Source organism: Caloenas nicobarica, chromosome 5 (genome assembly GCF_036013445.1).
Source record: "Caloenas nicobarica isolate bCalNic1 chromosome 5, bCalNic1.hap1, whole genome shotgun sequence".
NCBI lineage: Eukaryota > Metazoa > Chordata > Aves > Columbiformes > Columbidae > Caloenas > Caloenas nicobarica.
The window spans coordinates 47,970,827-48,115,005 of record NC_088249.1 but is presented as its reverse complement, the minus strand read 5'-3'; the positions used below and the strand labels follow the sequence as shown (position 1 = coordinate 48,115,005).

At 39.3% G+C, this 144,179-nt stretch overlaps 2 protein-coding genes across 4 annotated transcripts; one reads left to right on the top strand and one right to left on the bottom strand.

Annotated features, from left to right (window-relative positions):
* Positions 1-42,234: 42,234 nt before the first annotated feature.
* Positions 42,235-69,242, bottom strand: APIP (APAF1 interacting protein). 2 transcript variants are annotated; one of them, XM_065635202.1, is made up of 8 exons: positions 68,913-69,238; positions 55,741-55,841; positions 52,688-52,736; positions 51,317-51,434; positions 48,849-48,984; positions 44,902-45,069; positions 44,223-44,345; positions 42,235-43,000 (listed from the first exon to the last, which is right to left on the bottom strand). In XM_065635202.1, the coding sequence occupies exons 1-7, from the start codon at positions 68,946-68,948 to the stop codon at positions 44,246-44,248; spliced, it is 708 nt and encodes a 235-aa protein (XP_065491274.1). In that variant the 5' UTR covers positions 68,949-69,238; the 3' UTR covers positions 42,235-43,000; positions 44,223-44,245. The 2 variants fall into 2 exon arrangements, with proteins under 2 accessions (XP_065491274.1, XP_065491275.1); XM_065635203.1 differs by lacking the exon at positions 44,223-44,345 and having other exon boundaries at positions 68,913-69,242.
* A 254-nt stretch (positions 69,243-69,496) lies between these two features.
* On the top strand, positions 69,497-142,552 carry PDHX (pyruvate dehydrogenase complex component X). 2 transcript variants are annotated; one of them, XM_065635201.1, is made up of 12 exons: positions 69,497-69,686; positions 80,962-81,045; positions 89,945-90,045; positions 101,298-101,503; positions 103,605-103,703; positions 111,568-111,751; positions 113,288-113,435; positions 121,905-121,963; positions 126,266-126,424; positions 129,966-130,030; positions 139,263-139,343; positions 140,808-142,552. In XM_065635201.1, exons 1-12 carry the CDS (start codon positions 69,545-69,547, stop codon positions 140,839-140,841), a joined length of 1,362 nt encoding a protein of 453 aa, XP_065491273.1. In that variant the 5' UTR covers positions 69,497-69,544; the 3' UTR covers positions 140,842-142,552. The 2 variants fall into 2 exon arrangements, with proteins under 2 accessions (XP_065491273.1, XP_065491272.1); XM_065635200.1 differs by lacking the exons at positions 139,263-139,343; positions 140,808-142,552 and adding an exon at positions 135,863-136,249.
* Positions 142,553-144,179: the final 1,627 nt, after the last annotated feature.

The window sequence follows — 144,179 nt, the reverse complement described above, 5'->3', positions numbered from 1 at the left end:
TGCTAACAAGTCATAGCATGAGTTTCAGCAGTATGTGCTTCCTGATTTTTCTCCACATTAGCACTGTACTCTCTGCTTTTCCAGTCACCATGTGCCTAAAACACCAATCAAGGATTTATCTTTTTTTGTTAAATATGTCAATGGTGAGTTACGTTATTTGGGCTCCAGCCTTGGAGTCAATGCTTTTCCTTCCATTCCTCCTCCCCCTAGGCCTGGCACCAGAGACATAAACCACAAAGACGGGCTCTAGGAGACATAACCCAGACCCTGTGGTTTCCACTGAAGAGAAGCACAGCTCAGCATAGGCTCTGCCAGGTTATGCAGTGCAGTCGGGCCCCTCTGTAAATTGCACCCCATACATCTCCCCCAAAAATGAGCAGAAAAAGTGAGGAACCTGCTGATGTTGGTAAGAAATGTGTTTTTAAGAAAAGCATCATGGTGCACCAAGGCTTCTCCCGTGTCTGAGCAGCAGGTTCAGTTTGGGTGCAGCCCAGGGCAACATGCAGTGCTGGGGTGCCCTGGGTCATTGTGAGTGGCCAGGCTGGGTGCTGAAAGTGGGCTAGCCAGAAAATTAGCATAGCCCCTCTGCTGAACTGACTGTGCACAGCTCCTGGTGTGGCTCAAACGCATCCCGGTTAGTTTTACACTTGCTGTCCAGGGTCGTTGTAGCTCCTTAATTGGCAGGGTTCATCTCTTACATCATTAAATAGATTGCTGCTCTAAGAGTGATGTTGTTTCTGGTGTCTGGACTGGCTTGCACACTTTTGTGTGGTGTTGCCTTGCCCTCTGACAGACAAACTGATCCCTCCGATCAGATCTTTTGTCCTTGTAATGGGACAATGGAAGGTACATGGACAGTTACTCCCCTAACTTGTCAGTGTAGACAACCCATGTTGTAACAGAATATGTCAGCTACCCATGCAGATGGACTCTAGCAGCTTTCATTTAGCCTGTTCAGGTTCTGGTGGCATTTGAACTAGAACTGTGTGGCCAACAGCCAAACCTGCCTGGGAAATGGGGTAAACCCCTGGGTAGTTAGCCCACATAGTGTTCTGTGCAAGCACAGCTACACCTGCAAGCTCTGAGTGAAAGCAGCGGGAGTCTGTCTCCACTGTGTTGCCTCCTGCATGCCCTCGGAATGCACCCCCAGTGTCTTTGATACTGCTGGTATTGACACACACAGCAGGAAGGGGAGGGGTGGGTGTGGTACTGGTGAGCCACCTCACTTCAACACCAATGGTCAGAGTTCAGTCTGACCCTTTACAACTGCTTTACAGCCTTTACCTGAGGTGCACCCCGCATTCTTCTTTCACATTTTCTTCCTCATTTGAATGGGCATATTAAGCTGCAGTAAGGCATATAGCATGTGTTAAGCCTCTGTTGGCTGATTATCTGTGTGGGTGGCTCTCTTTTAGTTGCAGGCAGAGCTGGGGACAGAGGTCAGTCACCTGCTGAAGGTCTCTGGAGAGGTGCTCCCAAGAAACCAAGAAGCTGTATGGTCCTTCTGCCTTGGGGGAGAAGTTGGACAAGTCCCTTCTGTAGCATTTCTGAGGGCTGCGCACTCTGGTGAAAAAAGCACAGATCTTTGAACTCCAAACTCCCAGCATTTCAGCCCGAGAGGCTGGTTCCCCAGCCTGTTAAGAGCATAATGCAGAGGGAGAGTGAAACTTCTGGGCCTACTTCTTCACTAATGAAGACAGATTGTACCATATATTTATTCTTTGTATTGACTTTATCAGATTGAAATCTGATGGGTCTGGTCTATTTGTGAGAGCTTTGTGTGCATTGTTCTGCTGTTTGGTTTTGATAAAATGTGGTATTGTACTTGATGTTCTTTAGCTACGTCAAACCTTGCTTCATGGCTAATGCATGGCATTAGTCCATACCACAAGTTGTGCAACATTTTGCAGCAAAAATATTGATGCTTCTTGGGGACTAAGAGTGTTATTTCAGTGCAAGTTTAATCAAAGAAGGGAAGGCAGATTTGGAGGAAGAATAATTTCACCGCAAAATGAATTTTGGCAGTTTGATTATAAGCAAAAAGTCATTCTTTTGTTATGCATGCAAGCATTATGCATTCATCTCTCTAGAAGCAAACATTCAAAAAAAATATTTCAGTTTTAATTTAAAGCTGAAGCAAAATAATAATGACAAAAAAGCAAAAACTTTTGGCTGGAAGCCCTTCTGAAAGCAATTGAACCAGTGCTAGAGGAGAGAATGACAAGAAATTTTACAGTAGCTGGTCTCTCCCCCCGTGTGTATTTTTGGTTAAGTCTCAATAATTAGGACAGTTCAAGCCAGTATGAACCATGCAGTGTTTCTCTCACCTGACCAAATTCCTATAATGCTGCTGAAATGAATGGGGTGATAGCAGAGGTGGATTTGGCCTGTTCTGTACTGTGCTGGTTTGACTGAAAATTAGTTAATTTTCTTTATGCAGTTAGAAAACTTTCTTTTTCATAGCTAGGACGGTCATTATTTGGACTTAGTTTGAAACCAAGAAGATAACACCCCGGGATGGAGTTAATGTTTTAAATTGCTCTGTTCTGAGAGCCAAGGACATTATGAGTGCTCTGCCCACAGGTGTGAGGCATCAAGGAAGGGGGGCATAGGTGAGTCAGACCTTGACTGACATCCAGACTGATCAATAAGAGTACTCCATCCCGTTAGCGTCATGCGTCATATTTAAAGAGAGTTTGGATCTTTCAGTCTCCCTCTCGTGTTCTCTTTGGCTCTTCTCTTTGCTCCCAGAGACCCATTCAGGGGAGTGCTGTTTGGGACTTTTGTTAGTTCAGCCTTTTGCCATCCTGTCGCTTGCAGAGGCCTCTGGGCCTTTCTGCCTTTTTCTCTCTTCTCTCTCCAGGATTGGCTGTTGGGACCAGGTGTTGCTTCCTGGGACTGGCTGTTCAGTGTGAACAGAGTTCACAAGGAATCGCATCGAGTATCTTATTTTATATTCTATTCCTCGTATGTATATATTTATTAGTAGTGTATTAGTATTTTGTTATTTTATTAAACTGTGTTTATCTCAATCCAGGTTTCTCCCTTCCCTTTTGATTCTCTCCCCTACTTGGGCAGTGAAGAGGGGTGTGGGTGAGCAGATACCATGGTTGTATTGCTAGCTTGGGTTAAACCACAACAGAGCCAGTACTTGGATATAATCACTCTGGGAAGCTCCGAAGGCTGTATCTGAGCTGCTAAATTTATCAATGAAGAAGCATTCCTTGCTTGATTGTTTATGCCATTACACTCTCACAACAACCCTGGCACATGTTTTGTCACTTTCTCAAGGAATTCCCAGCATGTTTTAGGTCTAGTTGTTCCCCTCTAGTAGCCCACATGGGGCAAGTGAGTTTGATGGCCCCAGCGACCACATGGTTTAGTTTGCCTGCAGGGGCATAGTGGCAGGATCTGCTAGCTGAGTGGGCTTTGCAGTGCTGGGGAAGCAGGGGTGAACAAAATTGGCTGGCACTTGGGCACTCCAGGCTAAAGGCTGCCATTTTAGCTGAGCCCTTGATGAGCTTGCAGCACTGGGTTTTTAGCCTTTATAGCAAGAACATAAAGTCAATTTCCCCTGCAAAGTGCAAACCTCCTTCCTGCCCTAGTGGTGCTGAATTAATTCTTCTCCTTGTATTTCCTAGGCAAGGAGGCCACACCGACACAAATGAAATGGTCCTGCTTACAGGAGAAATGCTGCCTCCCTTTCTCTAGGTAGCAGCAAGATAATGGGAGCTTCTAATGGAGCTGGGAGGAGTGGCTGACACGCCAGAGGGCTGTGCTGCCATCCAGCGAGATCTGGACAGGCTAGAGAGTTGGGCGGGGAAAAATTTAATGAAATATAACAAGGGGAAATGTAGAGTCTTGCATCTGGGCAGGAACAACCCCAGGTTCCAGTACAGGTTGGGGAATGACCTATTAGAGAGCAGTGCAGGGGAAAGGGACCTGGGGGTCCTGGTGGACAGCAGGATGACCATGAGCCAGCACTGTGCCCTTGTGGCCAAGAAGGCCAATGGCATCCTGGGGTGTATTAGAAGGGGGGTGGTTAGTAGGTCCAGAGAGGTTCTCCTTCCCCTCTACTCTGCCCTGGTGAGACCTCATCTGGAATATTGTGTCCAGTTCTGGGCCCCTCAGTTCAAGAAGGACAGGGAACTGCTGGAGAGAGTCCAGCGCAGGGCCACAAAGATGATTAAGGGAGTGGAGCATCTCCCTTATGAGGAAAGGCTGAGGGAGCTGAGTCTCTTTAGCTTGGAGAAGAGGAGACTGAGGGGTGACCTCATCAATGTTTATAAATATATAAAGGGTGGGTGTCACGAGGATGGAGCCAGGCTCTTCTCGGTGACAACCAACAGTAAGACAAGGGGTAATGGGTTCAAGCTGGAACACAAGAGGTTCCACTTAAATGTGAGAAGAAACTTCTTCTCAGTGAGGGTGACGGAACACTGGAACAGGCTGCCCAGGGGGGTTGTGGATTCTCCTTCTCTGGAGACATTCAAAACCCGCCTGGACGCCTTCCTGTGTAACCTCACCTAGGTGTTCCTGCTCTGGCAGGGGGATTGGACTAGATGATCTTTCGAGGTCCCTTCCAATCCCTAACATTCTGTGATTCTGTGATTCTGTGAATGCTCTCACATCCACCCTTTGGACTCATGAGATCTACCCATTCATGCTGGGCTGATTTAAGAGATTACCAGCATGATGGCTGCCACACCTGTCTGCCAGGGGTTATTGTCCTGCAAGAGGGGAGGTGACAAGGCAGAGTACCAACTTCTGGCACTCGCTAGGTCATAGACTGATAAATGCACACAAATTGCTCTTCTGCTTTTGGTTTGTGTTACTCTGCCTTTAAACATGGCAGTGTGAGGTGGTGATTCATGACCCATCAGCTGCAGCTAAATAAAATCTGAAATTTTATTTCCAGCATAACTTCTTTGAGACTGATTCTGTCTTTTTTTTTCTTTCCACAAAGCCCAGTCCATACTGAGACTGCCGGATGCTACTCTGATATTAGCACTACTACTGTTAGCCACAGCAATAACAACAGCAGAGAGTACCTACATGAACTAGACAATGAGTTTATGAGATGCCACAGACACTTTTTATCATACAATGGAAATGCTTATGTCATACAGCCTAAATGCCTTGACTCCAGCTGAAAACCAGACTATTGGCTTTCTTCCAGAGTATTTCTGGGTACCAGTATTGGGATCATAGTGCCACAGGTCAGCCCAGAGTCAGGCTAAATTCGGCAGGTCAAAGAGAGATGTTCCACACTTACGCAAAAATTTGTTCCACTGAGATGACTCCATCTTGCTCTAAAACCAACACTTATACATATTAAAGGAATTTCAACCCACTAGAGTTTTCATGTGGTGTTTTTGCTTATTAACTTCCTGAGTCCTCGGGTCATCATTTGCATTGTGTATTTTCCTCTCTTGTATGTATGAAAACACTGAGGCTAATTGCTCTGCTATTACAGAGGCCTCTCGAAACAAAGTAGGTTTGGAGGATAATTCAGAGCAGGTGCTCAGTACACGGGAAGTTCAGTTGTCCAAGTAACAGACACCACACAAGTTTACTGGCTCTGGTATTGGTTATATTAGTCTCTAGCGGTTTCAAGGCTTCATGAAGAAAGAAGCAGCTTAGACAACCTCCATGAGTGTCTTCCATATCTGTCGCTATGAGCATATCATTAATTTATGTTTTGCATAACTATGCATGTTCTTCTGGAAGTAGGTCTGCCTTCATTTTACTGACACTTTTACAGCTGTTGATTTCTTTAGGGACATAGATTCAAAACTGTGTTTAAGCACAGTGGATAAGTTGTGTTGAAAAGATGATGGGAGGAAATTCTGCAAAGTCTGGTAGAAATCTTTTCAAGTCATATATAATTTTTTTGGTAGGTTGTTGTAATACATTCTACTGAACTTTAAATAATGATATTGCTGTAGCAGAGCTTCATAGATTTGTTTAAGTTTTCACAGAGAAGTTAGCCATGAAATTCTACAGTATTTCCAGGAGGAAAATGAGAATATATGCCTTTATTACGACTACTTATCCCAAGGCTGTAGTAAGATAAACAAAAACTTCAGCCAGTGAAAGGAGAAAAAGCTGAATATCTCATTGCAGATTCCTTGCAAAACCTGTTATTTTCCTTCAGCTGCAACTGTTAATTGCTGGCAAATCATAGCAAGAAAGGCTGTAGTGAAGTCAGATATAGCAGGAACCATATAAAAGGCACTGCATTTTTAAAAGTGGCTCCTATATTCATATGACACAAAGGATTTTTAAATATAAGCTTTGATTTTTCCCAGGCAACTTTGTAGTTGCAATCAAAATGGAACAAATCTAGTAATGTCAGAAATATTACTATAAATTATTCATGAAATACTGAAGAAAAACAAGATGGAAAACAATTGTAGACATCCATATGAAGGGGTTGGAGGGGCAGTTGTGCTTACATACATTAAAAATATTTTTTTCTTCTTCAATAAAATATAGGTAACATAGGATGAAGGAAAACCTAACTATGATGCGGCAACTCCCGAACAGATCCTGCAGAAGTTGTGCCATGATTTTACCCTGAAAGAAAAGATGGAATATCTGTGTTTAAGCTAGTCTGTGAAATCTAGTGTTTGATTCAGATGGACATTCCAGGAAAATTACTTCCGCATAATACCTTAATACTTCAACAACAAATGCACTGGCAACTGTAGCAATAACCAACTATAGCATTCAATAATCAGGCAACATTATTCCATCGTAATTACCTCTGATAGAAATTCCTTGGTGTTCATTTTGTTTACTTTAAAGCAGGCTCATAATAAAATATGTTTATAATGGCACGGCTTTTTATTACTATATTTATTTGCATACTGTACCTCATCAATGTAAAAAAAGCCTCAAGAAACCGAAAGAAATAGTCATACTTAGCAGCAAAATGAGTAGGAGAAATTAAAAAAAATAACAAAACCCCTAAATCACATGGAAATGAATGTGTATCTCTCTTCCTACTGTGATGCCTAGATGAATAAACAAGAATTACTTTCTCCTTTTTTTGGTAACAGATTGTTTTGCAGAATTATGTATGTTTGGTTCATTACTGAATTATGAGCTGTAATTAGGTGTTTCGTATGTGCTGTGCAATCACAGAATCACAGAATGGTTGAGGTTGGAAGGGACCTCTGGAGATTATCTTGTCCAACCCACCTGCTAAAGCAGGTACACCTAGAATAGATTGCACAGGAATGTGTCTAAGTGGGTTTTGAATATCTCCACAGAAGGAGACTCCACAACCTCTCTGAGCAGCCTGTTCCAGTGCTCTGTCACCCTCAAAGTTAAAAAGTTACTCCTCATGTTTAAATGGAACCTCCTATGTTTCAGTTTGTGCCTGTTGCTCCTCATCCTGTTGTTGGGCACCACCAAAAAGAATCTGGTCCTCTTGACACCCACCCTTGAGATATTTATAAGCATAAGCAAGATCGCCTCTCAGCCTTCTCTTCTCCAGGCTGAACAGACCCAGCTCTCTCAGCCTTTCCTCATAAGAAAGATGCTCCAGACCTAATCATCTTAATAGCCCTCTGCTGGACTCCGGTAATTCATAGTGTTGCAGTGGCTTTCATGTACATGCGTTTGCAGTGCAGTCAGTGTTAGCAGCTAACCGATGGAGCAAATGAGGCACAATTACTGCATGTGAAGTGTTAATGAAAAGTTAATACACTCTACAGTAATCATTTAGTGTATTACTCAATTACATACCTGTGAAGAGGACCTTTCAGCCTAATCAGAGGGTAATTTTGTGGATCATTTATCTTTTTTAAAGGCCTGCTAATTTAGCATTGCTTAGTTGATAAAGCTGATCTCCATAAATATACATGGTAAGAATTCAGTAGAAATTATAACTAAATGCATAATGCTTTTAGAATATGCATTTATATTACATATATTGGCGCCTACTTCCCAACTTCCAGTTAGGATATATATGTATGTATATATATGTGTGTTATGTGAATGGTTGTATTTACTCATGTTTTTAAGAAAGTTTTTAGAAAGGAATCCAAATATTTATGCTAGTTTTAGGAGCATCATAACAGTAGTTTTATTAATAAATAACTTATTTTCTTTCTAGATGTTATGAATCACATTATATGTTTCTTAACTACCAAGGAGTAGTTCATGAATAATCAGTCATGCTAAACTGTCACACTTAGTTAAATAACTCAGTCCTAGTTTTACTGCTTCAGTGCTTTATATCTTTAATTACCTTTATTTAGCCAGTATAAATCACCCTAGAACACATGTTCTCCTAAGCAGCCCTATTTCTGCATGTATTCTGCAAAGTACTGATTACAGTTCTAGCTGAAGTGCAAAACACAACTGTATCTCTTTTTCTTTGGCATGTTTACAGAACTCTTTTCAATACTTCATAATCCTTTTATCCTGAAAAAACTCCTTCTTTCTCCCTCTGCTCTTTCTTAGACATTTCACTGCATCGGTATTCTTGCTCAAGTTGCCTTCTCATATAGGTACACACAGTTTCGTTTCATGCAAAGTCCCCTTCCACTACTGGAAAAAACTTCCTTGGATATGCAGCCCAAAATATGATAATGACTTATTCTACCCTTTTTGCAATTGGATTTGTACTCATCTGTGCCTAAAGCGCTTTGACTCCAAGCCTGCCCTACACAGCTAGTCTCTAGCTGACAGCAAGATACTCTACGTTTAAGAAAGCAATTCACTCAGAAGTGGTTTGATAACTTCAAACACAAACATTACTGTCATAATAAATGCCTGGAAAAGCCACTTGGCAACCTAACCTACTCAATCAGGTAGTTGTAATGAAAAAGTGATGATGGGTTAAAGTGATAGTAACTAGAAAAGCCAGTCAATGGCTGCCAAAAACACATTCAGGCCAATGTGAACGTCACTTCCCATTTATTTTCTCATAATCTGTCACAGTGGACAGACAGGTTTGCTATAATGGCTAGTGTCTGCAGATTAAATGTGATTAATTCTCCAAAATCTAAGAAGTGCATCTTCATGCGAAAAGCTTACCAGGCTCTAAAAATTGTCTGGCAAATCTCCAAAGGAAACACAGACAAAAGACAAAAAGTTAAACGAGCTGGATTATTTCAGGATGATAATTTAGTGAGATACACTATGTTGAGTTCTTTTTTTTTTCATGTTTTAACTTCTGTTCAAGGACTACAGGTGACTATATATATGTATATGTGAATATAAGCAAGTGACTATAGCTGAAAAGATGATGTCAGGTGACCTAGATTACTAATTCTGTAACAGGTTTGTGACCAAGGACAAGGTATTTCATATTTTTGTTCTTTGGACTAAGCATATGTGAGGATTCAGACAAGCTTTCAATTCTTCCCTGTCCCCTCAAGGTTTCATCCTGTTTTAAAAATTTTCCCTTGAAACTTCCAGCTCGTGAGTAATATGGCAGCATCTGTAAAAAAAAATACATACCGTAAAAATACTTGCTAATATATAGCTGCATAATATCAAACACATCAACAAGTCATTAGCACCCTAAGCTTCTGACATCAGTGATGCCTGCAATAAGACTGGCATAAGCTGCTATTCTGGCTGGTCTTGCTTTTTCAAATTCCTCTTTGCATGTTCACTGCCAACTGTACAAAACTGATATGCCTTTTTGATGAAACAAAGGAAATATTATTGGACAAGCTGCTGATAACAATATGTTGTTATTTGCATATCTAAATGCTGGCTTGTGAATAAGCACTGTTGGCCTGGGAATGGGTAGGTTTCTGTTAGAGTGACTCAGACTGTAACTTTGCCTAGTATGGGAGCTTTAGTGAATAATAATCACCAAGTATCCTCCCATTGTAGGTACACAGAAAGGTAGGAGCCACTCTTTCCAGTCCAGGAAAACCTTTGTCACTCAGTATATGGAGGAAAAAGCAAGCTTTTGCTCTAAAGTGAATTTTTTTTGGTGTTCCATGAAAATGTTGATAAATTTCCTCACAGAAAGTTTCATGAAATTTTCGTGAGATTTTTAACCAGGTTTGGAGTTTCTGATATCCAAAATTATTAAGACTTTTGACCCCACTTGAGTCTGCTTATTTGATTTTTCTAATGAAAATGTGTAATCTTTTCCAGTCCTTACACAATGCAGCTAACAAGATCATTTGTGCCTTAATTTGAATGTATTACCCCTTTAATTGGGATCTAGTTCAAATTTTTTCCCCTTCTTTCTCTTCCCTACCTGCTTACCTTACCTGCCTTTTATAGTATTGCCGCTCCACCTTTTTAGTGATAAATATCAATGTCCTCTCTGGCACCCCTCCTCCAGTTCCTGTTGTGCTTCCAACATTAGATCTATTTTGCTAACAAGTTGATAAAGCTTCTCTCTTTCACATTATACTGGGTACATGAGTTCTAATAGTGCAGGGCAGGGATGCTATACACCTACTGCTTATTTATTCCCTCCAAATTAAAGCACACTCTTGGGAGTCAGCCTGAGTAGAAAGAGCTTCAGGTACCCACCCTTTGAAGGGAAAATCCCAGGTAAAAATCAAAATGGCACAAACTCTTTATGACCAGTAGGCCTCTTCCTTGTACAACTGGTGTTTCCAACACTGGAACTTCAAGTGCCTTTTGCACTGCTCAAGGCTTTGGAGATGGTCCAAAGCTGCTCTTGGAAGACCCTGGTGAAACATAGGTGTATTTTGCATGCAGTGAGCCATCATGTAACTTGTCCTCAATTTCTCTGAACTCCATCATTTCCTGAAAAAAGGCGTGCTTCCTTCCGATTCCTCTGATGGATGAAGGTCTTTCTCAAGACATTACAGCTTCCCACTCACAGAAGAAAGTAATTTGGAAAATGTAGGCGGCGAGGCATGAGAGAAAACTCTCCTGCCCTGCATTTAGCTGAGGAACAGGTGTTCCCTGTGCCATATCTGGGCACAGACGAGAACACGAGTCCTCACAACCACACCACTCCTGGCTGTGGGACTGGGACATGATGGTGATATGCAGGAGGCAGCATGTACCTGGGTTTCACCCTGCTGTGAATTTGTATGTGTGTAGCCACGTCTATAATCAGATTCAAGGGCTCAGAATCTTCCTGACTCCCAGTTTGCATATGCATGCTTCACCTCCAGCAAATCTGTCCAATTAGTGATGTTATTAAGGAAACCTGGGACAATGGAGGTTGTGCTCATAGTAATGAATACCAAACCATGGTGATGACCCACCTGGGATGTTTTAGGAAGCACAAGAAGCAAGAAAGAAAGGTATAAACAAAGAAGGGGGGTAAAGTAGCTGTGTACAAATACTCAAGTCAAGAGTTGGCCTTCTCCCCTGTTGTTTGTAGTTTGTGCAACACTGCGATCTTTCCACTAGCATGCTGATTGTAAGAATGCTAGTGTAAAAATGTGACCTAGATTTTTGTATGAAGACACAGTCATGATGAATCTCTGTGAGATGATTCCTATCCTCAGTATAACAAAAGTAATATCTTTTCATAGTCTGTTCAGCACTTTGTTTTTCCAAATCGCTAGGGAAACTTGGAAATTCACTATGTGCACAGTTTTACAGATGACCTACAAAGAAGTGAGACTATCAGGCAGTTTATGAACATCTTTGTTTAGTAGTGCCATTTTTAAGAGATAGTTAAGCAGGATCTGCTGTGCAGGGGTGGTTGCAAAGCAGATGATAACTCTAACCAGGGGATGAGTGCTCCAGGCTCCTCCAGTGTTTGTGCTAAATGCTAAAGGGTGCTGAAGCCAAGTACTCCTGAATTCTTCTTTCTGCTGTGATTGAAAACAAGCCATTTTTCATGATGCCCTGCACGTTCCGCTCTGCTAGGGCTGTGGGAACAATGGGAAAGCTGAGTTTTCATGGCTCTGCAGAGGGCAATCCTACAGGCAGCAGAGTAGGTGCATCCATCCTGTTCCCTGGTGAGCTTCTGGAGTAAGAAAATGCTGACCTGCTCTGCAGGCAAGATTGAATAGGTGATGATGCCCTCTAGTGACTTCCCAAAGATAAAATAGGATGGTGCAACTAACAAGGGAATGTTTTTGATCTAGCATAAGACCTATGATGATAAAGAATTGAAGTCCTTGGTGTTTATTTTTTCTTTCTGACTGAATGCAGTTATTGCGTGCATTGCCAGCAGCATGTTAAATTGTTCCAACTCAACAAGAGCTTTGTGAAATATTTGGCTTGTTACAATTTGAGATTTATCTCTCAAGCTTTTTTTTGTTAAAGAATTCTGCTCTCCTAGAGTCATATTTGCATAAAACAAAATTTACACAGCTATACTAGTCCCCTTTAAATAAGGAAAGACCTTTTTATAATACAAGGACTATGTTTTTGTGCAAACCTGTTTAGTGTTACTATGACTGTTTCCTTGCCATGGGAATACTTGAAATTCAGACTAACAAATGTAGTAACTGGATTTATTCCCTGCACTCACATTTTGGGATGTCTTCACAATTTCTTTTTTTTTTTCCAGCTGAGTTAGGTGGAATTGGTATCAGACATTTTATAAGAATATCTATGTAAGAAGTGTCTTCTGACTGGAGAAGATGAATCACTTGTGAGGAGTGCAGGAATGGTAGATATAAAAGGTTGATAATCACTAGGTTTTCATTCAAAAGAGTTCTGATCCACTCACCCCCTCCCTTTACTATGTCCTAGCTTTTCTCGAATCTGTCCCTTCTGCAGAGGTGATTGTGTTTGCTTCTACACTCCCATGTCTGTGCAGCTTTTCTTATTTCTCCCATAAATGAACGTTACGATTTTTAAAGCACTGCTTCCGTTCGCTTACTACCCTTAAAGAGCCTCTTCTGTGAAATCTAACACACACATACTAGTTAGGTATCATTCTTGGATTACAATCAGAGTTTTACTGTTTGGTGTCCCTTCTCTTGGGAATAGAGTTCTTTGGCAGAAGGACTTTTTAATTTTTTTTTTTTAATGTGTGCTCTATTACTGAAACTACGTCAATATTAAATAAAAACTTCCAGATCATCCGAAGACCAAAAACTCTAGTAGTTTCCCTAGTTGTTTCACCATGATTGTTCATGGCTTTGTTTAGCCTCAGTCTGAGGTGAATTAATAAAGGAATGAGGTGGGGAAAATATATTCACATTGTGCTTGGCAACGTAGTCACTACCCTACATCTTCAGTGCCTCTTACTTGTTCCAAGAATGCATGAAAATGGCCAAATATATAGTAAATATGAATATTTTACCTTGAACCCAATATGCATTCACCTTGTTTGCTTCACTCCTTGTGTCTCCAAGATCTCTAGGTGAAGACTGTCCTCCTGTTCCATGGGTTATACCCAGCCCAGCGTGGCCCTCAGCCCTAGCAAGATCAACACTGTACCACTGGGTGATGGATGAGTTTGTGAAGACTGCATGAAAAGCCTACAGGCAAAGTAAGGAGCAGGTAGCATTGGAGATGGGAGAGGTTAGAAGGGATGCAAAAGGGGAAGGGACACAGAGGAGAACAAAAGCAATAAATTGAAAAATGTAGGGAAAAAAGGGAGATACATTTGGCTTCAAATTCAACCAGGTTCTTTGTATCTCAATGCTTCTCCTAAAAGCTTGGAAGCAGAGGCACAACATTTGCAAGGAGTGAACAGTAAGGACAGAAATAAAGGAGGAGAGAAACAGAACAAAGTAAAGTGTGTTTGAAATGGGGCAGACAAAACCAGGTACTTGTCATGAGATACCCAAGCATTTTATCTTTGCTGTCGCTTGCCAAATGACCCTCTGAAATAATTAGATGGTATTAATTAGATGAGCAACAAGAATTCAGTGGGTGGAAAAGTGGGATAACCTGCTTATATTATGCAGGTCAGCAAATATGACTTCTGTGCTAATTCAAAGCATCCATTTTGCCAGTCTTGGGTGTTCCTTCAAGCTGACAGAAAAGTGATCTGGGTGGAAACAGATGTATTTAATTAGGAGCAACACCAATCTCTATTTTACTACTTCCAGATCTCAGTCAGAAGACAGTTAAAAATGTGATGGACCCTGTACTAACAGGCCCCATAAAAAGAGCATCATGCCTGCAGAACCTCCCTTCTGGGAGGATGAAGTGAGGAGTAAAACATAGAGATATGTCTTTATTTTGTGTTTGGTGTTCTTAAGTAAGAATTAGTCGTATGCTTTGATCATACATTTTTTTGGTGTAGGGCCTGTTGCTTTGTTATGTACACAAATTCTCTAAAAAATTAAGGCCTTACCTTATTCATACTACTATAATTCAATTTTTTATTTATTAGTAGCTTTTTGTGTACAGGTTATTTATAAAAATATAGATAACATTCTGAAAAATTGAGTTCATGCATTACTGGAAGAAGAGAAAGCTCTGCTGATGAGTTTCAATTAACAGGTCTCATTAGTACACGTTGCACAAGCTTAGGACTGTATTGTATGGTTTTACTGGCCTTTCTATCTGCACCTGTGAACATCCCTTCAGCAATTGCTTTGCCTGATTCCCTCCTGTGGAAGAGCATTCCTTAAGAGTGTACCTCGCCATCAATAGAGGACTGTTTCAACACATTCAAGTTTTTCCACATACAGAATTATTACAGAAGGTACAGCTTTAGGACCCTATGCCTGTATGTCCATACAGGGTAAGGAAGAAAAGAGGTTTTCTCCTTGTCAGAGTAGTGGAGAAGCAGAAAGACTTGCTGAGATATAGGCTCAAGATTAAAAACAGAGTTGGGAGTGCCTCACTGCTATGTCCTTTTCATTGAACAGGGGAAAAAATATTGAATAAATTAGTGTTTGACTTCTATTAGGAATTGTTGGGGAAGGTGTTATTTGTTTAACTTATCCCAGTATAAGGATTTACTGTGGATCTGGGAAATTCTGTTTCTGAATACTCACAGTCCTTGTGTGTCGATATGGTGGGATTTTAGTTTGTTTGGGTTTTTTGTATCAAGTGATTATCTCTGAAAATCAGGTCTTTAAAGTATCTCAGTGCATGTACTCAGGTCACAGTTTCAGTTTGATTAATCAAAATCAGCCCTCAGGTTTTCTTAAAGGCCGTCCTGCACTGCCTCAGTTTAGTTTTAACCAAAAATTCTGTTCACTGCAGTTCTAGTGATCAGCTAAGAACCACTCCCAGATCTCAGTCAGGAGTTACTATTCTAAAATATCCAACAAAAATGCTGTAAACTTGCCAGATGCTGCAAAACAAACCTATAATCTCTCTTGTTCTTGTCATCGGGCTTATCAGAAGTTCAGTCCCTGAGGTACCAGCCTCTTTTAATAAAGAACTTTTGTTTTTATTTTTCCTTCCTTTGGTACTTTAAATGTAAAGAAAGTAACTCTTTTTTTGCATTATAGTGACTATTTAATTACCAGTTCTTCACAATTGCATCTTTTCTCTCGTAGTCTATATTGTGAGTATTTTGACTTGCTTACTTTTTGGGTCTTTGTTACTTCCTACACTGGGTAACTCTGATATCAGTTTTAACCTTTCACATTTTGTGCTTTCAGATCTACAGTTACTTTTATTGGTTAAAGTTCCTTTGATTATTTCAGCTAATTGCTGCTGAAGGACATAAAATTTTGAAAACTAAGAAAAGTCCAGCCGTCCATATTATTTATATAATACTCTACTTTTTTTCAGTATACACTTCACATACCAACTAGTCTTCCAAAGACTTCTGTTTAAAAAAAAAAAAGTTATTTCATACTGTTCTTTCTTTGGCTATAAATGGTGGAGAAATACAGAATGCTATGATGGTGCTTGTACTAGGGGGTTTATATTCTATGCCTCAGATAAGAAATGCCAGAGGGTCATAGAAGAAGAAAAATCACAAGATGCCAGCAATGTAAACATTATTTTCTTCAGTAGGCATTGAAGGTAAAGAAGATGAATGAAACTTTTGTGAACGAATGATATTTTTTATTATTATTTATGCCTTTTTTTTTTCCCCCATGCTATATCTGAAAAAGCAGAATAGATAAGAGGAGCTTGTCATCTTTCCAAGGCAATAAACATTCAGGAATGGATGGCTCCTACATTTAAGCAAGTTGTTCTTTGCCCTTTGTTGAAATATCACAGAAAGATTGAAAGGAATACGTCTGTGCACGTAGAACTGGGAGCAGAGTTTGGCTGCAAAGTCTTGATGACTGGTGAGGGTACACAGAAGGGCAAGGACCTGTGTTTTATTTGCATAACTAACAGTTGAAAAAAACCAATGCTTTCAATTATAGACTAAAAAGTGCACAAGAAACCCTGTGATAGTGATTCCTTTAATCCTTCACTTTCAGTCACATGATGGGACAGGACCACACTTTGAGGCAATCTGATTTTCTTCCCATAGTTTTAGGATTCTACTGCAATTCCCTAATTGCTGTGGAATGTTGGTAATAACAAGCAAGACATTATCACTCCATCTGGATTGTACAGTACTAGAATAGTTTGCATTTCTTTAGTCTCATTTACCATGGGGAATGTAGATGTAACCTGAGTGGTGAACCTACATGACTGGTATTCTCTTTTTAGGAGTGCAGAAATTAAGATGAACAGAGCTGGTATGTTTTTCTCCTCTGTGCTGTACAGACTAGGAAAGCCTGAGATTGGAACAGGGTCTTCAAATCCTTAAGGGGTTAATTGCTTTAACCCCTAAACTCTATATACAGCTTGCAAAAGTATCTTCATTCTCACTTTCAGTGTCTTGGGCATACTCTGAAGAAATTCATAGGAGAAACTTGTTTAACGGTGTAATAAAAAACAAATCTTCTCAGACTTCCAAAATATATTGCATTTTAAAGAAATACGTAAGAATTTGTATGAATACTGAGAACATGCATAATTTCTTACTCCTGAAACCTGTTTTGTGAATACTCTTATGGCTAGCATGGTTATTTGAGCTATCAGTTCATAGATCTGCTATTCCTTCTAGGGTCTACTCCTGTAACACACAGAGTTCACATACTTCTTAGCTGATGGTTTTCACTACACTGTAAGACAGCAAAAGATTTGAACTAAGTCAAACTTTTAATGCTATAAAATCCACCTAGATTATTTCTAAATATCACATTCTTTGGGGCAAAATATAGTAGCATCTTTACAACAAAATACAGAATTTCAGTTTCTCACGATCAAGATTTGAGAAAGGTGTTGGCTTTTCTACTGCTCTGACAGGTGGGATTTACAATTTAATTGAAAGTGTGTCATGTTGACTACTTTTTAATGCTTTATTATTTTTATCTCCTTTTTTCCCACTCACAACCTAGAAATGCAAGTAATACAACAGAATTGTCTGGATGGTGATTACCAGACAGTGGCAGAGAAAGAATTGAATATATTTAAGACATGAGGACCATGTGTGTGGCTTGAACATTCCATGTGAGATGCTCTTACCATGTTAACGTGCAAGGCATGAGAAGGAAAATGACAATCTCTCCCTTGCATGCAAGTCTGCAAAAAACTAGATAAACTGTGCTTAGAAGGAGGAGAAAATTTCATAGTTTCATGGCTATTCTATTTCCCAGTAGCACACTTACCAGTACTTCCCATAGTGAATTATACATTATGACCCTAAAAGTGTAAAATCAGACTCACAAAGAAGCAGCTTTTTGTCTGAATTAGCTGGTGAGAGCTCAGGACCCTGGATGTGTCACAGAATCACAGAATGTTAGGGATTGGGAAGGGACCTCGAAAGATCATCCAGTCCAATCTCCCCACCAGAGCAGGAACACCTAGATGAGGTTACTCAGGAAGGTGTCCAGGTGGGTTTTGAATGTCTCCAGAGAAGTCGATCCCACAGCCTCCCTGGGCAGCCTGTTCCAGTGTTCTGTCACCAGTGTCAGTATTTTGCATCGCCCTCTCCCTTCCTTGTTGTTCTGGAGGATGTGTACTGAAATGACCAGCTCATTTCCCACAGTCTATTAACCATCCGATGACCGCTGCTGACCTTGACTAGACTGGAATGATTACTTAGCCATTTAGCTGTGGCAGATAACGTTAGTCCCAGTTCTTGGCCATACTTCATCAGTTTCCAGGCTAGGGCATGTAGGCATGATGAACCTGTCACAGCTGTGGTTTAATGGGTATGAACAATTAAGTAATTATAAATCAATAAGCTCTGTAACTCTGTTATTATAATAACTACATTTTAAAAGGCGCTACTTAGTTACAACTCAGGGATTATTTACAGACAATAGTTAAAGTGAAACTGACTTCCTGCTGTTACACAGAGTAATTGTATGAGCAGCATGTCAAACAATAATTAATTTAAGACAAATCTAATTCCCTGGTATACTGAAGTGTCATTTTCCTTAAGAATATGCTTGTGTGTCTATCACTGGTTGTATTTTAAAGAGAAAAGATCTATTCTTTTAGATGAAAATGCAAATTGTCTTAATATGTTACTTTTCAGTTAGAATGGTATAATTTCCTTCAGGGTTTTTTTACTCAGCCTGCAGGAAAAAGGAAATAAAGTATCAAGAAAAAGAGTATGGCACATTCCATGTATGAAGCAATCCTATGAAGAAAGAATAGATGGGGAAAAATTAGTGCAATCATTTTACAGGATGGTTCCTCATAGTATATTTCCCAGTGCTTTGTCTGGTCTAGTTCGCAAAGATGCAAATGATGTCATTTTTACTGCTTCCCTTGGGGGAGATTATTCCAGTCTAATAACACTCACAGTTAGGAAATTTTACGGATGTTCAAACTGTTTTTCTTTACCTGACTTTACCCCATTGCTCCTAGTTGTAAACTCCTGCAAACAATTCGGAATAGTTCCTCTCCATCCTGGGTGTTCTGAGCCAAGAAATACACAAGTATTTGTTTTACTCTTTCATTGAATTCTAAACTAAATGATGGATGTTTGGGCCTTGGAGAGCCTCCAGGTTTGAACACAGCCTCTAATCACTGCCCTGTGTGTCTGTGCATGGAGACGCTTGTGTGCAGAGGATGTGTACTCATGAAATGCTTACCCCAGACAATGCCCCCACAGTCCTCACTGACAAAGCATTATCTTGCAAATGGTTTTCTTTTCCAGTTGGAAGAAAAGTCACCTCCAGTGATGGTAGTCTTGAGGAAAGGTGAATTCATAAGATCGCTACAGAGTCAGAAAGGTGGAAAGGGACCCCAGGAGGTCTCCAGTCTGACCCCCATCACAGGGAAGGGTGAACTATGCATGCAGACCATGTTGTACAAAGTTTTGCCCAGCTGGGTCTTGAAAGCCCTCAAGGACATATGTTTGCCAACCTTTCTTGGTGACCTGTTAGAACACTCCACTTTCTCAATTAAATATTTTTTCCTTATACCCAGTCAGAAACTAACCTTGTACTTGGTAGTCTGGGGTTCATTTTATGTGTGATGTACACTTTTCAGCAGAAACAGTAGCTGCGAAAGGTCACAGCACAAGGAGTGTCTCATGAACTTTGAAAGGCAGCACAGACATCTCCAGTCATATGAACATGGTCAAGTTACCTTCTTGCTCTGGCTTTTGCCTTCCTGTCCACTGTTAATTTGTTTAAATGATAAACCTGGGAAAAAAAAAAGTCTTTGGAGTAAATATCATCTTGAGAAGGCGTGCTTAAAATGGGCTTGTGTTAAAACACTTTACAATTTAGCTATATTTATATTCATATTATGAGAGCCGTTTAACAAAATTTTGAAAAGTTTTTGCTGTTTGATGAAATACCTAGCATTATATGATGATCAGTAGTCACACTGTGCAGTCTTTCTGCATTATGCCTGTGAAAAGTGGAATCTTCCACAGGAAATAACCTTCCTGATGCCTACATCAGATCACCTGAGTGGCACGTCCTAAGGGGATTCACTTTCAGAACCAGATGGTGAAATTAATTCTGTCTCTATGACCCCATTCTTCAACCCTGCTCTGTATTGCTCTGTTTTTTCTGCATTCTTACTGCTGAACAGCCACCAAGCCTTTCTCAGCTCCATTCCTCTGGTGCAAACAGTATCCTCTATTTAATCTCAGTCACCTACTGGTGTCCCTCCCTGAAATATATCAATATATCTCAGAGTTCTGGCAGACTTTTTTATCACCTTGGAATTGCATTCTTCTCAGCTGGAGGTGTCACTGATAAAGAGATAATACTCATACTTTTTGCAACAAGTGTAGTAAACATTTATTCTACTTTAAGACTTCTGCCCCTTCTTGCTCTCCCCTATGTCATTTCCAGATACCATATTTGTTGAAGTGGGCTTCTCAGTCCCAGGCTCTGTATTTCAGCTAGAGTCTTACTAACACTTGAAGCAGATATTTCATGTGTCTATCAGACTGTGCTCTGCTTTACACATCCAAGGATGAGGTTAGCCTCTCTCTTTTTTTTTTTTTTTTTCGGTTGTGGCAGCATAATATTTACACAAGTACAGCCTGTGCTCAGATAGATCCCCTGCTTCCATGTACTTAAAACTATTTTCTGGACAGTCATTCCCCATTCTGTTTTTGTACAGTTGAACACATCTGTGTAAGTGTAGCATTTCCCACTTGACCCTGTTATTAAGTTGTATTCTATTTTTCTTCCAGTTTCTTGTATTTTCTTATTGATAACTACAACAGTCAGAATTGTTTTCTGAGGCTGTTCTCCAGATTTTCTTCAGAAGTAAGAGTTTAGTAAAATGGAGATGCAGTTCTCCAAAACCCAACAGTAAATTTGCTTAAAATATCAGATGTAATTCTGTTTGTAAAAGTCACAGTATTTGTAGTGGGGATAATAAGCATTAGTTTAGGAAGACATATGTGAAAAGGGAACAAAATAGAACGCCTGCATTATAAATAGATGCAATGGAAAAATTATGTGCTTACGATATAACATTTCCAAAACCCCAGGATGAAGCATTTCATACAAACACTGCCTAGGAAGCCCTTTAAAAATAACAAAATGAAAGAGTTAAGTTCCAAAGCATTCATTTGTCATTTAACAAAAAATCAGGTTTACAATAAGGTTAGTTTGTAGAGATCTACAGATACTATAAAACCCAAAATAATAACTGAGAAATACTGTAATATCCTTTAGCAGAAATATTTCAAAGGAGACAGGCTTTTCAAAAACTTGGCTTCTTTTTAAGAATCAAAACAACTAGCAGCATTCTTAGAGACTTTTAGCACGTATGGCTTTGAGCACTTCTGAAAATTTGCCTATAGAGGCGGATGCCAAGCACTTGAAAAAGATATCCTTCAACTCTGAGGAAATCTGGCTACATTTTAGACAAATGCCTGTTCTATGATCTCTTGCCCTTTGATATACCAAAGCTTCACATTGCTATTTGATGAACTGTTTGCTGACAGATATTTATTAGCTTTTAGCTGACAAAAAAAAAAAAAAAAAAAGGCGGGGAGGGGAATCTTGGATTTTGTAGAGATGTAGCTAAGCATTTTATTTGGAGGCAAAGTCAAATAGCCAGCGAATGAATCAATTGAATTTCTCAGTCCCTTGAGGGGACCTGGAGCACATAGTCCAAATGCCAGCCTGGAGAGTCTCACACTCCAGTCCTTAGTTACATCAAGGTTTAATGGTTTTACTAATGTTACTGAGAAATGTTTCCACATATTTTTCCACCACCAAATGGGGAGAAAATACAGCAACCCTTTATGCTGATACAAGGAATGATTAGCCAGTTTGGAAACATTGAAGTTACAGGTTACATTACAAGTAAGCACAATAATTAATCCCACTGCAAAATAAATGGTTACTAATAAAAGAAAGAAGAGTCTGTATCAATTGGATGTATCCAATATTTCACAAAGATTTGATTTTTAAATTTCATAGACAATTACTATATTAATCTAAGTTTAGAGCAGCACCCTTTTACTAAGGTTTCTGGATTGCAGTCATGTTTTTCAGGTATACATTTTGACACAATACATCATTCTTATTTTCAGTCCTGCTAGTGCTAACGTTAAACTGGGAGTTCTTTTCCAGTCTCCCACCCTTTGAAGAGCATCTAAAGTGAACATACAGAACATGTGTTCCTGTAAAACTCCTTGTGTATTTGATTGACAGCTAAAATCTTGTAATGGCTTTCCTGCATTTCTGAGCATATAACAACTGAAATACAATCTGATGCAAATCCAGATTTGATCAGCAGGAATATCTTGGCTGGCCTGAAAGCTCCTAGGTGAAACCGTAAGGCTACCTGTTTAATTATACCCCCAGTTCTTGCTGATGGACTGTCTAGAAGAACACCATTGCATCCTTTTTACATCTGTGTATATAAAAATGGCCCAGTTTTTTTAACATATGCCTCTCTTGCTGTACTCATGGATGTTAAATTTACAAAAGTAGTAATTATTTACAACACTATGTCATTAACTTGCTCTTGTATCAACTACCAGTTCTATACTGATTAATCAGTATTTAATTCCACACCTCGATTGACCTTTAAAAATATTTTTGCTACCTATCAGACAATTGTATATTGAAGGAATTATTTTAGTTCTTATTTGGATTATTAGTTCTTTGGTTTTTGACTTGGTGGGAAGGGTAGACTTGTTCAATGCATTTCTCAAAATTACGTGAAAGTGGTGTCTGAGCAACAGAAGTGGCAGAATTATTTCGTGGTTGCAATAACCTGGGCTTCATGATAGAAGAGACATTAATGCTTCTTTTTATAAGTTTTTTGTGTACTTGTTCCCCATAGCTTCTTTAGCTTCTTTCCAAAGATTGTACAAGAGATGCTGAGCTATAGCAGCAACGTAAAGATATGATTGCATAATAGATATGGTTTAGGATTATGGTCTTTCCTGGGTCTTCTCTCTAAATAGTGAATGATATGTAACTCACAGAAGAGACAAAGTAGAGAAAGAGCAACTGGTGCTTTGACAGATTCTGTGATATTGAAGTTATGTTTCTAAAACTGTGCCAGGTGCTTTAACAACTTTAGATAGTTTTTATTTTATGTGGATGTAAATAAATAAGGATCATCATTGATTTTCCTGTTTCCTGAAATAAGATTTTATAGTTGTTGATGAAAACAATGTAACTGAGGCATAGAAAAAATAGGAGACTTAATGATTGGAACTGTGCAACTGAAGTAATGGGGTGCTTGAGAGGTTGACTGGGTAGCTAGGGAGGAGGTGATTTAGTGGGGTATTTATAGTTGATCAAAGGGTCTGTATTTGTCTTTTAATAAGGACATGACATCAGGAAATTACTGAATATAGCCTTCAAATACTTACAGCATGAACACATGGTGCAGACAATGATTGGAGCTAGCATGTGTACATATTGTATGCGTAAGTCATTAGTCAATTGAAAAATGTGTTGCAGATAGATGACAGAATCTAAGTAGTAGGGAGCACATGGCAAAATAGAAAATGAACAGATTAGATGTAAATAAAGGTGGGGGGGAAGATGAGTTTTGCATACAAATTTTTTGACTCAGCTGCTTGAAAGATTGACCAGCATCATGCTTTGTTACTTATTGTGCTATATCAGTAAAGGGAACCTGAGCAACAAATATGATCTTGATCTAAATATGTGAGTGAAAGTTCCTGACACCGGGAGGCTCCTGCCAGGGATGCGGGGCTAATGGATGAACAATCAAGCGTGGAATAGCGTGCAGGGACCCTGGGGAGTCAGTGGCAGTGGGGCACAGAGGGTGAGAAAGAATTTGGAGCTGACAATGGCACACACATAACTTTTAGGATAGTTTAAGTATTATATTCTTAAGAGTTTAACTTGATTTAAATGTAAATGTTTATCTTAGTGCAACATAAATCAGATAACATTAATAATAATAATATTGTATTATCAACTCCCAAATAACTGTTTTTAACACAGACTGCAATTTTCTCCACTGAAAGCATAAAAGCGAGTAGGAAAGAAACAACGTTTTTCAATGCACAATGGAAAAGACTTGAGATTTTTGTGAAATGCAGTCACATTTTTTACTTCACAAAATATTTTTATATCTGTTGTTTTAAAATGTCCTGTAAAGCCATACAAGATCATAATAAATCCCGTAATTTTCTCTTTAGGTCTCTATGATGATGATTATTGTGTAATTTGCATTTTAACATACAGTTACGCTTTACGGACTCCAACCCTACTGGAGCACGATCAACTTCAGGACAAAAAACAAAGACAGGATATAATTATATGTACTCACAGGAGATGAAAATTGAAACTGTTTTCAAGTTTGTAGATGTTAAATGGGCTTGAGTCGATTAGAAAAATCATCTTTCACCATAGGTTATAGCAATTAATTTATTAAAGTGAGAGGTGGTCACCTTGTGCAACTTCTTAAACAGTTGTGCTTCTTTCAGTGATAGGCAGAAGTCTTAAGTCTTTTCTCTGCTGCAGGACCTAGCAGCAGAAAGCGGTTCTTGTAAAAACTCATAAAGCTGATGCTTTCTCCTCCTCTAAATCCCTCATTAAAACCTTTTTCTGCTGTGATGCTCATGAACCACTCCCATCAGTTAGGCAAGTAGTGAGCTGTAGTAAAGTCTGTTTGCTTTACAGTTATTCAGTCTTTCCAATCCACTCCCATATTGTGGTTTATCTTTTCCATCTGTTGCTTTTTATCCCAGCCGATAAGAATGTTTTTAGATCTCTGATGCAGGAACTCTTTCTTATTATTGTTTGCAAAACACCTCATTAAATTAAATCCATTTGGATCAACTAAAATATAAACAGTAAATAGTAACTTTATAAGATTAACATTATCTCTAACCCAAAAATCTGAAAATAAGACTTCAGTAATAGGTGATTTGCAGTACACCGGGGGGGAAATAAGCAGCAGAGAAGGCACTGGGTTGCCACAACAGAATCCCATCATCAGACAAATCCTGCCCAATAATATGGAGGAGCACTAATAGATTTGGTGAACTGTGCATGCCTAAATCTACACAGCTAAGTCTACACCAGCCAGACTAGGAAGTTAGAATAAAAAGTATTTCCATTATAAGATTTTTTTTAGTACATAGAAAATTAATTTCTCTATAGTTAGGATTGACTTATTGGTTGTTACTAACCTATGGTCAACCACTTGTGCACAAAAATCTTCCCACATTAACGGAGCTTAGGAATGGAATGTAACCTGGGAGTCTTCATATTTGAACCACAGTAACATATCTTGTCCTTCAGTGAGAAGTGTTTCATGACAGAAGGGAAGAGATTCTTAATTAAACCTTACAGGAGAGGTTACAGGTGAAAGTCCTGGGTCAGAACCTCAGTGTGACTTGGCTTTCAGCATGTTACCTGGTCTGTGATATTGATAATTGGGTCAAAACCAGCAATAAATATGAATACACAGTGCATCACTAAGCCAGGAGGAGAACACTATGTCTCTTGAGACCTATGTGTAACTGGTCATACCTGTTCTAAAATGAGTACGTTGTTTGAGAAGCATTAAACTGTCTAATCATAATAAATGACAGGCTGGGTTAATTATTACTTGGTAAATCTTTATTTAAACTTTGTACTAAGATTCATTTGCAGTATAGTCTTTCATGCAGAACATAAAAGATGTAATTGTGTGCAGACTGGGCATAGTGTTTCCTCAGGTCAAGTAAGGAATAGCTTGTTTACACACTTGCCCTCTATGAAAAATCCATGCATGCTGCACATAAGTATGACAGTATATAGGACTGTTTCTATTAGTTCTTTGTACAAATTGAGGACAGTCATTTTCGTAATGCTTGGAGGAGTCACTTTTCTTGCTAGCCTGATGTAAGGGAGCAAGTTATAGATGTGCTTGAACAGAGCAGGAGTAACAATAAAACCTTCTGGACCCAGTCTGTATTTTCATCCTTTCCCACTCCATACATCAGTATTTCTAAATTAGCTGGCCCGATTACTCCCTCTTGTGGTCTTGTAGGACTTGTTAAAAACTCAGGGCCCACACTTCCAGGGTCTTGATTAGAGATCCCCAGGGATGAAACTAATTGGTGCTGAACCTTTTTTACTCAGCTGACTGAAGCTGGCATTCTGCCTTCAAGACATCTGTTAAAGACAGTGCCTCCCTGGTTCACTTTTCTGAACCAAAACATATGTGTAGCTTTTGCATGTGCTTCAAATATGTAGCTGTTGCAGCAAGGAATTTGTGTGGATCAACAGAGGCAATGGAAATGTGGAACAAGACACAGGCAGATAAAAGTAGAAGTCACTTTGGAAAATGTCAATGCAATTTTTTCAAAATAGTGTGGTATCTTGAGAGAGGAGAAATGCTAGCTAATCCTCAAGGGTTTTGCTTATTTGTCTGCAAAATAGGATTCAGCTTTTTATTTAATCGCCCCCCAACAATAGCAACAAACCCAAACAAGCTCCCACCACCAAAAAGACAAAAACCAAACCAACAACAAATCAAAAAAACCCAATCCTCTAAAATGTTCTTAACCTGACTTCCTTGGATTGACATGAGGTTTCTAACTAAAAGAACAGGATCCTGTTGAGATTGAGGTAATTCAATGTCAAAATTGTAGATAATTCCCAGCCAGGCATGAAAGATTTCTTCCAGAAGATTGTTCCTCACAGCTGCTGCCCTTTCTCCCAGTGCTGGCTCTTCTCTTTTTTCTCCCTACAGCTCTCACAGATTTTCTGAGCTCGAAGCCCCTGGACATTCCCCGCTCAAGAACTAGTGTCAAACTGGTACCGTCTCCCTGTGCTTATTCTGGATTTTTTAGGATTGCATGAAGCTCACAGTGCATGAGGGATGAGTGAGCTGAATCAATATCAACAGAAAGGTTAAGAATGAAAGTCAAACCCAATCACTTCCATAATTGCTGGCTGATTTCCATTCATAGTATCTGGGCCAATACAGGTGAATAATAGAACACCAACAAAAGCTTAAAACTCCATTGAACTGGTAAATTCAGAAGTCTCCACAGAGAGGGAAAAGAAAGAAAAGTAATTACCTTTGCTGTAGGGGATCAGGAATCACATGCTAGCTGCACCGCATACACAGAACAGACTGTAAAAGTAATCTCTGACCATCCTGTGGAAGACTGGAACCACACTTTTAAAAGTTGCCCTCAAGGCAACTTACCTTATCAGTAGCACTTCTCTGCAAGTATTTTGGGTTCACAGGCAGCTACTCTTCTTTTCAGGGATCTCTGCAGTGTGGAGCTCTCCTGTCTCAGAAAGGTCCAGAATTTTTGGCTATACCACAGAGAAATGCAGACAATTACAGAGGAAATAAACTTAGATTCTTCCACCATGGAGAAAATGGATGGTCTGCCACAAGGTACTCATTGTTACATGACACAGCCACTGTTTTTTCTGTTATCAACCATATTTAGAAAGTAAATGTTTTTCTAAGCTCTGCTATTTTTATGCCCTTTAAATACTGTTATTCTAAGTCCTTTGTCCTATACTCGTTCCTATTTTTTTCCTGTATTTCTTAATGTCCCCTTGATATCTTTGTAATATTTGACTTTTTCAATACGTTTGCTTTTTCCTTTTTCATTTCCTTTCTTTATTCTCACCTGCATATTCCTCCCTCTTTTCCCCAGTATTATATTTATTTATTAGCTACACTTAAGCAGTCGCAGTTGAGCATGAGGTCCTATTATGTTGGTTACAATCTACAAAGCATAGCAGAAAGGAATAGTATCCTCCTTTCACAGATAAGGAAAATGTGGCTCTGGCCAGTCAGAGTCTTGTGTTTGACAAACCTCAGCATGTGGTTTGCCCTTGTGCCTGTCAGGGCACTCTACTGACTTATAATGAGCCTGCTGTCAACCAGAACGCCCAGATGCCTTTCTGCAGGGCTGCTCTCCAGCCACTCCTCTCCCGATTTATACTTCTGCCTGGGGTTACTCCATCCCAGGTGCAGAATCTGGCATTTGGACTTGTCAAATTTCATGCTATTAATCAGTGCTCCAACCTGTCTAGATCCCTCTGCAAGGTCTCTTGTCCCTCAAGAGATGAAACAGCACCTCCCAGTTTGGTATCATCGGCGAACTTGCTAATGGTGCATTCAACTCCTCCATTTAGATAATTGATAAATATATGGAAGAGAGCTGGCCCTAGAACTGAACCCTGAGGAATACTGCTGGTGACCCGTTGCCAGACAGATGTAGCTCCATTTACTACAATTTACTCTTTGAGCTCTGCTATTCAGCCAGTTATTCACCCAGTGCACCATGAACTTACTCACCTCACAGCTGGACAACTTTTCCAGAAAGATTCTCTGAGGGACAGTATCAAAAGCCTTACTACAATCCAGAAAAACTGGAGTTTTCATGAGTTCCACAGACACAAGTCTATTAGTCATATCTCTCTCTCTTTTTTTTTTTTTTTTTTTAACACACATTTTCCCTCTGCGTGCTCTCTCTTTTTTCTTTTGTACTTTTCCAGAGAGAACAGTTTATTCTCTATGGTTACTAACCTTTGGCCACTTTGCTGAGTGGATATCTTTCCACCTAAATCAGTGGCAATGATCTCAGGTTACAGGATGTTTCATCAACTACAGAACACCTGTATTGCATAACTCAAGTGAGTTGAACAGTACACCCGTCTTGAAATAACACTACGCACACAAGTTAATTGCATAGTTACTGTGGAAAAAAAAATTATTTTGTGGTAACTATTCAGTGACTCTATCAGCAATGGCTTCCTTGTTTAACTTGAGATAACACTTGCAGTGCTTGCTGTTTTCCAGTAATCACATAACTGACTGGTGTACAAACAAAACAACATTTTGGAAAAATGCTTGCACATAAAATCCCAAGTTAACACAGCAAGAAAATGTTCTGACTCCAGAAGTACTAACTCCAGAAACATTACTGACAACAGCTACCATAGCTTATTCAAAAATAAATGAGGAAAAACAGAGTAAGTGCCTTCATTGAATTCTACCCATGTTTTGCTGCAGAGCAATGGGGAAAGATGACCAACTGGGGAAGAAGGAGGAAGAAAAGAGGTACTTGATTGACATGTATAAATGAAGATCAAATAGTCTTATTTATTTTGTTTTCCTCCGCTGTGGTAAATTATATAGGTGAGGGAAGGTTATTTGAGTTACATGGTGAAGCACATGCTTAGCTCTATCTCATTTACAAAGCAAAAGGACTACTGTCCTGTCCCTTTGAGTTATTACTACCTCTAACTTTCTGAATCTAAACTTCTAATTCTGAGAGCAAGATAGAATCAACTTCTGTTGATGCAAGTGATAAATAATCAATGCATCTAATAATTGCATTCTAAGTTTTTAACATGGAAATGAATATTTGGTTGACAGAAGAGAAAAATGAATTTAAACTTTCTAAAAAATAAAGAACAATTTTTTGGTCCATTTGCTTGAAAGTAGTTTTGAATCAATAGGTTTTCCCAATGGATTTTAGCATCTGTGCTGCATGTGGCCAGAAAGAACCATGGTCAATCTACATAAGGATCAACACCAAAATAAAGGATAGTTATTTATTCAAGTCCTAAAGTGGATACTCCTATCTCAAGATAACAACTTATCAGTGCCAAGTCACTTCTTTAGATACCAGTTACAATGACACTGTTACACGGTTACAACAAACACCCTTCCTCTGATATGACACACCCAAAGAGACTTTTCTGGTTTTATTTCAGTTGCGCTTAACCCTTTCTAGTCAGAATAATGTAGTATTTAACACAGTAACATTACCATATTCACAAAGGCAAAATATATCTGTGTTACTGTATTGTCTTGAAATCACATTTACTCATTTGTAGGCATGTCAGCATTTGAATCAGGCCTATTATCATTTTTTTTAGGGTGTCTGGAAGATTTGGATGTGGTGTCTTCAGTGCTAATGTATACAGAGATTTTGCAGAAATAGCATCTACTAAAAGTTCACAGCAGCTGTTGTTCTGTCTGTATTTTGTTAAGGTACTTCATCATTAATGGAAATTCTAAGGGAGTTGTTATCCCATATCAACACATAACAAGAGATCTCAATCTATTATTGAGTCATAATCGCTACTGGCATGGTGCTTTTTTCAGTAGTAACTGGTTGGAGAGCAAACTTTGGACATGTTACTGCAGCAACACCCACTCTTCTAGGGAAAAGGATTATCAATGCAAATTAGAGGGTGTGTTTATTAAAGGTTACCAATTTGAAAAATGAAAAATTTGCCTAGACGAATGATTGGTAGAAGCATCTGTCATCCATTTCAGGACCAAAGGAAGATTATAAGAATCATGGAAAACAAAAGAGTTTTTTGTTAAAAGGGAGGCCTTGAAGCTGTATTTGCTCATTTCTTTAGTTTTGTTCTAAAATGCCCATTCAAACCTCCATCTCATGCATCAAGGACTATTCTCAAGCATGTGAAGTATTTTTATTAGAGGTATCTAATCCATAGTTTTTTCCCTTGTCACTTAAATTTCTCCTAGAATTGTGTACAGTCAGCAAAAGCTTTGAGTAAGTAACCACCTACATCAAACCCAAGCACTTTCAGGAACCAGGGTCTTGATATACCTTTGGAGGGTGTGAGCACATCAGGGTCAGACTCTGAATAAAATATTTCTCAAAACAAAGTGACATAGAAAAGTAGCTTTTTATAGCCCATGTTATATAAATTACACTCATTCAAAAACCTCCAAGACATTTTAATCCCTTCATCTGCTGAAGGGTCTTCATATCTCCATCTCCCATGAGAAAAGCTTTGATGAGTGACTTCCTTTGGCTGAGCGATCTTTCTCTAGTTCAAGCTAAAACAAAGTGGGACACAGATTCAAGTATCTTTAAATTAAACAGAGGTTATAATTCAAGACTCCCCTTGTAAATTGTTCATTTGAGGATCCACAGGTGACCACTGCTATCTTTTTTTCTGAGCCACTGAATAGTTTCACAGTATCTTCAGCAAGAAGGAATGAGAGTACTCCCTCCAAATTTAGCATAACTGAAGTTTTACAGCTCTTCATGGAGATGGGAGAAACTTGGTTGCACCTCTTCATTATGAAAATGTACCAGATTTTCGTCATTCTGAATGAGACCATTAACTACCTGGGTAAAATTTGAAGGACCTGGTACTTCCTCCTCCTCAGGAGTAAATGAATAATCCATCATTAGATTTTTTTTTTTCAAAGACAGTGCTCAGGCATCTGTCTTTAGGAATGGATTATAGGCTGAGATTTCTCAAATAAGAGGAGGCTCCTCTGTGCTGTGTTCAGTCTAACGCTCAGATATGGCTTAAGATTAAAGACCTACTGTTGTTCATATTATTTGATACTGGTTTCTTATTCTACTTGATATACAGCTTGCATTTTAAAAATTTAGATCTTCTTCTACCTTTGAATACAAATGTTTTTACAAGGAAGTCCATTGCAAGTATCAGAAACCTACCTCATTTTTTGGAATAGCAGTTTCAAGCTATAAGTGCTTGAAAGATGCACAATGAAGTACAAAACTTTTACAGAGCTTAGGTGGATCACAGATGAATCAAAGACCTCATATTACTTCTCTGAATATAAAGTGATTTTTACCCAACTGGGAAATCCCACCTTTATCTTCCAAGAACTCAAGCATGGAAGTCATAGTTTGGGGGAGGATGTTGTGAATATGAGCCAGCAGTGTGCCCAGGTGGCCAAAAAAGCCAACAGCATCCTGGCTTGTATCAGGAACAGTGCGGCTACCAGGACTAGAAAAGTGACTGTCCCACTGTACTCAGCACTGGTGAGGCCCCACCTTGAATACTGTGTTCAGTTTTGGGCCACTCATCATAAGAAAGAGATTGAGGTACTAGGGAGAGAGCAGAGGAGGGCAACAAAGCTGGTGAGAAGCCTGGAGTACAAGTCTTATGAGGAGCGGTTGAGGGAACTGGGGCTGCTTAGCCTGGAGAAAAGGAGGCTGAGAGGAGACATTGCAGTCTACAACTACCTGAAAGGAGGTTGTAGCATGTAGGGTATTGGCCTCTAGCAAGAGATAGGATAAGGGGAAATGGCCTCAAGTTGTGCCAGGGGAGCTTTAGATTGGATATTAGGAAAAAATTCTTCACAGAAAGGGTTGTCAGGCATGGGAAGTGGTGGAGTCACCACCCCTGGAGGTGTTTAAAAGGTGTTTAGATGAGATTCTTAGGGACATGCTAGACATAAGTTACGGTTGGACTCGATGATCCTGAGGGTCTCTTCCAACCAAAATGATTCTATGGTTCTATGATTCTATGATTTTATACTACTGTTGTGCTCACTTGAGGCTGGAATGGCCAAATAGGGTATTTTAGATAGTCCCAAGAAACTGCTTGAGTTATAGAAGATAATTCCCAAAGACATCTACAAATCCTGAGGAAGTATTGTACACTCTGCTCCTGAAATCACTGTCTTATGCTCAGCCCCTAATGGAAAGCTTGCAAGAGTTCTGCAAGAAAGGCTTCATTTGCATACATTATTCTCCATCCTGGGGAAATTATCTCTGGCCTGATCTTAGCCTTTTTAACGTTTTGGTCTTTCTGCCCAATGTAAAGAACATAGAAGACAGTCCTCTATGTCCTCTATGGACATTAGTAATGTTAAGAAGTACAATTTCAGTGCACTGCTTGACAAGATGTGAAAAAACAACTCATAAAACTCTCCTGGCTAAACAGCATTTCAGTGATCCCTGCTGCACTTCAGCTGTCTGTCCTTTGTTTACTTCTTTGAAAACAAGTTTCTTCTCTTGTTTTTAGAATTTGAGCTCTGTCATTTCTACTGGACTGACACTTTGGGATGAAGTAGGATGAAAATATTCTATTAAAAAAACTTAAAGAAAAATAAAAATGAATCTATCTCAGTCAACTGCAATTCAAAATAGTAGCTTAAGAATTTTAACAAAATATGCAAATGAAAAATAACCTGAATCAATTCTTAGTATGTTATTTTGAAGGGAAGGATCATTACAACTGTAACAAAGCTGATGTTTGCGGGATGGATCATTAAGTTCTTGATTTCTCTGTTAGCTTCTGAGCACATTCAATTTGCATCTATGTTTTACAGCTTATTGTGTGATAAACTTATTCCTGCAAAGGGAAATCTTCTTTCAACCTAGTTGACATCTGTAGCATAAGGCTAAGTCTGGCCACTTAACTATTTAACTTCATGAACTTAATGACACTTCTGAGCTCTCGATGGCTGCTTTTCTCTAACTTGTGTTTTATCTTTTTTTTTTCTTTTTTTTTCATGTACAATTTTATTTTTATGTTGCATTCCCTGGTGTATTACTTTGAATTTCTGGGATTTTAACACGCATTCCCTATGGTTTTCAGCTTTCTCCTTCTTGTTCATCTGCACTGTATTCCACTGTTCAGGAATCCTGTGCTCATTCCTTGTGCTCACTTTTTACTGTATATGAATACTCTGCATTTTTCTTTCAACTGGAAGCAGTTCTCATGTGTGGACACTTCTTCCATGGAGAAGTCTTTGTAAAAATATCCCCTGTGTTGTTAGGATCAATTTTGCATATAGTATGAGGAAAAAAATCAGACACATGTAAAGACAGGTAAGGCAGATAAGAATGTTGCAGAGATTTACAGAGTTTTGAAGGATTTCTGGAAGTGAAGCTGTGAATAGTCTATCACTTAATAACAAAGGAAGTAAGAAAAGTTCTTTCAGGTTGCTTTTGGGTTTTGTTTTGATTTGTTTTGTTTTGTTTTCCAGAGGTTAAGCCTTCTGATAAATTTCTTCATATAGATTTCTGCATAGATTTCCATGTACACAGAAACATGACCAAGGAAAGCTCATGACTTGCGTAGTGCTGTTATATGGCATAGTGCAACAACTTCAGTCTCAGTGTTGCAGCCTGGGAACCTTTATCAAGTTAAAGTTAGACGTAGACTACATATTAAGGAAAGACATGAAACTTAAACATGGCTGGGATGACTGTCTCACATCCTTTGTCTCCCTATGGGAACAGGCTGCAATATGTTGTTATTACATTTTATTTGGCAATTAATTTTGTGCAATGTGAATTTAGGGTTACACTAAGTTATTGAGTGTTGTCTATGTGATCAGCCATTGTTCTCTACTGGTCTAATTAGAATTAGTTCCTCCTGTTCAGTATGTGATAGTTCTGGTTTTAAGATTTTCCAAATTAAAGAGGAATCTGTCTTGTATTAACTACTTAAAATGTCTAGACCTTCTTTCTCAAATATAGCAGTCTTCCTTATTGAGGACCAGAAATTTCAAACAGGACTTTTTTATTAAAAAAATTTGGTTTAACTATTCAGGCTATTAGGACTGTGCTCTTTTAATAATAGTTAAAAGTATAGTAAAACATGGTATTATTTTCTTGGAAGTGTTTTATTAGTGCTTCAACTGCAATAGACAGTGGCCATCATCCTATTAGTTTAACTGTGCTTATGTACTAATGTTCCTACGATTGCTACTAAATGCTTGCTTATTTAGGTGTCTGAGATGTTAATTATGTTCTCCTTGCCTTTGCTACAAGTAATAATTTGTTGTCATAATGTTTGCCCTTCCCTCACTTGAAACATTATTCTCCTCTTATGCTATGCCTTTAGGCTTGGTAGACTGAGCTGTCACTGAAACGCTATTGAATGGGTTCTCCTCCATCTAAATATTCTTAATATCTCCCTCTCTATATACCAGAATATACTGTTATATTCTGAAAGAGCAGTTCCTTGCTTCCTTCCCCTAAGCATCTCTTTATAACCCCATGGCAAGTAAGCATGACAGTAGCCTTGGGTTTCCAAGTTGAGTAAAAAATAAATAACCTTTCAGACATCTCTACAGCACCTAAGCCATAAGCCTCTAAGCATGTTTACATGGAAAAAGTATCAGGCGACAAGTGTGACAAATTCTTTACTTTGGCAATGGGATTCTCCAAATGAAAATTTAAAGCATGCAACTGGATTTAAAATGGAAGTCAGGGACCTCCATACCTGGCTAAGTATTAATCTGTTCAGAAACATTTAAGTGCCTTGATTTTTAGTTGCTAATGTACTTTCTTTTGTGGCCCTTCTACCAAACTCCTATTTGGACATTCCTTTATTCATATACAACTTGAAAAAACTACCTGCATTATGAAATCTCATGGTTTTTGGCTGTGTTTTTCATAAGTGTAGTCCTGAACTCTTGTTTTTGTGGTGCATGCGATATTTCAGAAGTTATCGTAACCTGAAGATGAGGGCATTAAATAAAATGATGATCCAAGAAGACATGGTAGCTTGATTTTGAATATGTGACACAAGTCATAAAAGGGATAATTCTTTTATTGTATTAATTGAGTCACGGGGACTGTTAAGGTAAACTTAACCCTTTTAATTCATGCCATAATTTCCTTCCTTTTTCTCCTGACCTTCTCTGTGAGACATACCTTTGTTGTCCTTTTTCACTATCAAAGTAGTTGAAAACATAAATTATATAACTAGCTTTTTTACTTTTTATATACCACAACCACTCACTGGAATATAATGATCTAAGCACAATCTCCACCTGCAGAAAAGAAGAAAGTGATTCCAAGCTAACAAAATAGTTACAAACTTTTAAATTTTGTTGAGTATAATGAATTAGCCAGGAGGAGTTAGGGTCTGCTGATGCCAACTGAAGTGCTTGGGGACTTGAGATAGAAGTCAATGATAAGGAGCAGCTTTCATGCATTCAAATAAATTACACACTGGGCTTGGCTTAAGCCTGGCATCAGAATGATCTCTGGGGTTTTCCCTGCATTATCTTGGTCTGTGATTATGCAAATATCCTTTTAACGTAGCGACTCCCTAACAGGAAATTAGTCTCATGCTTGCTCATATGCTCTTGCAACCAACAGACATTTGCTTGCAAAATCCTAATGTGTCTGAGGTACAAAAGGCACATTAACCCTTTAAGTACCAAAATTTTGCTAACGTGCAAATAACAGGACATGCTCAGATATGTCAGGGATGCAGCAGATGAATCAAGAGATAAGTTTCCTAGCACAAAAATATTCTTGGGTTTGAAAGTTCAACCAGAATGCAAATGTTGTTAAGTTTACGTTTAGTTTCAAAGAAAAGGAAAACAGGGGAGGAAGAAAAATCTTATAGAAAAGCAGGGTTAAAACTGAATAAAACATGGAAATGAGACAAAGCATAAAGACAAAAGAAATTTAACTATTAAGTGCATAGCAATCTGCTGAGCCCAGGTAGTCTGCCATTATCATTCACACACATAGTTGTACTTAAATTTATTGCAGTGATTTTGTTTTCAGGAACTCCACCAAAATGGGGACTATGAGGGTAACTTGCTTTGTCTGGAGAACAGAAACTTAAGAATGGGAATCAGAGGTTTCATCTGGAAAGAGAGGCAACTGGTATCCTTTGGGAGTGGCAGAATTGAAGTCACAAAAATTGTGTTGTGTTACTTGTGGTAGTATTAATGTATGAAATAATCTCTGAGCAAGTAGGAAAGCTCACTTGTTGATTTGTTGGTTTTGTAAATCTCTGCTAGGTGAAATTATCTTGGGTAACCTTTTTCTTAAACTAAGGGTCTCTAGTATAAGGTCATCTTTCTTTTTAGGAAAGAAAAAACCCCAAACAAACAGTTAAGCATTTTTCGATCTGGGATACTCTAGTGATAAGTTGGTAGCTCGTATGCGAGATGCCCCCCATCCCCTTTTTCTCTTTTACTCCCCTGACTGAAACACAAACAGCTAAATAATTGGGGTTACAGGGAAGCCTAGTGAAATAAAGAACCTAACTTTCTAATGGTATTTAGGGTAGTATCTGATTCATTCAAGCTCTTTTGAAACTCCCATCAAAGTGAAATGTTCAAGACATGACCTTAAGGTAACATTTGAATCAGCCAAAAAATCTAGACTTCCAGCTCTTTGCTTTAAATGTAAGACTTATTCTTTCTTCTCTATCCAGTGTATTCTGTTTTTAATTGCTAGAAATTACCATTAGAGAAATCGGAGCTACTGTGAGGCTCATTAAGGAGTGAGAATTTATGCTTAACTATTTAAATAAATTATTGTTGATCTGGTTTCTGGAGATTAAACTTTTAATTTTACCTGTCATAGATGGGAGAAACTTGCTAGTAAAATAGCATAGTATCTTAGAGTAAAAAAACCCCAATACACATAAGTAGGTGTTCGCAAATGTTATTTAAGTGACATGAATTTCTATGATTCCTCATTAAATCCCATTTAGTCAAACATGCTCCATTCATTTTTGGTATTAAACAGTGGGCAGTCACCAGTTTTTTCTGACTGCTCTAGCAAAGTGTAGCAGATGCTAGATTAAGTCTGAAGACATATACAAAAATTTTAAAATCTGCTATTTGGAATTGATTTTCAATAGATGAAAATCACAAGAAATAGCCAACTGTTGTGGTTCCACTAGAGGTTTCACCTCCAAAATAATTTTGCAATAGGGCAATCAGTATGCTGAACCACTAGAATTCAAATTTAGCAGAAACAGGTCCCTGTGCAAATGATGTCAACGAAAAAGTAGTGAGACTTTTATTGACCATCTGATTTATATAGTGAGCCCTTTGGGTAGTACCATGATAAATGCCTGGGAGCCCTTTTTCAGACTCAGGAATTAAAAATTTGCTCTTTTAAAAATCATATCAGGTAGCATTCTTCTGGCATAACATTAAGCTGACCTAAAATCAAAGTAAACACATAGGTTTACTAACTTCTATGAAAGCTTTGGTTAGCTCATAGCAAAGTGCAGTCACAGGCACCTCAATATGCTTTGTTACAAAAGCCTACTCCAGGTCAGAGGGCTGTCTCTGGACACAAGCTGGGTCTGTAAGGCATGACTTTTATTTCACCTTACACGATGGGAAGGAAAACAAAAATAAAGCCTGCAAGGGTTCCCCTCCCCTTACAGCAAAAGGTAACAATAAATTTAAAGTAGCTTCAAAACCAAAGCATTCTCCTAATTTTTTTATAGCTACAAATATGTAGAGTACATGACTGACAACTCCCTTCAGCAGGGAGAGCTTAACTTCTATGAGCTCAGAGGTTTTTTAACAATTTTGAAATTAAGAAGCATTAACAACAAACTACATATTTTCTACTATACCTTGATACAGAAGCAAGCCATCTAAAGTGCTCCAGGTTCCCCCCTCCCCGCAGTTTGCCATCTTCTGTAAAATGGCAAAAAACGTTACAGATATATTTACCAAAAACTGTGGTAAAAAAGTATTTAGAGGGAAGCTACGGGTTTGTTTGTATTGTTCCACTAGTCACTGGGTTTTTTAGATGTTAATTTTTAAATTATTATTTTGAAGTTAAAGGAAATAGGACACAAGTTGTTCAGGCATTACAGCATTCACTGGAGGACCTATATTGGCAACATAACTGCTTACTGTATGTTAGAGCCCTATCTCCTAATGTTTCAAAGATGCTACAGTCTGCAGTTTTATTTCCTTCTTGGAAAACAAGCAGGACATTTGCTAGGAAGTTACTTTTTATTGGGAAATATTGGACTTAATTAGTATTTTGGATGACCCAATTGAAATGGGAATTATGTCATTTTTACATAAGCCTATCTGGTGATACTAAACCTAGATAAGCGGCTTTGATGGAGATCAAGTCTTTGCTGCAAACATATAAAAATATCTAGCTGGTTTATTAGCATACAATTCACATCAGAAAGTGATCTAGACTTCAAAATGATGGAGTTTAGTAGCTTTAGATCATACAGGAAATTTCATATTTTGTTCTCCATAATTGGAGCTGAACTGTAAGAGTTTTCTGAACACCTTGGGAAACAGTAATCATTTCATGAGTTTATGAAGCCACCAAAGCTGTGAAGTAATTGATTTCTTTGCTGACAGTTCACACACAGACATGAGAAGAGTGTATTTAGTTCATTTCCATACCACTGAATGGGACTCTGAGCACCTTGGAATCCTATAAGAAAGAACTTTACTACTCCTATGGAAATTAGATATTTCACACAGATTTTTTTTAGAAAGGTTACAGAGTGGCAAATTGTAGCTGGATGAGGAAATTAATATTTGTAATTCACGTGACCCCAGAGGAATATATTTGGCAAAAAATACCTTTCCTTGTGAGTGTTCTTTTGTAGTTTGACATTACACATGCAGAACCAAACAACATCAATTGTAAAATCATCTTCATCCTTACAAAATATCAGTATCATGGAATGATACAATTATGTCCTATTCTGATAGCATCACCAGAATACTACAGTGATTTACTTTTTTGCAGAAATCTAGCAGTTTAAATGAATCACAATCAATAGATGGCAGCTAGATTTCAAGACTAAAGTGGACTGTCACATCAAGAAGTATTTTCGTTAGCATGCTCATAGGGAAGAAAAGCTAAGGGAAACATAATCTGCTTTCCCTTCATTTCAGCTGTACCTCTGAGAGATATGTTTTGTGCTTAAGTGGAGCAGAGGAGTATGCAGCCTATCCTAAGTTACTCTTTGATCTAAATAGTAACGTTTCACCAACGTTCTTACTGCAATCCGCGTATACTCACAAGATGTGGAGTCACTGCAAAACGTTTGCCACTGGCAGGCATCTAATAATAAAAAAATGTATCCATAAACATATAGGCAACAACCTGCAGTAACTTAGTGATAACCACTATTGCACAATAACTAATGTCACCCTTCCCGTAAGGTTTAAAAGTTGCACACTGCAAGTACAGCACTACATGCAGTGGGGAAGGACAAACACGTCTAACAGTAACAAGACACTGATCTTAATTAAACCTGCCAGTCTGTAAGCACAGCACCACTACTCCCTTTCTATTTTAAGAATTAGGTAGCACAAGGATTTGGGAAGGGAGTTCAGAAATAAAGTAAATGGTATAAACCACAAAACGGCCAATGCTATTCTTGTGTCTCTAAAATGTGTATGGAAATCCAGAAAATAACTCCATATAGTTATTCCTTTAATCTAAGAATATAATGGCAAAGATTTTCTTCAATCAAACTCATTGTTATTAATGCTGGTGAGTCCTGCAGTCCAATCATCAGAGGGAAAAGGAGGCCTATCTGAACTATATGGCAATTTCTTTAACAAATCTTTAGTTCGTGTCTGACAGGAACAGGAAAATTTGAGAACAAAGCTAAGCTATTTCCTGTTGAGAAAACTGGAAGCATCCCAGAGAGGTGAGGGTATGTCGTCTTGGTAGATAAGTACTCAGCAAATTTCTGATGGCAGATCATTCTATAATGAATCATTCCTGTGGAGTGGTAACTTCATCAGTGGAGGTCTTGATGTCTTCTTTGACAGCTGCTGTTGGTCTGGTGGCAACAGATACTGAACATGCTCTATTGGGCAGCACAGAAAAACAGGTTGTGGCTGCTACGAGAATGTGGAGATAAGAGGGATCTGGTTGCTGAAGAACTGGCAGCATAGCAGCAACAACTCTGGTGGGTACACCAGGAAGTCATGGCACAGGCAATTACACGTTACTGCTTAGAAACAGCTGGTAGCCATGAGGCTGGATCAGGTCAGCAAGAGCTTGCCTTATACCATGACACCTTATTGCAAATAAGTTTTGTCGGAGCCCAGTGACAGACTGTTACATGGGGACATGAATACCCACCAAGCTAAAGCAGGATGTATTTTGTGCAAGTTCAGCACAATGCAATTACCAGTAGCTAGAGAGACCAATGGCATATGTTGTGTTATAACCAGTAGTTTGACATACGTAACTAAAGAAAAGTCAATGGTCATTAATGGGTGAAAAATATAAAAAGTTTCGTCCTGACTTCTTGGTTGATCCTGTATGGTGTTTCCTATAACATGCAACTCAAATGATGGGTTACAACAATGTCAAGGTATTTTCATTATGATCTCCACTCCTGGTCCCTTTGGGCCAGGTTGATCTGTTTAACATTGCAATGAACTCCTCCCCTTGCTTCAAGCCTGGCTAGCAACAAGGGCTTCCTGCTATAGTAATCCCCATAATGTGCAACTCAAATCCCAGGTTTAACTTTACTCCTAATTTCCCTACCTCCTCCTCAGCCCTGAGTGGTGCAGGGTGATGAGGAACAGGGCTTGTGCTCAGTTCGTCACGTTTCTGCTGCTCCTTCCTCCTCAGGGCGTGAACTTCTCACACTCTTCCCCTCCTCCAGTGTGGTGTCCCTCACACAGGAAACAGTTCTGCCTGAGCTTCTCCAATGTGAGTCCATCCTATGGGCTGCAGTTACTTCATGAACTGTTCCAGTGTGGGTCCCTTCCACGGGGTGCAGTCCTTCGGACATCCTCTTGCTCCAGAGTGGGATCCTCCACAGGCTGCAGGTGGACATCTGCTCTGCTGTTAACCTCCATGGGCTGCAGAGGGACAGCCTGCATCACCATGGTCCACCACAGGCTGCAGGGGAACCTCTGTTCCAGCACTTGGAGCACCTCCTCTCCCTCCTTTTTCACCAACCTTGGTGTCTGCAAAGTTGTTTAAACTGGAGTTCCAGCCTGTGCAGTACAGCGGCACAAAAACAGTAGCGATGCCCTGGCCATCTGCCAGCCCAGGCACTAACTGCTTTTATCAACGTGTTTCCAGGCACGGCAGAGTAAGATAATAAGCAGTACAGCAAGCAGCAAAAAAAAAAAAAAAAAAGCAGCCACTAACGAGCACCGGACTCTAATTTACAGTAAGGCAAGCAAGCCCCACAGCAAGCACGAGAGCCTGCCAATTAATAACTGAACAGCAATAACAGCTATAATTCGATCTAGCACATTCCAGTCAAAACTGTCATTATCTTGAACTCTTTGAGCCTCACATCGGGTGGCAAAAAGGCTGGTTTAACCCCAGCCAGCAACTAAGCACCACACAGCCGCTCACTCATTCCCCTGTGGTGGGATTGGGGAGAGAATCAGAAGAGTAAAACTGAGAAAACTTGTGGATTGAGATAAAGACAGTTTATTAACAAAGGAAAATGCTACACACATAAGCAAAGCAGAAAAAGGAATTCATTCACTACTTCCCATAGGCAGACAGGTGTTCAGCCGTCTCCAGGAAAGCAGAGCTCCATTAGGCATAACAGTTACTTGGGAAAACAAATGCCGTAACTCTGAATGTCCCCCCATCCTTCTTGTTCTCCCAGGTAACATATGGAGCATGACGTCATATGGCATGGAATATCCCTTTGATCAGTTGGGGTCAACTGTCCCACCTGCAAAGCCCTTGACTGCTTAACAACAACTAAAATATCAACATTCTTGTCATACTAAATTCCAAACACAACATTATACCAGCTACTAGGAAGAAAATTAACTCTCTCCCAGCTGAAACCAGGACACTTACCCTGTCTCAATTCACCCTTGGGACTAGAGTCTCAATACTCAATCAGCAAGTTCGTCAATCAAGGCTTAGACATAAGGGGGCCATTCCAGGAGATTTTGAAAGAAGACACTAAAATGCATAAATATGTGAGACAATATTTTAATAAGCAATTTGATTAAATCTACCTTAGGCTGGCTAACCATAGGTCACAAAAAGCTGTTTTAAGGTTGTAATAAACAAAATCTTACTGAAAGTGAATTAATTCAAAGAGGGATAAAACAGAGAAGACACATAGCAGTCTCAGTAACAACTTCCAAATGCATGTCATAAAATTATGTGTTTCCTAGTAATTTTAATGACAACTAAGAGAATTTAAAAATACAAATACAACAGGCTTAATTAAAAAAATATTAATACAGCATGAATGAATCAACAGTTCAAACAATGCTTTAAACTTTATACATAACTTCTAATTAAGGGGTCATCCTCACTTTTTTTTTCCCCAAGAATATATACTATATTATACTAATATATACTACTATAACTTTCAGAAATGGAGACCTAGAAAAAGTTATATGATGTAGCAGTAGAGCAGGATCAACAAATGCAGGATGTTGAAATATAAATTTTTAAAGCACGCAAACAAAATATCACATTAGTTCTCCACAGGTTTTTTAAAAATCCTTTTTTTGCATCTGATTTTTCATCCCTCCTACGGTAGCATTTGACCTGATTCATAAATAGCAACGATTGTTCAGCATTTCGTTGTTCTTTTAACTCTTCTTTTTGAATGTGTTTAACAGTCAAAACTGACTGCCAATATCTGTCAATCAGCTGAGTATAACAGCACCCTCTTCTGGTTTTAACACTGTGAGGTGGAATCTGGAACTCCCGTCTCATGAAAGAAACCTGTATAGGAGAAGCAAGATAAAAGTGAAAATATTCTAAAACTAGGTATTTAATAGTAAAAAATAGGCAAAGGGATATTAATTCCACTATAACAGCCCAACTTATTCAATTGCAGGGGCTGAGGAACAATTTTAGAATGGTTCCTGCAGGCCATGAGTTAGCTCTACGCAGGTGTGGTAGCCAGCACGTCTTCCTCACTCCAGCAGCACTCCAAATACCTGTTCATGCAGAGACTCAGTTTACAGCAAGTCTCCTGACCCACTGCTTCTTTCTCTAGTGTAGGCATAAAGGCTAATGATCCAAGTACCTGTCTGTTCTGGGTTCATGCTGCTTGAGCAGCCATTTGTCATCTTTTCTGGTGCAAACGTGGTGGGTGGAGAGGATTATCTGATGGGCCAAATCTGGGCAACAAGTTAGCCTATCCTGTTTAATTAGGCCACCACTTTGGTCTAGCAACTCATTTCTAATCTCAGTACTGGTATCTTTAAACTTACCTATATTTTCAAGAAGTATCCCAGACTCTCAAATGTTACACTACCACTGTGCTTTGCCATACTGAGCTGTAAATTGTTTATGGGAGAATTGTTTCAGGGATCCTTCATGCAAAGTACTGCCTGGTGATATTATCAATGTGCTTTTACTTCAAAATATGTGTTATGAAAACTTTCAAAACATTGATCATTGCTACATTAGAAAACAGAAAGTCATGGTAATTTATTGTATGAGGCAAACAGGTGACACTAACAATGAAACAATCAAATTGCAACCAAACATTTCTGCAGAAGGAAAAAAACCCCACAACCTACCACATAAGTAATACCACTGAGATGGACTGAAATCAAACCTGATCCTGCAGGCTGAAGAAGAAAAGTGAGTCTATTCTCTGATTAGATTAGCTTACTAGGCTGGACTCTTTTTTTCTCCTTTGGCTTTTTCTAGTAATGCTTGATACAATTTAGTTTTAAAAAGTAATTGCACTCCGTGCTGTACATAGGTGCTAAAATATGCACAGGACACACTTAACTATTTAAAACATATCTTTTTGTTGCATTGTGTGATAAAGGAGCATCACTTCAGGCATAGATACAATTGCAGTGGTAATGGAGTAGAGCGTGGGAGATGTACAATACTGAAGTTGCCTGAGTGGGAGAGCAGACTGAAGTAATGGTGTCATCTGTAGCCTCTCCTTCCAAACAGATCATCTCTACAGATAAATTCACACCTGAATATAAATGTTGTTGTCATTTACAAGATCCCGTTTTCTCCTGCTGGATGTTTTGAAGGATCTAGCCCATGCTGCTTCATCTGCACTGCGATATCAAACAAGTAATCATAACACTCACACCTAAAATTAAAAGGAAAAAAAAAGTGATGTGTAAAGTAAGGCTCGAAGCTTACCATGTTTTAAGAAAACTAGTAGTTTTCTTCCTTGACCTTTACATCAAAGATGTGACAGTCCGATTGGACAGCTTTATTGCAATTTCTTTCCATTACTGTGGCATGGAATGTGCCTGGCATTTTTGCTACATGATCCTGATTTGCTGCATTTCCATCAGCGAATAAAGAAGTAGATTAAAAAAATGGGACTAGGGAAGATCACACAAACTGTATTGGCAGGTGTCATAGAAAAGCAGAGATTGTTTGCAGGTTTCATATGAGGAGGGACTTGTCCACATGAAAGGAAAATGTTGGCAACCCCATTAGCCAGCAGTGGTATGAAAGGAGAACCAAGCAGTGGAATCATGGATGAACACATTCCCAAAAGCTCCCTATACTTTCATTTAGGCCAGAACTTAATGTTCTGAATCATTGTCCAGGGGCTAGAAATACACCTCACATTAAGGCCATTAAGATTTTAAGGTATAATAGCAAAAGATACCATATTCCTAAATTGTACTCACATTGTTTTGGCTTTTTCCCATGTTTCTCCCCATACATAAACTCCGTGACGTCTGACCAATACAGCACAAGAGTCCGGGTATTTTTCCATTGCACGTGCCATTCTTTCCTTGAGATCCTTCTCTTCTGGTGTATTCTCAATAATGGGAACCACTAGTGTATCATCATATCTAAAAGAAAAATGAATGTTCATGTATTTAAAAACCGCTATGTTTGGATCTATCAAGCTTTTCCCTAAGAAACAGATTCTCCTTTGACTGTGTAAAGATGTTAACAAATTCTCAACCCTAATGATTTTACGCTCCTCTCTTGTGAGTCACTCTATAACATAAGAACTCTCAGGAACATCTCTCACTCCCAAACATATGCTATGCTGGCAATATCCGAGCGACACTAGAGGCACAAAAATAAAATAACACTTTAATGTATTAGGTATAGCTGTTTGTTCATGTATCACTTTGTTGTTGGATTTCTTTACAACTTTTTCATACTCTCTTCATCCTGTATTGGCATCACCTACAAGCTTTATCTCAGATTAAATTATTTAAAAGAATCATGAAGAAAGAAAGAAATAAAGCTGTTGCTGGAGAGCAGGAAAAAAATTATTTAGGTAGTCCAAAAAGCCCCTGGAAATAAGATATACTTGCTAAGGCATATAAAGAGAAAGTAGAGTCAACACATGAAAAATAAATTGTCTGTGATGGAGTCATTGCTGGGCTATATGTGATCTTAAGAGAGCCTGAGAACCCCAGTTCAAGAGACAAGATGATGCATGCTACTCAGAAGAACTTGCCTACGAGTTTCTGCTGAAGGAGAATTGGGATATTTGGCATTGCGTGAACCCTAATTAAGACTGGCAGAAACTTGTTTAAACAGTTTTAATAAGTCTCCAGTTCAGGTTCAGATTTATCATTGAGATCACAGATATTTCATAAGTAGATGCTAGTAGTACTTGTATAAAACACATAGAGGAAGCAATAGTAAAAAATTACAGCTTGTACTTCGAATCAGATATTCAGAAAATTAAAAAGTCTCATCCCTTACAGTTTTCAATGCTCCTGCTTTCACAAGGAAGTCCATAAAAATAGTGAATGAAGAAAATGAAGTTGTATTTTTGTAGATTTACTTTGACTGTTACATATTCTGATCATTAAAATCAGATTTGGAGTGTTTGCTACTAATGAGGCCAAATGAGCTAAGGGACTAGTTCGCTACGTTCTGCTTTCTACTTGGATGTGAGTTTGGAAGCAGGTATAAATATCATAACTGATTCCTAATCATAACAATAAGTTTTATCAAGAACTAAAATCTATAAAACCCCGGGAATACTCTGAATGAGTTAAATACTTGATATCTCTTTAGTTTTACTGAAATATAAGTAGTCTATGTTTAGCCAAACCTTCTGAGACTTTCAAAGCTATTTACTACAGATATATTCTCCTTCTACTGAAGTCAAAGGTAAAACTATTTTGGCATTACTGGGATCATATTTAGGCCAACAAATACTTCTGATTATCCTATCTGTAGCATTTTCTTAGATAGCTTCCAGAAAAGGTTTATGTAATTAGAAACAATATATTGTCAAACTCTTTTTTGAAAGATCCCATTCTGTACTAGGAAATTTATTTTGAATTCAATGGGGAGCCTTGTGTGAGGCAAGACAGTGGAATCAGTATGGATGAATATGTACTTAGGAACCATGTCATCTGGAGCTTTGATTTCTTTAGTTTTTCTGGTAAAATAATGGGATGACATGGGACAGCTCAGAGATATGGAACCCAATAAATACAATGTCTCCTGATTACCACTTAGGAATGTTTGAGAATTTGAAACACATATCCAAAAAAGAAAACCGTAGTGGATTTTTTTAAAAACCAATGTTGTTAGACTATTCAATATAAGGGATGTCTTACCACATTAAAAATACAAATGCTAATGCTGACAAGAAGGTAAAGCTTGCACGTCAACCTAAATGGAATAAAATATGCCCAGGCGTAAAATCACATGCCAGACAGAGGGCTTGGTCCCTTACCAAAGGGCAACAGTTTGTTACAAAAAATAGCATAAAAAGGTGGAAAGAATTTAGCATTCCAATTTTTCATCTAATTGCCACATATTATATAAATATCGTTTGTGGATCTCAATTTAACACTCTGTGGGTGGAGTCCTCAAAACAAGACATCACACATAATTTGGAATAACTCATCACTTAACTCAGAGCTCACCCTTGAAAAGTAATAACATTATCTTTAATGAGTTGTTTATTCTGAATTTTCTTTCAAAGTCTATCAAGTAAAATCTGAAATTCTCTGCTCCTACAACATGCCCTAAACTAGCACAGGCAGTGATATGTGAAGTCCACCCAAATGTAGTTTGTATGTTATCAATCCAACCTAATGTTGGTTGGCTTCAGTTTCAGTTTAACATTGTATAGAATCATAGAATTGTTTCCGTTGGAAAGGAACTTTAAGATCATCAAGTCCAATCATCAACTCAACACTGCCAAATCCACCTCTAAAACAAGTCCCTAAGAACCTCATCTATGCATCTTTTAAACACCTCCAGGGATGGTGACTCAACTACTTCCCTGGGCAGTCTGTTCCAATACCTGATAACCCTTTTGGTGAAGAAATTTTTCCTAATATCCAACATAAACCTCCTCTGGTGCAACTTGAGCCCATTTCTTCTCATCCTATCACTTGCTACTTGGGAGAAGAGACCAACACCCACCTCGCTACAGCTTTCTTTCAGGTAGTTATAGAGAGCCATAAGGTCTCCCTGGAGCCTCCTTTTTTCCAGGCTGAAAAACCTCAGTTCTCTCAGCCATTCCTCATGAGACTTGTGTTCTAGACCCTTCACCAGCTTCACTGCTCTTTGAATTCGCTCCAGCACCTCAATGTCTTTCTTGTAGTGAGCGGCCCAAAACCGAACACAGTATTCGAGGTGGAGCCTCACCAGTAATGAGTACAGGGGGACAAGCACTTCCCTAGTCCTGCAGGGCACACATCCTGATACAAGCCAGGATGCTGTTGGCCTTTTTGGCCACCTGGGCACACTGCTGGCTCATATTCAGTCAGCTGCTGACCAACACTCCCAGGTGCTTTTCCACCAGGCAGCTTTCCAGCTGCTCTTCCCCAAGTCTGTTGCACTGCATGGGGTTGTTGTGATTCAGGCGCAGGACCTGACACTTGGCCTTGTTGAACCTCATGCAATTGGCCTCAGCCCATCGATCCAACCTGTCCAGATCCCTCTATAGAGCCTTTCTACACTCAAGCAGATCAACACTCCTGCCCAGCCTGCTGTTGTCTGCAAACTTACTGAGTGCACTCAATCCCCTCATCCACATCACTGATAAAGATATTAAACAGAACTGGCCCCAATACTGAGCCCTGGGGAATACCACTCATGACTGGCTGCCAACTGGATTTGACTCCATTCACCATAACACTTTGGGCCCGGCCATCTAGCCAGTTCTTCATCCTTTGAAGAGTATGCCCATCCAAGCCATGAGCAGCCAGTTTTTCCCAGAGAACGCTGTGGGAAAGTGTCAAAGGCTTTACTAAAGTCTAGGTAGACAACATCCACAGCCTCTCTCTCATCTACTAAGCAGGTCACCTTGTCATAGGAGATCAGGTTAGTTAAGTAGGACCTGTTCTTGATCTTTAAGTATTTGTCAGGACATAGCTCTTTATTTGGTTTGTTTCTGTAGCTCAACAGAGCACAGTAGCTTTGACATTACAAGATTTTATCTCAGATCTCTTCCACAGGCTTGAGACCTTCTTAGGGAAAGCCAATGACTGAGGTATTTCAGAGGTCTTTTTACTTCTTATTCCTAATACTTTATATTACACACTTTAACACACATAACTCAAATGACTTGTCATCGATTTATATTGCTGAAAACAAATGATCAAACAGCATGCCTCTTTCCTTAAATACAAAGAAGTACCGGTAATAGCCTCCTGAAGTACACTTCTGGATTCCTTTTATCATCTCCTGATGGGTAATACTGAACTCACTCCCTGGGTAAAGAAGGGTAGCCATAACAGCAGCCTTGGAATGAGTATGGATCACTGCGCCTGCCCCTAGGAACAGAAAAAGACGAAAAAGAAGATATTTTTAGAATGAATTTTAAAATGTGTCTATTAAGAAAACTTTATTCACATAAGTGATTCATTTCCTTTGGCCAGACATCTTAGCAAATGGTGATCTACTGTATTATTGCAATCTAAATAAAGGTATGAGATAGTTAGCCATCTATAAAGGATAATTATGGATTGTCTTAGGACACTAGTGTTAGTAAGTGACAAATTCCAGGAGAGAAACTACTTGTAAAAATTCAAGGAGAAACACTACTTGTACATTTCTTTACATACTACTATGACTGAAACACTATTCCTTATCAGAGTTCTGAGATTCTAACGAATTCTCAAACTTATTTGTAAGATCAAATTTTAAAGACTTTTACTTTCTTTTCATGCTAGTACTTCTCTACAATTATCCACTGATTTTCTGAAAAAATATTTATTGTCATCTTATTCTGTCATGATGGAAAGATAGTGTCGTGGTTTAACCTGAGCTAGTAACATAACCATGATAGCTGCTCGCCCACTCCCCACCCCCGCTGCCCCAAATAGGGGAGAGAATCAAAAGGGATGGGAGAAACTTGTGGATTGAGATAAACACAGTTTAATCAAATAACACTAATATATTACTAATAATAATTATATATATATATAAAATAGAATACAAAATAAAAGATACTCAATGCAATTCCTCACGAACTCTGTCCGCACCAAGCAGCCAGTCCTAGGAAGCAGCACCCTGGTCCCGAACAGCCAATCCCAGAGAGAAAAGAGAGAAAAAGGCAGAAAGGCCCAGAGGTCTCTGCAAAGTGGCAGGATGGCAAAAGGCCAAGCTAACCAAAGTCTCGAACAGAACTCCCCCAAACAGGTCTCCATCCTGGCTCTGACCAAAGCCTAACCAGAAGAACCCGACTCTCCTTAAATATGAAGCATGATACTAATGGGATGGAATACTCTTATTGATCAGTCTGGATGTCAGTCAAGGTCTGCCCCACCTATGCCCCCCTTCCTAGCTGCCTCACACCTGTTGGCAGAGTGCTCAGAACTGTCCTTGGTTCTCAGACCAGAGCAATTAAAAACATTAACTCTGTCCCAGGGTGTTATCTTCTTGTTCTCAAACTAAATCTAAACAATGATGATGCCAACTACCAAAAAGAAAGGTTTCTAACTTCAGGAAGGAAAATTAACTCGTTTTCAGTCAAACCAGCGCAGATAGGTAGACAATATTTACAATTTACTAAAAAGTTTCAATATGAAATGAGTTTTCCTTGGTTACACATGTAAGCTTTTTGTGCAGGAAGATCAGAAGAGACTCCCTAAATCCTTTCTAAAGTAACAGATGAAAATCTTACACAACAGCAAAACCTCTCTATTACTGTGCACCTACAAAAGTTTCATATTTTTTTCAACCTATCCATAATTAAGAACGTTTGATGGCAGCCAATGGTTGTAAAAGGATCTAAAACAGAGTTGCTGAATAGGCAAAACTACCAGTAAAAAAAATGCTGTGAATTCCCTACCTCCTCCTGCAGCCTACTAATACACTGCACCAAAAATTAGTGCTGAAATGATGACCACAGGTATAGCTACATGAGAAGACTAAAATGTAAATGACAGTCAAAGGTTGTTACCACAGATTACCTTCCATTGTACCTATTCTTTTGCAAATCAATCCATTTTACAGTTTCTTGTTTATTTCACTGTAAGAATAGAGAATCACAGAATCATTTTGGTTGGAAGAGACCCTTAAGATCACCAAGTCCAACCATACCCTCAACCTAGCACTAAACCATGTCCCTAAGAGTCTCATTTATACGTCTTTTAAACACTTCCAGGGATGGTGGTTCCACCACCTCCCTGGGCAGCCTGTCCAGGGCTTTACAAACCTTTCCATGAAAAAATTTTTCCTAATATCCAACCTGAACCTTCCCTGGTACAACTTGAGGCCATTTCCTCTTGTCCTATTACTTGCCACTCGGGAGACCAGCATTCTCAATGCTACAACCTCCTTTGAGATAGTTGTAGAGAACAATAAGCTCTTCTTCAGGCTAAACTGTCCCAGGTCCCTCAGCCACTCCTCATAAGACTTGGGCTCCAGACACCTCACCAGTCTCATCACCCTTCTCTGAACTCTCTCTAGCACCTCAATGCCTTTCCTGTAGTGAGGGGCCCAAAACTGAGCACTGTATTCAAGGTGGGGCCTCACCAGCACTGAGTACAGTGGGATGATCACTTCCCTAGTGTTGAATTTTAGTAGTAATGAATTTTAATTTTGTGGATATGTATACACAGTGTTTCAGGCATCGCTGAACTAAAAACATTTGCTATGCACCTCTCATAGTGTAGGCATTCATAAAAAGAGGTGTGCACTGGCTTTTCTTTAGTTTCTTGTGCGGTGGAGGACCACTGATATGCTGTTCGTTCATGTCACAAACAAACATATCTTCTGCCTGTAAGAAAGAAGAAATTATTTTGACCTGTGATGACTCTTCTCAGGACACAAATACATACACCATATATTTAATACAGAATGTGATCTCAACTTTGTAAAAGTGCTGTAATGCACCACATTTATTCTAGCTTTTAATAGTTTACTGACATTGTGTAATGTGAATTAATATTAGGTACTCTTTTTATTCAGACTGCTGCCAAGCAGATATTTGTAAAACTAAAATTTTCTTAGAAAGGAGACAGCCTGCATCTAAGTAACAGAGAATAGATCAAAACGAAAAGTAGTAACTGATTCGAAGAAATCAACAAAGCACATGAATTAAACCTCCATATAGTATATTTAATTTGTAGAACTATTTTTTTAAACCTTGCTTTCAGTAGCTTTACATCAATGTTACCTTTGCAGCAATCAGCTACTCATAATAGTACAGAGAATTGTTCAGGACAGCAATAAAACTTTCTTCTTTAATGTTATTTTAAAAATCAGCAGGAAATACAGTTGCAAGAGATTTCCTGACTCACTGCACTCAGTCCACTGCTACTGCTATCAAAGAACACAACCATCACAGTCTTGCCATGTTATGCTTTTGCTTGCCTTACTTGCTAACATCTTCAGCGAGCACAGCTGCAAAATCCCAAATTTCCATCAGCGAAGAGATTCCTTACACTTCTCATTTTATTTATCCTCAGATCTATAAAACAAGAAATCCTTTCTACATATTCTATTCTGGGGAAGTTCCTGCTGTCATAAAATAGTTTTTATTTACCATTGTCCTCTCCACTTATAATCTGGGGATTTTTTTGGAAAGGACAGATAGAGGTCACCTTTTCATGGGGAGAGTCCATCTATTTACTGAGAATATCAAGACAAAGATTTGTAACCACTCAAATTAAAATAGAGATACGGTGTTAATGCTTAATTACACATATGCCACAATAAACTGAAATGTAGGTAGACCGCTATAAAGCCATTCAAGCTTGACAAAGAATAAAACTGGACCTGAGTGATGTTTGAATTTCACAGTCTACTGTGTTAATTTAAAGCAAAGAGATCATTAAGACTAATCTACACTGGCCACTGAAAGACATGTTGGCTTGCTATGTTAGTGGAGTACTGGACAAAATCTTCAGTTGTTTCAATAAGGCAGTACAACATGTTTCTAACTTTACATAAGGAAAAATGAAACCCTAAACAAAGGTATGTTCATCTATCTCTAGTTGAGCTCTGAGGTAAAAATACAGTTCAACGTACCTGTATTCTTTCCTTTTGTACTCCTGAAGGAGCAATGTAGATTTCATTCCTAAGAAAAGTTACAGACAGGGAAAAATCGATAAACACAAGGTTGTTCAACTGCACAGGCTTTAGAGGTCTCAATCCACTGAAAAGTAAATAGCAAATGTAGCCCCTCATAATTTAATAACTTTCTTTCTTCTACAGATTGACATGTAGATGGTTTTCAAAATAGAACTGAATCATACAAGGGCATTTGAAATCTCTAAATTGCAGAGGTACAAAACTGTCCTTTCAACTTGCCAAGAGATTTGAAACACACATAGGAAGTGCAGCCTTATTTTTGCTACACAGAAAAACACAAAGCCTTCCCCTGCAATAACTCCAAACCGGAATCCCCAGAATTCAGAATAAAAATAGAATAAGAGAAATTGCAAGCAGATCTATGAAAAAACAGGTGACAAAACTATTACTTAAAAATCCAGGATACCTATAAACAATATTATTTATCTGTAGTATTCTACAACATAAGTATGTTTGGGTTTTGTTATATTTGTGTAGTTTAGGTTTTTAATACATTTATATGTTTATTTATATAGATAAAATATAACACTAATTCAATGCAATTAAATCACTGAAATTCAAACAGAAGTGCATCAGTTCTTGCAAAGTTTACATGAACAAAAACAACAAAAACTTGATTTAAATTAATATGATTTTAAGATGGGATCTGAAATATTTTCAATTGTAGTCACTATTGAGTTTCAACAGTAACATATCCAATTCAGGAGCACAGACATCTAGTGAATAATTAGTCAAGTTACAGATACATCTTGTAAGGACCACAAGATGTTTATATTTCTGGATAAGAGCACTTAGAAGAGCAACAAAGCTGGCGAAAGGTCTAGAGCACAAGTCTTATGAGGACCAGCTGAGGGAACTGGGGTTGTTTAGCCTGGGCAAAAGGAGACTGAGGGGAGACTTCTTTTCCCAAGTAGCAAGTGATGGAGGACAAGAGGAAACGGCCTCAAGTTGCGCCGAGGACATTTATATTGGATATCAGGAAAACTTTATTCACTGAAAGGGTTGTGAAGCATTGTAACAGCCTGCCTAGAGAACTGTTTGAGTCCTCATGCCTGGAGGTACAAAAAAGATGTTCAGGCATGGCACTTAGGGACATGGTTTAGAGGTGAATTTTGCCGAGTTAGGCTTACGGTTGGACCCAATGATCTTACCGGTCTTTTCCAACCTAAATGATTCTAACTCTTCCAAAAATACAACTCTTAAGATGATGCACTCTTCATAGCGGTTAAACAACTGTGAAGCACATCAAAATGTGGGTTTAGCATATTTGTAATTTTTAACATTCATGAATTAACACTGTCAACATTGCATTAATTTAGATTTAATTCCTTTCCATAAGAAAGATGATTGAGAGTGCAATATATTGAGAAATCAAGTTGTAATTTGGTTACTAATGAAATACACACATTTTTTCTTAAAACATGTTTTTTCTTTTTTTAGAAATTAATCATAAAGGGAAAATCTGATGAAGAAATACCTTTGAAATATAGGACACCTGATAAAGAATTCTAGATTCATTTTTAATATGCTATCCCACATCCAAACGGGCATTTTTGAGTAGTTGATAAGAACTGCACAGTGAGTAATGCCGATTGGGATTAGCTGGTAAGACCAGTTGTTAGAATTTCAATCAAATTTCAATTGTTCTTTCATTATTTTCTATGCAACAATTTGAAATCTGATCTCTGCCTCCTAACTACTCATTTTGAAACATACCTGCTGTCCCTTTAGGAATATATTTATACCTATATACACTTTAGGTATATGTTTATACCTTTAGGTGTATAACAGTACAGCCACATAGATTACTATTCCTAGACCATGTACAATATTGGTATCAACTCAAGTATGTATTTCAGTGTAGTCTGAGCAACTAAGTTATAGAACTGCTGAGAAAAACTGTACTACTATGTTAGTTGACAAGATTTGTCTTGCCACAACCAACACGAGTTGCACTGAAATGATGAATAGGCTACATTTGGCTACTGATGAGAAATTAGTACTAGAAAGATCTTTCCATAGATGAAAAACATAAAAAAAAAAAAAGAATTAACCCTCTTATAATTTCTGTCTTTATTATTTTGCAGTTGCTTTGCCTGCAAAATCAAGCAGGGAAGTGAAATGCACAAAGGCATTACAACAGCACAAATATAAGCATTTATAGCCTTTACTTCATATATATATATAAAATATATTTAAATAGCAATGGCTGTTTGTGTCTGCATGCAAGTGTACAACAGAAAAACGAGAGGTCAGACAACTTCAAGCTAGAGTGTCACAACACCCTGTGACTGCAGACAGAATTGCAGGCACTGTACAAAGTGTTTTGCAGAATGAAGACTTCTGTTTTTTCAGTGGCCACTGAGAGGAGCTCTGTCTCCATTAAAAGCTTGGGAAGTATGAATAGGGGGAGACAGGCAAATTAAAAAGTGGTGCTCCTGAGTAGTGGATACATCCCAAAAAATGTTTTGCTGTTACCTGTCGTGGTTTATTATATGTTAGCAATATCTCCTTAGAAATTATCTCAGTAGAACAGTAATTTATTTATCAAATGAAATGTCTTGCCTGCAAAATGTCTAGGGTGGGATTCACAGGCATTTGAAAGCTGTGTGCCTGGTGTAACCCATTCTAAATTCCATAGTCAATGAAATGAAAAAGGGGGAATGCATTGTTCCTTAAACAAAGGAACAAAAAGCATCTACCTTAAACAAAGATAGAAAAAGGACAGAAAAAAGACACTCTCTGAAGTTGGCTCTCTCCATTGAAGGGACTGTGACGATTAATTCAGACTAACCACCTCCCTTCTAAATAGTTAAATTTGGTGTACTATTCATTTCCCTCTCTAACTTCTTGTTCACTCTTCCAAACATTTTTCATGGAACTGAAACACGCTCACCAACTACTAAACACAGCAACCCTCTCTCTCTCTCTTTCTCTCTCTCTCTCTCTCTCTCTAACCATCACATTCTTTCTCTTCCATCTTTACTTACCCATGTTTCAGGCTGATTCCTCCGCCAGTTCCTGTTACCCAGCCTAAACCATAAAACAGTCTACAAAGCTCTGGGATAAGACTTCTTGGATGTAACTTCTCCTAAAAATAAGTTAAGGAAATAAATTAAAAACCATCAGAAACATCAAATCTAAGAATTTCAATTCTGAAATTGAGTTTAAAGTGGTAGTACTTTCATATTGCAGTACGACAGTCTAATTTATGCTTATGAACACCAGTTACACAATGACTGCATGTTTGCACAATGCCCTTTACACTTTGCAAGGGCCATTCACACCTTGAAATGGACAAACAAAACTGCAAAACAAAATGTATGTCTGATTATCCTTCACAGGATCAAATTTATTTGAGTGCAGGGGCCCACAGGTATTACACAAGTGAGATTAAGTCATAGACTACTGCCATAAAAAAAGAAAAATAAAAGCATCTAACATTAGCCATTTTGAAAAGCCCAGCTAATATTTTTTCCTATTGAATCTATTCTGTAGGTTTATTTTGCTTGATTTACAAATTTCAGTAGAACAAACTTTATTATTTCTGTTATATAATATTTTTACATAGCGGTCAAAAGTACAGTAGAAACCATAAGCAAATTATTTGATTCCTACATTTTTACAATGTTAGGTTACCTTATACGCAGTTTAGCCAGAATGTATATTCTATTATTTTAATATTTCAGAATGAAAAAAGTTCTTAATTTTTTTCATATTCCATTGTTTATCACATGAATAAATACATCTATAAATAGATCTATATCAATCTATTAACCAAAGATATCTCTAGTGTCAGAGATTTATTCACAGATGATCTAAACCAGAATGGCTTTATAGTACAAGCCAAAACTACTGGAAACCCTAAACTGTACACTGAACATGTAAAACTAAGAAAGCTGTACTTATGTCATATTTTGGCCCCAGCCTACCCACAGCCAGCAGCTAAAAACATGTACTGCTTGCTCACCCCTTCCATGCCCCTGATGGGATGGAGAAGAGAATCAGAAAATAAAGGCAAAACTCGTGGGTTGGGATAAGAACAGTTTAATGGAACAGCGAAGAAAAACTATTCTATGATTCTAGTCTATGACCATTAAAAAGTCTCAGCTTTATTTTATACTAACTGCCTCACCTCTAGTGCAGCATAAAATGACTGACTGATGGCTGCAATTAAAATGCTTTGTACTTGATATGCTCCCTTGTTTATAGATGCTGCAGACTTGTAGAAGCTAAAAGAAGAAACCAAAGATAGGAGAGTGGTATGCATGCAGTCTTGTTATCAAAGTCCAGTCACAGATTGGGCTGCAGGTCTGCCTGCTGCTTTTCAGAATCTATTTATGAAAGTCTCCTGGTCCTCTCTGAGCATCTGAACCAGCCAGTTCTGCCCTCCAGATCCAAAAATCAACCTTAATACACAAATAGGTCCCAGTCACCACTTCGCTGCCACCTACAGTTCTGCACTGTTTCTTGCCTTTCTCCTCTCATCTGTGACCAGCAGGTTGATGCAAATGATTCTCCCCCTCTATTCTGCTCTGGTGTCCCCACCTGGTGTCCTGTGTCCCACTCCAGAGCACTCATTACAGGAAAGACATGGACCTGTTGGAGAGCGTCCAGAGGAGGGACATGGAAATGATCAGAGGACTGGAACACCTCGCCTATGAGGACAGGCTGAGACAGTTGGGGTTGTTCAGCCTGGAGAAGAGAAGGCTTCGGGGAATCCTTATTGCAGGCTTTCAGTACTTAAAACGGGCTTACAGGAAAGATGAGGACAGACTTTTTAGCAGGGCCTGTTGCAATAGGACAAGGGCTAATGGTTTCAAACGAAAAGAGGGTAGATTTAGATTAGATATAAGGGAGAATTTTTTTAACAATAAGGGTGGTAAAACACTAGCACAGGTTGCCCAGGAAGGTGGTCGATGCCCCATTCCTGGAGACATTCAAGGCCGGGCTGGATGGGGCTCTGAACAACCTGATCTAGTTGAAGATATCCCTGCAGGGGAGTTGGTCTAGATGACCTCTGAAGGTCCCTTCCAAACCAAACCAAACCACTCTATGATTCTGTGAACCGGAACAACAATGAAAGCACCTACGGAGCAATGGCCACAACCCGACCACGTGGCGGTCCTGCTGTGGCAGCCTGTGCCAAAACCTCCAGCTGTGGCTTGTGCCGAAACTGCCTCCCTCTTGCCCGAACCACAGCTCATGCCTGAAATACAAAGCACCAAACCGCGTGGTCCATATAGAACTGGGAGCGTCCCCAACCACCCTGCTTCCTGCAGCAAGAGCAAGAGAGAGAGAGAGAGAGAGGGAGGGAGAGAGAGGGAGAGAGAGCGAGAGCGAGAGAGAGAGAGCGAGCAAGCGAGAGCGAGCACCCTTGGTCCCCTTTGTAACTGAGCATGATCTTATATGGTATCGAATACTCCCTTTCTGGGTTCTGGGTCAGCTGCCCTGACAGTGTAAAAATTAACCCTATCTCGGCTGATTGAGCACATTCCATGCCTTATTCTATACAATTTATGTCATGCTCAGGTCTTACCAACACATTTCAACTAATTACTGCCACCTTAAACATATATACACATACACACAGATTTTTTTTTTTTTCTCAGTTCATGGCATAATCTTATTCCTTTGGAATGTTCACTGATTCCATGCCTTTGGATTCTATCTATCAGGACAGCCTCCTGGGGCAAGAAAGCTGGAGTGTCACATTGTATTGCTGCATGCAGCATCTGGGACTCATAGTTCATGCTCACGGTTTACAGAACAAAGGAGTCAACCCCAAGGAGGTGGCTGGATGCCAGTTGTTAGAGTCAGTTCTGGTTCCATCATTGCTGCACTTTGTTTAGTTTTGTAGAAGTTCATTCTTCATTAACCTGAAAGGTATTTACTGAGTACTGTCAGTATGGTGTATAGTATTATGTAGCAATTACCATCATGCAGTTCATATCGTGGGACTATTCTCACCCAGAATCAAATCCCCCTGAGGCACATATGGGAATCCTCCATCCTTCAGCATTACCCACCAAGTGCATCCAGGTCCCTGACCAGAAGCAGTCCCATGGATGGGTTTGCTTTTGCCCAAGGCAGGAGTAACCCAGATTGTTTTCTCTAACACAATTCTTCATGTGCAACACAAGGACTCTATCCCCTCTACAGTACATGGAAGCTTTGATTGGGCAGGGCCAGCTCGATTGGTAGATCCCCTAGTGTTAACTAGTGTTGGCCTTTGCTAAATTTGAATCCCAATTTGAATCCCAAAGTTCTACCACCCATTGTTCTTAGTGTAGTCTTTAACAGTCCACTGTACCATTTGATTTTCCCAGAGGCTGGTGCATGATAGGGAATGTGACATACCCACTCAATGCCATGCCCTTTGGCCCAAGTGTCTACAAGGTTGTTCTGGAAATGAATCCTGTTATCTGACTCACTTCTCTCTGGGGTGCCATGTCACTGTAGGACAGGCAATGGCATGGGGAACGGTGTATGTTTCCAGCCACCTGATGGTTGCTTCCACCACTGTAACCACATAGCGCCTGCTGTGGCAGGTTTGCGGGAATGTAATATAGTCAATCTGCCAGGCCTCCCCATATTTATACTTTAGCCATCACACTCCATACCACACAGGCTTTAACTGCTTGGCTTGCTTGATTGTAGTGCATGTTTTACAACTGTGAATAACCTGTGCAATAGTGTCCATGGTCAAATCCATCCCTTGATCACAAGCCCATCCACATGTTGCATGCCTTCCTTGATGACCTGAGGCATCATGGGCCCACCGAGCTATAAATAATTCACCTTTGTGTTGCGAGCCCAAATCTACCTGAGACACTTTAACCTTGGCAGCTCGATCCACCTGCTGGTTGTTCTGCTGTTCTTCAATAGACCAGCTTCTAGGCACATGAGCATCTACGTGGTGTACTTTTACAGGCAGGCTCTCTAGCTGGGCAGCATTATCTTGCATAATTCAGCTGCCCAGATGGGTTTGCCTCTGCACTGCCAGTTGCTCCTCTTTCATTGCTGCAACCACCCCCACAGGGCATTTGACACCATCCATGAGTCAGTATAAAGATAGAGCACCGGCCATTTTTCTCATTCACAATATCTAAAGGCAGCTGGATGGCTTTCACCTCTGCAAACTGACTTGATTCACCTTGTCCTTCAGTGGCTTCTGCGACACACCATGTGGGACTCCACACAGCATCTTTCCACCTCCAGTACTTTCCCATTATATGACAGGACTCATCAGTGAACAAAGCATATCGCTTCTCATTCTTGGGTAACTTATTATATGGAGTTGTCTTTTCAGCATGTGTCACCGCATCTTCTGGTGATACTCTGAAATCCTTACCCTCTGGCCAGTATGTGATCACTTCTAAGATACCTGGGCGATCAAGTTTCCCCACGCGAGCCTGTTGCATGATCAATGCAACCCACATACTCCACATAGCGTCAGTTGAATGATGAGCAGAAGAGACCTTCCTTTTGAACATCTAGCCCAGCACTGACAGTCGAGGTCCCAGGAGCAGCTGTGCTTCAGTACCAGCCACTTAACAGCAATGTGACTTCATTCAGGCCACGACAGTCTACTGTTAGTCTCCACTCTCCACTGGACTTCTGCACTGGCCATATGGGACTGTTAAAGGGGAAGAGAGTTTTACTGATCACTCCGTGGCTCTCCAGTTGATGAATCAACTTATGGATGGGAATCAGGGAGTCTCGGTTAGTGCGATATTGCCACCAGTGCACTGTCATGGTAGCAATTGGTACCTGCTTTGACCCTCGTCAGTCCTACAACAGAAGGATCCTCCGAGAGACCGGGCAAGGTAGACAGCTGTTCAATGTCCTCTGTCTCCACAACTGCTATGCTAAAACCCCACCGGTACCCTTTGGGTCCTTAAAATACCGTCTTCTGAGGCAATCTATACCAAGGATGCACAGAGCATCTGGGCCAGTTGCAATGGGGTGCTTTTGCCAGTCCATTCCAGTCAGACTTACCTCAGCATCTAACAGAGTCAACTGTTGTGACCCTCCAGTGACTCCAGAAATGCTGGTGGGTTCTCCTCTTCATAGTTTGATGGAATTAGAGTACATTGGACGCCAGTGTCCACTAAGAGCCCTGTACTCCTATGGCTCTGATGTTCCAGGCCATCGAATCCACATGGTCCAATAAACGTGGTTATCTCTCTCTTTCACCTGGTTGGAGGCAGGGCCCCTCTAGTCCTGGTCATACTACTCACTGCTTCCTTTTTGCAAGAATGAATCAGAAGCCCCTTCAAGAGGATCAAAAGCAAGATCAGCTCTTCTGCTCTGTCTGCGGAACTGCCCACTTGAAACTGGAGCAGCATTTTTCCTGGCAGAATCCCCTCTTGTGGTTGTCTTTCCTTGCAACTCATGTACCCATGCCTCTAGGACTGAGATGGGTTTCCCATCCCACCTCCTCATGTCTTCTCCATGGCCATGCAGGAAAAAACACAGGGTTTCCTGTTTTGTATACCCTTTATATTCTCTCTCTTGATTGGAGAGACGCCCCTTTCGAGTAGCTGAGATTGTAGGCCGTACAGGTGGGGAACAAAACTTGTCTTTGAAATGCTGGAACTCTTGGGATATTTTTTCAGCTAGCATGTCTGGCAGTTTCTCCACAGCTGAGATGCTGGCCTGCAGGGAGAAAGATAGACTTCCTTTGTATCACTGGAGTTGGCCAGCCAATTCATCCACCATTTGTTCCTCACCTTCTTTCCAGGACACTACTGCCAATGAGCTGGTGCAGGACAATTGTGCACTCTGCAGGATCTTTCGCCACATGGGTGGTGTGCACTTCATTGGGATCTGTGGGTAAATTGTCATTATTGGTGTCATTATAAATCACCTCCAGAACAGCTAATTCCCTCAAGTACTGGATACCTTTCTCCATGGTGGTCCACTTGCCTGGGTGACACGTAACATCTTCCTGGAAGGGATATCTTTCCTTCACACCCTTCAGAGGCTGAAGGTTTGTGTCTTCTTCCGAATTGCCTTGCCAATGCCTCCTTCCTTAGACAGGGATCCTAGCTGCTTGGCTTCCCTACCCTCTAACTCCAAGCTACCTGCCCTGTTATCCCAGCATCGGAGCAGCCAAGCAATGATGTGCTTACCATCCCAGCAGCTGAAATCCTTTCATATATGCTGCAGCCCACCTAGGGATAGAGATTGGGTGATTATCTCTGGTTCTGCCTCCTCCTCCTGTTATCATGATGGAGCTGGGTCATTACCTTCCCTCACTAAGCTAATTGATTTTCATGCACATTTCTCTTTCTGTATAGGGGCAACAGATATAGACATGGGTTGGTTCTTTGACTCAGCTGCAGCACCTGCTGCCCGGGTTTGGGTAGCCACAGTGCCTGTCATGGGGGTTTGAGCAGCTGCAGTGTTTGGCGCAAGGGTGGGAGTGGCCGCAGTGCCTGTCAGTTTGTTATCCCCCTCTTCACGCTGGGGGTGCCCTATGCTATTGAGCAGCATTTGGTATACACTGGCCAAGGTCTAGCACAGTGCAGCAAGTTGTGCTTCTTTGGAATAGCCAGAACATTTTCATTTTAAATATTCTATCACTTTATCAGGGTCCTGTAGCTGTCCAGGAGTGAAACTCCAAACCATCGGAGATGAGAAATTCTCTAGATACCTGCCCATGTTTTCCCACATGCCTTTCCACCCATGACCATCCAGCCTTGGGGCAAATGGGTGATATTTTTAACACATTCTTTTGTAACCCTGTATATGACCTCAGACACAATCAGAAGACATAGCAACAAGAGCATGCTAGCTTGTATATCCCCAGGGTGTTCAAAATCCACAAAAACTAATGTACCTAAGCTAGAGGAGATGAGGGAGGTGAAAAAATGGGGGAAAATTCTGCACTCCTTCACCTTCTCCATATACTGGGTGTGATTACTAATAAATTCTGAGGGACGGTGCCTGAGATACGAAAATAACAATATCTTATAAGCATTCCAACCGAGATGTGCAAAATAAGAAATCACGATCTCATAAATCGATATTATACAGGACAGCAATATGATAAACCTAATCCTTTTCCCAAATATAATAAACAGCACCACAGAGAACACATAGGGCATGTAGGAATTCTGATAACACAGCCATGTAGACAAACAAACATCATGACCACTTAACTAATATAGTAAATGCATATTTTAACACACTCCGGTCAGCTCTGTCGTTATTCAAGAACGTATAAAGCAATGGACACACATCGCAACCTGATGACGTGGCCGCAGCAGCTTGCGCCAAAACCACCTTCCAGTTGCTCGCCTCCCCCTTGCCTGAGTGTTCCAGACCGCCCTGCTTGAGAGAGGAAAGGAAGGGAGAGAAGGAAGGAAGGGAGGGAGGGAGGCAGGGAGGGAGGCAAGAAGGGAGGTAGGGAGGGAGGGCCGGGCCGGCCCCATCCCCTTTGTAACTGAGCGTGACCTTGCATGGTATAGAATACCACCTTTGCCTAGTTCTGGGTCAGCTGCCCTGGCAATGTAAAAATTAACCCTATCTCAGCTGACCCAGCATAACCTAACAGGTAGCAGTCTTTGATAAGTGAGTACTACATTGGAAAATTAAAAATTTTGAATGTTGGAATCATTTACATGAGAAATATAACCAGTATACAAAAACTGGGAGATGCTAACTTAATTCTGTGTGCTTGAATTTATGCATTTTTATGTCGCCTTGAGTATTTCTTCTGAGAGAACAAAAAGCCCCATTTACCAGTGTAAAAATAAAAATCATACGCTCTTTCACAAAGATCCTGATACAATTAAACCCATCAAGTAAGAAATTAAACAGTAGAGAAACAGAGCAGTAATTTTATTTACTTCAATTTATCTCCCTGGGATGAGGTAATATTTCCACCTACATTACCACAGTGCTACAGCTGGTTTTGTTTCTTATATGACTGCGTGACAGAAAGCAGCAATTAAGCACAACAAATGTGCTTCTTGCATTTGTTTCAACAGAAAAAAAGGATTAGTTTTGGGAAGTCTAGACCCTTAGGTCACCAAATACGGTTCCCTGCTACAGCAGCCAACTCTCACATAGTTCTTTTAAAATATGCATCAAGCCTGATCAGTAGTTCAACTTAAAAGTATAGTACCATATTCTTCAATTGCACTAGTTTCTGAAGCTATTATCTTTAAAGAACCAGGATTCAGTTCAGATAGTATTCCTGCCTGCTCTGATTTTGTGTCTGTTATATAAAGTCTCTTTTAATATAGTAAAAAGTCATCTGTTCATTCATTTCAAGTGATAGAAACAAGACTCTAACCAGCACTCCTAGAATATTATGTAAGAAGTTAAGATTTTTGAAACACCACAAACCTTCATCAGTTCACGTTACCTGAAACAAATAGAACAGCATATATGTGAGTGCATGAAGGAAAAGGACTCCTCCATTTACAGTGAAAAAAACCTGAAATCTTCCCATTCACACAGCTGAAAATGAAACTACTCCTTTCTAGCTTTTTGCCACTGAGAATAACATACATCAAAGATAGTCTGACATTCCTCAAATACTAATTACTCTGAAATGTACTGTGAATCTGAAAATATTAATGAATGTGTTGTATATTTATAAATTCAAAACAAGTGCATAGAATGTGTAAATTATAGCTCCCCATTTTGTTGTTCTTATTTATTTATACAGAATTAATGGCTGTACATAATTTTAATCTGTTCACCTACCACAAAACTGAGTGCCACAGCATCTTGTTTTGACTCTTATTTAAAAGGACATTACTGTCTATTTCTAGCCTATGTGCAACACTAGTATTTTTCATTTCAAGTAAAAATTATTTATTTTCTACTTTTAGTGGAATAAGCTTATATTAAACAGGTTTATATTGCTGTTATTTATTGAATGTACACAGCTATAAACCCCCTAGATTATAACACTCCTACAGTTGTTTCATATTTTCCCTTTTTGATGAATGTTGACATTTACTGCAAAATTCATATTCATAGGAGAACATGAGTGCTTTTCACTACTTTAAATCATTAAAAATAATTTTAAATAAAAATTCAAATTCAGAAGCTATCCTCAGAGTTTAACAGTATTTTTCCAGGATCAGTGGATACTGATTGCAACCATAAAGTATTTAAACAAAAACATTACTACATTTCGTGTTTAAAATGATAATGACAGTTCTTTCCCTAACTAAGAAAGGGTACTTGCTGTAATAAGCCTGGGAATGAACATGTGTGAAAGCAGTAGGCAACTCAGTGGGATTACTCTTTGTCAAATCTCAATTAGCAGTACTTTTAAATTTTATTTTTAAGCTGAAGTACAGATGCCATCAGTGATCTCTTCCTTCATATTTCCAACTCAGGATATGGCCCACTAGTTTTCTGATGCAGCTAACATGAAAAATTTAGCTTCTTTCCTGCTATGTTATTATCATTTTAGCCTAAGTTTCTACATGGTGTTAGGTATAAAGGAAAACTCAACAGATTTCCATGAACTAAAAGAAGTGACTAACTTTTCACTCCATTAAATCATTCTTTTGAAAACAAATTTGCTGGTAAATTTCTAAATAGAAACTGACTGAAAATTTAGAATATTTCCAGCAGTCAAATATTTTTAAAAAGTTATTATTGTATTCTGCAAGACTGTGGTGGTTCAAGGAAAACTAGCTTTTCTCTATTTAATTCAAATTACTGTACCTAATATAAATTAAAAACCAAAACAAACCCACCTTCCCAAACAAAAAACCCAGAAAACAATGTAGATCTAATATAACGGAAATCAAGTTGGATCCAGGCTACCTGTGGAACCAACACATTTGTAAAAGTTTTTAGGGATAATTTTCAAAAGGTGCAAAACTGACCTAAAATGTCATTATTTCAAGATATTATAGTAAATAAATAGATAATATAGTAAACAAACAGTGCCTGAAATATGTATCTCCCTTTCATATATTGCTTGGACATCATACACTTTCCTCAGAAATAAGCACAGACTGCACAGATGAAATCATACCATTGATCTTTCATATTGATAGGTAGTAAATCATGATGAGGTTTCTTTGAATAGCTGTTTAAGTTTGATGTGGCAAAACAGATTTGTGCTACACTGTATAAAGAAAGTGAGAAAAGTACCATTAATAAGCTAGTAGATTTCTGTTTAAAATCTGTCTTTAGCATAGAAATGGATCAAATAAACCAAAGTAGCAAAAATAATGTAATGATCCTTCAAAAAAGTTTATTTCCTACAACACCTTCGGCACCACACAAGGATTCTATAATACAAAAGGGAAGGGGTTTTAGGTGAGTAAAAGAAATAACTGTAAAGAAGAGGTAGGAAAGTAATGTGGTTAGGTTTCCTACTCTGCTTAAAAGCCTCAGACTGTCAATTTTTATAGCAAGTACATACCTCTAACTTAAATGGATCACTTATGGTGTGCCTTTTTTATGTTTTGTAGTTTTTTAATTGCAGCAATTACAAGCTTTAATAGTTTTTTTTAAATGACAAGTGATTAGCTGCTCTATTACTCAGCTTAGTCATGTATGCCCATGAAAGAACATTTCCAAGAGAAGTGTTTGTTTAGCAGCAGGAATCCAGATTGGGGGGGTATACTGTTAACACACACAGAATAAAGAGAACAAAAGCAAAAAATAAGTAGCACATACCAAAACAGGTAGGCACATAATTACTCATTACCAATACCTTTGCTGAAACATCAAGAAAAAAGTGCTGTTGTCACTGTTCTCTCCCACCACCGCAATACCACAGTGACTTCAAAAGTTGAAGACTGAGTGATCTTTGTTGGTCTATAGTAAGATCATAAGACTTAAGCAAAGGGGAACTAGGATTTTGTGAGACTCCCAGCCCTTAGAATCACAGCAAGCACAGGCTTTGTTTATTGCAGCCCCTCTGGACAGACCACTTATATCTTGTTGCCGGGGGCTACACAACTCAAGAAAATGTTTCCAGTTTGTATTGGACTTGGAGAACTAGGTGTGGAGAGGCAGTGGCAGCAGCATGGGAGAAACAGGTATGGGTGCAAGACAGCAGCAGTGGTTTTGAGGCAGGAGACAGGCAAGGTGAAGTGATGGAGACAGCAACCTGGGACAAGTTTGACAAGGTTTGGAAGCACCTACCTTAACGTCATGTTTAAAACTTACAATGACAGCAAGTCACAAACTCCTTAGGCCAGTGGTGTCAAACTCATTTTCACCGAGGGCCATATCAGCCTCACGGTTGCCTTCAAATGGCCAAATGTAACTTTAGGATTCAGCCTGTGGGCCTTGTGTTTTCCACTCGGTTATGTGCATTGTACTCCTTTATCACCAACACTGTCTCATAACACAAAAGACATACTGTTTTTTCTCCTTGAAACACAAACATGTATTCGCTTTCCCATCTATCATTAAATTGCCTTCCTTCTGCATCAATCTTTCTCTTACTAGACATTTTGGGATTCAAATTGATCCACCAAAGATGGTATGGTGCGCCACCTAAGTAAAAGACCAAGATGTCCTTTAGGACCAGGCTAAATAATACTCAGGCTCTCTCATGCAGGCTCACCTTTCCTTCAAACCCCCTTCCCCATACAGCAGAGCTGGCCGTATCCATGGAAACAAACATACAATTAATGAGTGAGACCCTGGCTGCTGGTTACAAAATATCTTTTTAGAGGTACTTTGTTTAAAATAACATGTAATTGCTACTGTTCATGTATCTGGCTAATTTATTAAAAAATTAAATTAAATGCTTGCCCAGTTGAGAGTACCCCTTTAAGTGCCCCATCGTCCCTCCACTGCCACCTCCCCCCGCCCCCGCCCCAACCCCGTCCGGGTAATTTTTTTTCAATGTCCCAAGGCAGTTACTAGTGTCCCACATCACTCTCACCTATTACTCTTCTCACATAGGCTCATTGCTGTCCTGTAGCTACGGCCGCAGCTCCCGCCCTTCTGCTTCTGCAGCGCAATGCGTGACTACTGCGCTGGCAGGAGCCTGGAGGCGAGGAGCTCGGCACTGCCATCGTGTGGAAACAAAGTGCTGGGCCAGATAAAACAAGGCGGCGGGCCACATTCGGCCCGCAGGCCAGGTGTTTGACACCTGTGCCTTGGGCAGTCCATTTAACTGTACCAGATTAGAAATATTTTCCTAGTGCCTAACCTAAACCTTGCTTGTTGAAACTTAAGCTTGTTATCTCTTAACAAACAGTTACGGACATAAAGAAGACATTCTCCCCTTTCATCTCTGTGACAACATTTTACATATTAAGATAACAACTCCATTTGCTCCTCTTTTTTTTTGACTAAGCAAATTATTTCCCTATTTCCTGACAGGCCACATTACGTAGTCTGCTGATGATTCTCATCTCCCTGTTGTCAGTCCACGCTGTTCTCAATGCTTCGGCTGGTCTCTTGACCAGTTCCACATATGAATAGGACAGGTATTTCAAACCTCATCCAGGTGATGCTCCCATATGCTCTAGCACAATGTTTGCTTTCTTTGATGAAGCACAGTACTGTCAGCTACCAAACTACAAAAAACCCCAATCAATCCAGCACAGAAAAAAACCCAAAACAAACCTAAAACCCCCAAGGGTTACTATAAATAAATAAATAGGCCCCCAAGTCCTTGTAACTGGAGCCAGACTGTCAGCTGGCTACATTTTGGTAAGTGTAGTAAATTTCATATTTCTATACTCTCTGCTCATTATTAAGTATGAAAGTTACTAGCTGATTGCTAAGGTTACAAATATAGCCTCTACAGTTGCAATTGCGAACTGCTATCTTGGAGCACCCGCTGACACAAAGCGCCCCTAGCCAGGCGGCAGGCACAGCGCGGGCAGATTGCGGGACCGTCAGCAGCATCAGGGATGACAGAGGTGGCTATGGCAGGGCCCGAGCACGCCGGCAGGGCCCTTGCCAGATCGCTGTCCCGCCTCGGGTCTGCAGAAGTCCCTCCCGCGGCAGAGGGGACCCCGGAACGCACAACTCCCCCTGCAGGCAGAAGTAGCCAGCCCCACATGGCGCGCCACTGGGCTGCTTAAAGGGCACTCTGAGAGGATGGGGCGTGCGGGCCTTCGCTGCTGAGCCCTGAACTCCTTTAAAGCTCACGCGGCCTCGGGGCAGGCACTACGTGTGGGGTCTGCACGTAGCCCCTCGTTACCTGCGCAGCGTCCCGGTCGTTGGCGGCGGCCGCCATGGCGTAGCTAGGACGGCAAGTGCGGGGTCCTTTTTCGGAGGCTTCTTCCGGGGACCTCGCGGGCGCCTGCCGAGCGCTTGTCTACCCCTGGCGCTGTGTTATTGAGCCGAGCGATACCTTGGTTGGCGGCGCGAGTCCTCTTCCCGGCGCGGAGGCAGACTGGCCGGGATGGGATGGAAAGACTAGCACCCTTCCCCCTACCCTCCCCCCGCGTCGGGAGGGCAGGGAAGGGCCAGTAGTGGGAGTAGCTGGACGGGAGAATCCCGGGGGCGGACAGGCAGGCAGGGCTCAGAGACACACGCATTCATCTGCGGTAGGTTTGTACTTTAGGCGATAGAGGCAGTCAGGTCCGAGCAGGCGAGTGGTTGGAACGACTGCGGCTTATGCTGCGGGAGGGCTTAGCGCTGTGACAGGTGCAGGCGGGTGGCCAGCAGTAGAGCAGCGAGCGTTGGTAAAGCCGTTCCTCCGCGCTGAGGCGGCTTGGCTGCGGACTAGGGGGCGTGCCGCGCCTTTTTTTTTTTTTTTTTTTTAAATGCTCAGGCAACGAGAGAGACAGCCCTGGCTCCTGGGAGAGCGGGGAAGCGAAGAGCAACAAGATGGCAGCTGCTTTGTGGTTGAGCTGCGGCGGCAGTAGGGTGGCGAGGCTGCTTTTGGGCTGGCGGCCAGCTGTGGGTGCTGGCGCGTCTTTCCTCGCTCAAGGAGGCTGGAGGCGTCTGCACGGGACCCGAAAGCTACTGGGTGAGTGATGGGCTGGATTCTGCACCCTTTGTTGTTATTTGGGTGCCTGCGCTGTAGGCCTGCTGCAGGAGCTGCGACGTTAACTAAGTGATCAGGGTAGGTGGTGCTGAGGTAGAAGTAAAGGCTGTGCGAGGTGGTGGGGAAGTGTGAGTGCCTAGTGTTACCGGGCAGGTGCGTAGGGTGGCAAGGTCGAGTAGGGCCTTTGATGTACTGCTCAGGAGCGACTGAGTGGCAATGACCGATTGGGAAGTGGATGAGAGGCTATGCAGATGGGTTAGTTTGGCAGGGTGCTCTTTGGTGTCTGGAGGTACTAGAAGTACGTCGGGAAGGGTATGAGTTGATGGGAGAGAATTCGGAGAGAGGTGTGAGAATTATTAAAGGTCTAGAAAAATGTGATCACTGAGAAAAAACACAGGAATTGGAGTGTAGATGGGAAAACAGATTAATGGGAGTTTAGGCCTTCAAATGTGTAAATGTTCTGTTGTAGATAAGGAAAAAAGTGCTTACAATTAAATATAGTTGAGTGTTTTCTAGCTTAGGTATGGTTAAGTACTGAAAGAGGTTGTGGTTTGGTTTCCCTCCCTTCCCCTCCCCCAACATGTGGAGATTCCACCACTTTTCTGTCATCTTTTTATTCTACAAGTAATGTTTCAAGTAGCTGGAGAAGGACATGGAAGCTATATTTTATGTAATTATTTTATTATTTTTGTTTTAGAAGTTGACTTTGAGTTTATTAATTGCATGTTTACCATACATTGCTATGCAGAAGTTTAGTGTTGTGTTCTCCCAAGTCCTCTGCCCACAACATTTTTCCAAGAGTGTCACGAATATTTTTCTTTCTTTGATATGGTAGCAAAAGCAGCCTAGAAATAGTTATTATGCTTTGCTAATGGGTGTAGGAGTTGGGAGGAGAGAAAAGAAGTCTTGCGTGTGTTTTTCCAGGGTAGGGATTAAATCTTCTTGGCTCTGTGATGGTTCAGTTTTTATGTGTGTGTTTTTCTGAACAACTTGCTTGCTGGAGGTGACTAGAAGTTTGCAATGGTTTTCTTAATAATTCATGTTAGTTTTATGCCATATACCTTAACTGCTATTCAGCAATCAGCATTGAGCTATAATTACCACAAACAATAAAATAGATTAAAAATGTATGCAACTCCCATGTGGGAAAATATGGTAGAATTTCAAATGCTAACCTTTAGCAACTGTAAGTAAACCAATATTTTTTTTTTTAAATTAAGACCTATGATGTATTTGTTAATTGTTTTTTGCTTGAATCCTTTTGGGAAACAACATGTTGCCATATGCACATTATTTTATAATTTAAGCAGTATGTTGAATTTTCAGTGAATGCTTTAAAGGAAAACATCTATTACATCAGTGGTTGTCTTGCAGTGTGTTTCAGGTCTGCAGGGACAATTCACAGCATTAAAGTTCTTGACCCTAGGTTTCCCATAGCATAGTCTCAGACATTTGTGCTTAAAAAAAAAAGGTGATTTAATCGAACAATAAAGTTAAAAAGAAAATGAAAAGTACAGTAAAGAAACAGTCTGGACTGAGTGCTTCTCAAGGGAAGGGACCCTGAGACAAAAGGGGCTTGGGCTTTTAAACCCTCACAATCTATGCACCTGCTCTTCATGTGTCCTTCATGTTCTGTCCATGCATCTTTTGGTCCAACAGTAATTCTGGGTCTGGGGGCTTCTTTGTTTCTTACTGGATTCTCTTTCTGTGCCCGGGCAGCTCTTTTATGATTGTCATCTAGATGGTTTGCAGCCTCTGCTGATGGTGTTTCCTCTTTATCTCCTGGTACAGGTCTTCAAGGCCCACTGTAACCAAGCAACCAGATTAAGATAAATTCACAATATGTGGCCTGGAATTCAAGTGAGCCTGGCCGCTTACGCTGAGTTTGACTACTAATGCTAAATTAGGTTATTCAAACAAAAGAATCCAGCCAAAAGAAAATAATACCATTAAAAATAGTTTGATTAAACTTATTCTGAAACAACAGAATTTTACAGCCAGATGTTTCTTTTACTGAATGAAATTACCACAGAGTAGTATAATATTTATATGTAATTATGTTTTGAAGTAAAATGTTAGCAGCCTTCCAGGTAGTATTAAAGTTTGTTACTCACAACTTGTGAAGTCCTGTATTTAGCATCTTCAAAGAAAATGGAGCGTAAGGTCAGTTTTTAAACTTTATTTTTCTTATAGTTTCTAAATATCCTTGCAGATACACTAGAATAGAATTACACTGAAGTGTTTCCATTAGTCAAGAAGGTAAGGAAGGCTATTTGAATTTATAATACTCTATTTACAGCATAAAGCATGGTACTAGAAGTGGAAAGATGGATGTTCTTTACTCTTGCTTTGTGATGCAGAGTGAATTACTCTACTAGCACTTAGATATTTACATCAGTGATGTGGAGTTAACGTCTCACTAAGAGGGTTTGTATTCTCTTGTGTGCTGAAGCTGCTGAGCAGCCCTCAGCTCCCCATGTCTTCCTGAATAGGAATAGCTGAACACTGTGGGATTTTTTTTCAGAAACAAATTTTCCTTTGAGCCACATGATATATTGGTCTCTTTCAGATAGCAGAAAAGTTCTGCTATTTAATAATAAAACCCCCTTATTAGTTGCTTGAGCTTTACAAGTCAAATATGCTGTGTACCTGGTGAAAAGCTGGGGAAGAATGAAGGAAATAATTTTTTTAGTTACCATTGTAAGTACTTGTCTGATCTCCCGCTTAGTAGAGGTTTTGTGAGGTTTTTCTCTAATGACAAGTGGGTTTATTCTGTGAGGCGTCATTTGTTTTAGTGTGACTGTTAGTAATAAGTCATTAAGCACATAAGACTCTTAGCCTACTATATTGGCTATTAAAGACACAGTTACATACTTTCTAAGATGAGTTTGAGTGCTGATCCTCAGTTACAGTTACCATTTTGCAGTGAGGCACAATAGTATAGAAAATTCTCATTTTCAGATTTGACATGTGCCGTGACTTTTGGATTCTTCCTTCTGCTTTGTATCCTGTTTATTTTATTATTTATTTACACACTTCATGTGTACTTGCTGCTGGATCTTTTAACTTGATCAAAGGACCAGAAGGGACTGTATGTTTTGTGGTCGTTGCTCATAATATATTTGAAAGGGAAGATGTTACAGTGGCACAAATTTGTTGCTCAATTTCATGTTTATGCCTAAGTATGGAGCAAATTCTGGGGAATGGTTCAAGTGACTCTTTACTGAAGTGAAACGCGAACATGTTTAAAAATTTTTTCCCCTCATTAGAAATGTGAAATGCTTTCACTTTTTTTCATGGAAGTATGTCCACTAGTTCTAGATAGCCCTAGATGTTTGTGGGATATGGTTTCAAAATCATGTTTTGACAAGTTAGACAGATGAAACAGAGAATACTTTTTTGCATCCTGTAATCTACTTGTTGTTATCTGTAAATATTTTTTAAGTGAACACATATAGTGTAAATTGTGAACTTATGCTTGTATTTGAAAAATGATCATACACAAAACATGATTTGGTAAATGAACACAGGCATCCATAGAATAATACACATTCTTAACATAGTTTGTCTGTGTATTGGTCCAAGATGGGGGGGGTTGCAAGAAGAAACTACTTAAAGAAAATCCTTGGAGGTAATTCAAATGGGAATTGCCAGGGTTATGAGGAACATTGGATACATTTCTAAGCATTATAGTAATAAGTAATATTAAACTGACATGTATTCAAGTACCATGGAAAGGCTGAGACAAATATGTGTATTTCCTCATGCAGTCTTCTGGGAGCAGGAACCATGCATACACTGGACTCATTTCCACTGTGCTCAGTTCAAGTGTTTTGGGGAGCATGATCCTCGTTGTGTTGCTCTCCTGGGGGCTTTTGGGAATAAATAACTTACTTTCTTCTCTTGGTGCATTCTAAAATGTCAAGATCATTGATGGCTGCTGAGGTTGTTACAGGTTTGCTACAATGTTTCTGTTTCACATTCTTAAAAAAGTTATGAATGGTTTGGGTTGGAAGGGACCTTTAAAGGTCATCTAATCTGACTCCCGCTGCAAAGAGCAGGGACAACCTAATTAGCTTGGGTTACTCAGAGCCACATCCAACGTGGCCTTGAACGTTTCCAGGCATAGGGCATCTACCACCTCTCTGGGCAACCTATTCTAGTGTTTCACCACCCTCATCTCCTTTTTGGAGTCTTCTTTTCTCCAGACTAAACAACTAAACAACTCCAACTCTCTCAGCTGTTCTTTGTAGGAGAGGTGTTCCATCCCTCTGATCATCTTTGTGGCCCTCTTCTGGACCTTCTCCAACAGGTCCTTGTACTGAGTGCTCCAGAGCTGGATGCAGTAGTCTGGCTGGAGACTCACCAGAGTGGAATAGAGGGGCAGAATCACCTCCCTTAACCTGCTGGCCACACTTCTTTTGATGCAGTCCAAGATACAGTTTGTCTTCTGGGCTGCAAGTGCACATTGCCGGCTCATGTCCAGTTTTTCATCCACCTGTAGTGCCCTGCAGGGCTGATTTCAATCTCTTCATCCCCCAGCCTGTATTGATAACAGGGGTTGCCCTGACCCAGCTGCAGGACCTTGCCCTTGACCTTGTTGAACCTTATGCGTTTCTCTTGGGTCTACGTCTTGAGCTTGTCCAAATTCCTCTGGATGGCATGCTGTCCCTCAGGCGTGTCAACCACACCACTCAGCTTGGTGTCTGCAAATTTGCCAAGAGTGCACTTGATCCCACTATCTGTCATTGATGGAGATTAATTAAACAGTACTGGTCCCGATATCGGCCCCTGAGGACACCATTATCACCCATCTCTATCTGGACATTCAGTCATTGACCACTGCTCTCTGGATGTGACCATCCAGCCAGTTCCTCATCCACCAAATGGTCTATCCGTCAAACCTATATCTGTCTATTTTAGAGAGCAAGATATTGTGGGGACTTTGTTGAAGGCCTTACAGAAATCCAGATAGGTGATATCAGTGTCTCTTCCCTTGTCTGCTGTTGTAGTTTCTCCATCATAGAAGGCTGCTAGGTTGGTCAGGCAGGGCTGTCACTTCCCTGTCCTCCTTGTGCCTTAGCATAGCTTCTGTGAGGATCTGTTCCACGCCCGGTTTCCCTTTTTGCAGTCACTGGAGACTTTACCTGACTGCTGTGACTTTTCAAGTATCATGGAGAGTTGCTTGGCAACTACATCAGCCAGTTCCCTCAAGACTCTGGGATGCATCTCTTCAGGTTCCTTGATGTTCAGGTTCCTGAGGTGGTCACAAACCTGACAGTGGGAGGGACTTTGCTCCCCTAGTCCCTGTCTTGCTGTTTATCCACTTGAGAGGTGTGGGAAGATAAATAATAATGGAAATAGAAATAATGGAGAAATTATGTAATGTCTTAAACTCTACCAAACCTCTGAAATATTTGAATACTTAAATTCTTCTACCAGTGTAATGATTTATTCTTTCATAATCCTGTAGCAATGAGAAAGACAAGGTCAGATTTATTTGATGTATTAACATTAATGAATTACAGAATATAGTTTGACACTTAATTCCCTTAAATCTTTGTGTATTAATTTAAGTTTCACTTCTCTCTCTGTCTTCTTTGAGATCTGAAATATGGTAACTCTTAGGACTTGGAAGTAAGGATAAGAAGCATTCTCACTCTAGGTGACGTGTGCTTTTTAGCTCAAACTTCTGGGTTTTTTTCCCTGTACTTTTTCTTCTGGATAATGGGGAGGAAAAAAAAAAAGATTCGTCTTCAAGTGTTTAAAGCTGGTGCAGGGTGCTCTAAGTAATATAGCAACTGAAGGAAAGTGTTGTTTCCTGTTGAATAATAAGAAGCCTTAATGCTTAGTAGTAAAGGGAACATGAAGCGGAATTGGTTCTTGCCATTGTATACCATGTACTTTCTACACGTCTATTTCTGTTCTCTAACTGAATACAGATTCTGATATAATAGTTCAAGAAAAAGCCTAACCAGTCACATGTTGGAAAACTACTCTTAGAAAATATTAGCTTGGTGCAAAAGTAATTGCGGTTTTTGCGTTGTTGAATTTGCCGTTTGATATTGGAATACATTCTTAAATAAATGTGGCTATGTATAACATCATTTTAATGCACTTTTTTGCCTTTTTTTTTTTGCTAATGACTTATTACTTGCTGTTCATTTACATAGTCTAAAATAAATATAAAATAATGTTAGACAAAAAGCAAATACAAGCGATTTTCTTATTTGAGTTCAAATTGGGTCATAAAGCGGCAGAGACAACTTGCAACATCAACAACGCATTTGGCCCAGGAACTACTGACTAACGTATGTGCAGTGGTGGTTCAAGAAGTTTTGCAAAGGAGATGAGAGCCTTGAATATGTGGAGCGTAGTGGCCGGCCATCGCAAGTTGACAATGACCGATTCAGAGCTGATCCTCTTACAACTACACGAGAAGTTGCCAAAACACTCAACATCGTTCGGTATTTGAAGCAAACTGGAAAGGTAAAAAAGCTCAGTAAGTGCATGCCTCATGAGCTGACTGAAAATCCAAAAAATCGTCTTTTAGAAGTGTTGCCTTCTCTTATTCTACGTAACAACAATGAAATATTTCTCAGTTGCATTGTGACTTGCAATTAAAAGTGGATTTTATATGACAGCTGGTGATGACCAGCTCAGTGGTTGGACCAAGAAGAACCTCCAAAGCCAAACTAGCACCAAAAAAAAGTCATGGTCACTGGTGGTCTGCTGCCAGTCTGATCCGCTACAGCAGGGATATCAAACTCATTTTCACCAGGGGCCACATCAGCCTCGTGGTTGCCGTCAAAGGGATGAATGTAATTTTAGGACTGTATAAATGTAACTACTTCCTAACAGTTAAGCAAGCTGTTTAGGAGTAGTTACATTTATACAGTATTACTGTTACAATCAGCCCTTTGAGGGCAACTGTGAGGCTGAACATATTGTTAAATAACCTTGAGACACCAGCATGTCACATACCATCCTCATCCATTGATCATGTTCTGAAAATAACAATGAACACAAAGCAAAATACAAGCACAACAATTCAAATGTATTAAAATTCACATTTTAGGCTTACCTATTTTGTTTTCTGGCTGGATGTCTGACACAGTTTTCCTCAGGTCAGTGTGTCTATGTCTGGTTTCAGGTCTTGTGCTGTAGCAATTCATAAAACAGCATGGAGGCTGTCATCAGTGATGTGCGATCTGTGCTTAGTCTTGTTTAAATTCATGAAATTATAGTATCATTCTGGTTGGAAGAGACCCTCAGGATCATTGAGTCCAACCATAACCTAACTCTAGCACTAAATCTTGTATAAATGCCTTTTAAACACCTCTAGGGATGGTGACTCCACACTTCCTTGGGCAGCCTGTTCCAATGCTTGACAACCCTTTTGGTGAAGAATTTTTTTCCTAATATCCAACCTAAACCTCCCCTGGCACAACTTGAGGCCATTTCCCCTTGTCATGTCACTTGCTACTTGGGAGAAGAGACCAACACCCTCCATGCTACAACCTCCTTTGTTGTAGGCAGCAATAAGGTCTCCCCTGAGCCTCCTTTTCTCCAGGCTAAACAGCCCCCATTCCTTTAACTGCTTCTCATAAGACTTGACTTGTGCTCCAAGGCTTATGCTCCAGTTCATTATTGAAAACGTGTTTGCACAGACAGGTGCTCCCAAACATTGACAGAATATGGGCAGCATGAAGTTGGAGCTGTGGCATCAAAGCAGAGGGCAGTAGGAGATGATAAAAAGTCCTCAATTTTAACATCCTCAAACTTTGCTCTCAGGCCACTATCGCTTTGAATATCAATTAACTCCATCTGAAGGTTATGGGGTGCACTGTCAACATCAGCGGTATAAGGATTGGCAAAGATGGCAAAGTTTGAGTGCTGTCTTCCAAAGTTTGAGAAGTGCCGGTCAAATTCATCAATTAACTGGCTCAAATTGGTACCCAACTGGATGCATGAAAAACCACTGGGAAGTGAGGCTGAGATGCTCTGACAAGCAGGAAAGTGTGCAAGATTGTCCTTGTCCACTTAGGACTTCCATAGGTGCAATTTATGCTGTGATCATGTTGGACATCTGTACGATGACTTGTTTGCGTCCCTGCAGCTTCTGATTTAGTTGGGCAAGATGCTTGGTTATGTCACATAACATAGCAAAATCCCAAAGCTGTTTGGATCTGACAGCTCAGTCAAGGGTTTTCCTTTGCTTTGCATGAAAAGTGCAATTTCTTCCCTAAGCTCAAAAAATTGTTTCAGAACTGCGCTCCTGCTCAGCCACCTTACTTCGGTATGGTATGGCACATCTTCATGCTCCAAGTCCATTTCCTGCAAAAACTCTTGAAACTGGTGATGATTCAAGCTACACACCTGAATGAAATTCACTGTTCTCATGACTATGGTCATAATATTATCCAGTTCCAGAACCTTTCCACACAGAGCTTCTTGATGGATGATGCAATGATATGTTATCAGAGGTGTGTGGCAGTTACTTTTTTGCATTTTCTCCTTCATTAGTCCAACCAAGCCTATTTTTTGTCCACACATTGGAGGTTCACTGTCGGTAGTTAGCCCTACCAGCTTTTCCCAGGGTAATTTATGATTACTTATGTACTTCTCCACCACATCAAAAATGTCCTTCCCTGTTGTCGTCCCATGCGTGGCAATTACATCTAAGAGCTCCTTGGTGACAGGAAAGTCCCTCCACTACCACCTCTCCCCCCTGTGTAATTCTTGACTTTCAATGCCCCAAGACACTTACTAGTGTCCCCTGTCAGTCTTACCTATTACTTTTCTCACACAGACTCACCGCTCTCCTATAGCTACAGCTGCAGCTCCTGCCATTCTCCTTCTCCTGCAGCATAACGCACATCACACACTCTGCACACGTGAGTAGCGCGCTGGCAGGAGCATATGGGCAACAAGCTCAGTGCTGCCGACGGGTAGAAACAAGGTGCCAGGCCGGATAAAACAAGGTGGAGGGCAGGAATCAGCCTGTGGGCCTTAGGTTTGCCACCTGTGCACTACAGCTTTCTGAATCCTGGCGGAACCATTCCATCTGAGAAGTATGCTCAGCAAATCAATGAGATGCACTGAAAACTGCAACACCTGTAGCCAGCATCAGTCAACAGAAAGGCCCCAATTCTTCTTCATGACAACACCTGACTGCACATCGCACAACCAATGCTTCAAAAGTTGAATAAATTGGGCTACAAAGTTTTGCCTCATCCACCATATTCATCTGACCTCTCACCAAGCAACTACCACTTCTTCAAGCATCTTGACAACTTTTTGCAGGGAAAATGCTTCTACAACCAGCAGCATGCAGAAAATGCTTTCCAAGAGTTTGTCGGATCCCAAAGCGTGGATTTTTACGCTATAGGAATAAATGAGCTTATTTCTTGTTGGCAAAAATGTGTTGATTGTAATGGTTCCTAGTTTGATGAATAAAGACATGTTTGAGCCTAGTTATGATTTAAAATTCACCGTCTGAAACTGGAATTACTTTTGTACCAATCTGATAGTATCTAAAAAGATATTTATATATTTATTTATATGTCTTTGGCCTCAGAACTGTCCTTAAAAGTTTAGAAAGATAGTATCTCTTGTATTACAAGCTATACGTCACAATACTAGTTTGATATACTGGATCAAATGACAAAAGAAGTAGTGTGCTATGAAGCCAAGGAATGTGCTGTATTATGAGGCCTGTCCTGAGAGGAATCCCACTTTATATGGCATTCAATTTACTTCTGTGCAGTGCCACTTCTCTCTGTATGAGTTTACTAAGCAGGCTCAGTCAGTTGGCAGACGGAAGTGATCTGCTAGCTAACTGTGGCTAGTACATGGTGTTGCAGGGCCAGGGAGGCTGTGGTGTTGTGTTGCTTAAATACATTGGGCTTTTCAAATCTTTTTATTTGGCTTGTTAAAGGAAAGAAAAGGCTAAGAATTTACCAGGTCTCTGTATATAGACACCCATGAGAAGGATCTCTGTAATGAGAAATCTCTCAAGCTTTTTAACAGAGACATGAGATCCAATCACTGAAACTTGAAATTAGGCAATTTCAATCTGCAAAGTAGATATAGTTTCCTTACAGAAAGGATGAATAAACATTGGAAAAGTTTATTAGTGACACAGGTGGATCATCATTGTCTGAAGTACAAGGATCGGGGGCTCTATTAATTTAAAAGAGATACTTTAATTTGTCATCTGGAAAAAATTCCACAGCCTGTGGTAAAGAGGAGGAGGAGATGAGAAAGAGGATGTAGTGTTTCTGGTGGACTTTGGTAAGAGCAATGAAACTTCTGGTCTAGGAATTCAAGACTCTTGAGTTCCCATTTCTTTTTTAATGTTGGAATGTTGGTGGAATGGGATTACATTATTTGCTTTGGCATGCCCTTAATATTACAGTTCAGCATTAAGACAGAGCCATGTGTGGAAAGCCCCTAAAACGGGAAATGTGGTTTGGTTTGGTACATATGACTCTGATACACAAGAAGCAGGGGGTATTAGCAGGCTCTGTTTTGAAATCTGTGGCATTTTGAGAGTGAAGGGGAATAAAATAAAATAAAAAATGCTTAATAGCTTAATGCTAGCTGCTGGTTTTGGGGATTGGTTTGTTTCTTTGTTTGTTTTCCTAACGCATGTTTGTATTTTATAGCTGCTTTTTCATTCTGCACATGATAGCTTGTGTGTAGTTGGAGCTCTAAGCAAGTTGTAGATATTTTTTCTGTTTACAATACTGATGGACAAAAGTTATATAATCCTGTTTCAATTACATCTGCTGTAGGATTGTTCAGTAGGTCAGGCTGAGCTGAAGGGTATTTGAAATACTAGTTTGTATATTTTTAATAATGCACTAAGACTTGGTTATGGAACAAGTTTCCATTAAAAATTAATTGAATCCAAGCTGAAGCAGCATGAGTCATCTTCATCAGATCCAAAGTTTCTAGATCGTATTTTTACTTAAGGCAGAGTTTAATTTGCTAATACTTTGTATTATTTATGACTTCATACTCAAGTTGACCCTTATTCTCTGTGTAACATACAGGTTCTATATTTAGTGCCCTGTATTCCTTGGTGCTCTTAGGAGTGCATGCTTGTATGCAAGCTTAAAGAGCATCATAGTGAATCTTTCGTTCAGTTGTCTTTCCGATTCATGCACTTCTAGTTTCTGTTGCATTAGGCAGTTAACTGAGAAAATAATTGTAATGAATTAGTCTAGATAATCATGTGTTTATTTTACAGGTACACCTGGTATTAAAGTTCTCATGCCTGCACTTTCTCCTACAATGGAAGAAGGAAACATTGTGAAATGGTTAAAAAAGGAAGGTAAGATAGCATTTTCTATGACTGTATTTGTTGTAATTTTTTAGCTATATAAATTTGTTATGTAAAAACAAGATCATTTTTTCTGGTTGTACCTTAGTATTTTGAGGCAAAATGTTTGGTATGTGTATGCTGTCTTTTTGAACAAGGTGTGCTTTAATGTTGTTGGTTCTTGAAACTTTTTTCCTTTACTTAATTGTCTTCCAAAAGGTTACATTGATTGTATTTTTGAAAAAATTCCATCAGGCTATTCCAGGGTGTGAGTGTGTCTGTGTGTTGTTTTTAATTCCTAGTGTTGTCAATGCTGATCAGTACCTTTGGAAGTCTGAAAGCCTTTGACTTTAGAGAGGGTCTCTGTTTCATTATTCTGCTGCATTACAAAATAACATATAGTATTTTTATAGCTGTTATTAAGGGCTTTTTTAATGTCTAAGTTATAGTCTACAGTTAAAGCCAATAGGACAATTTAAATTACTTTCATAACCCAAATTCCAAATGGGGAAATCTCTTTCCAAAAAAGACCAAACCGAAACCAAAAACCAAACTACTACTCCAAAAAAAGCCTTTAACAACCTTGGTTATCTTAGGTTCTTTGTACTCTGACAACTGAAAAGTAATGTACTTCTGCTGAAATATGTTGGAGCAGCTAGATAAATAGTCTGAGTGTATGTTCTGTCTTCGCATAGGTTGTAGGTAAATGAAAAATGATCCACAGAAGAATTGGCGGTGCTTGTTTTGTCAGGGACCTTTCTCCTACCCTTTCCTCTCTCTAATTTAATATTAAAACTGGATTTTGGCTGTAGTTTTGGATTCCAGGTAGCAGTTGTCCATTGGTATAGGATGCATTGCAGCGTTTTAGGTAACTGTAGGAATATATCGTGTTCTCAAACATTTTTAGATTTGCTGAAGAGTTGAATGCATTTGGAGAAAAGAAAATCAATTAAAGCATTTTATCTTTGACAAACACAATTTGGTGAGCTAAACTATTCTGCCTAGGTAAGCCATTTTGTTTGTTTTGATACAGCCAACACCATTGTGTTAGTGGAGTACTTTGCTTTTGTATGTTTTGTATACGTTTTGAGAAATGGCTGGAAGGCAACTTCTTGCTCCAGTTTGCTCGTAAAACTTATAGTAAGAATTTCTGCAGAATTTACTAGGAACAGTATGGCAGTTTATGTGTGTAAAAAGTAATTGCACCAATCTTCTTGAAACTTGTAACTTCAGGTAGGCAAGTATCAAGATTATGCAGAAGAAGGGAGCCATCGTAAGTCCTTTTTGGACTCATTAGTTGTCAACAACTCTAAGACACTAAAAATCAACCGTAGTCTGTTTTACAACAAATACAGCATTCAAAATTGCAAGAGAAAGCAAAGAAGGGAGCATGGTAGGAGTTAAGTAGATTCCAGTTTGCTCCACAACACAAATCAATTTGTTTTCCTCATAAAAAGGTCTTGGGACGCAACAGCTATATAATGATTTTTCTCTGTCTTTCCAGTACACTGCCACCCCAAAACAAAAGGAAGAAAAAGCTTCACACCTATTTTAATTAAATTAAAATAAAATCTTAATTGATGGTTGGACTTCAAGAGAAAAAACTATTTTAGGATTTTTATTGCTCTACTTTCTATTTAGAAACAAGACCAAAACTACATATAGTGTATTGTCTTATTTGGCACATCTATGAACATAATTAGTGCCTATGGATATTTTTTTCCTCTGACAGTCTGGAAAATGAACATAACGACAACATTAAAAAAGATAAGATAAATTTTGAAGAAAAAGCAAAGTGATATAATGCTTATACTCCTGTCTGCAAGGGATACTCATAAGTACGTAATCCTCCAGTGAGTTGGCCATCAAAATGTAGTCGCATTACTGAATACGAATGTTTTATAATCTCATATCCAAGAAAATAAATATTCTAAAGCAGTTGACAGAAGAAAGCTGATGGTTGCATATGAGATGTTTTTCCCACTCCATAACCAGCAGGGGTCACTAGAATACTATTTTGATTTTTTTTTTTTTTCCTGCTCTTTGTGTAATTATAAAATGTTTTCATTTTATGGTTTCACAGGTTGGACAGATAATTTCAGTACTGCAGAAGGAAAAATGCAGTTTAATTGACAGCTTTACTATTCTCATTCCTAATGCAGTTTGATCGATTCCCATGGGTAATGAAGTCTCATAAAAATGAAATGGTGTTTCTAAAAACTTGTATTTATTATGTATGAATTTAATGTTGGTGAAAGGTGATATATTGACAGCCCAGGAGACCAAAATCCTCTTGTTATTCTGGGCAGGGAACAGAAGAGGCAACAGTGCTAGCAGTTTCGGCATGCGGTATAACTGCTGCCTTCTGAAACATCACCTCTAGGGACTTCAGTCTCTATGCTCAGTCAACTTTGATTTGATTTGCAAAGAGTACATCAAGCAGCCTAGGGAGCACTAGCAACCAGGAGAGCTGTGAACAGAGCAGGCAAACAAGAGTGGGTTGAGGCAGTTCATGCGGAAGAGCGCGTAGGAAAGGTGGGGAAGCTCTGCCAGCTGGACCAGGGAGTATGGTGTCCACCTGCCAGAAAACCATGGTGTCTGTAAGGTTGGCACCCACCACAAGTGATGCAGCTGCCCAGACAGAGCTCTGGTGGGAAAGTGCTGCCACCCAGGTGTCAGGCTGCAGGGTGTGCCCTACTTCTACACCAATACTGGATGGCAGCACAATACTGGATGGTGAGCACAGTTGTGGGAGGTGTGACCAGGTAGAGGAACTCCTCTGCTTAGTGGCAGAACTCTGAGAGGAGGTGAGTAGGTTGAGGAGTATCAGGGAGTGTGAGAGGGAGATAGACCACTGGAGTCACACCCTGCCTTCCCTGGGACAGGCCCAGAGGTAGACAGGCACACACTACAGAGGACTCCCTACCTTCCACCATAGTGGAACATGCTGACTCGATGGATAGGGGGCAATGACAGCATGTTCCTGCCCAGCTCAGAAAGAGGAGTGTTTCTGTTGTGACTACCCCACCTTCCCAGGTTCCCTTGCAAAATGGGTATGAGGCTCTGCCAGTTAAACCAAACAACAATATTGAGGAAGGTAGTTCAACTATGTTCGAGGTGCCACAGAGGATAAGTCAATCTGCATGGTCCATCAAAACAAGTGCTACAAAGGAAAAAAGGCAGGTCGTGGTCATAGGAGACTCCCTTCTAAAGGGAACAGAAGGTTCAATATGCAGACCAGACCCACTTCTGAGGGAAGTCTGCTGCCTTCCTGGGGCCAGGGTTAAAGATGTGAAGAGAAAACTTCCTGCCCTGGTAAGGTCCTCAGATTATTATCCTCTACTAATTTTTCAGGTAGGCAGAGATGAGACCGTAAAGGGAAATCCAAAGCAAATCAAGAGGGTCTTGAGGGCCTTGGGATGACTGGTTACAGGATCAGGAGCACAAGTAGTGTCTTCCTTTGTCCCCCCGGTTGCAGGATATGATGAGGAAAGATACAGGAAAACACAGCAGATCAATACCTGGCTGTGGGATTGGTGTCACCAGCAGAATTTTAGATTTTTTGATCATGGGTTGGTTTACGTGACACCTGGCCTGCTAACAACAAATAGGATGCACCTGTCTAAAATGGGGAAAAGGTTACTTGGGCAGGAGTTAGCAGGGCTCATTGAAAGAGCTTTAAACTAGACTTGAAGGGGAAAGGGGAGAAAACCAGGCACAGCAGAGACAAACCCAAGGGCAGCATGCCAACATTTGAGGGATGGGCTGCTAGTAAGGCACTTTGGTCTGCTCTCTCATTGGAGGTAGGGGATGGAGAGCTGTGCGGTAGAAAACACAAAAGGGTTATAGATGTTATAAATATGTTAGAAATCACAGTAGTGCCTGAGAATGGTCACAAAGGAGTTAGGGCTTCTCACTGCAGAAAGGTGGCAGGATCAATAATCCAGTTGAAATGCATCTATACTAATGCACGCAGCATGGGAAAAAAAAACAGGAAGAGATGGAAGCCCTTGTACAGCAGAAAAACTATAATGTACTTGCCATCACAGAAACATGGTGGGATGACTCCTACAACTGGAGTATTACATTGTTATGGCTATAAACTCTTCAGAAGCAATAGGCAAGGAAGGAGAGGAGGTGGGGTAGCCCTGTATGTTAGGGAGTGTTTTGGTTGTCTTGAGCTTGACGAAGGTGTTGATAGGGTTGGGTGTGTATAGGTAAGAATCAAGGGGAAGGCCAACAAGGCAGATATCCTGGTGGGAGTCTGTTACAAACTACACAGGATGAAGACGCAGATGAAATATTCTGCAGGGAGCTGGGAGAAGTTTCAGAGTTACTAGCTCTTGTTCTCATGGGGGACTTCAGCTTACCAGATGTCTGCTGGAAATACAACACAGCAGAGAGGAAACAGTCTAGGAGGCTCCTAAAGTGTGTGGAAGACAACTTCCTGACACACCTGGTCAGTGAGCCAACTAGAGAAGGTGCCCCAATGGACCTGTAGTTTGTGAATAGAGAAGGACTCGTGGGTAATGTGTCAGTTGGAGGTCACCTTGGGCATGGTGATCATAAAATGATTGAATTTTCTGTTCTTGGGGAAGTAAGGAGGGTGGTCAGCAGAACTGCTACTTCGGACTTCCGAAGGGCAGACTTTAACCTGTTTAGAAGGCTGGTTGGCAGAGTCCCTTGGGAGGCAGTCCTGAAGGACAAAGGAGTCCAGGAAGGCTGGTCACTCTTCAAGAAGGAAATCTTAGAGGTGCAGGAGCAAGCTGCCCCATGTGCCAAAAGATTAGCCAGTGGGGAAGAAGACTGACCTGGCTGAATAGAGAGCTTTGGCTGGCACTTGGGAATAAAAGGAGAATTTATAACCTTTGGAAGAAAGGGCAGGCTACTCAGGAGGACTACAAGGGTGCGTGAAGTTATGCAGGGAGAAAATAGAAGGGCCAAAGCCCAACTAGAGCTAAGCATAGCTATTGCTGTAGAAGGGAACAAAAAATGTTTCTATAAATATGTAAGCAACAAAAAGACCGCTAAGGAGAATCTCCATTCTTTAGTGGATGGGAGGGAAACATAGTGACAGAAGGTGAGAGAATGCCATCTTTGCCTCAGTCTTTAATAGCAAGACCAGTTGTGCTCCAGGTACACAGCCCCCTGAGCTGAAAGACAGGGACAGAGAGCAAAATGAAGCCCCAATAATCCAAGGGGAAATGGTTAGCGACATGCTGCACCACTTAGATATGCACAAGTCTGTGGGGCCAGATGGGATCCATCCAAGGGTACTGAGGCAGCTGGTGGAGGTGCTCACCAAGCCACTTTCTATCGTTTATCAGCAATCCTGGCTAACCAGGGAGGTCCTAGTCAAATGGAAGTTCACAAATGTGACACCCATCTACAGGAAGGGCCAGAAGGAGGATCTGGAGAATTACAGGCCTTGACAGGTCTGACCTTGGTGCCTGGGGAGGTCATGGAACAGATCATCCTGAGTGCCATCATGCAGCACATAAAAGAAAACCAAGTGATTAGGCCCAGTCAGCATGGGTTTGTGAAAGGCAGGTCCTGCTTGACCAACCTGATCTATGACAAGGTGACCAGCTTAGTAGTTGAAGGAAAGGTTGTGGGATGTTGTGTACTTAGACTTCACTAAAGCCCTGGACACAGTTTCACACAACATTTTCCTGGAGAAACTGGTAGCTCATGGCTTGGACAAGCATACTCTTTGCTGGGTAAAGAACTGGCTGGATGGCCAGTCCCAAAGACTTGTGGTGAATGGAGTGAAATCCGGTTGGTGGCCGGTCACGAGTGGTGTTCCCCAGGGCTCAGTATTGGGGCCGGTTCTGTTTAATATCTTTATCAATGATCTGGATGAGGGGATTGAGTACACCCTCAGTAAGTTTGCAGGTGACACCAGGCTGGATGGGAGTGTTGATCTGCTTAAGTGTAGAAAGTCTCTACAGAGGCATCTGCACAGGCTGGATTGATGGGCTGAGGCCAATTGTATGAGGTTTAAAAAGGCCACGTGCTGGGTCCTGCACTTAGGTCACAACAACCCCATGGAATGCTACAGGCTTGGGGAAGAGTGGCTGGAAAGCTGCTTGGCGGAAAAGGATCTGGGGGTGTTAATCGACAGCCAGCTGAATATGAGCCAGCAGTGTGGCCAGAAAGGCCAACAGCATCCTGGCATGCATCAAGAACAGTGTGGCCAGCAGAAGTAGGTAAGTGGTCATCCCCCTGTACTCGGCACTGGTGAGGCCCCTACCTTGAATACTGTGTTCAGTTTTGGGTCCCTCACTATAGGGAAGACATTGAGATACTGGCGAGAGTTCAGAGAAGGGAAATGAAGGAGGTGAAGAAAACAAGTGTTATGAGGATCAGCTGAACAATCTGGGGCTGTTTAGCCTGCAGAAAAGGAGGCTCAGGGGAGATGTTATCGCTCTCTACAACTATCTGAAAAGAGGCTGTAGCATGGAGGATGTTGGTCTCTTCTACTAAGTAGCAAGTGATAGGGCAAGAGGAAATGGCCTCAAGTTGTGCCAGGGAAGTTTTCAGATTCGATATTAAGAAAATATTATTCACAGAAGGGGTTGCGAAGTAGTGGAACAGGCTGCCCAGGGAAGTGGTTGAGTCACCATCCCTGGAGGTGTTTAAAAGATGCATAGATGAGGTTCTTAGGGACATGGTTTAGTGCTAGATTTAGGTTATTGTTGGATTCGATGATCTCGAGGGTCTCTTCCAACCAAAATGATGCTATGATTCTATGAATGCAGTTTGTATCTTGTGATTTGGATACTTGGTTGTCAGTAAATGAACAGAGCACCTAGGCAATTGAATGCCAATTGGATTTGATCTCCTAGAGGGAAATTCGGCTTAAAAGCAAAGATGTGGCGTAAGACCAATGATATGCTCTGCAAAAGTGTTCTTTCCAATCCTGTCTATTGGGTAAGCTGGTTTGTATTTGATGTGAAAGTGGGCATCGATTTTGCAGTCTCTAATGAACATAACTATGATCCTTTCTCTTGTGCTTGGGTACTGAAATACAGATGAGATTTTCGAATGCTGCAGTGAAATATTCTTCTTAAAATTACATTTAATCAATTGCCTTCCGAACTTATGACCACTTCTTGGCTGCAGCAGTGAAAGGAGAATAAAAAAAAGTAGTGGAAAAGTGGTTTGCCTGGTTCTGTGAAGTCGTTTCCTGTTGCCTTCCCTGTGCAAGAGAATCTTTACTTTTCTGTGAACTGCCTGACGTACCCAAGTTAAGAGATGTCATAAATGACAAAACACATGAATCAAGGTATTTGCTTTGGTTAGCTTGCACTGTTGGAGTTACTGCTGCAGGTTGCTTAGCGCTGAGATTTCGTTGTAACGGTGCAGAGCACTTAGAGTCTGATCGCGGGCTGGGAGAAGAGAATAGTTGAGATACAGAGTTAAGCTCCTTTCTGCTTGCCTTAGTTCAATATGTTACAGAATTTGCCCAATAATTCAATTTCTTAACATCTATCAAGTACTTACTTAATGGTCTGATATATGGGCTACTTGAAGTAACGATCCAATGGAATTAAAATACTGATATAGAGCCTGAAATTATGACTCTCTGTTATAAACTGTTTATGCTTTAGTTATTGCGAAGTGCAGTGCAACAATTAAATAATTAAATGAAAAAGATCAGGTGCTATTTTGTGTACTCCCCTGCCAAGTTCTGTAATAGGAACAATTATGACTTACATAGTTTTATAAGTGACTGAGCTTTGAATGTTTTCATTGTTTATTACTGCAGAGATCATACCACACTTCATTTTCCCCTTCTAATTCAGGTAGTCCTGAAACAGGAAATTTATTTTTCTTTTTTTTTTAAAGGTGTTTGTCTCTTACCTAAATGCAGGTGGTAACCTGCACTAGGTTTATTGTGATGCTGAAGTATAACAGAGTGTGGTATCAGGAATTTAATGAAAATGCTTAGACACATAATACTGTTGCAGCATTTCTGGTACTGGGGAAATATTAAAAAATTACTTCTTATAAAAACTGTAGTCATGTATTGGGATTGTATGTAATGTCCCTATTTTTCAGTGCTGTGTAAGGAAAAGCTTATCATATTTTGTTGGAGGCCAAAACATTCAACTACCTCAAACTTTTTCTATGTAATTTCAATTTCAGTGTTGGCCATCTAGTCAGTATTGATCTATTTGAAGAATCTAGACCTGTAATATCTTTATCATGTGCTAGCATATATAGATATTCTTCAAAAGCAGAGGAAGAGTATACTTCAAAATTAATCAGACTTGTGTAACGTAGCAAAAGCAATTTCTAAAACTTGTGCAAATTTTTATTTCGCAAAGGAAGTATGTTTCTACCGTATTTAACTATATAGCAGACTGAGGAAACAAGCTTGCAGACATGCTTTCCAAAGAGATTAAAGTTTCTGAGGTTTTTATTTGAATGTCTTTAGTAGCATAGATAGAAACTAGAGAACTGTGATACTTGGTTAAAGATGTCATTGCCTGTGACTGTTGTCTTAAAATTACAGTTTTAAATAGCTTGCTTTGACTTACAGCTTGCAATGAACCCGAAAGGCTCAGGATTTTATTCAGGGCAGTGTTACTGAGTGATGGTGTTGTGGAAATAAATTTCATTGTGTGGGTACTTCCTCTTGGAAAACCTACTGTAAACATCAGTATTTGGAATATGTCAATGCTCTGCTGCAGCAGTTTGTGTCTCTGAATCTCGGTGTTTTTATTTGGAAACGAAAGCTACAATATGATAAACGATGGGGGAACAACTAGCTATAGAATATATTAAAGAATGTAAAATGGCTGTATTAAAGGGATAAATATTTATCTTCCATGGTTAAATAGATCTGGATTTCATGGTTAAATAGTTTAGGCTAAGTATTCTTGTGTTCTGTTCTATTTTGCAGGTGAAACAGTGAATGCTGGAGATGCATTGTGTGAAATTGAAACAGACAAAGCGGTGATTACCATGGAATCAAGTGATGATGGCATATTGGCTAAAATACTGGTAGGGATTCTGCCTTTCTGAGTAAGATTATACAACTTCTCTTCAGACTATTGTTTAGCATATTGCCCCAAAAACTAGTTTAGATAGCTAAATTTTCTTCTGCTCAGCTTTCAAAATAGTGCACTGACTTGCATTCCTAGTGAGAAATAATTGCTCTATTTATTTTGTACATATACCAGACTACTGGTACATGGTACATGATCCTATATATGTTTAATGCATTTTCAGTTAACCTGATTGAATTATGTTGGTTTGTACGTTTTGCACCTTATGAATTATTCCATGAAATATTGCCGTTTGTGACATCTCTGAGTTATAGAAAAGTTAGTTAGTTAGAATATGGAATTTTGGATGGTAGTGTACCCAGAATGCATGATCTCTGTGCTAGATTATCTTGTGCTGGCCATTGAAGATGGAACATTATACAAGATGGGCTGACCTGAGGACTATTCTTAGAATTACTGATTTCTTGTATGCTTAAAATTAAATTGATTGATTAGGCTTAATGTAAAAGAATGAGAACTGAAATGAATGTGAAGTTCTCTGAACATCATTGTGGAGTATTCGTATGTATGTGCACATATAAAAGGGAAGATGATCACTTTGTTTGAGTTCCTAGTTTATTTTTGGCTTTAAATCCTGTTCTGTACCAAGATGGAAGCAATAACAACTGGACTACAGAGATCAGGATAGAGGACATAGTTCTAATCCTGCATTGCTTAAGGTCAGCTTGCAAATCCTGTGCTATTCCTTACATACAAGTCGAATTCTGAATCTTTTCCTTTCTCTTCCTCCTCTTTTCTAAGATTTTTGAAAAATGTTTCTTATTTTAAAATGACCCAGTATTATTTCTCGTCAGATTTTAGAAGGGTGAGGCTTTAATTCTGAGGCCTTCTGTTGCTGCTTCTGTATAAAAGTAAATATTACATTTTCTGAAAACTCATATTTGATGCTTAAAGTTTAAGGGAGAGTATTTTTCTCGTTCCTTAAATATGTATAATGAGAAATGTGTTTTAGAGTTTCTTATCTTTAGGGAGGGGAGTGAAAATTGTTATAAATTTTGTTTAAAGACATGGAAAAGATTTTTCCTCCTTTCCAATATTTACCTGGTTTTCCAAAATTTTCCCCAAACAGTACCCAAATCTGTGGAGTTCTCTTATCCCGTGAAGGCTTAACCTGTCAGCTAGCCTCTAGCACTTCCAACAAGAACACTGGTATATTTTCTTTTTCCCTTTTAGAAATTGGGTAGATAAACATGGATAATCTTAAATATGATTTTGCAATGAATTTACAATTTGGTTAAGATAAAGCAACTTGTTCAATTACAATTGTACAATATCTAGTTAGGCTGTCAAGTAGGCAGCTAAATGGGGAAACAATAATGTTTTTCAGGTTTAATGCATATAGAGATACATAAAGAGCTTCTTACCATACTTGAACATCCTACTTATGACCTAGTGTCTCCAAGAAAAGTTATGAAACACTTCGTAACGTCCAAATGATACTGAAGAAATCTACTTGAATCACTATGCAGCTTTGTAGCTTTTTTGGTGATACATATGTTAAAATGAATATTCATGAATATTAATGCTCATGTGAAAAGTCTGGTTTTAAATGACTTGCCCTTGTATTTTGTGGGAACTCAGTAACAGAAAGGACTAAATTTCAGTTCTCCATGATGATTCAGTTGTCTTTGGTGATACTTCCCTTTCAATTCTTTGCCTCATTGCTTATATATCTTTATATATTTAAAAAAACAAAACAAACCCCAAAACAACAACCAAAAATGAAAGGCCTAAAAAATTATGAAGTAGGAAGGTCCTAGAGGCAAAACTCCATCTCTTTGTACAGTCTTGATATAGCTTCATCAAAAATGGAAGAAGTACAAGTGAGCATGTTATTAAAGAGTAAATGATACATATGCAGAAATTGTGCTGATTGCATGTTTGACTTTCTGGCAATACAATGATGGTCTTTTGCTGTTCTCGTGTGGAAATCCTTTATAAAGCGATATTATACTTTTTGTTGCAAACTACATTTTCCAAATTTTCATGGTACTTCTGTGCTATTCTGTACCTCATTTGAAAGAAAACAACACATATGAATTATAGTCTTTGTTCTCTCTACAAGACTCCATCCTTGTGGTTTGTTTGGGAGGACTAAAATTTTGTTTCTTAATTTCTTTATTTTTTCTCTCCCAAACTCTTTGAAATTTTCAGAATGGTCGCATTTCTGTTCTGTTGGAGTATTGCAGCTGTTTCTTTATGCCCTCCACAATAATTAAGCAATAGAGTGAATTGGAAGAACTTTGAATAAATAAATAAAAAATAATGAGAAATTGTTTTGCCATATATGTAGTAGATTATGAAACCCTTTTGTTGCATTAAGAGGATTAATTTAGTAGAAGTTAAGCCCCCTTGTGATGTGGCTGGGCTGAACCCCTGAGTGATGTCCAATTACATCAAATAACCTCAGGTTAGCACTGTAAGTCTGATTGTGCAAACATGCTTGCACAGATTCACAAATAGTATAATATATACTATAAGTCTGAGCACATTAATTTGCACAATTGGATTCACTGATAGTGTGGGACAGTCAGAACCACTGAATTTACACACTTGCACAGATTCACAAATAGTTTAATAATACTAAAAGTCTGAGTGCATTTAATGAGAAATTCTCATTAGTAGATCCTCAAATATTGAGGGTTATTAAAGCAACAATTGCAAGTTCTTTCAGATGCCATTGATAAATATACTGTCTGCAAAAACACACTCACGTTGCAAAATACACTTTAGTTGTAAAAACAAATGTTAGTTGCAAGAAATAAGTATTGGTACCATAAATATATAAATTCTAAGATGACTGTATAGTGCTATTAATGTGATTACAAATACAAGCTTGAACTCTAAGCGTCCCGGGGAAAACTTGGTATAACTAAGTGTGCAAATCGTACCCAAAAGTTGTCCCTTTGTGGCGGAGAAGGAAGGTACACACTGTCGACTGCTCCCAGAAGTCTTATTATGCTGTTCCCTTGACTTCTCAGTGATGGTGTCTTCCCTCACCCTTCCTCTATTGTCAGGATATTTTATGCTATTTTTTATGTTTAGGTGGAGCTTGAGTGACTCTAGTCATACGTACCGTTGTTATTTGTTGGTGTAAAATCTCCCTCTTCAATTTTTAAGGTAAAAGCTTTACTATAGTGTATACCATTTGAGATGGAGGTGTGTTTTGGTATTATAATGAGATTCTAATGAGCAAAGTCCATCTATTGGACGAATTTCTGGCTCAGTAACTAGCATTTTGGATGGAATTGAACATTTATCCTTTTTAACTGACAGCAGCCATACCTTATCTTTAAAATTGGCAGCAGCTATACCATCTGGTTCCTGTACCTGCCTTGTTATACAGGGCCTGGTCGTGGTTTCTTTGTATCACTCCACCCCTCATATCTTCTTGATTGGTACTATACTGAGCTCCCCCAGGTACTACCATCCAAGAATGCAGGCCAGGTGGGGGCGGGGAGGCCGAAACCATACAGAGTAGATTTCTTCCCCACTGCTTAGCTGCCTTATATGCTGAAGATATGGATATAGCTGTATTTTCTTTAAGTGTATCCGTGCTAGTTAGTTTCAATAATTTGCCCCCTCAGTAATTATTCCACACTCTTTGTCAAAATTTTTATTTCCAGTTGGTATGTTAGGAGAGAAAGGAGAGAAAAAAATGTAGAGATTGGGTAGTAAAATGTAACAAGTGGAATGAATTTGAAAAGGAAAATTCCAGGCTGAACAGAAGTGGTGGTTTTGAGTGAAGATAATGCATTTACAGAATTCTCCACTAGGAGAAGAGATCTAAGACCCCACTGAAAAGCTGTATTGAACAAAATCATTTTTTGTGATAGGAAGAAGAGGAGGAAGAAAAACAAAACAAAAACCAAACCAAACAAACAATAAAACCAAGTCCCACAAAACAACAAAAAAACCACACCAAAAAACCCCACCGAAAACATCAAAAAAAATCCTCTCTTGCATTGCACAGTAAGACCTGACGAAGAAATCCAGCCTTTAATTTGAAACATTAATTGACAAAAGTAATTTGTATTTTTTATGGAGCTAAAATAAAATTGAATATACTATATAGGTTTTCATTAACTGAATGCTCAATAACATGAACTAGAGAGAAACTTCTTCATTGACTTTTCTTCACTGTGATCCTTTATGCTCTGTGGTAGATATTTTTATCGTTTTAAACCGGTAATATTAAGGGTAATACTCTTAAAAAGGTTCTTTTTGTTTTGCATGATCTGTTTAAATGGTTATTAGTTCATAATCTGAATACCATTTTTGTTAGTGTTTTCTTAAAACAAGTTTTCAGAACCTGTTCATAATTGGAAAATATGATTCCAAAATTAAATGTGAGATTCCTAATCTTTTACCTTCCTAACACATAGGAGTCAAATGTCAGATTAGAAGTATTTTGTAGATCACGATGTATCTGAAATGCAGGAAGAAATAATAAGAATTCCACTGCATTTAGGGTGAAATGAAGGTTTAAGTATTTCTAGTTTTAGTATGCAAAGTTGTGTAAGCACAAAGCAATGGCTTCCTGAAGCTTAAAATAAGATTTCAACTAATCCATACCTCTTGTGGAAAAAAAATAAGTTATTCTTTATTCATTTTAGCTGCATGTGGTCATATTTTTTGATCAATAAATATAAGTAGTCTGAAACTTTTCTAACTGTACTCAGTACTCTAAATCCCTTCGTGGAGATGATATCTACTATCTCAGTCATGTTTCTGAGCATGAATGCTTATGAATTCTGAGAATTCTTGTCTTAACAACTCCGTGGAGCTGTTGGACTTTATCTAAAAGGTGTGACTTTTTTGTAGTTCCACACTAAACAAAGACTGTCAGATGCTGCCCTGCAAATGTTGCTTTATATACCAGGCACTTGTTAATAATGAGACCGTTTAAAGCTTAATGGCATTCAGTCAAAACTGAAAAGGATTTATGAAAAGATAAAATCATCTGAAAAATGAAATAGGCATGAGATTTATATGTCTGTTTCCTTGACGTTTGCTAAGTTCCATTGTTCCACTGTGTTTAATACAAACATTTCACAATTGAGTTTATGTAGAAAGTGGGAAGAAGAATTAAAAATTGGGGAGGTTGGCCTTCCACAGAAATCTTACGCTGTTTCTGAAGGCTGTAGTTATTAAATGTTGTTGTGACCACAAGTGTTGCTAGTAAAATTTACCCAGAAGATATTGCAGTTTTTTGTCTTAGCACTTAGCTATATTTGTAGTTCTAAAAAGGGTAGATATTGACTTAGTTGACTGCAAAAACCTGGAAGAGAATACGCATGATCAGTGTGATCAGAATGGATACAAAGGTGTGAAATTTGGCAGTATATGGTGTAGAGACAAGGAGCTCTAGATACGTAGGTTAGAAAAGGACAAGTCATTGGTTACTGCAGCCTCCTGTACTGACAGCAGGTCTAATTTACTTAGACCATTTGCTGACAGACACTCTTTACATGCTGTGACACCGTTCTATATTTGTATTTAGAAAAAAACATTCTCAATCATCAAAAGTAAATAATTGTACAAAAGTTAACTGTCTTATTCTCTTGATGCAGTGGCCACAAATTGCAACTCATAACTATTCCATTTATCGCAATCATTTATCTACTGGGAGACTCTTGAAATATCTAAGGTATTCTCTTTTGCAAGTTTGAAAAAGCTTGCGTTCTTCAACCCCAAAAGGATTGTTTTCAAAATTCTCTTTTGTTCTCTTATAATCCTTCAAGCTGTCTTTAACAATTTGTCTTGAAAGTATGGTGCTCTAAACTGGATTAAATATTCTATCTAAAGCCTCATCAGGGCTTTATAGAGTGAAATACTTCTCAAGCTTTTAATGGAACATTTCCAAAATGAAATATGCTATGCTTCTGTCACCCCCGCTTTTTTGCCTGTTTATATTGACTCATGTTAGCTAGTTTCCTGTGTGATCTTGGAGCCTTTTGGACTTAACTAAAACAGTGTTATTCTGCTAACAGTCCCACAGTCATCAAGAACCCAGTTTTCACTCTGAAAGAAAATGCTGTTAAGGGCAAACTTTTATAGTAAATCTTATGTAATTTAGTCAGGGAGGTCTCATATAGGGAATATCTACACCGGAGTTGTGGATTGCATAATTATATGCAGGCATACTGGTAGTATTAATAGTTGCCGTCTAGCTACTTAGGAAACAACCGAATGGGCATAGATAGAGGCTGGTTCCTGGAGCCATCAGTGTGCAAGAGAAAATTCTACTTTACACACAGTGAGACACACGTTTCTGCTGCTATTACAAAAGCTCTTTGGGTTGATATATTAGGTTGCCTATCTCTGCTACAGTTGTATTTTCTTACAACACCATGTATCTGCATAGTTATCCTTTGCAAAACAAAAAACAAACAAAAAAAATAGTTCCCTGTCTGGCAGCATTTAAGAAGTGATGGTCTGTTTAGTATCTTCCTTTTTGTATATGTGAAGGGAATGAACACACTTTGCAAAAATGAAAGCATTGAAACAGCTGGGGGGGCTAGGTGGAGAGGAGAGGTGGTGTAAGATGGAAATCAGCTGCAAGTGAAGTCTATCAGGGCTTACAAGAAATTATCATTAGTGTTTATTTTCTCCAGGATAACTTGCATTTTAAAGACTAGTTTATATAAAAAAGTAAGAGTTTTGTAAATATTTTCCTTCTTCTAACTTATGTTGCTAAATAGTAAGTTTTCCCAGATGATCTGGTTTTTTGTAGCACCTTGAAACATCTGAGTTTTTGTGTTCAACTGTGGAGCAACATATCTAATAAGTTTCAGAGAATCCATTCTGCTATCCCAGGACACAATCTCACATCAGACATATATTTAAATGTGTTTTTAGTCTCCATGTAGTTATTTTAATAATTACTGAGTAATGCTTTCACAATTTTTAATTCTCTCTTCTTCAGTTTTGAATGTTTCTGAAAATTATTTTGCATCTAATAGCCTTGACAAAACTTGTGCAAACTCTTCATTATTTTTTTTTTAATATGAAGTACCTATTCTACATTTACAGATACTGCTCTTTTAGATTATGTGAAGAGGAGATATGGGGATTGCCTCTGCCAAAAGTATTAGAGAATGATTCCTAGAGAGACATTAAGAAAAGAATAGCAGACTTCAATATTGATTTTTCAAGTTTCTTTAATAGTAATTCACAATGACTGCAAGTAGCATTAGTATTTCAGAAGCTGTGTTTTTCCTGTTTCCTTTCTTGTATTCCAAATGCATTTCAAATTCCAAAATTTATTTGTATTGCTGTTGTGCAGTGTGTTTTGATAGATTAAAAGCAGAATATCTAGCAACTACATGATAGCAGTATTATGGAACAGTGACACACAGCTTTAGCCAAGATATCCACATAATCCAATCAAAATCATATGCCGACAGCTGAGTCTGAGAAGGAAGTGCCAGGAGATGGAATGTAACTATACTGTCTTTCAGATTAAGAGAAGAGAGTCAGCTTTATTGAAGTAACACAAACAGGTTATTATGGAAAACCCAGTCTTTAATGGATTCTTTTAATGCCCATTTTTGGAATCTAGAGACAAGGGGCTTAAGTTTTAGAGTACGAAATAGATGCACAAATAGGCTTTTATTCTAGTCTCCTAAAAAGTACAGAGGAAACCTGATGTTTTGGAAACTGAAATAATATGGGAGCAATAAGACTAGAAAATTTCTGATTTTTTTTTTCCTAGCTTAAGTGTGATCCTTAGTAGTCTTTCTGCAGTATCCTATGGATATTTCTGCACTGTATTGGGTGTTCAGTAGACGTTTATGTAAGGTTTATAACATTAAGCCGCCTTAGATTTGTGGATGGAGAGATCATTTTTTATTGAAAAACTGCCCTTCCAGAAGCCACTCAGAAATTTCAGAATGTGATGTAGTCGATAGGAAATTAGGAATGTTTGATGGATCTGAGTTAACAGCATCTAGCTGAAGTTTACTCACTTTCTAAAAGAAATGAGACAACAATTTCATGTTCTTTGGTGCCAACCACAATTCTGTACCACCTTGACTGAGTTCAGTGTGGAAAATTGAGTCAAATAAACACACTGTCAGCCTAACACTTTGGTTTTTATCTCAACGGTAAAAGGTAGATGGTTCATTAGATTAAATGAATTCAACTTCTGCAACTCTCCTTGTTTTTTCTGAGTGTATAATGTAAGTATGTATCATTTAAGAATGAGCAGGCTAACCATAAAATACTCATGCAGATATTCCTTTTCTATCTAGATAGGTCTTTTAATGGTCACGTCTGATTCAGTGTAAAATGCAGTAAAAGATTAAATGACTGAATGAAAGTATCATTCATGTGATGTCAGTATGGTGATGTATGGTGATTACTCTTTCACTAACACTAATTTTTTTTGCCTAAAATTCTTATTATTTAAATTTCGATCAAAACCAGATGATGAATGATTGTTTAAGAGCTGGACTTAATATTCACTACCGTTCATGACCAAAATGACAATTGGTATGAACTGAAACTGCTTTGTATAAAACTTTCATGGCAGAGTGAGCCAGCATAGGTTCTGTCCATCTTTCCTCCCAGTGTAGGAAATAAACATCTACTTTGGTATACGTATGTTAGTGACTAAAGCACTGAGCTGCAGTGGCAACAGGGAACGTTATTCCTCTTTGCACTTAATCTCTTCCATTTTTTTTCTCCCTATCGGGTCATCTGTGCTTTGTTGGTTTGTCAGCAAAGTTAGGATCTTTTTTAACTCCTCTTGGCTGTGTGTACACAGTAATAGAAGCATTGTGAAGCTACCTATTTCAGCTCTTTCTACATCTGAAATTCTGGACTTCATTGAGATTTATGCAGAGAGGTTTTCTGGTATTGTGAATTATGAAAATATAGAAGTGACTCAAAAATCCAGGAGATGAAAAGTTAAGTAAAATAATAACAATTTCTCTTTGTCCTAGTTCTCAGATGCAAAGGCTGCACGTTTAAAAACATGGTTTTTAAAAGATATTTGTGTACACTTTAAAAAAGTGTAATCTCTGCAGTCATCTGGGCTGGAAACTTGTATTGGAAAATAAGAAATGCAGGAGTTTTCACGTAACTGTCTTGGAGTCCGGAACATAAGAAAGAACATCACTGGCTTGCTCTGAAGAGTGAGAGTTGAGAACATTGATGGCTTTGAATCCTTCTATAATACTGGGTTATAAACAAACCCTAACTAGTATAAATTTAGTGTTATATTTCTGAAGGCTCAACCATCCTTGCTGGATGTCTTCATGTATCATCATAGTACCACTAAAGCACTCTGACACTAAAACTGTGATAAGGACTTGACACCACAAGCATGTCGCAGTTCTTCTTGGTCTATTCAGTTACAATATGTAGACTGCTTTTAAAAATAAGTGTTCTCTCTTGTATGTGCAAGCCTTTGTAAAGCAAAGAGAAGACATAAAAAATTGATTTATTCTTATTTTGGGAAAAACAATTAACTGCTGCATATTTATATGCTATGGGGGAGTATTTTGGACTTGGGGAACATATGTGGTTTTCATCATCATTGGTATGGCTCTAACATCTGAGTATTGTGCTGATAGTTTTATTTTTCTAAATACCTTTTTCAGTGCTAAGTATGATAATGCTGTAAAGTTATTAGTTAATAACTTCAGCATTTTGATCAGAACAAGAAGTATTGAACTAAGTCTTAAATTTTTTTTTTCATGTAACAAATATTTTTAAAGAAGTGTTACAATGGAATTTACCTAGTGTTCATGGCGGAAAAAGAAGTAAAGTGACAAAACTGTAAATGTGAGATGTTTTATCAGAACATACTGAGGAAAAAATTACCTTTGTTCCTTCTTAGGTCTAGTATCTGTCCTTCTAGTGAGGGAGCTAGAGCTACGTAATCCTGTGAAATCTGGTACATTCTGTCAGAGGAGTCAACAGTGTGCAGACAACAATCTTATCTGAGTTACAACTTACTAGTATTTGCATCTGCATAGTGCAGTCTTTACAGAATTCTGTTTTATTTATTAGTGCTTAAGTGCCTAGAAAACCAGATTAAGGCAGTAAAAACAGTGTGATACCTGATACTTTCTATATTTTTATTTTGTGTGTCTGTCTTTGGGCTTTTCAAATGATAATGAGTTGCATTTTCTTGGGTAAAATGTCAGCATTGCAGATACATACCAGCTCCATTTGAGGAAAATCTATGTGTGATATGGCTTTATGGTGGAAATGGAATGTCCGTTTTCTTTATTAGGAAATTAACTCTATTTGGGCTGATACAATTGAAGGTGTATTTGACTATTTGTGGTCCTAAAGGGCTATCTTTATATTTGGCCTGATGCCCTGGAAATGTTGCTTTTGAGAGCCTGAAGAAGCCTTCAGAGCCCGTCATTAAGCTGTTAACACGACTGCTGTGCCTTTATCTGCCAAAACATCAAAGAGAGATGTTGACTGTGATATAGATATCGTTTTGTTTTAACAGGAACATCTAGAATAGATTTGCCTTATCCAGTCTAATTAGATTATATTCGATTACCTTATATTTATCTTTCTGTAAGTTTTCTGTTCAGATGTTCTTTGAAATGGTGATTTAGATTCTGCATAAGTGCTATCACTTTCTTACTGGACAGACTTGTTATTTGGCACCAGTTATGATAAAACAGACAAACTTAAAGGTGGAAGTTAGTGGAAAGCAAGTGTTATCTTTTTCAAAAAGAAGTAATGAGGCACTGTTGTTGTGGAGTTTCGGTCTCTTTTTGTTCCTCAGCTTCTAAATTTACAAGCGTGTGTTCTAAAATATAACGCTGCTAGATTCAAGGTAGATGTCTTAAAGTATATCTGCTCAATGTGTCCAGCAAAGTTTTCAGGCTCTGTTCACAAAGATTAGACATCCACATGTGTTTTGAGTTTATTCCAGGAGGTACTCAGTAGTCTGTAACTTGGTTAGTTTGATTTCCGAATGCTGACTTTAGATGTATAGGATTTGGGGGCATAAGTTCGTATTCCTCACCTTATAATAGCAACTGTAATTAATTTTGGTAATGAGTCATCTTATTAATAGTAGGAATAAAATGAGATATATTTTCTTGATGAAATGTTATTAATATACCTGACATTTCAACATCTAGTATTTTTAGTCCTATTAGTCCAGACAGTGCAATACATAACTTAATGTTCTCATTGTCTTAAATTAAGGTGGAAGAAGGAAGCAAAAATGTACGCTTGGGCTCACTAATCTGTCTGCTGGTAGAGGAAGGACAGGACTGGAAGCAAGTTGAAATACCAGCTGATGGTAGTGATCTATCTTCTCTGGCTCCACCAGTACCTGCGCTTACCTCAACTCCTGCAGGTCCTTCTGTTTCAGCGCCTTCTAAAGTGGAACAGAAACCTGGAAAATTGCAGTAAGTTTCTATGTTTGTTATGAAATGGAACTCTTGTTTAGTTAGATCAGTAGAGCTAAACCAAAAAAGAATCTTGTCGCTTTTTACCTAGTATTAAGCTGTTAGTTTAAAAGAGCGTTTCAGTATGTGTGAGGTAATAAAGCTTGCCTGCCCAGAATATTTCTCTGCTTGTAAGCTCAATACATCAATTTGAACAACATGGTTTTATTAGAACACCTTCTATGAGTGTGCTTTTATTCTGACTTAATACTGCTTTATGAAGGATTCTAAACTTAGATTAATAAGAAGTTGTATTTATATATGATGGACACTAATGCTTATGTATTGGATGCTTAGTTTACCTATAACTTGTTTTCCATTTCTTTTTTTAGGAGAAAAAAATAAACAAACAAATGGCAAACTCCAAACCCCTTCCAAGCTCTTCCACTTTTGATATCAGAAAAAATTTCTTCTTATTTCCATAACAGTGGAATGTGAAAAACTCAAAACTGCGGATTTACATGCTCTTTTGTTTTGATCTGTTAGGGTACTCTAAGCATTGCAAGCATCTTAGAGAGAGGAGTAAACCCCAAAGTGTTAGTCAGGTAACAATAATCTGGCATCACAGGTTTGTGTTGCAGATGTACCTTATTTGGAGGTATTCCTCCTTATTTGGAGTGAATTGTGATAACACAAAAGCTGTAAAATTACAGCGTATTAAAGAAAAGAATAGGAAACTAGTTTTGGTGGCATGTACTATGCAAACTGTTTGGTTTGGGTAGTTTTGGAGTGTGTATGGGTTTTGGGTTTTTGTTTTGGGTTTTGGGGGTTGGTCGGTTTGTTTGTTCGTTTGTTTTCTTTCAAACCTCATTACCTTTTCTATCTGGTTTGCTATGTTTACTTTTGCTGTCAGCATTTAGGCTTTTCTCATGCAAGCGGAAGACAACTAATTGGGGTCATTGCCCAGACATTACCTGTAGCAGGAAGATGATCCAAGGAAAGGGTCCTTGAAAGGATTAAGTATTGCATTTTAGTACCAAAGAACATCAGAACTGCATCCGTTTCACTGCAACTGTTAATTAGAGATGTATTGGCATCTTTGAAATCAAGTGATCATTTATGACATAGGTTTTCTTTGCCAACAGTTTATGGACAGTTCTTAAAACTCAGCATGGTGGGAATATAGTCTCCTTTAGAAAATAATGAATTGGAGATTTTGTGGAAAGATTTGAAACTGAGTATTCATTTTTTTCTGAAAACTTTGCTGCTTTTGTATCTAAGAATTCTGAAATCTCTACGCATTGTTGTTTTTCCTCATTTCAGAAAGCAAATCATGCTAAGGGGCACTGTATGCTCTGTAGCTGTGTACTGTGCTTTGTAGTTGATCACTGTTTCTGTTTCCAGGCAGAAATGTTACTATTGAGCATACCCCAGCTAGGTCAAGATGGCAGTTATAGGTTTATTAGTATTATAGTATATCTTAATTATATGCAGATTGAAAGGTTTTAGTGTGGGAGGGCTTAATATTTAGTCTTCTAAAGCGGATACCGAATTATGCAACTACATCTGTGTGGCTTTTGCTTTCTGAAAAAGTAGCCATTTCATTAAATCAATCCTATAAAATAAAACTGAAGCTAGGGCAAAGTTAATGTTATAATTAGAATTAAACTGCATTAATGATGCAATTACAACTAGGCAAGCAAATAATAGAGATGAGCAACCCTCCTGTCTGAGCTCCTAAATCTCGTATTTTAATGTTACTATAACAAGCTGGTCTTAAAAAATGTATTTGGTTCTTCACTGATTACCCTTTTCCAGAAGAATCCACAAGTATATTGCAACACTGCTGTAAGAGGAAAGTTTGGACGTGAGTTTTACAGTCTTTATTTTGATCTCTTTAAAGTCCTCCTTGTGTTTCTAGATTCAACATTACGTTAAAGCTTGGTGAAGGGACACAGCCCAACTTCAGTGTTAGGATTGCAGCCTTTGTACAGAACTGTTTAATTCCTCAGCTGTTGCTTCTGAAATAGGGTATATATTGTGTAGTTTCTCTTGATATCCATTAAATGAAATAAGTTAATCTTATTGTTTAAATAATTTATTTTTCTCTTGATTTCTTTAGGATTCGCTTAAGTCCTGCAGCTCGCAACATTCTGGAAACGCATGGACTAGATCAAAGCAATATTACTCCTTCTGGGCCTCGAGGAATCTTCACTAAGGAGTATGTAGATATTTCAGTGAAGCTACAACCTCATATTCTATTATTTCTTTATTTGAACTTAGAGCAATCTCCATGAACTTGAATAGTTCATTTATTTAAAAGCCAACTTTTTGTTCCAGTTTTTTCTATGTGGGAATGGCTTAGTTAAATTTGAAAAACCTGTTGAGAAGATACGGAGAATAGGTTAGGATAGGTTGTAAGAAGCCTTTAATTTAAAAAAAATATATTTGTTTTTATATCCCATCTGAGCTGCTGTCACATTTCCTGCAGCTCAGGTGGTGGCTATCAACTCCTGGGCAGCACTGTTAGCTACCATTGTCGATCTCAAGAATTTTGCTACTCAGAGATGTATTCAGAGCCAAAATGAAATACCAGTGGCCTGTTTTCTTCAACTCCTTTTCTTGCAGGAGTTCAGATATTTTGCTTCTTTCACTGAAGTTCAGTTTTGAAGTCTGTCAGGAGTTAATTTGTTCCCTTTTTTATTATGCTAAGCAGAGCAATGAAGTGTAAATGGTAAGAAATCATCTTTGATTTAAAGAATGTTTGTTTACAAACTTGTGGTTTGTTACGATCAGGCATCTAGTAGTTTCCTATACTTTTTGAGTGTTCTGATGTAATGATTGGCACTCAAGCCTTGGGGTGAGGAATTTGTGTATAAAAACATGTTGTGGTAGATCCAGAGTCCTTAGCCTTGAAATGGTGCGTTATCTTCACATTAGCGTGTATATTATTGGAGATGAGGATTTTGGCAGAAATATTTAATTTTGTTCTCAGTAAAGTTACTCCTTTTGAAAAATGCCATCATTTGCCTACACAGACCTCGTTAGCTGCTCTAATTTTAGTTCCACTCAAAGAGAACCAGCTCTTACCCTGATGGTAACTTGGAACTGAACCCAGAGAAGTAGACAGTGGAAGTCTGCTGGGTTTTTAGAACTCTTTTTCCTGTGGTCTTGAATAGGACTTGAATAGATATAATATCCTATGTAACAGCAAACTATCAGTATGTTTTGTCTTAATTAAGTGTAGTGGTAGTTTATGATGTGTTACTGGGCTAGGGCAGGTGTAAACCCTCTAGGACTTTGAGCTAGTTGTCATGGACATGTAGCAGACAGTTTTCTTTAACTACAAGAGTTATCTAACAAAATCTTTATTCAAGACTGCTTTCTTCTGTACAAAACATTTGACTTTGAAGTGTCATTTTAAGATACAAACTTTTTTTTTAATAAGTTGTTTTGAAATGGTGCGAATCTGTCAGATACCTACAGGTTCTGCTATTATGTTCAGTTTGAAATGAAATGTTTGCAGATTTTTTGTAAAGAGCTGCTACAGATATTCAGGAAAATATTTCTTTTGCTAACTTGAGATTACTGTTAAAATGCTTGCCATGCTTTATAGCTGTGTGACTCATGGTCTCTTTTCCAAGTAAACGAGTGATTGATTCTTTCAGGGTGTATTGCAAGTTCACTTTTCAACTCTTGAGTTTCCTTATTGAACAGGGCTACACTCAGCAGATTGTAATAAACAAAGAAAGATACTGAGCTATGTAAGCACGCAAGATTATTTCCTCCCAACTTTCTATCTTTAAATTCAATTCACTGTAAAACTTTAACAGCAACAGGAGCTTTCACTTAGTAGCTTTCTCTGTCATAATCTATTCCCTTAGTAGGCTGATACTTCATTTCTTTTATGTATCTGTGCAAGGCTGGATTACTGTTGTCTTCCTGCCTGTTTTTGTTTTATAGATTGTCAGCTTTTTTACTTTTAAGCAATATCCTCTGCTTTCTTCAGAAATATACTAGGAAATTGATATGTCAGTATGAAGTAACTCTCAATTTCTATCAAAGATTGCCCAGTGTTCCTGTCATCAGCTCAGACACTGTTTGGGAGAGCTGGGTTAGAACAGTTGATTCTTTCAGGCTACTTCTGCCCTTTCTTATAATTTTTACTAGTGATCTAGGGATTTATAAATGAAACCATAAAAAGGTGGAGGGGCTAGTTGGAAATAATAACTATGTTCTTGTGAGGCTATGTTCCTCCCATCTGTACCTTACTACCAGCTGTGATTTGGGATCTTGGAGCTGCTCAAGCATTTGCATTTTCAGCTTGCAAATAAGGCACAGCATACAGATGTAGTGCTGATTTTCCAGAGAGTCATGTCATGCATATTTAATGAGTGCAGATTTTCTGTGGGATCTATGCTGCATGCAATTTTTTAGCTGCCATTAGGGAGGAACGAGTTTCTCCTACAATGCTGATAGTACAGTAAGTCGAATACCTAAAAGTTTCTAATATGTAACATTCTCTGCTCACCTTTTTCCTTCTTCCAGGAAATCTATGAATTGAGTAATCGGATGTTCAGGTGACAGGGGATTGGGACAATTTAGTAACAGTAACTGCCACTAGGGGAAGCTAGTGTTAATGTGTGTATCTCCTCTTGCACTGTCTGATCCTTAGTGATTTTTAGGTGTGTGTAGAACCTCTAACTTATCCATTTCAATCAAAGTATATTTTGAGCACAAAATCACAGAGTCACAGAATGTTAGGAATTGGAAGGGACCATCTAGTCCAATCGCTCTGCCGGAGCAGGAACACCTAGATGAGGCTATACAGGAAGGTGTCCAGGCGGGTTTTGGATGTCTCCAGAGAAGGAGACTCCACAACCTCCCTGGGCAGCCTGTTCCAGTGTGCTGTTACCCTCACTGAGAAGAAGTTTCTTCTCAAATTTAAGTGGAACCTCTTGTATTCCAGTTTGAATCCATTACCCTTTGTCTTACCATTGGTTGTCAACGAGAAGAGCCTGGCTCCATCCTCGTGACACTCACCCTTTACATATTTATAAACATTAATGAGGTCACCCCTCAGTCTCTTCCAAACTAAAGAGACCCAGCTCCCTCAGCCTTTCCTCATAAGGGAGATGCTCCACTCCCTTAATCATCTTTGTTGCCCTGTGCTGGACTCTCTCCAGCAGTTCCGTGTCCTTTTTGAACTGAGTGGCCCAGAACTGGACACAATATTCCAGATGCAGTCTAACCAGGGAAGGGTAGAGGGGAAGGAGAACTTCTCTCGACCTACTAACCACCCCTCTTCTAATACACCCCAGGATGCCATTGGCCTTCTTGTCCACAAGGACACAGTGCTGGCTCATGGTCATCCTGCTGTCCACCAGGACCCCCAGGTCCCTTTCCCCTACACTGCTCTCTAACAGGTCATTCCCCAACCTATACTGGAACCTGGGGTTGTTCCTACCCAGATGCAAGACTCTACGCTTTCTCTTGTTATATTTCATTAAATTTTTTCCCGCCCAACTTTCCAGCCTGTCCAGGTCTCGCTGGATGGCAGCACAGCCCTCTGGCGTGTCACTCACTCCTCCCAGTTTGGTGTCATCAGCAAACTTGCTGATAGTACACTCAATTCCCTCATCCAAGTCATTGATGATTATATTGAATAATACTGGTCTCAGTACTGACCCTTGAAGGATTCCACTAGATACAGGCTCCCAACTAGATTCCGCCCCATTGACCTCGACTCTCTGGCTTCTTTCCTTCAGCCATTTCACAGTCCACCTCACTACCCAGTCGTCCAGACCACACTTCCTCGGTTTAGCAGCAAGGATGCTGTGGGAGACTGTATCAAATGCTTTGCTGAAGTCAAGGTAGACCACATCTACTGCTCTGCCATAATCTGTCCACCTCGTTATGCCCTTGTAAAAGGCTATGAGGTTGGTCAAGCACGACTTCCACTTGGTGAAGCCATGCTGACTGCCCCTAATGACACTCTTATCCTTGATATGCCTTGAGATAGCACCAAGTGTTCCATCACTTTCCCAGGGATGGAGGTGAGGCTGACCGGTCTATAGTTACCCAGGTCCTCCTTCTTGCCCTTTTTGAAGACTGGAGTGACATTTGCTTTCCTCCAGTCCTCAGACACCTCTCCCATTTCCCAAGACTTGGCAAAGATGATGGAGAGTGGCCTAGCAATGACTTCAGCCAGCTCCCTCAGCACCTGCGGGTGCATCCCATCTGGACCCATGGATTTCTGCATGTCCAGATTGCTTAATTGCTCCCTAACCCAGTCCTCATCAACTGAGGCAAACTCCTCCGTTGTCCTGCCTTCCTCTGGGGCCTCAGGGGTACAGGGCTCCTCAGGACAGCCTCCAGCAGAGTAGACAGAGACAAAGGCGGCATTCAGTAACTCTGCCTTCTCTGTATCTTCTGTCACCAGGGCACCCACCCCATTCATCAGTGGGCCTACATTGCCTCTGGTGTTAGTTTTACCTGCCATGGATTTGAAGAAGCTCTTTCTGTTGTCCTTGACCCCTCTCGCCAGATTTAATTCTAAGGAGGCCTTAGCTTTCCTAGTTGCCTCCCTACATCCTCTGACAGCAGCCTTATATTCTTCCCAAGTGGCCAGCCCCTCCTTCCATGATCTGTAAACTCTCCTCTTCCACTTGAGTTTGCCCAGCAGTTCCTTGTATAACCATGCTCCTGGCTCCCTTCCTTGACTTCCTACGTGTCAGGATCTTGAGCTTGGTAGAAGCAGTCCCTGAATGCTAACCAATTATCTTGGGCCTCTTTACCTTCAAGCAGCCTTGCCCATGGGATTTCCCCTAGCAATTGTTTGAAAAGGCCAAAGTTTGCCCTGCTGAAGTCCAGGGTTGCAATTCTGCTTGCTATTCTGTTCCCGCCACACGAGATCCTGAATTCCGCCATTTCATGGTCGCTGCAACCAAGGCAGCCCTCAACCTTTACCGCTTCAACCAGACCCTCCTTGTTAGTGAGGATGAGATCCAGCAGCGCTCCTCTCCTAGTTGGCTGATCCACCATTTGCATCAGGAAATTATGATCGATGCACTGGAGGAACCTCCTGGACTGTGGATGGCTAGCTGAGTAGTCCTTCCAGCAAACATCAAGGCAGTTAAAATCCCCCATGACAACCAGGGCCTGTGACTGTGAGGCCACTCTCAGCTGCCTGTAGAAGGCCTTGTCAACTTCCTCACCCTGATCTGGTGGCCCGTAATAGACACCCACAACAGTATCTCCCCTGCCAGCCTGCCCCTTGATTCTCACCCATAGACTCTCAACTCGCTTCTCATCTGTGCCTGACCAGTACTCAATACATTATAGTTGCTCTCTCACATAAAGAGCAACTCTACCACCTTGCCTAGCTGGCCTGTCTTTCCTGAAAAGGACATAGCCATCCATGACCACATTCCAGTCATGTGAAGTGTCCCACCATGTCTCTGTGATTGCCACCAGATCATAATCTCCTGATTGAACACAGGTTTCTAACTCCTCCTGCTTATTCCCCATGCTGTGTGCATTGGTGTACAGGCATTTCAGGGAGCGAGCGAGCTGAGCACACTGATTTCACCCTAGCGATATGGGAGGCCTCCCAGTCTTCATCAGTTCTAGAGTGCTGCCCCACTGATGCAAGCCCAGCTACAACCCCATCCCCCTTCGAATCTAGCTTAAAGCTCTCCAAATGAGCCCTGTTAATTCCTGTCTCAGCATCCTTTTGCCCCTGCGAGATAAACCTCAGTTTACTTTCGTCATTGTTTGGATTTTGGCTAACATGAAGTGGAAAGACTGCACACTTCTTTGGTGATGGTAAACTGAAGTGTAACAGAGTTGCCAGTATTTGCATACTTCTAGTAATAACAGTTTAGTAGGGCACATTATTGTTTAATAAATGCTTTACGAAGCTCTTGTATCTTTTCTGTGAAGCAGACTGCTCTCTTTTATGCTTGTTACCTCTGTCTCATCTTTGTCCATTACTATCCTGTGTTGGTAGAGGTTTATAGAGTAGTTAGAAAGATGTGTCCAACTTCCTGTTCCAGTTCTGATAAAATATCTATTTGCCTGACTTGTACTGAAATCCATTTAATTTGACTTGCTTTGATACCTCTTCCAAATTTATGTATATTCAGGCTCACAGTCTTGCACGTATGACAGTCATAGCATTGCTGTACCTATTTTTTTAATCACTTAAATCATGTGGAATTGGTAGGGGGAAAATTATTTTAATGTGTATGTGTAACAAATATTTATATAATATACAAAATATAAATATATATGAAATACGATTTTTATATATGTATATTTTATAGATATATCTCATACTCATGCATGAGTTTCAAAAATCCTGAGTGAATCTTCTAATCTAAAAATAAGCTGAGTTTTGGCAATACACTTTGCAGTTAACATACTAAAAGTCACCAAAATTGTAAAAGCATTTTGACTTGGCTACAATAGGTAGAACCATCTGGTTTTTTGTCATTTGCATGATATATGGAAGTAATTCTAAAGCATTTCTTTAGCTTTAAAATCTATAAGAAGCGATAAAAGCTTTATTTCAGGTATTATGTAATATAATGAGCAGATGGTTTGTCTTATGACTGCCAAGTTAAAACCCTTACGTGATTTTTTTGGTAGCTTCTAATATGTTAACTAGGGAAGTTGCATTATGTCATGGAGTTACTTCTTTTTGTCTCAAATTATAATGGTAGGGGATGATTTTTGTTCAATGAAATCTAACTTTTTCCCTGATACAGTATTTATGTTAAATACTAAACACTTATTTTTAAAACAAATTTTGGCTAACATGTTAATTTGGGAAAACAAGTAACAGCTTTAATAATGAAAAATCTATGTGCTGAGCTCAGTTTTTAAAAAAATGTTAATATTAATTTCCTGAAGTATGTATTAAAGCTAAAAATAAATTTAAGCAAGTCAGCAATCAGTAAAAGACATTACATAGAAGATACAGAGCTTTACAGTTTTCAGTTCTTGGTTCTGGTGTGCTGCTTTGTTAGGAAGAACTAAGAACTCATAATATTGTTTTGAGATTTTGTCTTTTCTACAAAAATTTAGTAACATACAAACTATTGACTCTCACTCAAGAATAGACTTACACTCAAGCAGTAATCTAATGAAATTGCATAGCTTTGTTTTTTAGTATTTGTGGCTTGTGTTTCGAATCCATGGTATGATTGTAAGTAGTCTGATTTTTAACTTACTTTTCATTTCCTCTGCCAGTTTATGCAATAAAATTTTGTGTACATAAACCTTTGTGTACATGCTGTGGTCATATCTTCATGAAGTGGTAGAGGTTTATCTAAAGTATATGATACAGACTTTTGTTATCATATCTTGAGCATAGAGAGATCTATGAATGGTACAGCTCTTCTAATAAGTTGCTAGTACAACAGTAATACCTGCAAACCAGAAATGTTACTATAGCTTATTTCCCTTGCAATTGGCAGTGGTGGTGTAAATACAGTCTTTTCTGTTTACTCTCATAGGTGCTATCTTTAGCATGTTGCTTTATAAATACAATGAACCTAGGGTAGATGTAGTCTTATAGCTTAAAGACGGGAGTTTACTTATGTCTGTCATACTGTGCCCACAAGGGGGAATTTTTGTGGTGGCAGCTATATCTATGTAAAGACCCTGGGAGAATGCTTATAGAGCAGATGAGGTTCAGCCACACCTGGGACTGTTACGTGTTACTCAGTTTTTGGCTTTGGTTCTTTAGTGTGGTGCTATCTTTCAAATTGCCTATGAAGTATGGACTTGCATACCATCTACACCTGTTTGTGAACATTTCTGTCAGAAAGATGCAGAGAAATGAATGATAAATTACTACTCAGTTTTTTGTGAGCACTAATTAATTACATTAAATTTAAATGAATACAAATATAATGGATGAAACAGTTTTTGAGACTTTATAGCCTGAGTAAGTGTCCTCTGATATCTTATTCAGAAGAATTGTTAGCGCAATTCAGAAATTATCTTGCACACTCACAGTTAGTGATGATTAATAATACGCTTCTCTAACACAAATATTTTCTGTGTTCAATCACCAGGGATGCTCTCAAACTTCTGCAAGCAAAGCAGAAGGGTAAACCCAGTGAACTGAAACCTGTTGTTTCTCCAGCTCTTCCCCAGCCTAGTGCAGTGCTGCCTTCTTCACAAGCAACAGCTATGACTTCTGCTTATCCAAGGCCCGCAGTTCCACCAGTTTCCACACCAGGACAACCTGCTGCACTGGTAATGTTTCTGTTAAGTCCTCAACATTGCTACAGCTAAATATTGCCATGGCTACTTAAGTAGCTATATGAGATTTCCAGAACTGGAGAGATGAAGGAAACTAAGGCCACCAAGATGCCAAGCCCAGGAATGTGCAGTTTTTAGTATGTTTGAATGATTCTAGAGCAGTGTAATTCAAACTGCAGAGCTCTTGAAACTATGCACACTACTTTGAGTAACTTGCAAATTGAAGCCATGGAAAAATTTACATTGTGGGCCTTGGAAGGGGAAAGTCAGAGAGGCAGCAGTTTTATTTCAGTCTCCGAACATGAAGATGGCACTAGTTTGGAAATCAACAATACACCTCAATCCCTGCAGGATCAGTATGTCAGTGTTTATTTCCAAACTTGGAGAAACTTGTATCCCGACATAATTTTGCTGTACTTCATTGTGCTGTACTTCATTGTACTTTACTTCACTTTCCTGCAGTATATGTAAATGTCCATTGATGAATTTTCAAGAAGTGAGGAGAGAAAGGCTTAGTGGTTGCTTTGAAGAGTAATTTTGCAAACTCTATCACCTAAATACAGTTTCTGTTAATGTTAGAAATACTCACGCTGAAATGCACATTAGTAGAAATTGAAAAGCTTTTGTGAAAAATGCGGGGAAAAATCTTTCTGGCTCTAGAACTAAATTTGAGTCTTCAGAGGCTGAAGTTTACAGTGTAGCTACAATTCATAAAAATCAGAAAATGCTGCTCTTTTTTACACTGTGCAAAGAACTAAATGAAGCACAGAAAGCTCAAACTTGGATATTTTTCCATTACAGGAAAAAAAAAATATTTATATGATTGCAGCAGAACATACATATTGCAATTTGTTGTGTGTTGACTATTACTCAGTATGTAGTATATGTCTAACAGATTAGGTATACAAAGTAATATTGTACTGAATCACTTATTTTCTTGCTTTCTGTAGTCACTGATATTTCAAGTGATTGCTTGAAAGTTGACTTGCTTCTATGAAGAAGTTGGGAAAACTTCTGCATTGAAACTTTACTGATGAATATATCTGGAAGGAAAGAGAAGAGTAACAAAAGATATGCAGTAAAGCCTGTCTTAAGGAACCACTAAGGGAACTGAAAAAGCAGTAGCTTACTAAGGAAATATTTTATTATGATTTAAATAGAACAAAACGTATTCTGAGCAATATGCCAGGCCTGGCAGATGTAACAGTGCTTGTATACTCTGGCTGGGAATTAATGCCTGAATATTTGGAATTTTTTAAGCAGTCTGTTAGAATAGTAGCATTAATTCTATACTGTAAAGTGAAACTATTCTGTAAAACCTGTTGATCCAAGTTAAGTGGAATAGACTAGAACACTCAATGGTTTTAATCATATTTATTTCAGTTGGAACGTGTCACATTTTGGTATCTAGGGGATGTTTGAAGTGAGCAGGAGTTACTGATAACACATCAGTGCTGGAGTCCTGTTTCATCAAAGGGGAAGTATGTTTGCTCTCTTGCTATTTAATACACAGCATATGATTTCTTTCAGGGCACATTCACAGAAATCCCAGCTAGCAACATCCGAAGAGTTATTGCTAAGAGATTAACAGAATCTAAAACTACTATACCTCATGCATATGCTGCTGCTGACTGTGACATTGATGCTATTTTGAAATTAAGAAAACAATTGGCCAAAGGTTAGTGATGAAACTGATTTACTGTAACGTGGTACTAATGCATAGTTTGTCTTGTTTACATAATCGTACCCGGGAGGTGTAGATTTTTGTATAGACAGAACACTGCATACAAATAATCTTTTTCAGTATTCTGTATGTTGGACTCAAGCTGTAGTTATTTAGAAAAATTTCCTGAGGTTTAAGGTCCTAATAAAAGATTGCTTTGATTTTGCTAAAACTGTTTTGGTTTTTGCTAAAAATCAACTGAGTGTACTGTGCAATAGGAAATTTTAATATTTTCAAAATTTACTATGGAGGCTAGAATGTTCTTTCCCAAATCTCAGTCCAACAAAGTATACATGACATACATTTAAAAAAACAAGAGAATTTTTCAATAGAACACTCTTCAGACAGGTACTTCATTTTCATGCAGAGTATCAAAAAGTGTGTTTTGCTTGGTGTCTTCTTGTTTAAGGACTTCTACTTAATGGGGTAAAAAAAAATGAAAGACAATTTTTATTACTTTAACATCATAATATTCTTTAAATACGTTGTATTATATTTAGAAATATTTGGTCAATATACTGATTTTAATGTTGTCTAGAGAAAGTGGCCCGTGTTCCATAGTTTGTGAAGGTATTAAACCAAAAACTGTGGAAACTCTTTAGGAAAGAGTTGTTTTGTATTAGTTGGTTCTTGCAATTGTCTGCAGTTGGTTGTATTTTTTTCTTTTTTCTCTTTTCCCTTTTGGTCCCTTTTGCCCTGTTTAGTGTTCTGTAAAGAGGACACCAATACAGTATTTATAAATACCAGTGTCAGAAATATGGAAACAAATGTTTTGATAAAGCTTTGACACCTGTAAGTTAATTTGATCAAGCTAGATTTATGGCTGGGTTGGTTAGACTTGTATTAATCTAGGGCAATTTGCTCTTCAGTAGAGGAATTTCTAAAAATTTTATCTTTTGACTCAGATATTTAAGCCCAAGGAAAAAAAATATTTTGTAATGTTTCATTTTTTATGTCACACTTACAAGGCTATTTTCCATTAAATACATGTCTTGAACAAGAATTTAAAGGACTGTAATGAAATAAGATCAGAGGGAGAATTGCTGAGCAGTTGCAATATAAGACTGCTTCTCTCAGCAAGGTCATGTTTCTGTCACCAGTTTGGTAAGCTGTGGAAAAAAAAAATGAATGAATTCACTGTGCTTTCTCAGTCACATCTTCCATCTTCACTTATCTCCTACACTACTTGCAGAAGTTATAGATTTTTGGAGATATTTTTCTTCACAGAAAAGCTATTTTAAAGAGTTGGAAACCTGTGCTGCATGTTTCTGCCTCTGTAATATCATCTTTCCTCTGATGCCAAAACTTGAGTTATTTTTAAAAGTTCTAGTCCACTGATATATTTTGACATCAGACCTGTAGAACAGTTATACAAATACAATTGAAGTGATATTGCAAAGTAGGAAGCAATGGCTGAGGGGAAGGTAGACAGGCCTGGGTTGGGGGCAATGCCTGCCTTCAATTTCCTGCTTGTCCGTGGAGCTCCAACTAATTCTAATACATTGAGAAATGAGGTTTGGCTGCAGCTGTCCAGGAAGAGTCGCCTTCTCAGGAAATCTGTCTCATTTTAAGGCAGAACTTGATAAATCAGTCAAGATCGTGTAGTATGATTGTCCGCAATACCTGAAAGTGATTATTTTGGTCTCAAGTTTCAATAAAATGTGGAATATTATTCACAAAGAATAATATTTACTTATAGTGTCTGAGGTTAGCAATATTATTTATTGAACTGACAGTATATTACCTTTGCCTAAAATTGCATATCTGTTGCATTTTATCTGCTGGAAATCAGTTGAGATCAGTTGATATCTGCTTTATCAGTTACAGCCGAAGTAATTATGCATAGCTTTTAAAATTAGTTTTAATTCTTTTAGAGGAGAGATCCCTTTTCAAATCAAATTAGGAAAATATTGATTATTGGTTTTTTTGATAGTGTTAGCTAATTATGCTGGTGAAAGAATAATTTATTTGTTTATGTTTGGATAGTATTCAAGGCACATGGATTAATCTCTGCCACTTCATAAATTTAATTTTCATTCATCATTCATTCAATTTCATTAAATTTCCTTTTCCACACTACTCAGGCTGCGTAAGCAAGTAGTGAAGTTCTGTTTGCTGAAGGAGACATGCACACGTACACCTCAAAGCCTGGTAGTAACTAAGTCTGTTACTTGGGTAAAAAATTCTGAAGGGCCATCATTTTATAATGAGGAGAAACAGTACTTCTTGAAAGTAAAAATGAGGAGGAAATAAGAAGGAAGAAAATAAGGAAATAGGAAGGAAAGGAGGAAATAAGAAGGAAGGACAGGAGGAAATAGGAAGGAAAGGAGGAAGTAGGAAGGAAGGTGTCAGCTCATAGCTCTGGAGTTGGGAGAGTGAATTTGATGGGTTTCACAATCAGTTTTTGAGCTCTGTTCTAGAGAGTGATCCTCCTGAGGTGTGGGTCTGTCAAACTGCGGTAGCTAAGCAATGTTTTAGAGAAACCTTAATTGACAGGCAGAAGTTTTTTCTTTAATACATGATTGGAAATACAGTTTTTAAATCGATATGATTTGTGAAAATAAACCTTGTTTTTTCATTTGAAGCTTAATTTGAAATTAATTAAAGCAAATCTGAAAGAAAACATGGTTTTGCAGAAGGAATGTGTCCATATAGTGTTTCAGGTGATCTTTTGGCATATCTGCAACTTGAAATGTATTTGAGAATCCTTGAAAGAAAAGAACTGAATACCAAACCTTGGAAAATGGATTGGAAAGATTCATTGATAAGGCGCTTGTACAAATGCACAGGGAGGTAAGAGTTGGCATTTCTTGGTATCCCAGGGACACATACACTTCTGTGTGCCAGTTTATTCTTAGGTGCGAAGTAGTTCAATGCACAATGTGCATTAAATAACTTCTCAATAATAAATAATTTGATAGAGAGGAAAGCATGGCTTTCTATCACTTAGGAGACAACCGTCAGTTTTAAGTCAATGAAACATAGACTCCGAAGTCACATAAATACTTCTGACTCATTGTGATCTGGTAATCTTAAAGCAATATTTTTATTACTGTAGCTTTGGGTGATGATCCACGATTAGTTCTTCTTCAAGCAAATGACAAAATCTTTCAAGTGATTTGTCCAAATCATTCTTTGTGCTGTTTACCTGTCTTTATTTTGCTTGTTTGTTTGGTGGGGTTTTTCTAACATGATGAAGGAGAGTAGCAGTAGAACAAGTGTTGAAAGATACATTTAGACCTTATGGGTTTTGTGGAGTGGGTTTTGTTGTTTGTTTGCTTTCCAAAAAAATAGTATTGTAGTTGCCCGAGACAAGGTGCCTAGGTCTTCAGGAGCTTTCTTGGTCCTATCCGTAAGTGTTTTGTATCATAAGACCGACATAAGTCTGTGTTATGTCAGCTGGGCAGAGAATGGATTAAGAGCAGCCCTGAGGAGAAGAACTTGGGGATGTTGGTTGATGAGAAGCTCAACATGACCTGGCAATGTGCACTTGCAGCCCAGAAAGCCAACTGTATCCTGGGCTGCATCAACTGTATCCTGGCCAGCAGGCTGAGATCGAGGGAGGTGATTTTCCCACTCTGCTCCACGCTCGTGAGACCCCACCAGGAGTACTGGTGTTCAGCTCTGGGGTCACCAACATAAGAGGGATATGGACCTGTTGGAGTGAGTCCAGAGCATGACTACAAAGATTATGAGGGGTCTAGAGCACCTCTCCTATGAAGACAGGCTGAGAGAGTTGAGGTTGTCCAGCCTGGAGAAGCATCCGAGGAGACCTTGCCTTCCAGTACCTAGAGGAGACCTACAAGAAAGCTGGAGAGGGACTTTCTATAAGGGCATGTAGTGATAGAACAAGAGGTAATGGCTTAAAAGTGAATGAGGGTAGATTTAGATTAGATATAAGGAAGAAATACTCATTGTGAGCGTGGTGAAGCACTGGAACAGTCTGCCCAGAGAAGTTGTGGATGCCCTGTCCATGGAAGCGTTCAAGGCAAGGTTGGGTAGGGCTTTGAACAGCCTGATCTAGTGGAAGGGGGCTTGGAACTAGATGATCTTTAAGGTCCCTTCCAACTCATACTATTCTATGATTCTATGATACCTCAAATGAGTAATTTTCTTGTCTTCAAGGAAAGGCAGTCTTATTAGCAATCCAATATTCATTCTGTATGACTCCAGATATAGCTGTAGATAGGTGGAGTTTTTTTCTTGTTGCCCCACTCCCCAGAATGATATTATAGCTTTTCTATGTGGCACCTCTCCCAGCTTAAATCTTTACTTGGGTCATCTAGCTGCTAGTGCTCAACAGAAGGAGTTTGATTTACTGAAAACCATGCCTCTGAGGCAAAGTTAAAAACCAGCTTTGTTGTTATCACAGTGCAGCAGCAAAAAGTATTTTCAAGGTACAAGTTAAATTTCTTTACATGTATGGGTTATAGCATGGATGTGTAACAAAAGGGGTTTTCAAGGTTAACCTGATGAAGTTGTCCTTGAAAGGTTCTGTAGACAGAGGCACCAGCTAGGTTTTAGAAAAGTACAAATGTTCCTGTGGTAATATGCTTGTCTAACAAAGGAGTTGCTACTCTTTATTCTCTCCTTCACCCATGCTTTTGTTGATATAACAAATGATCTGCTTGCAGACAGATATTTCTAGAAAGTTAGACTGTGTTGTTTTTCCTGGGGGTATCCCAATATAGATACTCCACAAAATCCACAAAAATACATATATTTCACAAATCCATGGGCCTGGATGGGATGCACCCATGAGGGCTGAGAGAGCTGGCAAATGTTATTGCTAAGCCACTCTCCATAGTCTTTGAAAGGTCATGGAGAACGGGAGAGGTGCTTGAGGACTGGAAGAAAGCCAACATCACTCGAGTCTTCAAAAAGGGCAAGAAGTATGACCTGGGAAACTACAGGCCAGTCAGCCTCACCTCCATCCCTGGAAAGGTGATGGAACAACTCATTGTATATGTCATCTCAAAACATGTGGAGGAAAAGGAGGTTATCAGGAGTAGTCAACATGGATTCACCAAGGGGAAATCATATTTGACCAACCTGATAACATTCTGTGATGGCATTACTGTCTGGGTAGATGAGGGGAGAGCAGTGGATGTTGTCCATCTTGACTTCAGTAAGGCTTTTGACGCTTTCACAACATCCTCATAGGTAAACTTAGGAAGTGTGGGCTGGATGAGTGCATGGTGAGATGGATTGAGAACTGGCTGGATGGCAGATCTCAAAGGATCGTGGTCAATGGTGCAGAGTCTAATTGGAGGCCTGTAGCTAGTGGTGTTGCCCAGGGGTCAGTATTGGGTCCAGTCCTGTTCAACCTGTTCATTAATGACCTGCATGAAGAGATTGAGTGCACCCTAGGCAAGTTTGCTGATGATACCAAACTGGGAGGAAGGGCTGACACACCAGAAGGCTGTGCTGCCATTCAGCAAGACCAGAACACACTGGAGGACTGGGAAGAGAAAAAGCTGATGAAATTCAACAAGGGCAAGTGTAGGGTACTGCACCTGGGCAGGAATAACCCCAGGCACCAGTACAGGTTAGGGGCTGACCTGCTGGAAGGCAGCATTGCAGAGAAGGACCTGGGAGTCCTGGTTGACAACAGGCTGACCATAAACCAGCAATGTGCCCTTGTGGCCAAGAAGGCCAATGGTATCCTGGGGTGCATTAGGAAGAGTGTGACCAGCAGGTTGAGGAAGGTTATCCTCCCCTGCTACTCTGCCCTGGTGGTGCTACATCTGGAGTACTGCATCCAGTCCTGGACTCCCCAGGTCACGAAAGAAAAGGAACTACTGGAGGGAGTCCAGCACAGATCTACGAAGATGATTAGGGGTCTGGAGCATCTTTCTTGTGAGGATGGACAGAGAGAGCTGGGTCTGTTCAGCCTGGAGAAGGCTGAGAGGGGATCTTATTTATGCTTGTAAATATCTGAAGGATGGTTGTCAAGAGGATGGCACCAGACTCTTTTCAGTGGTGCCCAACAATATCATGAGGACTAATGGGCACAGACTGAAGCATAAGAGGTTCCATCTGAATATGAGGAGAATCTTCTTTACTTTGAGAGTGCCAGAGCACTTGAACAGGCTGCCTAGAGTGTTTGTAGAGTCTCCTTCACTGGAGACATTCAAAACCTGCCTGGATGCATTTTTGTGCAATCTGCTCTAAGTGAGCCTGCTTTAGCAAGTGGGTTGGACTAGATGATCTCCAGAGGTCACTTCCAACCCCAGCCATTCTGATTCTGTGATATCTCGTTATGTGGCATTATAGCACATGCCATAAGCCCTCCAGGAGTGTTAGGGTACCTCATAGTCACTTGCTGTTCCTGAGGCTTTATCCTGTGAGTCAATTTTCTCTCAGCTTAGTGTCACGGAGCTAGAATGACTAGAATAGAAGAACTAGAATGCTGATGTTGGAGGGCTACTGTTATGTACTGGTGATTAGCCCACACTTGCTTATCCATTTGTGAGGTTCTACATTAAACTAGAGTGCTATATTCAGATTTTCTACATGATGATACAGGAGCTGTTTCTCCTTTCCTTGGAGTTTTGCATGACTACTTTTTAATGCAAGAGTGTCCAGGTGATTTTTCTAAATGATTTTATTTTTAAATGATATAACAAATTAATGTCAAAGACAATTTATGATGTTGATATTTTCTTTAAACAGCAGCAGGTCATAAGACACAAAGTAAAAAATTGTCTTAGGAATGCTCACCTAAATTTTTTCACATCTCTCTTGCTGCTATGGATTCTTAATTAATATATTTTTTTAAACATAGGAGTGGGAAAGAGCCATATGTCTTTGCATAAAATTGAATTACAGAGGTGGTCCTGGTAGATTTTTTTCTGATGGAAATAGTGGTGGTTTCTACTGCATGATGAGATGTAATGTGGAAGTTTTATGCAGCATTCCCTAGTGTCAGATTCTTTGTTTTGGGGGTAACATATAGCAGCAATTATCCCTACTATAAACTTCAGTGATTGAGGGTAAAATATTATCAGGCATACTTCATTTAACTGTACTCCCATATTTTCACTGCATTCCTGTTCCCTAGTGGAAAGCGACATTTTTGCCAAGGATTAGTGGTATAATATATAAATCAAGATATAAAATACCAAAATGTATTTGATTATCAAGATATGGGTTTGTCTAATGTGAAATTCTGTCAATGCAACATAGTACTTGCAGATTCCATTGTATTACATGAGAATTTTGTCTTTCTTATACATAGATTGCTAATCATGGCAAATGTTGCAGGTCTGTTATGTGGTAAGTGGATACTTGGCTCACTCCTCCAAATTTCTGATCACTTAGGAATATTTCACTTAATGTAACTATCTATAAATAACTTTCCCTTTACAAAAGCTTTTCCAAAGGTATATGTATTACATGCTGTAAACCAGGCTTGAAAATGAAGTAGTTTTGCTGCTTGGTCTGTTCAGTTGACAGCAGTGATGACGGTAGCAGAGTAACGTGTCCTTTTTTTTTTCCTGCTGTGAGAATGATGCATTTAATATTGTGTAAATATTATGCATCTTCAGGATAATCTTGTATCAACTGTAGCATATTCTGCATTGTATCTATAGCCTTCACTTCTGCTGCCAGTCCTTCAGTTAGTACTTTCAGTCTCCTAAAACCTGGAAAAAAATAATGCAGAGCAGATATGGCCATTGTTTCTATACCTCCTTTCTCCCAAGCCTTTGAGGAAAGGAAGCAAATATACTAAGTGTTATGCAGTATTTCTAAGCCTCACATTAAAAAAATCCTGTCCTCTCAAGGTTATTTTATCTGCTTCTGGCTAATGCTGTCTTTTGTGGTGTGTAGCTTTGCTTTTATTTTAGCAATATTTCACTCTCAGATTATTTTGCAGCCTGCTTTGGAATATATTGTTAACCCATTTTAAGAATTGACAGATGACTTCACCTTGCTAATTCTTACATTATAAGGCCCCAAAGGTCACCGGAGAGTAACATACTTCTGATTTATAGCTGAATAAAAGTCGATCTCTGCAATTATTCCAGTTAATTCATCACACTACATAAATAATAGTCTCCAGTATTGTCTCTGTATATTTAGATCTTGCAATAGATTTCTACATAGACAATAAAAATGTAAAGCATAAAACACATACGGGCTGCTACTTATAAGAATGAGTAGAATAATAAAGTTTGACCTTCTATTAACAGCTAGCAAGAACATCTCTGCTCAGGAGACTTTTCCTTAATGATACTCCTTTTGTCCCAATAGGGAGAATCAAGTTTTCTTGCTTTTATGATTGTAGTTTGAAGATGAGTTACTTTCTGGCAGTGTTTCAGAGAAGCAAATCTGCTGAATCACTGGAATCTCGTCATCACATAAGTGCTGATAAACAAATCTCATGAGCGATGATTGTTGTCTTCTTTTTTCTTTTTGCAGATGACATTAAAGTGTCTGTAAATGATTTTGTTATCAAGGCAACTGCTGTTACTCTGAAGGTAAGTGAATAATTGGCTTAAGAAAAATACATTTTATAGTAAACTTCCAAGGAGACAAGAGAAATATTTTGTGAGCCTATATGGAGATATGAATGTGATCATAGCAAAGTTTGTAATCCTTTATCACTTATTGTTAGCTGGTTTTTAAGCTTTCCAGGAAAAATTTTCTACACTGGCTATGCTGTGGACTGTGAAAATGAGAGCTTCTTTGTAAAGATCCACTTACTACAGTTACCATCTGCTGATAGTGGTAGATGCTTTGTCAGCAGACTAAAGCAATTGGCAACATGTCTTCTATTCTTTGCTGGTGCATCTTAGTTTCTCTTACAGTTATAAACAAATGTTTGTCCAAGTCTTATACCAGTCTTGTGTTTTACCTTAGGTGTATTCTGATGGCATATTCAGTGACCTCTACTTTGAATTAAAAATTCTTCAGGCAACCAGTCTTTACTCATTGCTAAGAATTGTCATTGTTCCCTTTATCAATGTAAAAGTTAAACAATTGCAATACATCCTGAAGTTAAGATCTTAAATTTCATTAGGATCTACTTATTCTACACCAAACTACAGAGGTTTCACCATCTCCATAAGCTATTTGCCTGTTCTCTGGATAGAACCGTATCCTGTACATTGTCTTCCGATTTGTGTCAATTTCTCTGCTTGGAAAACACTCCCCGTGCCACTTAATTTTTTGAAACTGAAAGGTTTCAGAAATCCTTCTTTAGGAGAACTCCCGCACTTTGGAACTGTCTCTCCTTAGTCCAGAGTATCTCAAATATAATTATTTGTAAAACATAATGTGAAATTAAATTTGTTTCCACACTTGTGAAAAGAAAATACTATTATGTTTTTCACTTAGATGTGGAGCATTTTTGGGTTAAATTGGGTTTGCACTTATTTTTAAAATAAGTCATAGGTGGGAGCTCTGACCAGCCTGAAGGCCAGTATTTTTAAGGTTCAGGAAGAAACAGTGTCTTTTAGTGATCACTAACACCTGGAAAAGATCTCGCGCATGTAGAAAGGTAATTAAGGAGGACATACGCTTGATCCTCAGACCAGGATCAGCTTGATCCTGTGGAGTTTGCCCTCGTCATCAGGGCAAATATACTCATGTGTGACAATGAATGAATTCAGATTTTGAAGCAGTTTGGTATTGCTGTGGATTTGTTACCTGTGCTTTCTTGGTTGCAGAGTGTTCACACCTACCTAGATGGTAAATGCCTAGAAGAGCTAAACTTTTCTGATATAACTGCATCACTTGAGCAGTGGGTTTTAAAAGCTACAAATGGACAAGATAAAGCAGAACAAAGATCCAGACTAGTGGCATTACCTCACAACAATATAAAATAATCAGAAAGAGAGTAAGAACCATTCTTCTCATTTGCAAGGATTATTTCAATTATTTTAATTTATTCAAAAGCTGAAGCATGAAGTTACATTCAAGTTATGGAGCTATTGAGAAATTTCTAGCCAAACATGATCTAAATATTTATGTATAATTGCAAGAGCTATAGATTTTTACAGGAAATAGACAGGATTCTAAGCAGTTTCATAAGCAAGTGCCTGGGAGAAATTCTGGACATCGAATAGGTTGGAAAAAACTTCCTAAGTTATTCTATACCAGAAACAGAATGAGGAGCTAAAAGTGATTGCTATGCGTTTGTTACATGTGAACATAACAAGAAGCTTCTTTTTGTGGCCTAATGCAACATTACATGAGGAAGTGGGTGACATCCCAAAATTACTGTGAACTGCGAGCATGGAATAACAAATCTCTGCAACAGAGAGCAGGTGAGAGGAACAAGAGACAGACAGAGAGAGGAATGAAAGATTAGGTTTTGTGTTTTTTCTCTTCTACACAAACAAAGATCAGTCAAGAAAGATAATGGGATGTAATCCTAGCTTACGGTTTGTCTATATGTGAAAGAATGACTTGAATGCAAGCATTTCAGTGTACTTCTTATTACTTCTGCTTATATAGTAAAAGGCTTTTGCAGCTGTTTGTGGTTTTATTAAATTGCTGCTTTATCTGCCATCACAAGATGACTTAACCAATGAATCCTGCAAATACGATTTCTTTTTCTGATATACAAATAATAATATTTAGTCTGTGATTAGTTTATATTCTTTTTCCTCGTAATTTTAGCTGACACTTATAATACAGAATTTGAATCTTGAACTTAAGGATTAGATAGATCTATGTTGTGAACATAAGAAAGTCATTAGTAGCATGTCATTTTTAGCTTTCTTAAAGGAAATTCAGGAGATAAACAGAGTAAATGATAATGCATACAGCATCTTTGATTATAGATGAGTTGGTGTTCCAGGTCTGATTCTGAGAAGCTGGAGTTCTTGTGCATTGGGTTTGAAGAAATTGAGGTGTTTTGTTTTCTGGTGTTTTATTTGATTGTTTTTAATGGGATGTTAGTATTGTGTTTATACAGAAGTAGTCTTTAAACTATTCTGTCCTGTCTTATTGCTTTGTTACAAATCTATGCTAGCATTTGTTTTACTATTAAAATAATACATTAAAAAAAGAAAGGTTTAACTCAGTATACCAAGAAATATGTTCATGATCAAGCTCATGTCTCAACTACTTTCTGTCAGTGTTTCAGGAAAATACTTCCACCTGTTACTCCCCACCCCAAAATTCAGTGGTGTGAACACATTTGCAAGTTTAAATTCAAGGTGGCTTTGTTGGCTCTTTTCTGGGCACTCTCCAAATCATATTTTGTTAATATTTTCTTCCTGAACAACGCAAGACATGCTCTTCTAACTTGAATGAACAGACAGTGGCTAGTTTGACAGTTTGTAATTCATTGGCAAACACCTTAAGATACTGCTTGGTCTTGCAATTTGACAGCCAGATGTCTGTGAATGTGCCAGTGGGCTCACCGGATTATAGCCCATTAGAACAATTCTGGCAGCTTTCTGAAACAAGGAAGAAGGAGTAAGGCTGGAGGAAGAAATTAAAGCTTTCCAGGCTGATATCCACAAGTAGTTGGGCTTAGTAACAACAGGTCTTATAGCAGCCATCCTTTAAAAATAAAGTGTCTTTCGTTGTGGAAATGATGGAAGAAATAATACTGTCTGGTTTACATCAAAATTAAGACTATTCTAATCATATTGAGCTTGATAGGAGAAACTCCTTGTCCCTACCATCTTCTTTGGATACCTTATATAGAGTCATACTTGCACAATACCCATTCGGAGGCACATTACAACTGTGTGTACGGTGTGACTTTCCTGAAGTTTATTTAACTTGCAAAGAGGAATAGTACCATTTTTTCTTTTTTTTTTTTTTTTCCCTATACATTCTGGTGTTGAAAAGTAGGAACTGAGAGTACTGTTACACCTCTTCTTCTAGGAGTGGAGATAGATAGAGGAGTTAGTATAGTTAGATAGATAGTGGAATTAGTTTATGTAGAGATAATGTATCCCTCTCATAGTTTCTTCTGGAATACGCTCTCCAATATGAAGTCAATTTTCTAACTCTTAATTTCATTGAGTTCACTAAATACCAATCTTGGATTTATTGGAAATAGTACCTTGACAGTATTTATGACCAGTTACCTGAGACTTCATCTATATGTTGTGGTTTTTGGTTGTTGGGGGGGTGGGGGTAGGTTGGTTGGTTGGTTTGGGGTTTTTTTGTTTATTTTTTTATGTGTGGGGTGTTTCGGCTTAATATGGTAAACTCAAAAGCCTCATTGAAAAGTAAACATTATCTCCGTTTTAATTAAGTCCACACACAAAGCCACTGATGCATTTTAGGAGAACTTCATCTGAATAACCATGAGTGTACCTGCAGGATACTCTATTTGTAGCTTCCTTTGTTGGGAGTCAGGCTTGACACAAATGGAAAACAACACATGAGTATAGTAGGGTGTCTATTTCCATGCTTCTTAAGTCAGTATCCTGTGCTTTATTTTGAGGGAGAAATGACACTGCTTTGTGTCTTTGCATGCTGGGCATCCGTAAAGTGGTATCAATGACTCCTGAAGAAATTTGTAGGCTTTTGTTATTTTCTTTTTCCAGGCGCTTAAATAAAATAAGATAAATGCAAGCTAATCATGTACATCTATTCTTAGACATTCACAATGGTATTATTTTTTTCTTGCTCACGGCATTTCTGATGACAGATGTGACCTTTTCTTTTGCCTTCATTTATAGACAGAACTCTGTGATTCACGAATTAATTTGGTGAATGCCTGTATGTAGCCATGTGTTTTAAAGGATTTTCCTTGATAATTGATTGCACCATTATTCTTTTAACAGCTCTCTTTTTTTACTGTCTCCTAGCAAATGCCAGATGTGAATGTAATCTGCAATGGCGAAGTCTGCAGGCAGCTGAAATCCATTGACATTTCTATTGCTGTGGCAACAGACCGAGGTCTCATTACACCAATCATAAAAGATGTTGCTGCCAAAGGAATAAAGGAAATTGCCGCCTCTGCAAAGGTAGGTCTTAAATGTCCAGTAGGCTGAGGAATAGAGTAGCTGTGTATCTCTTGTGTAGCAGAAAACATAGCATGACCCAGATACACATCAGTAATAACAGTTTCAAAATGGTTCTAAAGCAGTTTCAGCATTCCTTAGACTTCAAAATTATTATTAATTTTGCTACTTTTTTCATTTTTAGTTAACAACGACTTAGTCATCATGTTATTTAGTTGAATACTGGCTAGAAGAAATAAACATGTACAGACTTCTGCAATTTGACATAATCATATTTCTTTAATCCTCATGAGAAAGCTAGATAATATTAATTTCTTTAGTATTTCCAGTCTTCAGGTTTGAGATTTTGTTTTCTTGGGATGTTTTTTTCCTCCTTTCCCAGAAATTTGCTTGTAGCTGCTTGTGTTACTCTCTTTACAGTTAGTTTATGGCACGTATTTCTGTTTGCTTTTTTTTTAATGCGGTTCAATTGAGACTGTCACCTGACAGGTAACATTAAATTCCTCAGATTAATGAGCATTATTTTGCGTAGACCAGGTGCGAGTTAGTGACTTGAATCTGTGGCAGTTGTTGCCAACCACAGAAATAGTATTTCATGGCAGGCAAAAATACAATAAACGATGAAATGCCCCAACACAAGCATTTTTTTGTAATTTAATGAGTGCTAATCGAAGGCCTACAGTATCTGAGGAATGCATGGAAGTAGCTGCTAGGGCATAAAACTGTCCCGAAAATAGACACAAGCTGCACTTTGTAAATTTTTGTCTTTTGCCAAAAAATACAGAAATCCTAATAGTCTCTGTTGGAAGAGGTTAGCAAACAACAAAGTTGTAGCAGAAAAAGGCATTAAGTGTCGTGCCACAAAACATTAATAATTGGATGGTTTTAAGATATTTCTAGTCCATATTGCTTACTTCATGTTTAATGTGTTGTGAAAGGAAGTCCTTTCACTGATGCAATAGCCAGCCAAGGAGGAAGGTCAGCTGAGGTTGTTACGTTATTCTGTGATTAGTGATAGAAGGACAAGAAGAAAAGAATTATGAGAAGTGAAGTACAGGTTGTGCTTTCATTATCATCTCTATACATGTGATACTGTGATGCAGTATTACAAACCTCTCTTACTATAAACTACTGTGTCCTAAAGTTCCCATGATGGGAATGTATGCTTGCATTATGTTTACGAAGGCTATGATAAGTAAGCATTCCTATTTCATTTCAAATGGAATGCATGTAACATAGGTCACACTACTCAATATGAAAGTCATTTGGTCAGGTAGACTGCAGGTGTCTACACCAACATAATTTTGTTTTTCAACTTCTTCATTGAATTATTGAAATAAATATGTGCCTGACATGCACATGTGGGAGGCACAAACTGAAACTTCAGCTGTTTCTCTACCAGTCTTCCTGTAGTTTGGCAGGTGCATTCTTTGTGTAGATTGCTTATATGTCCCTTTCTGCTGCATGTTTATTTTAACTTCTTTCTAGGTCATGAGCATCCTAGCACTGTATTTTCATCATTCAATTGCACATATGCATGCTGTTTCCATGGCTGTTGTCTATGGCTCACTAATTATTCAGATATGAATAAAAGCCTAAAATAAAATCTAGTATATCCTTTTAACTTTTAAATTCATAATAAGGGTGTCAAAGTTTTGCAAAACTTGGCATAATCTTGAATTATTTAGTGGGTGATTCATTAGAGTGAGACTCTCAAACTTCTTGGTGTTTATCTTTAAGCTGAAGTTATTGCAGTTCTTAAACTACAGTGGCCTTTCAGAACCATTGCCTTGAAAATGTTTAGAAATGTATGAAGGGAGGACAGTTGTTTACCATGACCAACAGAGTTAGATTTACAACATGAAAAGGAATTAATCCATGTCACAACTATAACTACTAATCAACTCATTATCAGTGTGGAAGTTTATCTTGTAATGACTTACCTCCACCCACAAGCAAACAAAAAGAAGTCAATCATCGTTTCCGGTTATTTACTCTGGTCCTTAAAGGCAGGGGTGAGGTTTCATAGAAATTACCTCTTGGTATATTGAATTGAGTGACAGGATATTCATAGAATACATGTAGAAAATCCCTGGAGAGCAGAACAGGCATTTCCTGGAAAGCGATCTAGAAAATATAGATAGATAGACAGATAGATTTTTTTTTTTTTTTTTTTAAAGGTCAATTGATAGAAAGAACCAGGAAAAATCCTAGAAAACAGTAGCAGAATTCCTAAAAAGTGATTGGAAAATTCCTAGAAAACAGCAAGGCTTCATGGAATAATCTGCTCCAATAAAGTTTCACAAATGTGATATATCACTTTTTAAATGTTATGTTAATGTAGATTTTTTTATTTATTCACTTCCACCATAATTTACCTAACATAATTAAATTATTGGAAACTATAATCAGTTTTATTATTTTTACCAGAAGGAAAAAAATAAACAGACCTTGATGGTTTTATCAGCCTTCCCAGACGCAGATCTGAGTCTATTTCCCTGACTGTGCTTTTTTGTCTTAAAATGTCATAATGCTGCACTTGTCATAACATGACATTTTCCATGTGCTTTTCCACCTTCAGAAAAAATATTATACAAGCCAAAAACACTAAATGTATTCTGTATGAATATGATAAATCATCTGTCGTGCATATATTCCCACTTCATTCTCTGCTGTCATTTTGAAAACGTTGCTACTAATGGAGGAGTCCTCTGACATGTTTCCAGTCACCACCTTTTCCTTTGGGTACTCACAGGGTGTTAGGAATGGGTTGGTGGCTGAATAACTGGCTCTTGACCTACTAATGAGTGCCATTTCTCTTGAGGTCCACACAATCCTTTCTTCCTTACGTGACAACTACTGTAAAAGATATTCATCATGATACCCACTTCTTCTATCTAAGGAGACCTCTGAACTACAGACATCCTAGGTGGGGATAAGGTTCTTTTTCTCTGTGATCTTATCTTAGAACACAGTATGAGTTTCTTGGGCTGTATTTTGAACAAAGACTTTGTGGACAGTTTCTTCTGTGTATATTTAGAAGTAGAAAAGTCTCACAAATGAAATGGAGGTCACAGAAAGCATGGTCTCTAAGGTAGTTGAATGCATAGCTGTAAGAAATACATTCTCTCAATCTGCTAGAAGATTCTGAAGTCATACATGGCAGATTCTTTAAACAAATATTTTAAGAATAATGCCGTGAATTTGTCTCATCAGTGTTATGCTAGATATTTTTGTCATCTAAAAACACCAGGGAAAATGGTGGTTCCACTGGGAAAAGTGGGTCAAGGTTTGTAAGGTGAGAGAACAGCTTCTATTGTACAGTCAATATAGTTGGGAAAATAAAGTTTTATGTCCATATCTGTTTGCCAGATCATTGTAGCTACAAGCACAGTGTTGCCGAGGTGCTTCTCTAAATCCATAAGCAGATGACTTTTTAATGGCTAGATGGTAATTATAATGTCATACTGAAGTAAAAAGAATTAGTCTATTACAACACTTAAATTTCTTTCCTCTCTCCTTTTTCTTTTTTCATTTTCCTTAGGCTTTAGCAAAGAAAGCAAGAGATGGAAAACTGTTACCGGAAGAGTACCAGGGAGGATCTTTTAGGTAGAACTCTTTAACAGCATTTAGTATGTGCAGTGTGCATTCGGAACTGTTTTACCCTCCACTATTCCTCTGTATGTTAATACATTGCCTTTTAAAATCTTGCTCTATTTAGCATGAAACTCCATATGATGATTCTGAGGGCTGTACCTCCGCTGTGTCCTGTATCAGGGTGAAACAATTATTTTGACATAGGTTTATTTCATCTGAACCTGGTGTGAAATTTGTGTTTTTCATACTGAGACTGATCTGACTTCTATTTTTGTACCTAATTTTTCCCAATTGCAGAGGAATTTTGTCATTGGGTTGTTGGTTTTGTGTGTGTGTTTTTGTTGTTGTTCTTATTGTTGTGGGGGGGTGTTTGTTTATTTCGGGGTTTTTGTTTGGTTGGTTTTTAAATTGCACTCTGTAGTTAGGAAAACCCATTGATAATAGTTTAAATATATTAAAAGGAGTTGTTTGGCAGAAGTGTCACAGCAGACAGTGATGTCCAGTTTGTCTTCAATTCATTCTTCAGTGGAATATCTCTAGAGGGGAAAAAAAGTTTCAAAGTTGTGAAGTTAACTCTTATAGTTACTTTTAACTGAAATATTAAAAACTGATTAGATCGATTTTAAATAGTAACATATATTTAGTAAATATTTTTTTCTATAAAACATACTCTACAAAAAGAGTGAGTGAACTCAGCAATGAGAAATAAGTGGCATGTGTAAAACTAACATAAATGTAGTGGCACAGTTGCACAATTAATTTCTCAATCAACTTTTTGTACTTCCCAAGTTTCTAAAACTTGTAATGTATTCTATTTTGTGACATGGTTATCATCAAGCAACATTTTTGTTATATAAAATTTAGCTCAGCTCACTTCTTTGTCAATTTTTGAAAAGCTAAATCTGCATATTTTAATCATATATTCTAGAATAGATAATTTGTCATGAGAGTAATAATACAGACTTCTGCAGAAACATTGCTGTAATGTGTATTAACATGTGGGTTGCAACTGTCTGGCGTATGTGGCCCTCATGCTGGAGGAGTGGTCAAAAAAAGTATCTAAGCCTTTCAGCAGAAAAAACATAGAACTGTGACAGTTTCTGAGACAGAAACAGGAACAGCCATCAGAAAAAAGAAAAGAAAAGAAAAGAAAAAAAAAAGAAAAAAAAAAAAGGGGGGGGGATCCTGTATCCTCCCCTCACCAGGCTGAAGACAGTAGGTTAAAGGAAAGGAGTGAATGGAGTCAGGTCCATGCTCAGGATGGCAGGCGAACACCCTTCCTTGGCTTCCCAGGTGCCTCTGTACAACAGGTATGAGGCTCTGGGTATGGAATGCCAGTCAATGGATGCGGAGGTTGATGGTCCGTCTACACAGGAGGTGTTGCCAAGGTCAGAAAGGCCTACCCCCCATATCGTGACCACCTCCATGAGGAACAAAAGATGGGTTACAGTTGTAGGCAACTCCCTTCTGAGGAGAGCACAGGGTCCAATAAGCTGGGACCGGGGTTAAGGACATCATGAGGAAACTTTCTAGCCTTGTATGGCCCTTGCACTATTACCCGTTACTGTTTTTCTATGTGGGTGGCAAAGAAGCAGCGACCTGTAGTCCAAGGGTGATCAAAATAGACTTCAGGACCTTGGGAGGGTTGGTAAGGGAATCTGGACCACGGGTTATTTTTTCCTCTCTCCTTCCAGTTTGGGCAGTGACACTGGAAGAAACAGATGGACCTGATCTATTAATACATGGTTCTGTGCTCTTATCACCACCACAGTTTTGGGGTTTTCAATAATTGGATGGCCTTACATGGCATCAGGCTTGCTGGTGTTGGTTGGGATTCACCTTTCTCAAAGGGAAAAGAGGATCTTTGCTCATAAGGTTGTGGGGCTCATTGACAGAGCCTAAACTAGACATCAAGGAGGATAATATCAAGCTTGCGCATGACACACCAAGGTTAGAGGGATGGGATGCTAGTGAGGGCCCTCAGCCTGTTACTCTGAGACATGCTGGTTGCATTGGAGCACACTCGAAGTCTTAAAGAGATGAGTCAGCGGCTCCTGAGGTAACAGGAGCAAACAGGGAAACACCAGTAAGAAGGTGACATAGAATCATTTTGGTTGGAAGAGACCCTCAAGATCATAGATTCAAACCATTAACCTAACTATGGCACTAAACCATGTCCCTAAGAACCTCATTTACACATCTTTTAAACACCTCCAGGGATGGTCACTCAAACCTTCCATGGGCAGCTTGACCTTTCCGTGAAGAAATTTTTTGAAATTTACAGTCTAAACTTCCCCTGGTATAACTCGAGGCCATTTCTTCTCATCCTATCACTTCCTACTTGGGAGAATAGACCAACATCCTCCATGCTACAGCCTCCTTTCAGATAGTTGGAGAGAGTGATATCATCTCCCCTGAGTCTCCTTTTCTCCAGGCTAAACAACCCTAGTTCCCTCAGCTGCTCCTCATAAGACTTATTTTCTAGACCCTTCACTACCTTCATTGCCCTTCTCTGAACTCTCTCCAATATCTCAATGTTTTTCTTGTAGTGAGCGACCCAAAACTAAACACACTATTTGAGGTGTGGCCTCACCATTGCCAAGTACAGGAGGACAATCACTTCCTTAGTCGTGCTGGCCACACTATTCCTGATACAAGCCAGGACGCTGTTGGCCTTTTTGGCCACGTGGGCACACTACTGGCTCATATTTAGCCAGCTGTCAGCCAACACCCCTGCGTCCTTTTCCACCAGGTAGCTTTCAGGCACTCTTCCACAAGCCTGTAGCGTTGCATGGGGTTGTTGTGACCCAAGTGCAGGACCCAGCACTTGGCCTTGTTGAACCTCATGCAATTGGCCTCAGCCCATCGATCCAGCCTGTCCAGATCCCCCTGTAGAGCCTTCCTACCCTCAAGCAGATCAACACTCCCACCCAGCCTGGTGTCACCTGCAAACTTACTGAGGGTGCACTCAATCCCCTCATCCAGATCATTGATAAAGATATTGAACAGAACTGGCCTCAATATTGAACCCTGGGGAACACCACTCGTGACCGGCCACCAACCGGATTTCACTCCATTCACCACAAGTCTTTGGGACTGGCCATCCAGCCAGTTTTTTATCCGGCAAAGAGTATGCCCATCCAAGCCATGAGCAGCCAGTTTCTCCAGGGGAATGCTGTGGGAACATGCCGGGACATGGCTGTCAGCCCAGCTGAAGTGCCTATGCACCAATGCATGCTGCATGCGCAACAAACAGGAGGAGCCACTGTGCTGCTAGAAAGCTATGACCTAGTTGCCATTACTGAAACTTGGTGGGACAAATCCCATGACTGGACTGTGGCTATCAATGACTACAGGCTGCTCAGAAGGGACACGTGAGAAAGGAAGGGTGGAGAGCTTGTCCTCTACATCAGGAGTGCCAAGAGCTGTTTCTGAAGAATAGCCACATGCAGGTTGGAAAGCTCATGGGTAAGAATTAGAGACCAAGGCAACAAAGGGAACTTTGCACTTGGTATCTAATGCAGACTGGCAGATCAAGGGAAGTGTATTGATGAAGCCTTCTTACTCCAGCTACAGGGGTCATTGGCTTGCAAGCTTTTGTCCTACTGGGGCACTTCAACCATCCTGACATCTGCTGAGAAAGTAGCACAGCAAGCTGCAGGCAATTCAGGAGACTCCTGGAGCGCATTGAAGATAACTTCCTAAGCCAGGCAACAGACAGCCCTACCAGAGGGGCTGTGATACTGGACCTGAGTAAAGTCAGGACACCAAATTTTAGGAAAGCAAACTTCGAGCTCTTTAAGGAGTTAGTCAATAGGACCCCCTGGGAAACTGCCCTCGGGGACAAGGGAGCAGAATGGAGCTGGCAGATCTTTAAGGACACTTTCCATAGAGCACAAGAGCTCTCAATCCCCAGGTGTGAGAAATCGGGTAAGGAAGGCAAGAGGTTGTCATGGCTCAGTCAAGACCTGCTGGTCAAAATAAAGGGCAAGAACGAAATGCACAGGCAGTGGAAGCAGGGACAGGTAACTTGGGAAAAGTATAGGGACACTGCCCACTTGTGCAGAGATGGGGTCAGGAAGGCCAAGGCCCAGCTGGAGCTGAACTTGGCATGGGATACGAGAATAACAAGAAAGGCTTCTTTCACAAAAGGAAAGTCAAAGGAAGCATACTCTACCGATGAGCAAGACTGGCAAACTGGTAACAATGGACAAGGAGAAGGCTGAGGTACTCAACTTTTTTTGCCTCAGTCTTCACTGGCAGCCTCTCTTACCACGCCTCTCGAGTGGATAAACTGCAAGACAGGAATTGGGGGAGCAAAGTCTCTCTCACTGTAAGAGATGCGGTTTGCGATCACTTGAGGAACCTGAACATATGTAAGTCTATGGGACTTGAAAAGATGTATCCCAGAGTCCTGAGCGAATTGGCTGATGTAGTTGCCAAGCCACTCTCAATGATATATGAAAAGTCATGACACTCAGGTGAAGTTCCCAGTGGCTGGAAAAAGAGAAACATTTCACCCATTTTTAAAAAGGAGTAGAAAGGAGGGCCCCAGAAACTACTGACCTATCAGCCTCACCTCTGTGCCTGACAAGACTGTGGAACAGATTCTCCTATAAGCTATGCTAAGACACATGGAAGAAAGGGAGGTGATGTGAGACAGCCAGCACAGCTTCACCAAGGGTAAGTCCTGCCTGACCAACCTAGCAGCCTTCTATGATGGAGTGACTACATCAGTGGACAAGGGAAGAGCTATGAATGGTGTCTGTCTGGACTTCTATAAAGCCTCACAACATCCTTCTCTCTAAATGGGAGAGATATGGGTTTAATGGTTGGACTGTTCAGTGGATGAGGAATTGGCTAGATGGTCACATCCAGAGGGTAGTGGTCAATGGCTCGATGTCTGCATGGACACCAGTGACAAGTGATGTCCCTCAGAGATGTGTATTGGGACCAGTACTGTTTAATAACTTGATAATTTACATAGTAGGATTGAGTGCACCCTCAGTAAGTTTGCAGATGACACCAAGCTGAGTGGTGCAGTTTACACACCTGAGGGATGGGATGACATCCAGAGGGACCTGGACAAGCTTGAGAAATGGGCCTGTGCGAACCTCGTGAAGTTCAACAAGGCCTGCACCTGGGTCAGGGCTCTGAGCAAACTGATCTAGTTGATGATGTCCCTGCTCATTGCAGGGGAGGTTGGACTAGATGAGCTTTAGAGGTCCCTTCTAACCCTTATTATTCTACAATTCTGTACAGATTAATCTTTTTTTCTACTTTTTGTAGTAACTATAAAAAAAAGAGGAGATGGTGGGCCAGCTTTCTCTGTAGACAATCTGTCACAAAAGAGTCCAAGCCTTTCCTAATATACCACTTCCCAGTTGGTGACACAGACTAACATGTTAAAGGGAGAGAGGTGTGATGAGTCTTCCCTGTGTCTGAGTGGTACCCAAATTGTATCACATGGTTGTCAGCAGCCATTGTAACTTAAAGTTGTGAAGTGCAGTCGAAAATATATTAGGCTTGGAACAGGGACAGGAAAAGTTTATTTGAAGGTATCACTTCTGTGTCCTACTTTCTGCCTTTAGTATGTGCAATGCAAGGATATATTAATGTAAAGAAATGGGACTTTTTAAAAGGTGCCTTAGTTGTAATTGCAAAAATCCCAAACCCTTGTGATTCTGAATGTGCCCAGGTGAAAGCCAGTTCAGATCTATTTTAAAGGTACTTGGTTCAGCCTTGAGAGAGAATTAGGTCATAGTAGTCATTGAATATAGATTATTTATTCTAGGAAATATATAATTTCTGATATAACTGATAACTCTTTTCTCTTTCATTTAGTATCTCCAATCTGGGCATGTTTGGCATCAACGATTTCACTGCAGTCATAAACCCTCCACAGGCCTGCATCCTAGCTGTGGGCCGAGCAAGAACAGAACTCAAGATTGTGGAAGATGAAGAAGGGAATGAGAAACTTAAACAGCATCAACTGATGACAGTGACTCTTTCAAGTGATGGTCGGGTGGTAGATGATGAATTGGCTTCAAAGTTTCTCGAGACCTTGAAAGCCAACATAGAGAATCCAATGCGACTTGCCTTGTGTTAAATTCAGTGAAGACTGCATGTTTTGACAACATAGATAATTGTTATGTACTTGGGATTGTTTTTCTGTATAGAGGAGTAAATAGTTACTGTCAGATGGACAATTAAAATATGTAATTTATTAAATTAACATGAAAAAGTATTAATTTTCTTGCTTTTAGTCTTTTGCATTGACCAGGTTTTATACTGTAAAGATAAGACTTCATAGTTAACATATTACATTCCTTTAAACACTTAGTACTAATGGTGTATAACATTTGCATAGAAAAGCCAGTCTCCTCTGTAATGGAAAATTCAAGTAAACTTTATGAAACTTCAAAGGGAATTGTAGAATAATTCGGATTGGAAAGGGCCTTTAAAGCTCATCTAGTCCAACCTCCCCTGCAGCGAGCAGGGACATCTTCAACTAGATCAGGTTACTCAGAGCCCCATCCAATCTGGCCTTGAATGCTTCCAGAGGTGGGGGCATCTATAACCTCTCTGGGCAACCTGTTCCAGTGTTTCACCACCTTCATCGTAAAAAAAAAAAAAAATTCTTCACAGAATCACAGAATGGTTAGGGTTGGAAGGGACCTCTGGAGATCATCTAGTCCAACCCACCTGCTAAAGCAGGTACACCTAGAGCAGTTCGCACAGGAATGTGTCCAGACGGGTTTTGATTATCTCCAGAGAAGGAGACAACCTCCCTGGGCAGCTTTACATCTAGTCAGAATCTACCCTCCTTTAGTTTAAAACCATTATCTCATGTCCTATCACAATAGGCCCTGCAAAAAAGTTTGTCTCTATCTTTTTTATAAGCCACCTTTAAGTACTGGAAGGCTGCAATAAGGTCCCTCCAGAGTCTTCTCCAGGCTGAAAAACCCCAACTCTCTCAGCCTTTCCTCATAACAGAGATGTTCCATCCCTCTGATTATTTCTGTGGCCCTCCTCTGGACTCGCTCCAACAGGTCCATGTCTTTCTTGTACTGAGGACTCTAGAGGTAGATGTAGTACTCCAGCTGGGGTCTTTCCTGTGCTGTGATGGGATGCATTATTTTAAGGGTTAAATATCTAGCTTTTAGAGTGAGGAAAGCAAGAACCATAATTTAGCGAAGCGTTGCCATGAGTGCTGGTCAATACAGAGATAACTGAGTAGCTAAGTTACATTGCTGCAGTGGAAAGTTTTTCAGAAGACTTTTCTGGTATGTTGTGCCATTTAATTAGATTGAAATAATGTTTATAAGATTTTGACAGACCTTTCAGTGACTTCCTACATAAGAGCAAAGACCTTACAAGCAAAAAAAGTTTTGGTTTAATTTCATTTACATTACAGATGTAAAAAGAACAGTTGTACAAAGAACAGATAGTTCTTTGTCTTGTCTTTTACTAAAGGTACATTGAGGAAAACAAGGTGACTGGAGGTGAATGGGGAAAAGAAATCACAGGAAATTCTGAGAATAACTTAGACCATAGATAAAGTCATTTCTCAAAATATTAAGTAATCTGGTGAAAGCCACAGTTTCGTTTTTATAACTAGAGTTATAACTAGAGCTCATTAAAACACATCTAAACTGTAGGTGCATCTATTTATTCCAGTATTTTAAGATAACTGCATAATCTAATGCCTTGCAGAGAGGAGGATAAACTTGTCTGAATATATGCATTCTCCATAAAGGATGGAATCTTGGCATCGTTGATTTTTAGTTTTTGATGCAACCAACATTTAGTGAAAACAACTTTTTGTGGGTTTTTTTTAAAAAAAAGTGTGTTGGGTTTTTTTAGCTTGATTTGGAGTCAATTAACATTTTAAATTCAGGAGTTGCCCCAACTCAGATATCTTCTTCAATACAACAAAATATAAAAATACAGAATGTCTCAAGTTGGAAGGGACCCACAAGGATCATTGAGTCCAACTCCTGTCCCTGTATATGACAACCCCACAGTTCATACCATGTGTCTGAGACCACTGTCCAGTCTCTTCTTGACTACTGACAGGCTTGAAGCTGTGACTACCTCCCCGGGTAGCTCCACTACCCTCTAGGTGAAGAACCTTTTCCTAATGTCCAATGTTAACCTCCCCTGGCACATCTTCCTGCCATTTCCTCTGGTTCTGTCATTGGTCACCAGAGAGAAGAGATCGGTGCCTATCCTTCCTCTTCCCCTTGTGAGGAAGCTATAGGCTGCGATGAGGTTTCCTGTCAGTCTCCTCCAGGCTGGACAAACCAAGTGACTTTAGCCACTCCTCATATGGCTTCCCCTCCAAACCCTTTACCAACTTTGTAGCCCTCTTCTGGACACTCTCTGGTAGCTTTATATCCTTTTTATCCTGTGGTGCCCAAAACTGTACACAGTGCTCCAGGTGAGGCCACACCAGTGCAGAGTGGGACTATCACCTCCCTCAACTGGCTGTCAATGCTGTGCTTGATGCACCCCAGGACACGGTTGGCCCTCTTGGCTGCCAGGACACGCTGTTGGCTCGTATTCAAATTGCCATGGACCAGAACCCCCAGATCCCTCTCCGCAGAGCTGCTCTCCAGCATCTCATTCCCCAGTCTGTATGTACAGCCAGGGTTGCCCATGTCCCAGGTGCAAAATCTGGCACTTGCCCTTGTTAAACTTCATGTGGTTGGGGATTGCCCAGTTCTCCAGTTTGTTCAGATCCCTCTGCAGGGCCTCTCTGCCCTCCAGAGTGTCAACAAGCTCCTCTCAATTTTGTGTCATTGGTGAACTTACTTAGTATTCCCTCAAGTCCTATGTCCAAGCCATTTATGAAGACATTGAAGAGTATAAGCCCCAAAATGGATCCCTGCAGAACCCTGCTAGTGAATGGTTGCCAGCCCAACATCATAACCCCATTGAGCCTGGCCTGTCAGCAGGTTGTTCACCCACTGCATTGTTTATCCAGCTGTATGCTGGACATCTTGTCCAGGAGGACTCTGCGAGAGACAGTGTCAAAGGCTTTACTGAAATCCAAAAATATCACATCGGCAGGCTTCCTTTGATCAACTTGGTGGGTAACCTTGTTGAAAAAAGAATTAAATTGGTCAAGCATGATGATTTTTTGGGGGTCATTTGAGATATTGTGGTTAACTTAAAACCAAAGTTAGTTGTGCCAGCAGTATTGTGATGAAAAACTAGCTTTGATCTCTTCATCTCATAGAGGTTCCAGTATGAAAGGTCGAATTTTGCACACTGAATATTTGCTGATGAATGCTGTTCTTTGCATGGATAGAATAAAGATGTAAGTAGAAAGTGTTCATTATCAGTGTATATTGAATTCTAACTTAGACACTTAAGTACAGTGGCCTGAAGTTTAAATTAACATAAGTAGATTTATTTTTTTTCTTATATATAAATACGGAACCATGTATTGTATGTGTTTGTAATGAAGTAACTGCATTTACAGGACCTGGTGAGAATATAAATTGTCAGTAGAACTCTGTGAGTTTGTCTTATTCTTGTCCGTGCAGGTACTTCTTTTAAAGACTTGGAGGACTTTTTGTTGAACTGCTGCCATAATGAAAAAAGCTAATTGCAGGACAAAACCGTTAGTTAATACTGAGTTGAGAGTTTTTGCTAAATGAGTTTGCTTCCTTGGCTTGTTCTGTTATCATAAATTTCGCTAACTGTTAATCTAACAGGAGGGAGAGATTTTTTTACCAAATTTAGTTTGGTGTCATGGGTGAACTTACTTAGTATTCCCTCAAGTCCTATGTGCAACAGTGATATCTATTCTATATTTCCAGGAGTTTCTCAATGATAGAAGATTAATTTGCGATTTTATATGGTTAACCATGATTTTTTCCAAAGTTGTTTGTCAATCCCATATTACTTTGAAGTGAAAAAACACCAATTTATATATTGTCCTTAATAACGTACAAGAAGTTCTCACTGTTTGCATAGCTAAATCTGCTCTGCCCAAGAGAATTTGTAGACTAATTTAAAATCTGATATACTGTTCTTCATTTTGTATTTGGTGCTCTAGTGTTGTTGTGTGCTCCCCGGCATTTGTATATTCCACTCTTTAGCTGTCCACAGTTAAGGGCTGCATGGCTTATGTGTACAACTGTAGTTTTGCATGTATGTGTGCTCATGTAGTGTGAGTCAGTATGTTTTGCTTTTGGAGCCACTGGAAGGTGCTATTGTATGTATGTATAGAATGTTTATAATGTCTCATTCCTGTGGCTACTAAATACAGCCATTATACTTTATGTGTTCAAAAAAAACAGGTGAAGACAATGCAACTTTTTCTCCAGGTTAAATAAACCTTTACAACTTTTGAACTAGGCAGATCTCAGTAAGACTAACACAAGCTTTCATTCCAATTTCTTTACACCTGCCTGCTTGCTAGCATTATCATTTGACATTAAGATGGATGTATGTGATTTCCAGCCATCAGTCTGTGAAGGAAATCTCTGGAATTCAGACATATGATAGCAGTCAGATCTCATTAATTCAGAGTAATCATACCACGTGGCAACATCTACCACTTCAGCAAAAGTGAGACAACAAATTATTGCCCATATAGAAAATAAATGTTTAATATCTTCCTGAAGAATTTGTGGATTTGGGGATGGGGACAATGGCTAAAATGGCCTAGAAAGTGAACTGTACAAAATAGTTATGCTTGCATTTGAAGAAAATTTGCTTTGAAGTAAACATTTTACAGATGAAAAGCATAACTTTTCTGGGTTTATTCTTTCAGATGTCTTCTGACAAAATCTTTTTCACATACTTAAGCAAGAAATATCATGAAGACACCTACTTTATTGAAGAAATAATAAAAAAACAAAACCAAAACAAACGTTGTATGCTAACATCTGCTGGAAATGTCTGCCTTTAGAATATGCTTGGGGAAAATTACTTTCTTCATATTATTTTCCTTTGCAAGAGGCATAGTTAGATAAAAATGAAGACTAGCTGTTTTTCAAGTTTGTGATTCTCGGCAAGTATTGAACTGTGTGTGAGCTTGAATCCCTATCCCTAATTATACTGTCAGAATATTTGCCTTTTTTGATTTTTTTTCCTGCAGTGTATTCCTTATGAAATAAAATTTCTGTAATTAATCTTCCTATATGTAATCCCTTAGTCTCTTCCAACCCAAACCATTCTATGTTTCTATGAAAACTAATACTCTTGAGCTATTTGTTCAATTTGATTTTGTGCTGATTATTGTTTGTACTGCTGCAAGGTTCATAAATAATTTATTACATCATTGTACCAATTAATCTAGTGATGAGAGTAAATTCTGCTGCCTTTCGTTTAGGTAATATTTTAACTTATCTTCTGTACAACTTTCCTGTTGTGGAAGGGCTGTTTTTCAGCTTCTTGTTCATGACTGATTCGCCTTCACTGCCCTGATTCATGCTATTCCGTTCTTGAAATTAGAGAATGGTTTTTTCTTCACTTCTTACAAAGTACTGCAGCACAACCAATAAAATTTAACTAGCCATCTGCCTGCTGTTAATATTTTTCTGAGTTTTCCAGATCAGGAGAGATTCTCATCTAGTACTATAGTGCATCATGGATCAGAAGTACATAGCTATTATTTCCTTTACCCTGAAGCCTACTAATAAGTAATATCATTTAAGCATTATCATTTAAGAAGTGTCCTAGCAGCTACAAATTCCTCTTCACCAATTGCTGTTTATAGACTGTTGTTGGCATTTTTGGTGGGGGTTTTTTGGTTTGGTTTGGTTTGGTTTTGGGGTTTTTTTGTTGTTGTTTAAAAAGGTATTGTATCACGTAGTGCTTTGTAAGTAAGAAATATGGAAAAATATGGTTGTTCAGTGTACTTGGTTTTATGTTTATGATGATGACGGTTTTTCATTTTCCTTAAAGTTTCCAAGTATTAGCTAAATGTTAGTCCAATAAAATGAGATTAATGTTTTGATAACCCTTCCTAAGTAATTTAAACATTCGGATCCTTCCCTTTTAGTCTTTGTGTACTAGGCTGTTTTAGAAACTTATGAAAGTTTCTTTATTTAATTCAGCCAGATGACAGAGCTGAGTAGGGATTTCTCTGCTGGTTTTAAGAAGCAAGGCCAAACCCTTTGAGAATGTGTCCTTTAAACTAAAGTCCTAGCAAACATTTAAAAAATATGCCAGCTAGATACTGTTCTTGCAGAAGGAGTATATCTAAGATGAGTATGAAATTGATCTCAAGATACAAGGAAGGTGAGCATTGCTGCGGTGGCTTTAAAGGATGTTAGCACAATAAAGAAGTATCTTTAATGTGTATCCTATCAGTTTCCTTTCTGACTATAGTAACGTATCATGAAAAATGAAATGTTTTACAGGAAAGTGTGCTTTTTTTTCCTCTTGCTGTATTTTGTAGATTACCAGAAATATATGCATATTTATCCAAAATTCATTTCCAATAAAGTGTATTAATTAACCTGCTAATCACATAGAACTGATCACTGTGTCATTCTTCAGAAATGAGAACCTAGATATTGATGCACTCTTCATTGGTGGATTAGCTTGGTGTAAGCCTTGATGGTGCCACTGTTTTCAATCATTTCATTCAAGGAAAGACTTGCTTTGAAGGGAAAATTGAAAATACAGAAAGACCAGAAAAGGGCAGACTGAAAAGCCTGGTTTTTTTATTTTCTGGGATCTCTTTAAGTGTAAATATAGTCGCTGAACTATTTTAGTATGTAGTTATTCTTGAGTTTAAACTATAGCTTAATGGTTTGATGTTTGGTTTTGAAGTATTTCAGAAAGCACCTGACATGAATAAAGAAGGAATAGTAAACACTAACTTGCCTTGTTCTGTTGGAATTAAGATCAGATGGAAACCTTGATTATTGTATGGCACTTCCTGCAGAACTCAATTGTAGAATCACAGAATCACAGAATCACAGAATGTTAGGGATTGGAAGGGACCTCAAAAGATCATCTAGTCCAATCCCCCTGCCAGAGCAGGAAAACTTAGGTGAGGTTACACAGGAAGGCGTCCAGGCGGGTTTTGAATGTCTCCAGAGAAGGAGAATCCACAACCCCCCTGGGCAGCCCGTTCCAGTGCTCTGTCACCCTCACTGAGAAGAAGTTTCTTCTCACATTTAAGTGGAACCTCTTGTGTTCCAGCTTGAACCCATTACCCCTTGTCTTACTGTTGGTTGTCACCGAGAAGAGCCTAGCTCCATCCTCGTGACACCCACCCTTTATATATTTATAAACATTAATGAGGTCACCCCTCAGTCTCCTCTTCTCCAAGCTAAAGAGCCCCAGCTCCCTCAGCCTTTCCTCATAAGGGAGATGCTCCACTCCCTTAATCATCTTTGTGGCCCTGCGCTGGACTCTCTCCAGCAGTTCCCTGTCCTTCTTGAACTGAGGGGCCCAGAACTGGACACAATATTCCAGATGAGGTCTCACCAGGGCAGAGTAGAGGGGAAGGAGAACCTCTCTGGACCTACTAACCACCCCCCTTCTAATACACCCCAGGATGCCATTGGCCTTCTTGGCCACAAGGGCACAGTGCTGGCTCATGGTCATCCTGCTGTCCACCAGGACCCCCAGGTCCCTTTCCCCTACACTGCTCAAATCATAGAATATGTCAAGTTGGAAGAGACTCATAAGGATCATTGCACCCAACTCCTTGCTCCTTGTGAGACTGCCTAAAACTAGACCATCTGACTAAGAGCTCCATCCAGACACTCCTTTAACTCTGCCAGGCTTGGTGCTTCCCTGGGGAGCCTGTGCCACTGTCTTACCACCCTCTCAGTGAAGAACCTTTTGCTAATATCCAGTCCGAACTTCCACTGATGCAGCTTCATTCCATTTCCTTGTATCCTGTCGCTGGTCACCAGAGTGATCAGCACCTCTCCCTCCCCTGTTCTCCTTGAGGAAGTGGTATACTGCAATGAGGTCACCCCTCAGCCTTCTCTAAGCTGAACAAACCAAGTGGCCTCAGCCACCCCTTGTGTTTTACCATCAAGACCTTTCACCATCTTGGTCACCCTCCTCTGGACACACTCTAATAGTTTGATGTCCTTTTTTGTATTGAGATGCCCAAAACTGAACACAGTACTTGAGGTGAGACCACACCCGTGCAGTGTAGAGTGGGACAATCGGC

Bases quoted from the DNA above. Each gene is read 5' to 3' on its own strand.
- APIP (XM_065635202.1), bottom strand. From the start codon at position 68,948: ATGGCGGCCGCCGCCAACGACCGGGACGCTGCGCAG. The intron at 52,737-55,740 runs GTAAGTAAAGAT...AACTTTTCTTAG, and splicing joins GGAATCAGCCTGAAACATGG to GAATGAAATCTACATTGCTC. The intron at 44,346-44,901 runs GTGAGTACAATT...TTTTAATTTTAG, and splicing joins TGGGAAAAAGCCAAAACAAT to GTGTGAGTGTTATGATTACT.
- PDHX (XM_065635200.1), top strand. From the start codon at position 69,545: ATGGCAGCTGCTTTGTGGTTGAGCTGCGGCGGCAGTAGGGTGGCGAGG. The intron at 90,046-101,297 runs GTAGGGATTCTG...TCTTAAATTAAG, and splicing joins GCATATTGGCTAAAATACTG to GTGGAAGAAGGAAGCAAAAA. The intron at 113,436-121,904 runs GTTAGTGATGAA...TTCTTTTTGCAG, and splicing joins AAGAAAACAATTGGCCAAAG to ATGACATTAAAGTGTCTGTA.